General features: G+C 40.9%; 3 protein-coding genes across 3 annotated transcripts; all 3 read right to left on the reverse strand.

Moving 5' to 3' along the window:
• Positions 1 to 328: 328 nt before the first annotated feature.
• Positions 329 to 15,714, reverse strand: DRGX (dorsal root ganglia homeobox; the record flags this gene model as incomplete). Its single annotated transcript, XM_084289910.1, has 6 exons — positions 329 to 591; positions 10,641 to 10,753; positions 10,958 to 11,130; positions 13,716 to 13,817; positions 13,997 to 14,094; positions 15,681 to 15,714. 6 exons carry the CDS (start codon positions 15,712 to 15,714, stop codon positions 329 to 331), a joined length of 783 nt encoding a protein of 260 aa, XP_084146036.1.
• A 15,107-nt stretch (positions 15,715 to 30,821) lies between these two features.
• Positions 30,822 to 35,703, reverse strand: LOC311211197 (bone morphogenetic protein 2-like; the record flags this gene model as incomplete). The annotated part of the gene is made up of 4 exons (XM_084289770.1): positions 30,822 to 31,267; positions 32,923 to 33,124; positions 34,338 to 34,454; positions 35,224 to 35,703. 4 exons carry the CDS (start codon positions 35,701 to 35,703, stop codon positions 30,822 to 30,824), a joined length of 1,245 nt encoding a protein of 414 aa, XP_084145896.1.
• Positions 35,704 to 41,291: 5,588 nt separating this feature from the next.
• Positions 41,292 to 89,330, reverse strand: ERCC6 (ERCC excision repair 6, chromatin remodeling factor). Its single transcript, XM_084289920.1, has 21 exons — positions 89,279 to 89,330; positions 88,241 to 88,674; positions 85,783 to 85,903; positions 82,629 to 82,737; positions 79,978 to 80,701; positions 70,117 to 70,242; positions 65,476 to 65,638; positions 62,766 to 62,894; positions 55,892 to 56,062; positions 55,251 to 55,427; positions 53,816 to 53,932; positions 52,925 to 53,020; positions 50,901 to 51,119; positions 50,041 to 50,151; positions 49,427 to 49,546; positions 48,259 to 48,353; positions 46,256 to 46,401; positions 45,441 to 46,169; positions 44,629 to 44,830; positions 44,209 to 44,287; positions 41,292 to 43,843 (listed from the first exon to the last, which is right to left on the reverse strand). The coding sequence occupies exons 2-21, from the start codon at positions 88,669 to 88,671 to the stop codon at positions 43,409 to 43,411; spliced, it is 4,500 nt and encodes a 1,499-aa protein (XP_084146046.1). The 5' UTR covers positions 88,672 to 88,674; positions 89,279 to 89,330; the 3' UTR covers positions 41,292 to 43,408.
• Between the last annotated feature and the right edge of the window lie 54,849 nt (positions 89,331 to 144,179).

Raw genomic sequence — 144,179 nt, forward strand, 5'->3', positions numbered from 1 at the left:
CCCTGGGGAGCGAGATGAGATGTGCAGGAGGAAACCAGGGTCCCAGGCATTTCAGCATTCCTGGGATGTGGAAGAGGAGCTAAAAACAGTTTCAAGAGTATTTCCAAACACAGATAGTGCCGATAAATCGGGAGAACGAACCTACAGTGGCACAAGAGAAGCAGAGGTGCATGAAAGGCAGCCAGAGAGGCCACTCAGACTTGCCAGGTCCCTCCCTATTGGCCCTGTGATGTCCCGCTGTGTCACGGCCACACTGCAGTTCCCCTGGTGGCAAAGCCCGGGCGGTGGGTTCCTTGCCTCAAGCCGCAGGGCCGGTACCGGTCCAGCCTCATACGCTCTTCTCCCCTTCCATGTGCTCCTTGGCTGGAGAGGGCTGCTTGTCCTGGCTGCCCTCCGGGCTGGGTTTGGCAGGAGGTGCGGGGCTGCCAGCAGCGGGCAGGAGGTTGGCAGACTGCAGCACGGCCTCCGAGTGCTCCCGGGCCTTCATGCGCAGCGCGGCCACGCTGGCAGTGCGGTTGCTTTGACAGCCATAGGTGGGCAGGAAGGAGAGGCCCATAGGGTCCGGAACGCAGCACGAGCACAGCGGGCTCCCTGGGGAGGAAGGAGACAAGGCAGTGTCATTGCTGGGGGAGAGATGGTCCCACCGGCAGGGAGTCCTCGTGGGGGTGGTTCTCTGACCTAGACGGGGTGACCCATACCTGCTGGAGTCACACTGTGTGGTGCCTTTCCCTCAATGGTCAACCTAGAGAGGACAGAGATGGGGTTGGGGTCTCAAATGGCAAAAGTCCCATCTCCATTTGGCCTTAGGTGGGTATGTAGATGCCAAATCCTGCTCTACTGAGGCCTACTGAGAAGGATCCTACGTTGTGAGACATCCAGGGTGACAAATAGAGCAAGTGAGGGCAAGCAGACTCAGAAGTGAGCAGTGAAACTTGTATCACATGAGATCTCCCCACAAGGAAGGTTAAACTTGTCCCCAGTTCTCACCCCAAGCTGCTGCTCTGCAGCACGATTAGCCCCATGCTGGAGGTATCTCCTGCCATCCAGCTCCACAAGTTTGACTGATCTGGGTAGCAGCATTCCTTGGGTGAGTATGGGGCTTCCACCACTTATCTACACCTAAAAGATTACTGCAGAGAAAAATGTGAAACTATCCCGGTTATTACACAGGAACTAATGGCTTTCTCCTATCTCACTGTAAGATGAGACAGCTTTTTTCTTGGTGAGGCCCTGCCAGCTACTGGCATCACATCTACCTGCATCAGTCTGTTCTATATTCACCAGCCAAACTCTGTGCTGCTTAGGGATAATGCCTCGAAGAGGAGGGCCTCCAAAAGTGAACCAAGGCCTCCTAAAGCTGCTGCTGCTGAGATGGCTTAGAGTCCCATCAGGAAGGATGGGCTGGACCACCTCCAACATGGCATCTAAGATACACAGGCTGTCTCAAGCAGGCAATAAAGCACTGGAGAGAGTGTGAAATGGGCCTTTTTAAGCCAAAAGGATCACAGGCACCCCACTGCCAGGGGCAGTTCTCCTTCCACCAGCTACCTGCCTGAGCTGAACCACTCTGGCTCATCTGTGATAATGCTGAGACTCCTGGTAGTCCAGGGTGAGCCCTAGGCAGGGCATGCAGTCCATCCAAAAAGCCACCCTAGTGCCTTGCTTAGATGCATCTGTTGAACAGAGCAGAATGTGTCAGAGTGGGGACTAGAGGCAGGGCAGGGTGGCTGAGCTACCACTTTGATTTGCTCTCTGGTGAGAAATGTTGGGGGAAACCATTCTCCCCAGGGGTCTCAGCGATCACATAAAGTCTACATCCTCTTCTATGCCCCTGGCAGAAGCTGATATGCAACCCCCCAGCAGGCAACAGCGCGGCCGCACACAACCTGACACAATGTCTTCCTCTGATCTTTCCAAGCCAAGGACTTCCTTTAATTTCTGCAGTTAATATTTGAGTTAAATGGCTCATGACTAAGTGATGGTTCTAATAGCCTGCAGGGAGCAGGTAGTCTTTCTCTTACACTTCTGCTCTTGATAGCAATGGGTCAGCACCCATTTGCTAGGGATGAAGGCTGAGAGTTGTTTGTTTTTAGGATGTTGGCAAGACTTCTCAACAGCAATTGTCAGAAATCAAAAGTCTGCAGGTATGGTTCAGGAGAAAATACTCTTTGTGTTTTTTGTGTTTTTTTTTTTTAAAAAAAAAAGATTCTACAAGGAAGAGAAAAGTTATTAATATAACTGAAAAGTTATACAAAAAGTTATATAGTTACTCTTGTAATACTCCCCTGGTAGAGCATCTGATCAGCAGAACATTTCCACAGGTTTAGGCATATGAATGAATCACACAAGCAAATTTTACTACTTGACTGATATTCTCCATTTTTTGCTTTTAGCACTAAGAAGCTCAGTCTTGAATTTTATGGCATGACAACAGGGAGGACGTATAACAAAATCCACTGAGTAACACAATGTATAGTTTTTTCCACCAACAACCATGCTCATTAAGTCATTTTTGCCCTGTTGAAATGCAGCCACTTCAGGGATGCTGGATGGCCACTGTTTTAACAAGAGGGAAGAATGGAGGACTGGCATTTCAGAGTCCCTGCAGTTCGCAGGCCTTTCAGTTACAGAAAATCCATCTTTTTCACTGCTATTAAGCCCCACTACCATAAGGTCAGGTTCTGTACTGGGGGACACAGAGGCCTCTCTGTGCATCAGCTGTCTTTGCACTGCTGCTCTCTTATACAAACTGAGTGAGGCTCCATCAGAAATGAGAATATTGCGTGCTAAGCAGGCAGTGGGGAGAGGTGGAGAAGAGTCTTCCCCTTTTCTAAAGAGCAGAAATCAACTCCAGGCCCCAAGAATAATTTTCATTCCATCGTTAGAGATGGATAAAATATTTAACAGTCTTCAGTACCAATCTAAGCTCTTTGCTTAATAATTAGACCTGATAGTACCCTGTGGATCTGCAGCCTGAGGGTGCAGCGTTACCTGTGGTGGAAACCAGGATATCTCTAGCATTAATTCACCCATAAACCATTCCTTGCATTTTCACTGAACAATGGCAAACAACAGCTCCCACCTGAAAAAATATAGCGTAACTAGCGTCATTTGCTCCAGGGTCCTGCTAGAGTACAGAAGACTAGGATTTAGTCTTGTTTCCTGTGAATGCAAAAGGAGGGTTGAAACTACTTTGCAATTGCCCATGTCTGCAGGCAGTAAATCCAATGAAATCTATTGGACTTTTCTGACACAAAAGCCAGGACAAACAACATGAGAATCAGCAGCCCAAGGTCTCCATCTGCCCATCACTCAGCCCACGATGGACAGGGATGTGACCCAGGAAAGATGCATCCACATGTAGCAGACATCAGTGGGTTTTTTTATATCTTATTGCAGTAGCCCTGACCTCACAGTGGGGAAGGAAGGAATTGTTCCTACTTACTTAGTACCCTCAGAAAAGTTTAGGCACCTAACTCACATCAGGATCAGTGAGGGTTAGACCTTTAGCCTTAGAGCCTGATCCAGCTTCTGCTAACGTCTCACAGCCTGATATCTCTTTAATGGGATTTGGATCAGATTGCTACAGTACAGACAAGGAACTGTTTTCTTTCTTTCAGGAACTTACTGCCTATTGTACACAAAATTAAAATACACAATTAGATTTCCATTAACTTAGAGCAAATTCTGCTGAATTGATCTGAACCTCCTCGTATTCCTATATGAGATCATACTTTAAATGCTCAGCCTGAACATAAATACTTAATGTAATAAATACAGTCTGAAATATTTGATCCACTTGGCAGTTTAATTGATCTACTACAGAGACTGACAGGAAAAATTAAATTAGTTCTGTCTTGTCTCTGCCAACATCACATTTCAATTGTAATGATATTTGATCTACAATTTTGGTTGTGGACCCTTTTGTGCAGTTCCAAGGTTCAGTTTCAGCTTAGAGTAGGGGTATTTAAAATATCTATTTTCTATTTCAACTCAACAGTTTAAAGGATTTAATAGATGGTCTTTCCAAAACACAAAACCTCAGTTCCTTGCCTCTTGCAGTATTTGTGCATATCAGCATTTGATGTGAACAGATGAACAGCAAGCTAAACATGGAGGGAAGTGAAGAAAAATTTGGATTTAAAAATCCTCACCTGCCATTGTATGCTGTTTTCTTTGCAGTGGAAATGTTATGCTTGATTTAAATAAAGCTTCCTGTAGTTACAATGGTTTGCTTGAGCTCTAATTCCTCAGAAACTCTGAAGTCATTTTCACAAGGGTTGGAAGGTCAACAAAAAACTTGAGTTCACAGTGCCATTTACCAGGGAGGGCTGATTCCAGCAGGATCTCCCTCTTGCTCCTCATATATGATGCCAACATTGTGTCTATTAAAGCCTGAGGCACAAGCAGGAAAAACAAAGGTGGCTTTATCCAAACCTTTTGAGCTCTGAATCAAGAGGTTCAGAAGAACAAGAGAGGCATGAGCTTAAATACTGAAATGGGGAGGCAGCAGATGCTCCCAGTGTAATTTAGAGTAGCCCTAAGGCTGCTAAAGTTGTGCTAGATGGTTCCTCTTAGTGCTTAAGCTAGATAAGTGTGGAAGGCATCCTGTGCTGCCCAGAGGCTGGAAGAGCACTGCAGAGCTGACAGCAGGGTCCAAATGTCATAGTTTCATATCTCCTTGGCTTGTGAACTCTATGTGCCCAATGCAAACAAGGAGCTAGCTCTAGCTGGAGCCTTTTTGTATGAATAACTTGACACTGGAAATGGTGGATTCCATCATCCTTTATTTGTGTCATCAGTACAGTTCCAAAAAAATAAAAATTAAAAAAAAAAAAAATCAGAAGCCAGAACCTTGCCTGTTTGGACAGGAATAGTGGCAGTAAAGTCCGTAAGTGTTGGAAAAACAGAACCAGTTCTTTGAATACTCTTAGCTCTGCAACCATTTACCATTCTTTCCATCCACATCAACAGCCTTTCCCAAACACATGATCTGACCCCAAATGCTGCTTATGTGTCACTCTAAAAGAGGTCAATGGGAAGCCCTGCTAAATTAAGGTCTGCTCATCTAATCAGGATTTGGACCAGATGAACAGCTCAGCACCCATCTTCTTCAGATGATTCTCAGATGCTCCCACTATCCACGTATTCTCTATCATTTGTGGTAAAGACCAAAAAGAATCTACCCGTGAAGTAGAGCAGTGCCAGAGTTGAGGACTTGTGGTAAAGGAATCAAAGCAACTTGCCCAAGGTCTGAGTATGTGCAGTGAACTAATAAATTTTATATTCCCTAAAGTCACAAAGGCAGGTAAACTAGGGAAAATGCATTGTCCAAACAGAACATGCTTACTATACTTGCTATCTTACATGAATTTACCAAGGTTACATGCTGAGAAAAGTCAGGAAGTCCTTAATCAAGTACTACCGAATGACAAAGAAAACAAAGGACCTGCAGAGTTTTGGTGCTTCAGTTCAGTAAACACCAGTTGGAGGGTAAGTCAGGTCCTTGAACACTTCTTTCTCAGTCTTTCTCTAACCCAAAGGTCTTGGGCAAATTCTCTTCATCTTTCCGTAATAGGAATTCAAATGTAATGGATGGACAGCTCTAGTTGTCTTTTCTTGTTTGTTTGTTTTTGCCCTGGATACTGCAATTAAGCCTCCCTAATACGAACAACAGCAACCACAGCAGCAACAAACCAGAAAAGAGCCTAATCAATGGTGCCCTGGAATATCCACTTTGATGGGCATAATGCAGTCCTGCTTTTCTAGCAGCGAGTGGTGTGGAGGTGCCGTGAAAACCAACGGAGCTGTAACTTGCACAGAGCAGAGCTGTGGGTGAATTATGAAAGTAATTCCCTGGCAAGTGTAATTATTTCTCTTCTCATACACTGCACTTTGAATCACAGGGTCTGGGGAAATTTCAGTGGAATGAAACAGATACATTTTTGGCCTCAGCCACCAGAATGGTAGAACACTTCCGCTAAAAACCGGAGATTCTTGTTTACACCCATTAATAACATCTTCTACATTAATGAATTGCATTCATGCTGTCATCCATTAAGAAGGTACTTTGAGGTCTCTCTCTGCACAGAACACTAGCTTCTCCTGATGACTCTATTGTTATATAGCCCATAAATAAAACAAGTATTTTCCCTTCATATTTGAGGTCTGCAATTAAATCTACTAAATGGACTGCAGATGCATGGTTTACAGTAAGTGATTCATCTTGGAAGATCATGGAAATGTCAAAGTCACCACAATGAAGTAGCATAGTTGTCAAATTAGGACAATTTCAAACAGTAATGAACAACAGAAATTTCTTCTGTGTAAGCCAAACTTCTTCCTGACTATGGCTAGTGGTGAAGAAATAAAACCTTGAAGTAAGAAGCCAGGTATCCCACCAAAATTACGATCTTGTGCTAATTTTTCAAGTGAGAAATTGCATTTCCTGAAAAAAATTATATATAGTGAGGTAATATGGTAGTTAAGTGACTCTTGCAACTGAGAGCAGCCTCTGATGAGGCCTCAGAAAGGAAGAGGACACCTAAGGGAAGAAAGAGGTCTGTTGTATTATCGAATAGAGAATCTTGAACAGCAACAGATAAAAACTGCCCAATGGTGATATACCCTTTTCTGAAACAGTCTACGCCCTGAGTTACTGTTCTGATCTCTATTGTATTGATGACCTGCTTTCTTTACAGAACATCTTATGGTGGTAATACCAGCTGTTTGAAGAAAAAAAAAAAAATCTCAATTTTAGAGATAGCAGGGTTCATGGGACATATTACATAGGGAGAACAGTTTTACGCTCAGTCACCAGAGCAGACCCAGTCTCATGCTCCAGCAATATCCAGCAGTTACCTACAATTGATGCCCATGGGACTCAGATAAGCACTGCCTGCTGAAGGGTTGCAGAAAAGCAAACTTGTTGCCCTCTGCTAGGCTGTCCTGAGATTTCTTGTCTTTACTAGACTGACTTCATTTGGGAAACTGTGCTTATCATATCCTTAGATTATGAATTAGATCCAGATAGCATGTGCCCTAGACACTTTATGCAGCCTTGGAAATCTGGGGCTGAAGCCAAGCAATCAAAGTCAGAGAAAGAGAAAGAGAGGTATTAGTTTCTTTACTGAAGACAGAGAATTCTCAGGTGGCAGAATGAAAACTGTTCCTGAGAGCATAAAATAATTGTTAATTAGTTACATCACTATCATCACTTGTTATGCACTGTATTGATTTTAATTGTCTCCTTCTAAAGCATCAGTCAAATATTACTCACTGACACCAACAAAATGTTGGCTCACAAGCCCAACAAAGCACATCTTGTCTCCTCAAAAGAAAACAACCTAAACTTCCCAGTGGTATATGATGTGCTGAGAGTGCCTTTTGTTTGCAGACAGCCTTCACAGTCTTACTGGAGAATGCAATTCCCTTTACTGGCCAGGATTGTTCTCCCAATGGAGAGAATATGTATCTATTTACAGGATTCACATAGAGGACCTCTTTGTCAGCATTTCATTTGAAATTTGCACAGAAGAAAGCAGGGTCATGCATTCACTGATAGTGAAACGGTGCTTTGATTCCGGAGGAATTATTTGGCTTTCAAAAGCACAAAGAATTCCTGGTAGTTTCAAACCGTGGTCAGTACAAGAGAGATGCCAGGAAGAGCTCTTGGTCACTTAACTCCTCAATAAAATGTGAAAAATCTTGGGAAAATCTTACCACTTGTTGAATTTTAAGCAATCCAAAAACCCAACAGCTTGGAATGTTATATCCTGTGTTGAGTTTGATAGGATTTTGTGTTGTTTAAAGTCCTACACTCTCAGATTCACTGTGGCAGAGCTCTGTCAGCATTTCAGTTGCAAAATGAGAACAGATTCTCAAGGGAGATGCTTAGGAGAATTCATTAAGATACATAAGGACACCAAGTAATGTCTGCCTAAATGTAAGGTTAGTTTTTCTTCGATAGACCTGAAGTTGTACATATCTGCCCCTACCTTAAAGGGGGGAATGAGAAGGAAGAATCTAACTGAACTGAGTGAGCCAAAGGAGGCCATATAAAGGCTCTGTGAACACTGAGTCTCTCCCTGACCTTTCTTTCCTTCCTTCCCACAACCATTATCTATTCCTTCAGACCTATGTGCGAGCTTGGCTGTGCTCTCAAATGCATAGTTTAGATGGACCATCATTCACTTGGTGTTTCCATACGAAAGCAAATGGTATGTGAATCATGCCTGTCCCCCTTTTGGTCTGTGCAGCACTTTAGAAATAGTCCTGTTTGTCACTGTCAACTAAGGAGATGGAAGCACAGGTCTGCTGTGTACAGCCCCTGTCCCAGTCCATGTGAATTGATCTTGGAGAAACAGGGAAAGGGGAACTTAGAGAGATAAACCAAGGAAAGAGGAGACCGTATTCCACACATAAATACCACAAGAAAGATACCACAGTTATTCCCTGCTTGTATAGATCAAACTTGCCACCTTACAGAACAACAGCAAAATTCTTCCCTCTTAACACTAAAGCCAAACTTTGACATTACTGAGACGTAGCTGCAGAAGAAAAGAGCAGCTCAATCCACCAGTTCTGTGCAAGCGTAACAACATGCCGACAGGCATATGCATCTCCACAAAGCTCATGGTAGGTGGATACGCAGATATGCAACTCTGTAACTGGATTTCTTAAAATCACAATACACACCAATATCCCCATTTCCTTGCACATATCCAGAGATTTCTAGTTTCACACAGGAAATGTAAACCAGGCATCTCAGCAAGAAACTGCAGGTGTTGCTGAGAACATTCATCAAGAGAATATACATGCACCTGATAACTGTCCATCTCTAGTCAAATTATAAAAAATCTGTATTTTCATCTGGGACCAGTTTTTCAGGGAGACTGTCCCTTAGTCTGGGCAACTATCTAATGATCATCTCTGCTTGAGAATCAGGAATAGGATTTTTCCGCACCTTAGCTGTAAAACTGCTATCATGCAGAAAGAAGCAAATTATCAATTTCTCAATTTAGTGGCAAAGCAGTACAATCTCAAAAAAAAAAAAAAAAAAAAATCTGGAAGTCTTCCAAATAAATAAAACTTAAAAAATACTCATGACAAATTTTTAATTTGTTCATTTTCACTTCATTTTGCTAAGCTTCAAATTATTGGCATTATTTTTCTTAAAGTTTAGCTAAATTAAAACATGAAACATGTGAGAACAAAATATTGACACATTTAAATTCAAAAAAGCTTAACTGTAAATTGTAAGGGAAAAAGCATCCCTTACTTCCACCTGAAATTATTCATCAAACACAGTCCTACTTCCACACCTTTCAAGCTTCCCAGGACTGTATTTTTAGTGACTAACTTGTTTGCCCCCAGAATTCCATCTGTATCTATTCCCGAGAGGCTGTTCCTGTCCAGAGGGAGAAGCTGAAAGTCTCTGCCCCAGGAGCTCACAGTCACAGGGCAGAGATCAAGAGGCTTTGTGCAGTCTCACAGCCACTGCAGGCTTACAGGGTTTAGGTGGACAGTCATCCTTTAAGCTCTAGGTCTCAGGTCCTTTCTTGGTTCAATATCACAGGTCCTACACCTACCTAACTTGCACTTGCTTTACGCTGTGTCTTCCACTTTTTTTGGAAAGACGTGAAGAAAGGGAAAACAGGGACCAGGACACTGGACTTAATGCAAAACTCAGCAGTTCCAAGCATTTGCTTCAGAAATATTCCTTGACTTTACTGATTTAATTGAAAATACTCACAAGGAGCATGTGGTATGCCAGGGAACATAGAGAGAGATTTTAGAAGACTTTTAATTTTCAGAGCGGGAGGTCCTGAATGAGGAAATTTTCCTCACAAAATATTGCACTGCACTGGGGCATAGAGCAAAGATATGTGCCACTTTGTGCTTGGCAGAGCTATGAGACCTTACATCCTATAAATCTATAAATTGAATTCATCCTGCCTACACCCTTAGTCTAAGAAATTGTTAGACTAGGAACAGCTAATGGATCAGCTGGTAATTTATTTTTAAAAGATGCATACTGCTGCTTTTTGGCAACCTGAAAGGATATGGACACTGGATGCAAGTTTCCTGATGCCTGGGTCCAAGGTAATGTGGAATTGCTTTGTATGCTCCCCTCTCCCCTCACACATTCTGTGTTTGAGATCTCAGAGGGGACTGACTGGTCAAGAAGAGAAAGGTCTAGCGTTGTGCAGAACCATACTGCAAAGGAAACTGCATGCGAAGAGCGGATGAGGCATCAGTAACGGTGCCAGGTAATATATAATGCAAAAGGATGTGTATAACTAATTTATTAGAATAAATTTGACTCTTAAAAAAAGCGTATGCAAAGAAAACTCTAAAGGACAAAACCCCACCTGCCTTGCAAATTGAGACAAAACCTGACCTCACTAAAGGTAACTGACTAAAACGACAGAACTTCACCACAAACCACACTACTATCTACCAGAGGAGACTCACTCCTGTACCTGCAGCATCAGTCAGTGCAATTTCTGCCCATCACAACAGAAAGAAGGATCCAACATTTCCCAAAGGCTTCTCCGCTGGCTTAAGCGAGAGAATACCACTCAGCATGAACAAGCTGCTCTTTGAGCTTATATCTGAAGTTAAACAAAGTGACTTACCTTTTAGAGAGGCGACGTGGGATAAAGCTTGTGCGTAGGTGGCCGTGTTGAGAAGAGTCCCTGGCAGGCAGGAGGGGAAGAAAGGTCCTGTGGGACCAACTGCTCGACTCAGGCTGATGGGGAAGAGAAAACAACTTTCAAAACCAGAACTAGCTAACCCCAAAGGCAGCGCATGTGCATATACACAAACATACTCAGGGCTGTGCCTGAAAATGATACCGTTTAGGTCAAGGCTCAGCATCAGTCAAGTCTGTATGTATGTACATACATATGATGCATGCTTGCCCCAAAGAGTTGATGACATGCATTACTCTTACCTCTGCTGGATCTCCAGACTCTCTTTTTTATTCCTGGTTTGATCTGCTGGAGAAGGGGAATTTAAATTCCTGACAGGAGGTGCCACCTCAGCCATTGATTCCTTAGAGCCCTCTTGGTCGGAAGCCCCCCTCTCTGTTTTCCTCCATTTAGCTCTTCGATTTTGGAACCACACCTAGAGCAGGAGAGCAATCCAGGCTGAATACCACCTTTAGCCATATGCAAAACAAGTGAACTGCAGCTGAACTGTTACTCTAGTGAGATCAGTCATTTTGAAGTTTGGCTAGAATTTCCTTTGATTTTGTATCTGAGCCCTGATATTACATTTCTATCCGGAATATTTTTGTGTCTGGAAAACAAGCCAGGAGTGTCTAAAAACAATCAAAAGGCGTATTTAAAAACAAAAGCAAAACAAACGAAAAAAAAAACACTCTGATGTTACCGTGTCAGTTAGCAAAATATTTAAACGTGTGCTTGCCTTTACACACATTTCATTCTCACTGAATTCTACGTTTTAATGTGTAAAATCCTTCTGTCTAGGGAAGGACTTAAATATCTATCTAAGCACCCTGGCAAAACTGTATGGAAGTCTTTAGGTGAGCTCTTGCTAGAATCAGGGAGGTCAGAAATGAGAAGTATATACTAGGGCATCTCAGCCATCCCATTCCATGGAGAGGCTTGATACTTGCTGTTATTCCTCTGATGTATTTGTCCACTCTGCATTTAGGTGACTCAAAAAGAGGTAGATACTCTTTTAGGAAGATCATCCTGCAGTTTAATACACACCACTTTCCAAACCTTATTTTTCCCTGTTATGCAACAGAAATATTCATGCTCTTGATTTTGTTGCCTGACTTTTAGCCAAAACACTTTTTTCATTTACCTTGGGGCTGATGCTCTGAAAGCACCTTATTTGAGGTGGAAAAAGCCAAGCCTCCCTTGAGGTCAAGAAATCCACATTTTAATACATGACTTCAAGTATAGGCAAGATTGTTATTACTATTATTCTCCTCCTACAACTCCATTTTAGTTAGCTGCCTTTTAATTGCATGTATCAGCAAACGTTGAATAATGATTTTATCTATATTCTAAATTTAGAGCAGTTAAATGCAAAGCAAAATGCAGACACTTCCTTGCGTCTTAATTGAATGAAGGTCACAGCTATAACAACATTTAATTGAGCTATTTTTCATTATCATATTTTAATGACTTTGCACTGACAGTTCGCCTGCTTCTGAGGAAAGAGCATGATGAAGTCGTTTATTTCCCTATTTAGTTATTGTTTGACAACATCATCTTCGATTAAGACTCTGCTTTATAGCACATTAATCATATTTGAATGAGCAAGGGGTATAAATGTAAACATATCTCCCATCCTCTGTGTTTCCCCATGTCCCTGCATGAAAGCAGGCTAAACAAATGCTTGCATCTATTGTCTGTTTGCATAATAGCCAACAACAAGGCTAAACACCAGTCCTCAGCAATCTAATTGTCACCACCCCTATCTCACCCTTGCACCTTTCAGGAAGAAGTTATGATCTTCCACTTCTGAATGCTCAATAATTGTCCCATTTATCTCAATTTGCAGTTCAGTCTTTAGGCACCAATAGCCAAAATGGCATTTTTTATTATTTTTTTTTAAGCCAGTACCTACAATGCACTGGCAAAAGGAGATTTTCATTTCCAAATAATAATCAGTTTAATTTGCCCGCATATGACCAATGATTCATGTTCAGATTTAATAATCAGGATCGCATAATCTGATTATAGGAGAAATAATTTGTTTACAATCCCCAATTTACTGCGGTGAATTCCATTATCTCTCTTCAGCCATTGGGTTTTAAGAGATACTAACATGACCCTAGGGAACAAAAGGCAAGCTATTATATTTCCTACAATTAGATCTTTGCATAGTCTTAACCCCGAGCACCTAAATAAAAAAAAAAAAAAATACAGAAACAGCATGCAGAAAAGCCCCATAAATAAAATGAATACATAATTGTGTTCAAAAAATGGCTTGCAAATCAGCGGTGGATGCCTGCAGAGTTATATGAATCCATCTCTTACAACTGCAGGACTGCTGTTCTGAGCAGAGCTTGTAAGCACTTACACAAAGTTAACCTCTGAGTATGGAAAACAAACACACACCTGGGTCAAAAAAAGGGAGAAAAAAGGAGGGAGGGAAGGAAGTAAAGAAGGAAGGAAGGTGTGGAGAAGGGGGAGCGATCATGGACAATATCATTTATTGGCTCATATTAAAGGTGTAAGAATTGTTCTACAAGCGTTTAGCCATCTAAATTAAGTGTTTGGAAAGTTGACAAAAGGGAGAAAAGTTGAGGAGGTGCGTCAGATTTCTTGCTAGCAGCTGGGCTCCCTGCAGTTGACTAACCCCACTGCTTGACAGTGGTCATAGTTGCTTTGGAGACTCACGTCTCAGCTCTTTTCTCCACACACACCCCCCCTCCAAAAGCAAGGAAATGGATGTGCATTGATGTAATTTAGTACCTTGGAGACGCGGACAAATTAGTGTAGAACATTATCACTAGTTAATTATGAATGACCGATTAATCAACCTAATCTAATATTCCACATTATGTTGATGTTATTAAAGTGCATCATGAAAATGACAGATCGTCTTCATTTGCGTTCTTTGGCCAAATGTGCACTCTGCAGTCGTGATGTCAAAAGAAAAAAAAAAAAAAAAAAAAAAGTTTGCCAGTTTGAATACCCGAGAGTTAAATAATTCCCCGGAATGTTTACCTGCACCCTGGCCTCCGTGAGGTTGATTTTCATCGCCAGCTCTTCCCTAGTGAACACATCGGGGTAGTGGGTTTGAGCAAAAACTGCTTCCAGGGCTTCGAGCTGGTAGAGGGGAGGAAAGCGAACATGTCAGGGCACGGGAGGCGGGCAGGGGGAGCGGCGGGCTGGGGGCAGCCGTGCCGGGGGGCTTGTGGCCGGCAGCCCCGGGGTTTCTGCGGGGGACCGGGCAGAGGGCTGGCAGGGGGACAGCTCGGGGGCAGCCCGGTGGGGCAGGCTCCTACCTGCTGCAGGGTGAAGGTGGTGCGGTTGCGGCGCTGCTTCCTCCGCAGGAACCCGTCGTCGAAGTCCCCGGCGGAGTGAGCTCCGAAGGGGGCCGCGCCTGCGGGCCGAGAGCCGCGTTAGGGACAGCGAGCGGACGACGGGGGGCGGCAGCACCTGCTCCTTCCCCTGGCCCTGGCCCCGTCCCCCCAGCCCACCGAGCAAACAGAATCGGACAAGTCCCCAAGCCCACAATACCACCGCTGCGGGTCCCCAGGACCGAGCCCGCAGAGCTGCCCGGCAGGAGCCCCCCAGACCGCGGCCGCTCGGGGCAAGGGGACCGGGGGTGCCTCGACGCCGTGCTCACCCCGCAGCATCACCGGGAGAGCGGCCCTGACCCCTCCTCGCACGGGCGGACGGCTCCCTGCGGCCGCGGGCGGTGCTCAGCACCGGGTAAAATACTGCCCGGTGACCCCGGAGCCCCCTCGCTTCTCTCCGGGTCCCCCCGGGTTGCCCCAAGCCGCCCAAAGGCTGCCCGGCAAAGGGCTCTTCTGGAGCCGCCTCAGGGGGGAGAGGAGGTTTGGGATTTGTGCCAGTTTTCGCTTGGGATGCCCCACGCTGGGCGGTGTCACCCTCCACCGCCCGCAGCCAAAACCGGGCTCCAGGAAAAAAAAAAAAAAAAAAAAAAAAAAAACAACTAACCAAACCACAACCGACCGAGCGAACAAAAGCACGTTTGCAAAGCTCTCCGCCAAAAACTAACGAAGAAAGGCGCTCAGGAGCCCGGCGGCACGGCGGGGACCGCAGGGACACCGGCCCCGGCTGGGGCGGCTTCGCGGGGCCGGCTCTGCTCGGGCAGCGCCGGGCTCCTGCGGGGGCACCCGGAGCGGCAGCGCCGCGGCTCCTGGCAGCGCTTCGAAGGGCAAAAAACCTTTTCTGGAGGACGGGCAAGAGGTACTGGGGGTCACAGCCCTGGCCCGGCACGGCCCCGGGCCAGGGCTGAGGGTGCACTGCTGCGCGGGGGGACCCGGGGAAAACCCGAAGGCTGGCAATTTTTTAAAAGAAAATGAAAGAAATAAGAACACCCGAAACATTAAACAAAAGCCCTAGGTCAAAAACACGAGGAAGAGCCCTCCCAAATGTTTTTGTTTCCCTCTTTCTTTTTTCCTTTTTTTTTTTTTTTTTTTTTTTCAGCCGTGCCCCGTCTTTCCCCATCCTCCCGCAGAATGTTTGTAAAATAACATTAAAGATTTATGCGGTCCTTTTGGCTGGAGGGAGGAGGCGTGACCACGTCCTGAAAGTGTCCCGATTACAGCCATGACACCAACATCTGTGCTGGGAGGGGAGAAAAGCATCTCTTTCGTAGCCCGAGGCTCAACTGCGGGATCGCTATCCACAGAGGGGAGGCAGGTGGCAAAACGAGGGCGGGGGGGTGTAAAAACAAGGCCTTTCCAACAGGAATCAAATTAAAAAGAAAAAAAAAATCATGCAATCCTTCTTTCCACCCTGTGACAAGAGGGGAAAGCTGGGCATGCGGGCAGGGGGAGAATAGGGTTGTGTTTGCCCTTGGAAAAAGATGAGGCGCCTCTGTACAGCTCCGCTCTCCTCTCAGCAGGCAGATGCCCGTGCCAGGCCAGTGCTGAGCATCCCTCGCCCCCAGCCCCTGCACCCCCGCGATTTGGACCCCCATCCCCCCGCCACACTCACCCTCCAGCTGCGGGGGGCAGTGGAAGTAGAACATGGCCCCACGGCCGGGCTGCCGCCCGCTGCCCAGCGCTGCGAGGGGCTTCCCTGCCAGACAGCACCGAGGGGTCTCCTGCAGACCTGGTGACAGGGAGAGAAAAGAACAGGTGAGGAGCCAGCAGAAAGCAGCCCAAGAAACTCCCTGATGAGCCCAGAGTCTGTCCCAAAGGAGGCAGAGAAAGTCGTGCCTAACGTTGTGTGCAGCGTGCTGCAAAAGCCAAAGGCAGAAAACTCCATGGTAGGTGCAGAGTGACCAGAACCAGTAAAAGTTTGTTGCTTCTTTTTATTTTTTCTTTTCCTCTTTTCTTTTTCCTTTTTTCTTTTCCCCTCCAGACAGCTGATCATCTATCTCCCATTCTTCTATCTACACATCTATCTATTTATCTATCTATCTATCTATCTATCTATCTATCTATCTACTATTTCCTTTCAGAGCAAATAATTACATAAAATAATAATAATAAAAAGCTTACAGCTAAGAATGAATTGCTTTTTAAAAATCTAAACTATTTTGCCTAAAAGAAACAGTAATAAAACCTAAAAGCTGTCTTCTTTTAAAAGCATCCAACACACTGGGAGCTGCGTTCGGGTTGGAAACCAATGTCTTCAGCAACAACAAAAACTATTCAAATTTCTATGCAGTCATATAAGAAAATCCAGAAGGTAAATAAAAATAGTAATCCATACCTAAACCGAACAGAAGTAAAAATCACCAGTAAAATTTGGGGGTATTTTGCACTGGAATAAGGCGCTGTGAGTTGTTGGCTGCAGAGACAGAAGGGCTCTGTGGAGTTCTGGAAGTGGCCAGATGTCTTTATATCTGTCTACAGCATGCTCTGCCTCTCAGCACTTGCCTTTATAATCTCACGCATAATTGGCCTTAATCTGATTATTTCCAGCGCTGTCTACAGTGAGTAACTTGGATAGGTCTATTGGGCCCTACAAATGGCCCACGTGGTGTGTAGAGGAGAAAAAAAAAAAAAAAAAAAAAAAGATGAAAAGAAAAAAAAAACGTCATTTCTCAGCAAACACCAGGAATGCGAGGAGCAGCAACAAAATCCCATTCTTTTCCGAGTGTTCGCGCTCCGGGGCTCGGCGGCCCCCGGCGCCCCCCCAAATCCGGGGTGCCCCGGGGCTGTGGGGCTGGGGAGGGGGATGCAGCGCTCCGTGCAGTGCCGTGCTGTGCTGCTCCGTGCCGAGCCGTGCCGAGCTGTGCCAGCCCTGCCTGGACCCCGGCGCTGACAAAGCGGCGGCTAATTGCCGCTGGATGGGTTTTGGGGGGCCGCTCTGCACACGCCTTGCCTTTCCAAGCGATCGTACGGCAGCAAAGTTTGATTTTGTTCACAGCGAGGGGTCTCTGGATTTATGCTCGCTTCCCGTCTGCAAATGATATGCGGCGGGACCCTTTGCAATTACTTTTAAAATGCATCCGAGACATAGGCTCAGCGGAGAGAGATGGCCCTTGCCTCAGCCCGGGTGAAAATTAGACTTTAAAGTACCCAGATGAAATTTTCAAGTCAGGGACGCGGGATTGGATCAAATCACATAAACTGCAAAAAAAGCAAGTATAATGGCGCATAATTGGTTCTGTAATAGCATTACACAAGGATAATAGCCTGTTATGGCCCCCTGCACATTAAGTGCTTCCCTGGCGTAAAGCCTTTATGATATTAAAGGGGGAATATAATGATATTTTGGTTATTAAATGCGTGTAATTAATTTATGCACCACTGAAAATAAAGTTGGTATTATGACCCACTCAAGATGCATCAGAAGATGTAAGTCAGACAACTGTTGATAAGTTCTGGTGTCTATGTTTCGTCTAGACTGCTGATTTTATTTTGGAACAATTGCTTCTCCGGCAGACTACACAAATTTAATATTTTATAAACATTGTAATGTTCTGTGCAGGAAGGGCGAACAAATCTACACAGGCTCTCTTAGATCTGATGGGAGTTTAAAGATGTAGCACGTTCATACCAGAGCAAAGGAGATGGATACAGACGATACAGGTGCAGAAATAGATAGAGATTTTAAAGAGACGATGTCTTTGGAAAGTTATTCAGTATATATGATCTCATTAAATAAACACTAATAAGCCTAGAAATATCACCTGCTCTATCTGCCTGTCACACTAGGTATAGACAGATCTCCCTAATGTATAGCCAAGCTGAAATTACGATTCAGTCTTGTAAAGAATTATTTTAGCAAAACAAGGCAAATCCAGAGAGCCGAACAGATCTGATCTTATCTTACCCATTCACCTACAATTTTAGCATAACAGTAATAGGTTTAGAAAGTTACATTCATACATGCTTATATATATTTATATGTATACACATACATAAGGGCTTTTAGGGAAATCTCTGTTTGACAACAAATATTATTGACTTACCATCCAGGCAAGTCTCTGAACTGCAAAGTCTGATACGAATCGAGCCGTCTTTTACAGCAGCACCACGCAAGACCAATGTTCTGAATCCGACCACACTCCTTAAAATAGCAGCACATGCTTTAGGTCAATTAACCTTAAAAAGAAGAACATAACCCAGAGGTACCGCCTGGATCTCCCCTGCCAGTCTCTGCATCCCAGCCTTTAATATCCATGCAGGGCCAGTACCACAGGATCCCTTTGCACAGAGACAGACAAGCCTTTTCCTTTCTCTGACGTCGTGGAGAGAGTGAAAGTGAGTGTTTTATCATAAGAACCCCTAATAAAATAATAATAACTTCATTACGGCACTCTTAGGCCTTGCTCTAGTCAGGGGGCTGCATTGCTCTTTTGGCTCCAAGACTCACTTTCTCCCGCAGTTTGAAGCCTGCAAGTTCAGCGCATTACGGGAGGCAGCGAGGGGGAAATGGAGCCCGGGGAAGTGCTCCAAGTGCTGCTTTTTAAATAGAAGCAGGAGGACCGGGAGCCGGTCGGCTCAACTTTCTCCCAAGGAGCAGCAGCTGCAAAACAAGGAGATAACCAAGCAATATGAAATCCCCCACCTCTCGCCACCTCGGTGCCTCTTTAATTTTAATGCACGAGGCGCGGGGTTGACGATAATTAAAAGTTGCCGCTTCGGAGGCTGGGCTCTGCCGTTCGCCGGCGGCCGGAGCCCGGAGGCGGCGGCTGCGGCGCGGTTCAGCACCCGGGAGAGCTCCGCGCCCGGCACGGCTCGGCACGGCTCAGCTCGGCTCGGCACGGCACTGTCCGGCACGGCATTGTCCGGCACTGCACTGCACGGCATGGCACGGCCCGGCATTGTCCGGCCCAGCATTGTCCTGCCCGGCATTGTCCGGCCCGGCACGGTTCGGCACGGCTCAGCCCGGCCCGCCGGGGTGTAGCACGAGGAAAGCCCCTTCTCCGCGGGCAGGAGCGCTGTCAGCGCCGCCGCTGCCTCTCTCCGTGCCCCCCTTTATAGAGGCTTTCCTGCCATGCTGGGACCCCCGAAAATAACTAGAAATCGCTTCGAGTCGTGGGCAGCGTTCCTCTGGTAGTTCCTCGCTCCTAGCTACCAAAGGGCAGCATTAAAAGCAATCCGAAGCATGAAATAACACAGAGGTGAGCTACTGTATTTCAGGCAGAAAAGCCTTTCTTTGCAAAGTTGTTAAAGTCTGTCCCATGCTTTCGCACTTATCATCATCGTCGTCATTGCCAGTGTCAGTATTAGGTAACAGGTCTGCAAGGAGAAGCCCGGTATAATTCTGGATGGATGTTTTGGTGATTGTGCCTGTCTTAAAGTAAAACTGCTCGTGTGCTGCTCACACAAACACATCTGTTCTCAATTTCCTCCTGTGACAGTAAAACCTAGCACTGGGCTGAGATATGCAGGAACTGAATGGACGTTTTCCTTCGGAGCTCTCAGCTTTGAGGGGATCATTCGTAACACTCAAGAAAGTCTGAATGGCTCAAGTTTGATGAAATGGCTCTCTTGTCTTTCCATGTCCAAACACTTCCTTTCCCATGATTCTCAATACCTGACCACAAAAAAAACTAGTAGCTAAAAGGTTATTTTACCCTAATTCATGTGCAGTAAAATGTATTTTCCAATTAACCAAATTTGCCGATTTGTCCCGCTTGGACACTCTTATAATTTATAATGTAAAAGTGTTCTTTCTTTATCTAAAGACCAAGGTGACTGCTTTTAATTTTCTGTAACCTCTTTACACTTGATGTTCACCAGACTCATAATGTTAATTGGCTTCATATACGGATCATCAGTTTAATGAAGGAATAAATCCTATGTTGCTTTATGTCCCTCTGTTTTAACAATGATTGCTTTAATGAAGAATGTGACGTGTTTGAAATCAAAGCTGCAGGAGACATTAGGTGTTTTTTTTTTTCTTTAAAAAATTATGATTGAAATGCTTATTTAAAGCTAAAACAGATTTCCATATTTCAAAAGGTTTTATTTAAATCATTCTCCATGGAAAATACCAACACATTCTTCAGCAAGTAACTTTCTTTCTAGTTATGACTAGAGACTGAATAACACAGTTTTGTAACATAAACATCCCAATTAGGTTATTAAAATATCTCTGAGCTGATTTTATCCCAGTGCAGTTTTCATTCAGAGTTTAAGTAAAACTCCTGCTGAGTTCAAGAAGAGTTATGCCTGCCTAAATAAGGAGCATTTGAGTGTAACAAATACATCCCTTAGTCAGCCCACTGTGTTTTCATTGTTCACATGTAGATGAAGAAAAGTACAGGGGAGAAAGAATTGTCAGTTCACACACACAAGCTCTGGGTTGCTGTAATCTATTTCTCCCCATGGGGATTTTAGGATTTTGGGAGCAAGGGTAAAATGTAATGAAACATAGGCTCGTGTAAAGGTAGGTGACTGCAAATCAGAGCATCAATTAGGCCAAGCAGGAAAGCAGCAATTACACCGAACTGCATGTGCCAGTTATACTAGCTACAGCAGGTTTAAAACGTACAAAGCAAATGCATTCTGGTAATTGAACTTTTACATTCCTGGTCCCATTTATAATGAAAGTAACCTTTTTTCTTTTTTTTTTTTTTTTTCCCCTCTAATGGGGAGTACATATGATGGATATATTTTGTCTCATTTGAGAGCTTCAGTCTGGACCAAAACTACATGATCCTTAGATATGGGAACATGCAACCCAGAAGTGGAAAGTCTCTAATCAAGGCGTGGGACAGGATTGAGCAATCAATGGACTCAGATGGAAATTTCAGGACATGTCAGAGGAAGCGGAAGGGAGGGAAAGTTATTAGCTACAATTCCATACCACTGAGAAGTCATTCAGTGTGCCAGGCCTGATCCCATGACCTGCTTGGTTTATGTCTCCACTAGTATTATACTCATTCAACGCTGGTCACACCAACATTATCACACCTTCTCCCATCCCTCCCTCCTCCATGCCATTACTGTGTCTGAGAGAACTGTGCACCACCTTTCAGTGCTGCCTAGAACTATACCCCATGGCCAGCACCATAAAAACATGCAGAAGGCATGTTTTGCCCTCGCACTCCACAGAGAACTATAAAATACTCTGAGGCATCTTTAGAGGAACAGATGATTTGTCTGCCAGGAGGCCCATTCAATAGCAACAGTTCTCTATGTGGGGCTGTGCCTTCATCCAACCTGTGCTTGGTCCCCGTGCTTGTTACTGTTTGAAGTGACTCAGTAAAGGCTGGAACTATTCCAGGAGTTGTTGAGGCAAAACAACACTATTTTTCAAGGGGATTGTCTGTTGTTTTTTTTTTTTTTTTTTTTTTTTTTAGTAAACATGTCATATGAAGATGCTTCTTCCCAGATGTGCTCTTTCCCACTAAAACGAGCCTTCTAATCAAGATTTGTGAGAAAAGACTTCCAAGGGAGCAGCTATAAGACTGAAAAAAAAGTAGTAGCAATACTTGAAGGTAGGAAAATGAGGTACAGAAAGACTGACAATTTCCTCAAGTTGTCCATAATAGACAAATACTGCAGAAGAGAGCAGTGGACTCAGAGTGTGTAAGTCAGTATCTTAATTGTTTGACCTTGCCTTTAGAAATTGTATTTTATTTTATTTTATTTTATTTTATTTTATTTTATTTTATTATTTCATTTCATTTCATTTTATTTTATTTTTCCTAGAAGCTGCTGCTCTGGCTTGCCAGAATCCAATGTTTTTTAAAATTCAACAGATTTTACGTAAATGTGGATGACATGATTATTGATACTATTTACCCTGGTCAAAGGCAGACAAGTGATTTCCTATTGCCCAAAAGGTACACAGAACTAATAGAAGATTGAAAGCTATGGAGGTCAGAGTTAAAAATTGAAAGACACATGTCCTTATTTTACCATGGACTTGATAGTGTATCTGGAATTTTTCAGATGTTTGGAAAGAACTGGCCCTTGACCTATATATACATCACTCATACTATTGTTTATTCCTGCTTTGTTTAAAGGAAGTACTTTTAGGAACAGAAATATAATATTCTAAAATATATCCTAATCCATGTAAAGCCCATAAAACAAATACCTGCTTTTCAAAGATGATAACTATTGTCAGGAAACTATCTGTGATTTCTAAAACCCTGAAAACATCTTTCCAGAGACATGGTCTCTTTACTTCTCCATGACTCCTTGTGTGAACAGGACAGGAAAATTGGGCTTCTGGCAGAATAACCTTGCCTTAGATCTCTAGGTTAGTATGGAGATGGTCCAGCACCATGTTTATGATACTTAGATAGGTATTATGCTGCTGTCATGGCCTTGTTCCTCGCCAAGTGGGATAAACCCAAATCTTCATTTCAATATCAACAAGGTAAACCCGTGTGCTTATTCGATGAAATTCCTCTCCCCCTTTTTCTTCTTCTCATGATGGATGGGTAACAGTTTATATGTAACACCTCCTCAGTCCTTCAGCCCTACCCTTCTGACTATTCTTAAATTCAAGCCAAGTTCATTCCTGCTCTAATACTTCGTAGTTGATTTCATGGGAAACTAGGACTAGGCCTTTCTCCATCCAGATCCCTCTGGAGTTACTTCCAATGATCTGGATGCTCTGCACTAGAACATTTCTAATGAAAGGCATTGCTGCAATACTGATAATGGTATTCACTGATATCCAGAGGTTTGTTGATTCAAAGAATGAGATGGAAACATTTAAACAAGCTGAATATTACATGAATGAAGGAAAGGAGGAAATCATAACTTGTTCTTTGAGCTTATGAATTAGGCAATGCAGTGCCACGCAAAATTTAGAGGCAGGGTCATACAGCATTCCCAAAAAAATTCAGCTTGAGAGACCATCCATGCCATCTTTCAGCTCTAGTGTAATGAATCTTATCTTTCCCAACATATTTTCTTAAGTCAGGACCACAAAGCCCTCCCTCCAGCCCTTCTGTGCCCTCTGTCTCAGTTTCTTACCCTAAAATCCAGGTCCTTTAACAGTTTCAGGCACTTTGTAGGACTTGGTCTACATAAGAAGTAAGTCTGAAAGGCTTCAGGCAGAGCTTTAAACAAGAACAAGTTATCACACATCATGGTACTTGCAAGGTCACTACCTATCAATGAAAGAGGTGGTCTTTGTGGTCATATGTGTAGATAAATAGCACATAGAAGTTACCAAAATGTCCTGATCTGAAGACAGTGTGTGGTGAAAAAGGCAAGGTAACCTTGAGGAGCACAAAGCTCTGGGCAGCTGATGGACTTCTTGTACCTACGGCTGGCCTTGCTCAAGAAGAAAGTGATATATGCATGAGCTGTCATCTGAGAAACAAGAGAAGTGGAATGGCCACGGTCTTTCTGTTAATCAATTTATTTACACTACCTGACTGCTGGCATTCTCTGGAGTTTATTTAGGATTTGCAATGTTCAAATGATGATTTATTTATTGAAATTTAGGTTTATTTTCTTGGCCTATCCTGAGAAAATTGCATTATATTTTCAAAGTTTACATTTATGTGTTATAGGTACATTTGATTTGCAATCACAAATGTCAGAACACATCTCTTTTTCAGCCCAAAACTAGAAGAAACCTGCTCAAAATACCTTTTTTTGAAGATTTAATGTTGATCTTTGAACACTGAAACTGTTCACAGAAAAAAAAAAAGCAAAAAAAAAAGCTCTTTTGACATTTTGTTCCAAAAATCATAAAACTTCTGAAAATGTCCAAAAGGCACTTGCAACGAAGAAAACGCTAAAATCACTTCAAATTACAAATGTAAAAATAATGTTGTTGAAATAAAAATAAATTATTATGAAACTCTGAAACATTTCAATGTGTAAAATGCTTCTTTTAGCTTTTTGTCAAGCAAAAATTATGGCAGCTGATTTGACTGCTTGACCCTGAACAGCCTCAGGTACCTGCGCCCAGGAGGAAAGCAGTGAGCAGTGAGTCACAAAGCCAGTGGTGCCCTGGGGTGACTCCACGCCATGCTCTGTCCTGTCCACTCACCAAAGACTGCTGTCTTTGAAACAGCCTCTGAGCTGCTTCTGTACACATCTGTAAACCTTTTGGAGGAACCAGATGGGAACTTGGTGGCTGTGGGCCTGCCTCATGTGTAGAACATCACTGGTTGCAGCATCCTCCATAGGAGGGAGCTGGTGGGCAGCTGGAAATGGACACGGTGTGCAACCTCTGACTCCCATCCACCTGCACAGCAATTTTGAGCTCCCAAGGCTCTAAACCCTGTTTGAAAACATCACTTGGGGGCTGCTTGTTGCCAGGGTTGTACCAACTGGAAATCAGTCTTGGGTTCTACTCTAAGAGTGTAAAAAAAAAGGCTGGAAATGCAGCATCTCACAAAACGTACTGTTGTGAGTCAGAAAGACTTACTACAATAATAACTATAAATGATATTTGGAAGCAGGAGATTATTATATTCTGGGAGAAATAATCCTAGGAGACCTCAGGACATCTCAGAAGTGATATGGATGTATTATGATTTGCTGACCCATTTTCCACCAGAAAAACAGAAAGCAAAATTTTGCATAATTGTACAGTACCAACTGAAAATAAAATAAGTCAACTACTTTCATTTCACAAGCTAGGCAATTACCAAGCCAACCTGTGTGAAATTCCCAGGGTAATGCGTAAATGTAAATAGGTTCACTCAGGAACAGTGGATTTCTATAGAGTCTTGAGAATTTAGAAATGGTTTTGCATTGCCATAATCTTAAAAGAAAAGTGGGGTTTGTTTATTTTTTTGTTTGTTTTTAACAAGACAAAATCTTCGTAAGAAAATAAGCAGAGAAACTCTGTCAAAACCCAGTGTTAAAACTAAATACCACATTTAGGAAATGTAAAGTTATTCGGGATGGGAAGCAACAAGCACCACGCAGAGTTCAAGAAATGCAAAGTCTTGCACCTGAGAGGGAACAAATGACTCCTTTCACGCTACCTGGAAGACACGGAACAGAACCTATACTGACTTGCAGCTATAGTCACTGTTTTTACACTGCCTGACGATTCTGTCTAACCTGATAGTTCAAAGTTAACCACGCATGATTTCTGTGAGTGGGTTTGAACCAATATACTGGGACTTATGCCATAACACTGCTTTGTGTTATGAGGCCTGGATTTACAGCATCACCAAATCACAGTTTCAGTTAAAGGTCAATCAGTTCTCAGAAACAGGTCATTTTCCCACTTAGACACAAAGCTTTTGTTTTCAACAACTAAAACAGGCTGTGATCTAGCTCTGAATTAGGGCAGTTAATATCTGCATGAATCTATAACTGCACGCATCCTTGTGACAAGAAGTTAGCAGTCCTTCTTGTTCTCTGAATAGCTTCTAGCAATAAAGCCAGTAAGAAGAAAGAAAACATTCAATTAGCTGCTTTAAGGCACAATTGTCTCATTCACAACAGGTCATTTCACACCTGCTAACTACTCTTGAAGGTGAGCTACACTCAACACCAGAAGGGGAGAAATGTCCTAGGTGTGACATATTTTTCTTCAAAGCCATTGAAATGCTTCCCTTGGAAGTGGCAATGTTCTCAAATTAGCCCTGAGCACCCCACCTCACTTACAGATAAGTAGCACCATCCTGGTTCATGAACCAGGAGGAAGGCTGCCTCCGTGCAAACTGGAGTGCAATATACACATGGGTGTGTATAAAAAGGAATCCACATGTGAAGTATTTGCATGTATGTATTTGCAGACGGTGCACATGGGATCTTAAAGCAGCTGGAGCTGGACTGGAGATGGTCTGGAGCGTTCAGTACCTGTGGGAAAGCCCAGGCACCCAGCTCTACTCCTCTCCTTTCAGGAGACAAGCTCCAGGACTATGAACCATGTACTACTTCTGGAGATCTTTTAAGTAAAACACCTAAATGTCACTTTTCCTACAAGGAGAATGGGCCCATAGTAAACTCCCCAGGTAAAGCAGAGACAACTCAGCACACTCCTAACTGGGTGCCTCATATCATTTTAAAGGCCCGCAGAGCAGAGGCCTAGCAGCTGCTTACAGCACCCCTGTGCTCCAGTTTCCTCAGGCCTGGCACAGTTCAGTTATCTGAAAACAAATCACAAAGGAAACCATTCCTGACCAGTTCCTCCAGGCCAATCCCTTCTGCATCACAGCCACAGGACACCCCCAGCATAGCATACCTCTTCCTTGCTTCAGTGCCAAGAAGCACCTTCCTCTATTCCTCATGACAAGAGCACCACAGAAATCCCACTTGTAGAACCACTTGATCTACAGTGCACCACAGAAATCTGATCTCTTACAGATTTCTGCTCTTTACCATTAGCTCGCCCCCAGAATACACCCAGATCCTGCTTAACATCCCATCGCAGAGGTGATTGGGCTGGGTTTGGTGCCCTCCCCACCCCATACAGTAATGAACGTGACTGTGTGCACCTCACTCACCTGGGCCTCTTCAATTCCAAACCTGGGCCATCCTCTGTGTCATGGCATCAAGTGTAACCCTGCAGCTTTAGCATGTGGTTGCATTTTCTTCCTAGCCATCATCTCAGAAATGGATCTCATAGTCTCTTTCTGCCTCTGAAATCCTGCTTTCCATGTGCCTGGGGGAGTAGAACATAAGTTGTGTTATTTACCAGAGGAGAATCACACTGATGTTGTGCAACTGAGAGGATACAGATGCCCATGGCCTGACAGAGACCTAAGCCAGCAAACCTCAAGCTGTAGAGCTGGATACACGACCAGAATGGCAAAATGGGGACCCTGCTTCCAGCCACCAGCTGAACCAGCGCAGACAGCCCTACGTGTGCTGTCACCGTGGCTTTGGTGAGGCCTGGAGTTGGTGGCAGTGCAGATGCTGCAAGGATCTCACTCCTTCATTGCAGGGCTCTCCTCTGCATCTCTCTGAATTTGGTTGTCTGAGGTGTATCACCCTGCATATAAAACCTGCAGTCATTCTGTTTTGTTTCAGCTCTCTACAAGGTGAGCTTGTCAGGGCCAGATATGCTCCACATCAGTACTGGTACAGTGTTTATCAGAGAATTTGCTCCCAATCTTGCTGTCTCTTGGTGCTGCTGTGATGGAATGTGAAGTAACAACACTATCTGTGCCACCAGTCCTGCTTCAGACAGTCCATTCTGAAGACTAGCTACACTCCCTTCGAACCCCTAGCTGTTGCTTTTTGGCACACCACCTAAACATGCCATGTTCTGCTTGTTACATTTCTTTTCTGGAATTCTTATTTATTTCTGTTGACCAATATCAAGAAAATGCATCCTTATTCAAAAATAAATAAATAAATAAATAAATAAATAAATAAATAACTATTTTTTTAAAAAAAGCAGCAGAATACTTATGCTTAATTGTTATTCTAATTACCAGTTCCGGTGCAGTGTAAATTTTTTCCCCTGGCATTATTATGAACCTCATTTCCTTACAAAGTCCAGGATAAACAATTCCAATATATTTTGTTTTAATTATCAGGGTTTAATGGGGCATAATGAGACTATGTTGAGTGGCGCAGAAAAAAATAATAATTTAATGTGTGCAAAACTACTGAGCTCTCCTAGCTTGACTGTGCATATTTAACCTATTGTGGTGCAGCACTGCGTTAACTAATATTCAGTGTGGCCATCATTTCCTTATTAATTTTACCTGTGTTTCAATGGAAAATTTGCCTTTTTTTTTTTCCTGGCATCTAAAACACAAAGAAACCCATTAAGATATCCTGGAAAAAAATGGATAATTCTCTGAGATGGCCAGTGAAAGATGCAGCTACTATGCAGCTTATGCTTTATATAAACATTTGTCACGTTACGGAATGCCGAAGCTGTCCCAGCCAGTCTGTTCCAAATACAGCCGTTCTCCCACTGTTATTTTGCAGTGAAAACTGCTGGCCTTAGTTCCCAGGGTCTCTACTAAAATGAGCGAAGATTACATCAGCTGAAGTCACCATTCAGAAACGCCTTTGTCTAGACTCTCACTACAGGTGTATTTTCCCACTCCCAAGGTGTAGTTCTTAAAAACTTAAAATGCCACAGATACTTTTGTGGTTAAAGGGAAGTAATGCAAAAGATCAACCTAAAAAAACAAACCAGTAAATCGAGCTTATTACCCTTTTCTCTTTCCAAGGTGCCTTTGCCAGTGACACTGAATCCAATGGCTACAAGTGGCTAATGCAGCAGGTAGCACCAGCCTGATATCAGACTTTTATTCCACTTTACTAGGCTGACTATAATTTAAAAACAAATGAACCAATAAACAAATCTTAACTAGGAAGATTCTGGCCATTTCTCTAGGAATTCTGAACATACAATATGGTCAGCGTGGGAATGGCAATGAGAGGTTGCTCTGCAGAAAGCATAAACACGTTTGTTCGGTCATGCTAGGCACACACAGCCCATTTGAAACCTTCAGATCCAGTGGACTCCCTGTACCTACACCATACAGCTCACACATGCACAGCACAGTTCATCCCATAGTCTGCTGGAGGGAAACACAGAAATCCCATCATCACAGCTTATTTCCCTTGCCTTGCGGGAATCAAGCCTTTTATCCCCAACAGAAATGAGCTTCCTGAATGCTTCACTGCCTGTTCTATTCTGGACTGAGCACATTCGCCTTAACTGCTGTTCTCAGAGCAGTTCTGCTCTAGGTTACTCTCAGAGCTGTTCTGACATCAGTATCTAAGCTCTGCTGGTCACTTACAACAGCCTCTGGGATCTTTTATTAACAGCAGTAACTAGGCAGGAGAAAACCCTTCTCTCCACACTGACTCATGCATGCCATCCTTTCTAAATTCTTGTCTCGCTCAGGGCTCCCTATCCCACCCATTCCAGGCTATAGTTCTGGTAAGTACATGCCTAGTCTACACATACTGGGTACAGCCTTCACATACATATATTATAATCTGTGAATTTATTTTATCTTAGCTTTCTAACTTACTGAAATGTTAATAAAGGCATCACAAGGTATCACAACATACCCACAAATAAGGTCTTACAGACCAAGAAAATTGAAAGCATCTGAAGGTATGAAGGTCAAGACCTGCTTAAGGCACACCACATGTGAAGAACCCTGAAGAGCTTTAATCTCTGCACCTAACTAAAGTGAAAATTACAAGAAGCTCCAACACAAATTTCTCTTCAGAAATAACTACTGGATCCTGCCTGAAGCAAAATGCTTCCATTCTGCTTATTCGTTCTGCTCCTGACATGGAGACCGAAGTCTTCATTCAGTGTCCATTGAGGCCGCTGAGAACATCCTCTCTTCTGGCAAAGTATTTGATTCATAACTTTGGGAAGGTGGTTCAAATACAGCATAGACACACACACACAAATGCAATGTTACACTGCATAATTTTATTTGAAAATTAATGTTTTGTATTACAGATTAAGTTAATATACACCAAGTATTTTTTTTAATAAAATAATTTTCTTAATTACAGACATCAGTATTTACAGAAAGAAAAAACACTTACATAAATATTTTTTATGTTATTATTTTTTTAACATGTACCACATTGGAGTAAAAATATTCTCCATGAAGTTTCTATCCAAGTTCTGTGAGATGTCGGCCTCCATCAAGGATTAATAGAGACAAGAAGCTTGAACAGGCATAAGTTACAACTCAATGAGTTGACTGAAGAACTGCAACAGGCTGCTTGTTTGCCTGCATTAAGTAGTAGCAAGACTTGAAGACCTCAGGGAACCCCTTCTAAGCCTGTGTCCTATGCTCTAAGGAAGAATGGAAGGGAATCAGCTGAGTATGTTCCATCAAACTTGCCTTTGGCACAGGACCAGGGCAGCACCCAGCATGTTCTCAGACCTCCAAAGTTTGGTCTTTTTTTTTTTTTTCCATCCAACTGAACTAGGGCAGTTCCAGCCCAAGCTTAGGACCCCGTTGTACAGCCACTCACTGTACAACGCACACTCAAGGGCAGCCTCTGCTGCCAGAGAGCCTAACAGCCACAGCAAACCATGGTGGAAGAATTTTGACTCAGAATGGGACTGGCTGACCCTCCATCATACAGAGCTGCAGCACTGAGTCAGAAGCCAAGTTTGCTGATGCCCAGATATATACTGACCTGTTTCCCTTGGATTACCTAGCACTAGCAAGTCCCAGAAGGACTTACAAGGAGGTCCCTGCAGTTGGCAGAACTGCAGATGGAAAAGGGGGAAGAAGTGCATTACCATCTGTAGTTTATACATTACTCAGAAAAGGCCTCTGAGGTTAGCTCTGGGCGAACACTTATCCTCAAAGTTCTGTGCAGGAACATACATCTCCACTGGATCATGAACAGCCAAAGCTAAATACGGTTGTGTTACTAAGAGACTTGCACCTCCACAGTGGATTGAGGCAGGCTAACATACCTACTACTTCTTAGGATATTCAGGGCCTCAACATATAGAACAGGATCTTAACTTGAATACTCTCTTAATGTGTTTGGACTCTTTCACATAGCAATTTTTTGTTTCTAATAGTTCCCTCTGGTTTACAGGCACAGAGCTTTCCCTGCAGGTCAGCATACTCACTGGAAGCTGATAGCTCTTGGAAAGCCAGTATTAAACTCCTTTCTGCACTGCCACGGAGAGAGATGGAGGGTTTGAAGCACTTGTGAGCTTCCGGCTCTCACGACCCATAATCTGAAACACCATTTACCTTGGTATCTTCAGTGGCAAATGGGACACTGAATCCAAGTGCATGCCAAATATGTAACAAAAAAAGTTCTGTTAATGACAACCACACCTTGTTGCCACCATGTCTTTGTAATTTTTAAGGACCACATTCTCTTTGTCATCAAAGTAGAGGAGATTGAGGGATTTCAGTTCATCCGGAACACAGCAAGGTGTGCTGACATCTTGAGACAGTTTAAGTGTATGGACTATGGACTGCACAGTGGCATGGTTTGTTGCATTTTGACTTTCCCCCAAAGGGAAAAGACAAGATCCTCTGCAGTAAAATGCATTGTATCCACTTGGGTAAATAATCCATCCTGACCAGCCAATAGCATGGAAGTCAACGTAGAGTTCCCTTCGATGACATGCTGTTATGTGGCTTTTGGTGGAAGACACTGCTGCAGCCCGAGGTCCCCTGCTCCTGCTTGCATTGCTGTTTCCAATGATCTGAGATTCATGAGGCACACCTAACAAAGCGTCATCTTTGGCAGGGTTCAGCTCTGGTTCAGAAAGGAAGTTGTGTGTTAATCTTTTTCACAGTAAGTTCATTTATTGTTTAAGCACAGCATTCTGCAAGAAAATCTATTTCAGAAATTTACATCAAGGTCTTCACAGCAGATTTTAAAATGATACCAATTGTGAAAGTACTGGAAGATGTGTGTATTCAATTGCCACTTCAGACACATTTCAGAAACTGCCGAATCTTTGTTCCTTTTGTGGCCTAAAAGGCCTCAATTCAACAGAAACATAAAAGCTTACTGAAGTTTATATTCTCTAAACTCCACAGGCCCCTTTCAGGGCTATCTGTGGTCAGAATGGCATTAATGGCCTTTGTATGGCTACTCCTACATCACACGTGGTTAGAAGTGATAACAAAGGGTGGAGATCACAGGTGTTTTCTCTCTCTGGTGTTCTCCCAGTAACTACCCACACACTTGCAAAACACTGCTTTTCTGTAAGGCAGTATTTTTGAAAATCTTTTTTCTTCCATTTTCAGATCTGAAAAAATAAAACTAGGCTTACAGAACTCTGCTAGAGAATGTAGCTCCATGACAATTGGTTTGCTTTCTTAAGGTATCTTCTGAGAACCCCTGACAAATATTCATGGTGACCTCAAGACCCATAAACACAGGCTGAAAACCACTGACATATAGGCTGCTAGAACAAATCTTTGTAGATGCACTGATCACAAACAACAGGTAGGTTTACAGAGTTTTCTCACTGAAAAATAGTAATCGGTTTTTCAATTCTGGCATAGTATCACATACAACAGAGGGTGATATTGATTACATTGGGATTTAGAATTGCACTACAATAATTTCCTGTTGAAAACAAAAAAGAACAGGCCAGCCTATTTCTTTTTGGTATCTGTTTCACCATCTAGTTCTTAATGTTGACACAAGTCCTACCTACTTTCTTTTTGATGAGCAAATGTGATGATTTACCAAACAGACCCTCCAAACCCAAAATAGAATTGTTTTTTTCCTCCTCCTTCCAGCTTTTGCTCCTCGCATTTATCTCGGACTATAAAACACAGCCTTAGATGGTTTTACTAGAAGACCAGCGGGAGAGGTAAGACTAGTGTTTTGTAATTGAAGGGATGAGGGTGTTGTCTTTGATGAAAAAAAGCCCTTAGTCACAATGCTAATTAGTCAATGAAGTTGAATAGGTGCTTAAAAACCAAGCCAAGGACAGAAAGGTTTAAATTGCTTACCTAACAACCTCTTCTATCCTTGAAAACTGCACTTAATAACTGTCTAACAGTTGCTTTACCAGCATTTTCACAGTTTTCCAGGTCAATGAGTTTTTTCAGCCTAAGCTAAAAACTACAATTTTCGTGCAAACTTCACCACAAAGGTAAAATAAATAATGATTATAAAAGAGCAAGAACTCCCACTTCTCTACAAACAAAATAAACCAAGCTCCCTCTAGGCTTTGAGTATTTCCTGAAAACACAACTTCTTTGAGTAGAGTTGACTTAAAAGTTATGTCAGGTGAACTACAAGCAAGAACTATCAAAGCAAACTCTGATCAGTGATAAAGATAAACTTCCACCAGGCTCAACCCTGAGCATAAATACTGAGATGTGGTATACATGAGGCAACAGAAGGTAACAGTCGATAACAGCTCATATACTGAAACAGAGTGAACTTACTTGTGGAAGAGGGTACAAAGCTGGAGGACCTTCGTTTATTACTGTTGGTGAAGAGGACAAGGAGAGCATTTCTGCTCTCCTGCAAATTGCCCTGGCTCTTTGCAAATGTAACCAGGTTGTGCTCAATTTTATTGCTGAATGTATGCGTTGCAGTTATCAAAAAGCCATGGTTGGAGTTTCTGTTTCCGACCCACTTGGAAACCTGGTAATGAAAACAAAATGAGAAAATATTGTTTCAATAATCTTACTACCGCATTATGATTAAGGATCATTTGTATTAAGAAAAGGGAACAGGCTATGGGAGTGTAAGAACATATATTATCATGTAAGTGAGGTAACTGTATAGTAAAGGCTGAATCGAGTTAAATATTTAAACCAATAATTCAGCATTTAAAAATACCATATACATTCTCCATAGCTGCATTTATATGAAAATAATTAATTTTAGGGAAATTTACTACTGAATAGATGAGTCTAGGAGTTAAAATTAACATTGAAATAAATCCTCTGACTTTAGCCAGAACCTTATTTTCCCTAGTAATCTTAATAACAGAATAATATGAACTCTCCAGACTTTTCATACAATTAAAACTCATTTAAATCTTAACACAAACATGGCATTTGAAGAAATCAAGCAAATTAACTTCATCTAATTCATCTAAATGTTACAGTTACAGCCTAATAGATAAGGCCAGGCCATTCTCAAGAAAAGCTATTAAGAAGTAAGATGCAACTCAAATGAATCATCCTAGCATGCTGTTCAGTCTGATTATAAAGCTTAGGCAACTAAAACCATGGTCAGAGTACAGAATTAAACCTGAGAAACTGTTTTAAACCTTGTTTGTGTTTTTTGCTATGGAAAAGCATTTAAATATTGATATAGCTTAAGCATATATATAAATCTTCAAACTAGCAATTACTGAATTCTTCAGAAAAAGTTAAAACAAAAACATAAAAGCATGATAAATTCCAGAAATACAATGTTAAAGTACACTGCACTTCTGCTCTACAATAATTTGACAAGGATTAAAAAAAAAAAAAAAAAAAAAAGAAAAGAAAAGAAATTAAAACCTACTCTTACCCCACAATCAATGCCATCTCTGACAGCCTAAGGACTAAGATGCTTTAATCACACTGACACGTGTTTGGCCTGATGTCCCTCCTATTGACCAGGTTTGGGTTACTCAATTCTCATCATGTCTGTGGTGCTAGCAGCAAATGAACACTTCTTTAATCCAGGCAGCACCACATGTGCTTTTGAGTGTAGACAGAAAGAAAGCATCCCCCCTGCTGCTGTCCTTCAGTTTGAATTGAGCACAGAACCCAGCACTGAAGGCAATGCTGGAGTTATGAGCTGACTACTGTTGTAGCAGATGATTTAGAACTAAAAATGGATGACAGAAATCTCTGCTTACTGTCTGCGTGACGTTGAATACTTCCCAGCCTTCTGTGTACAGAGACAATAATCTTGATGCAATGAGATGTTTTTTTTGTGGCTGACTTCCACCCTCCAAGAGTTCATACAATTCCACCTTGAAAAGAACAATAAAATATTACAATAAGAGGTGACAGTAGTTGTTTTTACAGCAAATCAAGAAGGATCAAGATTACACGTTTTTTGTCACATCATACCAAAAAGTTCTTGTTAGACAATTCAACAGAAAAACAAGTATCAGTGGATGCACATACTTTGAGGTGTGTACAGAGGCAGGACGCTGGACTGTTTAAAGCAATTACTGGAATGTTTGACACTACAGAAGAAGAACCTGATTATCCCATTTCTCTTTTGAACATCTGATACTGTAAAATCTTCCCTTACTCTGCACCTTGGCCCTCAGGTTTGCAGAACGTCTGAATTTGCCCTTTGCCAAAGGTACAGATACACTCACTGTCAGAGTCCTCTATAAAACCCTATCTTCCCATGAATCCTATACTGCTCTGAGTAGTAGCAGTATTATAAAAGGCAAGCAGTCAAATTTCCACGTGAATTTCAAAATACCTAATCCCAGAAAAGCATGGTGTGGTTTGAGATAGGTCTGACAACGGCATCTTTAGGGATAGCTGACTGCCACAGGGACAAAAGGCCAGAACAGCGCCAAGCCAAACCCCTGTAGCTACTTCTTCACATGCTTGAGGCAAAGAGAAAGCATCAATGTGGACTGAAGACAGTAATCTAATAAAAATAAATTAGGTTTATGCAGTAAGTGGTTTCGCTCGCCGTCCCTTTCTCGTTTTCTTCCAGTACCATTAACGACAAAAACCCATGTGAACGCGTAACCGGCTGGTCGCCTCCACACTTACTTTGCAGAAGTGCTGCCCCTCGGACCTGGCCACCCGCTTCCTCTTCAGCTTGAACACTCGGAACTCGGCCTTCAGCATCTGCTCGCCCCTCTCGATGGCGCTGATGTCGAAGTAGAAGCGCTGCTGGTGCAGCCGCACCTCGCTAGACCCTTCCCAGGGCGCCCCTCGGGCCACGGCCCCGCCGCCCCCCGGCCCCCCTCGGTCCTCGAAACTCCGCACCACGTCGCCCTCCAGCAGGCCGGGGGCGCGGGTGATGCCGTTGGCGTCGGCCACCTTGTTGAAGAGATCCACCATGAACTGCGGCGGCTTCTTGCGGGGCAGCACGTCGGGGGGCAGCTCCTCGATGTCGAAGACCTCCCGCAGCCGCTGCAGCGCCGCCGCCAGCACCTCGTCCCGCGGGCCGGCGCCCAGGGGCAGGGCGCTCGCCGTCGCCAAGCCCAGCAGCCAGGCCAAGCCCAGCCACGGCCGAGGGCCCGCCATGGCCGGCGGACGGCCCCCACGCCTCGCCCGGGCCGTCGAGGCCCCGAACGGCTCCGCGGGGCACGGCCCCGGGGGCGGTAGCGGCGGAGGGCCGGCCGCCCGCCCGCAGCGCTGCTTCCCCCCCGCCCTCGGCACGGGCAGCCCGAGCCCGCCCAGCGCCCGCCCCGGGGCGATTTTACCTCGCTGAGGGCTCGCCCTGCGCTGCCGGTCCTGGTTGAGCCGCCAGGGCCATTGCTCCCCTTCCAGGCAGAAAGGAGAAGAAGGGCATGGGGCAGGTGGAGAGGCCCGGCCTCCCCTGCTTAGGCTACGTGGGACGGGAGTGCTGGCACTGAGCAAGCATCTGGGCCCACGGGGGAAGGAGGTGTCAAAGAGGCCGTAGCTGCGCTAATTGGGCTCCCCACCCACTCCCGAATTACCCAGTTAAAATAATAATAATAAAAGAGTTACAGCCTGGACTGTTCAAACAGCTCTGCTACGCTCACCTTTTGGTGCTCTGAAGCTCCTGAGCCACTTCGTGGTGTGGCTCTTAAGCTCCGGCCTCCTTCCTGCTGTCACTCCTTCCAGTCTCCAGCTATTGCTGCATCCAAATGTTTGGAAAAAAAAATGGATAGTTATTGTTACTATGCTTTATTTATTTATTTATTTATTTATTTATTTATTTTCTACCAGGAGACCAGCTTGCTGGTCCAGTTCACCCCATGAAGTGCAGAGGGCTGACAGCAGAAAATGAGAAGCTGCAGTGGGTTAATCAGACCAGTTTAAAGAGTGCTGTTGCTGCACGAAAAGCTACGGCCAACTTCCATCCTCAGAACTCTCCAGTTGTCTTCTGTGGTCTGTAGGTATCTCGGCTCATGGGTAACAGCAGGGGTGGTTGAAATTGCAGCTACTTGCCTGAGAGCACGGAAAAAAGACTAGAAATCATCACTAGACCGTTTTTCAGTCATCCTAATAGTTGAGCTTCCACTCCACTGCTTCTTTACATGCTCATCCTCACAAACCCTACCCTGCCCTTGGGCCTCTTCATTTACTCCTAGTATCCTCCCTAGGCATGTACCTCCATTTCTACTCCCGTGATGCTGCTTCTAGACATTAATGCCTGGAAACGCATAGCTAGGGTTCCCAAACAACCTTAACTCTGCCCTAGAGGCAAAGATTTATGAAAAAATTCTCTCTGTTTAATATAAGCTGGGACCACAAACAATGAAATGCCTCAATCATAGTAGTGCAACTGCAGAAATTCCAGCCTACTGTTAGCCAAAGATAACCCACTGAGTGCTGTGTTCTTTTATTTTCACATTTCTGATTAGGCAAACAACATAATGAAAGCCTCGCTCCCTATTCTTTCGTAAGACTGTGTGACTCACCACTTATGTAAGCCTTATAGAGGAGTTGGTCATAGCTCCACTGATGATACTACATACTAGTTTGCAATTAGTGCAAGGCTTCAACCTCCCTATACTGTATCATAAAAATAGTACGTTCTCTCAGCTTACATGTTGTGAGCAGTGTGGCTCTGGGAGCCTGGGAAAAGTGGGGAATCTGTAGGGAACTATGATAGATAGTTGATGACAAAATTATAGGTGGATTCTCTAAAGATTTCAGCATTGGCATTGTTTTGCCTTCTCCCTCTCTCAAGTGACTGGATAAACAGCTTGGAGGGTCTGCAGAGTTCAAAATTGTCTGACTTTCAGGCACAGTTTATGGGTAAGAGCAGTGGGATTTATTATGTGGCCTGTTGTTTCATCTTTGATGACATTACAATTAATATGGGACGTCAGTACTGAAACAGCATGGTTATCCTGTGTATTGTTAGTGGGCAGAGCAAAGTTTTCTCAGAAGTCTTCATTGCATATTTCAGAGCCTTAGCAAGTTTGGATTTAAATGCAAGTCCAACCCTGCCATCCAGAAATGAAGAACTCAGCTCTGAATATACTCCCTCCTCCCACTCAAGCTACCAGTATTTAATTTTCATAACTAGTGGATAGAACAGCTTGAAAGTTGTATTTTTCTCAGCACAGCTGCCTGACACTTCTCTGTCCAGGTTCTTTAGTTCCTGGTTTAGTGACTCACAATAATCTCTTCTTTCTGGATAAAAAGGGTAATTTTCCATTCCCTGAGCATAGCGTAATGCACTGCAGTCCTCCTTGTGGCTTTTGCAGGCAGGGACCAGGAACGCCAAGGTGTTTTACTTGCTTCATAGCAGCTGCTTTAGACCCATTTTGAAAAGAAAAGGGGAATGACCTTTGTGTGAATGGGTTTAGACTCCCCTTTACTTCTGATCTTAGCGGAGGAGCAAAACCAGGGCCACCAACCAAAGTTTAGGATTACTAAGGAAAACTTCATCTTCTCAGTGTCAGCTAAGGAACGGAACTGTACCACATCAGCGATACCATGTGAAGTAGGAGCGCTGACGTCACCTCAGAGCCTAGAATAGCAGTCCCTTGAGGAATGGATAGATGGAGAGAGCCACTGAGTCAGTAAGTGTGCATTCAGCATTTAGCTTGAATGTTGGAACGGGGAAATTATAAATGGACCTAAGTAGCAGAGAGGTTTTGCCATGTATCTAATATATAAATACCTCTCCCAAGGGGGAGAAAAGCTCCCAAGTGCAGACTTGCCAGCACATCCTGACTCCAAGGCATGTGTCCTACTCAAGCCCTCCAAAAACTGTACTGTCAGCATTTTGTATGATAGTTTTGTGTAAACTGCAGTTGCTGAATTCATGATCCAGACAATAAGATGCCATATTACCTTTGTTATTCCAGCTAGGACTTCTTTGTACTCTGTGACCATTTCCTGAAGCATTTCCAAAGCACGTGAAAAATGTCTTGCCTTCCCCTAAAGACTGCATCAATCAGATGAAGCCAATGCAGCAGGCAGTAAAATATCTCATCCAAAGTCACTTGGCAGTTTATAGCGGTAGAATCCAGATCTCCTGCTCCTACAAAACCAGATTACGCCACATTTTAAACCATCTTAGTGACTATGGTACCAAACTTTATTCCTTCCTAGATTTTCCTGATGGTTGAAGTAATTTCTTGGCGGGAGTAAGCCAAGTTTGGATAAAGTTTCTACAGGGTCTCTTAACACCTCATCTTTTCACCATCATTACGTATCATCTGAGAAAGCACAGCTTCAATCAGCATGAGAAACTGCATCATGCTAGATAGTTGTTGGAGCAAAGTGTTACCATTTTGAAAAAATGTAAGTTGCTGTTTTCTGAAAGACTTGTGAAATTAATTGCACAAATGCTGTTTCCTGTGACAGCTTTCCCTGAAGGACACAACATGTAACAATAACTTTCACACTGCTTTTTCTACTTGTATGATGCCTGCCTGGACATTTTTTTTTCTCCACTGAGAAAGTGTGATTTATTTTTTTTAAAGATACCAATAAAAAGATCTCATATAAAAGGATCTCAGTGTGTAGTATTTTAAAATACATTGGAAAATTCCCTACCTCTCCACCAATGCTGTTACTAGGATTCCTTTCTTGTTTTCAGTTTTACAACACTATAATGGTTTACTGAACAGATCTTATGTCTGCGCAATCTTAGCAAATGCCAAACATTCTCCCTCCTAAAGTTTTATTTTTTTACCTTACATACTAATAATGGGGAATTATTGATCCTGGCAGTATTCATTCACCGTCAGACTTAACAGGTAAATAACACGCACACACACACACACCCTGCTTCAACTGCAGACTAACATCAGTATGACCAAGAGTACTTCCTACTTAGCTTTAACTATGCTGCAATTACCAAGAATAGGAAAGCAAGACATGAAAGTGCCTTCAAATGGCTACCAAAATCAATGCCATCACCTATCTTTTTTTTTTTTTTGAAAAACATCAAACACTGCAAACTGTATCTGGAGTTCAGCCAAAAATGGAGTCTCTGTGATTATTCTTCCTGAAAACAAACAAACAGAAAAACTTGTGCAACAGGCTCTCTTTCCAGGAACACAACTCACCTGTAATTGTCCTTTCCATGCAGCAGTATCCATGAGCACACAGAAATTAGAGAAAAATTAACAATGATCATTTCAATCATGTATCCGCTTTACTTGCGAGGATAACATCTATTAGCTGTAGTAGACTCAGTCCTCTACATGGTGTAGCCCTCCAAGAAGAGGCTGAGAGAGCACTAAGTTAAGCATTTAAAAATACTCTCCTTCATTTTTAATTACCATTTTTATCCTCCTATGCATTTGGCATCTCGCTAACATTTCTGTTGGCAATTTTGCTAACTAATTTCTGTTGGCAAAAATTGCTAACATTTCTGTGGGGCATTTTTGTACATAAGTCAACCACCTATAATCTTCAGTAGAATCACCAGGTCAGAATTTAATTCTTACACCAAGAATTCTTACACCAAGAAAGAACGGTCAACCCACTCAACTGTTCAGCAAAAGGATGAAAAAATGAGAATAAATGCTTGAAAGAAAGGTAAGCAAAACATCATAAAAAACACTAGAGCTCACCTACCGTACAAATACTTTTGGCTTAAAATACGAAGGAGAATAATTAAAGGTTTAACTTTTGTTGTTGAGATACCGATGTGGAATATTTTATCCAGGAAATTGTGTACACTGTCCCCACAACTGCTTATGGAACAATCCAAGTTTTTGCTATTTAGCTTTCTAGCTTTTTATTTATTTTTCCCCTGCTGAGCTGTGTGGGTAGTAAGTCACATTATCTACATTGGCATGACATGTCATGCATGCAAATGCATGACAATTTTGGAGTACCATGGTGCATAGCGGCTTTTAGTGTCTTTACAGGAAATAAATTTTCAGTAGTTCCTCGTAGTGTAGCTTTTTTTGTTCGTTTGTTTGTTTCTGAAGATTATGCTGTTGCATGCTGAAATGGCTTTCCTTAAAAAGATTTAATGATTTCAACTTCATTCCTAAATTAATGTCTGTATTTTGATCTTTATCTCGTTTTTGTTGAGGTAAGAAAAATTGTAACATAAAGTAAAAACTACTGAGTGCAGCATTGAATAAGTGGAAACTGAAAAGGTTGAAATACAAGCTTTTGAAAATATTCCATATTTATAAACTATTTAATGGTAAATGCATTGACTACATCATCATTAGTCAGGACCTGCTTCAGATCTTCTTTAAAGGTATGAAGGGAATTCATGTTACGCAGGTAAATTAAAGAAATAACAAAAGAGATAAAACATCTATTCTGGAATAAAAGGAGGATTATTCAAAATAACTCTTCTACTGTAAATGTGTCTCAGCTATTGCAGAACAACTTTCACCTAAAAATCAGTCTGTAGACCTTTAATCTTACACTTTTTTTTTTTTTTAATGAATCACTTAAAAATACACATATTGAGTATTATACCAATATTAATTCAGTCTTTTAAATATCCACTAGTACTGGAAAAATCTAGTTGCTAGGATGCATAATTTGAAGTTGTATGAAAAATGGAATTGTACTTAAAGATAATTAGAATCATTTAGTCACAGAGCCACACTGCAGGAAAAGATGTCTCCCCCACTCCATCCTCCCCACAACACACGAAGACTTCTGGAACAGATTTTTGCTTTTGCTTTTTTTTAATAAGTCCATAAAAGCCAAAGGATTTATAAAAGCACATGCAAGTCCATTTACATCAACAGATCATCAGTAACAAGTTCCAAACTCTCCTTAGTACAGAAACTGTCTTTAAGACTGAAAGTAGTAAATAAAACAGGACACCAGAACTGACAACTAAGGTGACAACAGCAGCTTTGTCAGCAGAATTCCTGGATTGTTCCTGGGACATGGATAAGGATGCGTGTGTGTGTGGAGGAATGTTACACAAATCCAACTGGAATCCCCCAACTGTAGCTTTGGAGAGAACAGCAAGAATGGGTTGGTTTTACTCTTTTACTAATCCATTTTAAGTCATGGATCTCAAAGATATACAATTTTCTAAGCATTTTCTGTTTTGTGATTGCAACCTAGATTCTTGGTTTCATCTTTCCCTGAAAGAAATAATATAAATAAATATAAATGGAAACAGAAAAAGATGTCAGGAAAAGGTGCAAGTCCTACTTTCAAATACCATGAGGAAAAAAAGCAGACTCTTCTACCATCTGTCCTCTCCAATCCCAATCTATGAAAAGATAACCAACAGTGAAACAGTGAGGGGCCACTTTTTTTTTTTTTTTTTTTTTTTAACAAATATTCACAGAACCTTTAACACAGAGTAAAAAGAAGAAAAGCCATTGAAGTATCTTAAAGACCGCCTTTCTTTAGTACAAAAGAACCCAATTTGTACTCCTGCTTCACCGTTCACTTTTCAATATTTGTACTTGAAATAAACAAGATAATTTCATACTGCACAAAATAAAATAAAGGTTACTCAGGTTTGCCTTTTCTCAATAGTTTAGGGACAGGAAGGACATTAGGCACATTTAACTGTTGCTAGTTTAAATCATACAGTAGTTTAATGTTGCTGCAAAAATAAGACCATTTTGCTCTCATAATTTTTTTTTTCCCCTCAAGATTTTTTCACCTAGCACACCAGCACTCTGAAGACAGACCCAGCATAGTACTTGGGTTTGCCACAAGTAATCCACTTTCTTCTTCCTTGGAAAAAAACAGGCACTGACTTAGAGCTTGTCTGACTGGCAGGAAGACCAAGATTTTTCCCTATCTACAGAAAGGTATGACCTGTGACTTCTGTGTACACTACTATTATGACTCTGTCTAACCACAAGTGATTATGTGCAGCAAAATATAGTGAAATCATTCCCTCTCTGACCAAATAACATTTCACAATCTTGTACTTTGATAAAGACTAAGTGCTAACAGAGAATTTGAAAATTTTCAGTGTCAATTACAATGAGACCTGCAAACATTTCATGGCATCTCAATTATTAGTCCACAACCCCTGACAAACACAATAGTTACTGTTACCCCACTGGTAAGAATTATTGTACTGAGCAACTGTTAACTGTGTACAGGACTGTGACCAAATCAATGACTATGGGATAAATGAGTTTTCCATAATCTAATCAGTTTTCCATAATTAGCAACTTTCAGTGATCTCAATATCTTTCTAGACTTTCCATTTTTGTGATTAAACCTCTGTGGCAAAAAAAAAAAATATTTTCCAAGTTAATTAGTGATATAAGTTACACACATTAGTTAGATGCTGGCAACAATGAAAGCAGCAACATTAAGAGCAAATTTTCACTAGGAATGAAAGCTTCTTAGTGATTTAGATAACTTTGTCAGTACAAGTGAATCTCTCATGCTGACCACTATTTATTTATTTAATTTGGATGGTACAGTATGTGCCTAATGACTACTCAAGTAATATATAGAAAATTGAGAAAGTAGTTCTTGGAATTTCACAGAAATCAAATAAAAGTCTTATAGCCCATGGCAACATCCATGGTTTTTATTGCAGTAAAATATCAGTAGGTGTTCTTCATCATATTTATATTAAGATTTCTTTTAAAGAAAAGGTGCTGATATTTTGTATCATTTCACCTATGAGGTAGGTGGCACTTTCATATAAACAGCTTAAATCAGAAATGAAGCCAGCTTTAAGCCTGCAACGAATGCTGGTTCACTGTCTGTTCAAGTCAACTATTAAATCACAAACATGAAAGAATTCCTCATCTCAAGAGACAAACACCAAGTCTCTGAAAGCAGAGTGTTGGACAAGCGCAGACAGGTGCCTTTCTCTTGACAGAGGTCAGCGGAATTCTGGCTTCAGTCTCCAGACACCCTCACCGTTAGGGCTTCTATGGAAGGTGCAGAGATTGCGTAGAAGTTCTCTAAAGACGCAAGACTGTGCTGCAGGCAGTTTGGAGTCAAATTCCTGCAGTATTTCCTGAGTACTAGCCTCACCGTCCACACGGGCCTGGAATGCTATGAAGTTCCGCACATCCACCAGCAATTCATCGTATTCTGTTGAAACTGCAGCTGGAGTGGGTGCTTGATGAAGATTCTCATCTCCCTCACTCTCTGTCCTCTGTGGTAAAATAAGGTGGTTTCTTGCCCTCATCTTAGCTAATAAGGATGAAGACTCTAATGCACTGGATGATGATTCTCCTGTTTCTGATTTGCCATCGAAGTGTGCACTGGAACTACTACTCTTTACATTTTCTTTCTTTATTGTATCCGCATCCTGCAAATAAAAATACAGACTATGGATTTTGAGATACACTGAATCTGTTGAGCAAAAATCTGCCTGCAATTTAGACTTAAACAGCACATGAGCACACAGAAGCTACGCATCCGAAATACACAACAAAGAGTATGTTCTCATCTCAGAGCATGCTGCAGTTTGCTGTACTTGATTAGACTTTATCAAGATGCTATATTAAAAAATGAAAAATCACATTCTTAAGAGACTAAAAATTCTAGAACTACATAATCATGTGACAAATAGGTATGTGGCACACACCTACATTATGAATCAGATTTGTTCCATGAATCAGAACTTCACATATATCAGCTATTAGAAGAGGAATACTAGCTTGAGTCTCTTACCTTATTCTTTCTCCCAGGTGATACACAAGTAGAACGCGAAGAAAGCAGCATAAGGTTTCTTTTTTGACCAAATCGACTCCTAAACATGCAAAAGAATTAACTCCATAAACATCTCTCTAAAAATGATTCAGATTCTTTTGCCAAAGACACCGATTGGGTTTGCATTATAGGGTTCTTAAGAGTGTTATGCCAACCTCTCTCCCCTCTTACCATGCAAGAGGAATGTTTTCTTTGTACTTTAGAATGGACATCCTAGCTTCGTAATATGTCATTCTGTTTTTATTAAACATAAAAATGAAACTCCACGTTGATGCATGTTACTACAAATACAAGGTGCAAAAAAATATATATTTTTTTAAATCTACAGCATTCTAAGGAACTCTTCTATTTTTGGATAAGCAGCATAAGAAGTGAACTTACTTTGTTCCTGCTGGTGCACCTGAAAGACCACTTGTGCCTGTCCAGGTTGGCACACCAGAAGCAGCTCCTAAACATCGCTGTCGAGAGACTTTTAAAGCTCTCAGGGCATCCTGGGCCACTCTGTTTGCTTCTGCTTCTACCAGCACATAATCTGCACTGGAAGCTTCTATAATGGCATCATGCTTCATAACACTGTGCACTCCTAGCAAACAGAACACACAAAAAAAGGTGAAGGAGGACACCTGTTAATTTACACATTAATTTGTAAAATTAAATATTTACCATTTAAGTGAAAGCCACAATCACTTTTTTTTTTTTTTTTTTCATTTTCAGATCGATTATATTCAGCACTTCAGTATAGTCATTTCTAGTAAGAGATCCCCCCTTCTATCAGTTGAGCAATCAATTTGACAGCAAACCACTTCTGGTGTGCTGATGAGGTCATTATTCACAAAAGACTTAGCAATTATGTGGGTAAATTGATCATTTCTATTGTTATGGACAGTACAGACAAAAGTGAAACTCTTGTCTAAATGAAGGTTGGTTATACGCTTATTTCCAGAAGAACCACTGTATTACTTTCACATCCAAAAGTTTATGGAAGGCTGGCTGTTTGTGCCAAGGTAATTAGTACATTTATAACCTAAGCATTTCAACAATGAACATTTTAACATGTCACTACAGTAACAGAACAGATACAGTACATTTTGTATTGTAACTCTAACAATCACAGTAACAGAATGACTCCCTTCCTCACTTGTATAAGCTTTGTATACCTCTGTTTAAATAGTCTGGCACTGTTGAACAGTTACCTGATTTTTTGAAGAGTTTCTCTAAGACATAATCATCATTTTTCTTTGGATCTTCTTCCTTCTCTTCACTGTCCTCCTTTCTGTAGCGCTTTTGTTTCACTAGATGAGGAATACGCTCCCCTTCAAACTTGGCATCTTTGTGATGTTTCTTCTTAGACTTATCTTTGTGGCTCTCATGTGACAGCACATCCACCTTATGCTTGGTTTTTGAGGTACATTTATAATGATTATTGTCCAATTGCCCATCTTCAGTTTTAGCAACCTGCTTTTCCCAAGAGCCAGCTGCACTACATGCAAGGGTAAGATCTCCCTCGACATTTACATTAGCTGCTCCATGTATTTCATCAGTAACCACGATGTTTAGAGAGTTGGCATTCTCTGAAGACCCTGTATCACCTGGCAATGACTGGGACATACATTTGTCATCTGTTTCCAAGCTTTCCTCCTTGTTTTTATTCAATGAATTTATATTAGTAGCAGCCTGTGCATTATCTTTTGCATAGCTATTTTGGTTAAAGGTTTCCAAATTTCCTTTGGTTTCCTCACTTGTTTCTATTGCTTTAGAAGAATTTGTCATGTGGCTGGTTGAGTAGGAATTGGATGACTTGCTGTACTTTGGTGAGCTGCTTCTTCCAAGATGGAGACCACTTTTCGAAGTGTCACCATCAGATGGCTTTTCATGTTTCCGTTTCAGTTGGTGCTTTGGGACTTGAACATCTGAACCAGTACCTGAGGGATGAATAAAATAGATATTAATTTATCAAATACTTCAAACATTTTTTTTTTCCTATTTAAGAGATTAGAAAAGAGTGTACCTGCAAAAATTGCACTTGTTTCTGTCCCCTGAGACACATCTGGGCTGCTCAGAGTAAAAAGCTCATAAAGATCATTGGATTTGAAAAAGCGCCTCTGCTTAGGGTCTTTCAGCACTCTGTTTGTTAAAAACTGTTTGAAGATTTGTCTAAAAAAAGAAAAAAAGTACTCTGTACATGAAACAATGTCTAGCTATATTTAAGTACTGAATATAGTACTTAAAAAGAAAACTGTATAAGCACTAATGTTACCCTGCAGAATGATTAAGCAGTGGGAAGATGATGTTAGTTTCCAAAAGACAATCTTGAGTTAGTAACTTTCAAACAACCAACTAAATTGTTAAACACGGGGATTTACTGTTTCACAACAATCCCATAACACAACAGGTAACCACCATCTTGAAATGTCCTGTGAGGCATCCATTAACTAAGCAATAAATAACTTCACAGCTAGAATTTTTTTTTGTCCATTAAAATTGAAAAGCTTGCATATATCACAATAAAACTATCCAAAAGCTCTTTCAGTGAAAAACAATTTCTTGTTAAAATGACATTTTCATAGTTCAGTTGGTTGAAGGGATCAAGAGCAGCAGTGTAGTTCACAGTCTGATGGTGAGGACTGGATGACAACCAGTGAAAAGAGAAAGCACAATTGGGGTTGCGAGGAAGAGAAAATACAGCCCATTTATAGAGGACTGAACAAAACAAATTCTGAGGGGAATTAAGCTGCAAAAAGTCTGCTAGTATTGGTAGATCTACTTTTATGCCATGTTTATACCATGTAACTTTTGATTACAATGAGCATTGTTTTCCTCTAAAAACAAACAAACAAACAAAAACAAAAACAAAACAAAAACAAAAAAAAAATGCATCCCCAAGAAGGGATGGAAATCACTTCTCAGAAAACGTTTGTTTTAGCTCTACTGGTCTTAAACAGGGAAGCTATTTTAAAATCCAACTGGCAAAAACTATGTTCAAACATAGGTACCAGGTACTGTAGTGCACCCATCTTTTTAGTTTTCCAGAATTAATAGAGCTTCATAGGTTCCTGCAAGGGAGATCACATATTTGCGAGCAGGGAAACAAGGCAAGGGGAAAAGACAACTTGCTTAAAGCATGAAGTCCACTGACTGGTCTGGAAATTAATTTTATTTTTGACGGCTGTCCTGACCCTTAGAACCCACTTCCTAGATGTGGTCAGTGTTGCTCAAACACATGTATGCCAGAGGGATGCAAGCCAACCAACAGCGGATGCTTTGTGTCAATGTGGTAAAGCAGAGAAAAAAAATGAACTCAATAAGTGCTGATACTTCATTATTTAGAGCTTTCCATTCATCTGCATTTTCAAAGAGGAGACTCCTGTTCTAGTCAGAGGACTCCCATGTATGTTGTTCATTTGGAATTCATATGAGTGAAGCTAACTACCGAGAAAGCTGAACGGGAGAGCAAACAAAAAGATTTAATTGATTCAGAAATGCAAGCACTTTAAGGCTTTAGCTATATTTTGGAATAAATAACAAACACGATTGGCAGTTCTGGGGGTTTAATTCTTGCATTTTGGAACAATTTGGGAATAAAATCAAATTGGCTTGAAGAACAGCAAACACACATACATACTGCATACATTCTTACGTATCGTATGGATAACGAAAAACTTGTTGATTTCAAATTACACCTCAGACTCATCAATTCTCATGTTCTGAATAAGCAGCTCATTTTTCTAGTCTATGCCTCATACTCTAATTTACAGTGAATTCTAAATGGGTGGGACACATCTGCTAGAACAGGGGGTCTCGGAGCCAGAGAGGCAGTATCAGTGTGTGTGTAATATTTAAAGCCTATTTATCAGACGAAATTTTAAAGTTTTCCATGATTATCATGACCAAAGTTGGGGGTTACATTACATGTGAGCACATACACAGGTGTTTAACTGTTACACAACATCAGATTAGCTGCAAACATTTTCTTGAGCACAGGGCTGTATTCAAGGAATCATTTTGACTGACCTGTGGTATATCTTCTCTTCAATAGTACCTGCAGTGAGAAGCCTGTACACAGTCACTTGTTTCTTTTGACCTATTCTCCAAGCACGTTCCCGAGCCTGAAACCCAAAAGGTTTGGTTACCAGACATTAGCCTCCTAGACAAGTATTTGACACCCGGGATACCACTGTTTCAAACCTAGATTGGACATTTAACAAATAGTTCAAAAAGTTAATAGTTATGGTATTTCTACAGCATTAAAACAACTAATTCAGAAGGAGAGGAAAACAATTTAGAAAGCTTATCTATGTAGAAAGACAAGAATACGATTGTACCAAGAGTTCTATTTTGGAATCTCAAAGAATAAATTAGTATCTTAAAATTAGAACTCATGTCTGAGTTCTAAGTATATATCCCAGATAGATAAGTTATACAGGCTTGTTCCAAAAGAGATCTACTTATATATATTTCCTTTGAATTTTGCTCCTTTTTCTCAACTGAAAGCTTTTATTGAACAAACATCTTGAACCAACCACTAAAACAGACCGCTCCAGGTCAGACTGCACACTTGCAGATCTCAGAGTTATGCAGGATTTCTACCAGAAATCTTTTTTTAACTCTCAAACATGTAAGCTCTGCATACTGTTAAGGGATCTGATAATGCAGAGTCTCATAGCATCATCAAATAAATAACAATTCCGTTAAGGTGTTGGCTTAAAAGCAGCTTCTCCTAAGGACACAGCTACATATCATTATTTATTGACAAACCCAATTTAAGCAATATTATTTGTTCTCCTTTTCTTACCCTACATCGCCACCAGAAACAGTCATGCCTGTTCAACAGCAGTTATACTCTTCCTTGAGAAACATCTAGTCTGTTTATTTATTTGGAAAAAAAAAATACAAAAACCTCCAGTCCATTTCAACTGTTTGTTTTGCTAAATTCTGATTATATGAATCGACAGTACTGAAGAGTGGTAAGATCTAGCAGCACAAAGGGGATGTGGTGGGAACTGCTTAAATTGGCTTTGCCACAAGAGCAATCATAAGGTAGAGCTGTCCCCTAATTGACCATTGCTGGCAGCAGCAACTTAGGGAGCAGCAACATACTGCTTTAACACTATAGATGTCATATCATCTTCACTTTTATTTCAACTCAGCTGGTAAATGGAATGCAATGGACCAAACTCACCTGTGTGTCTGTACTGGGATTCCAGTCAGGATCATAAATAATAACCCGGTCAGCACCAGTTAGGTTGACTCCAATACCACCAACACGGGTTGTCAGAAGAAAAATAAATATGGATTTGTCCTATAATGCAAGATAGAAATTACTAAAAGAATTACCAAAGCACAAGATCATTTTCATTATTTCCTGGATTCTTTTATTATTATTATTTGCAAAAATCCAAAGGAGACAAGAAGAAGAGTAAGTTTCCTCATTTATTTAATATCTCTTTTGACAAGTAAAAGTAGTTTGATCTAGATTTAATTTACTGTTGCCCAACAAAAATTCTTTTTCCTTCCTTCAACCCTTTTTCTTCTTCCTTTTTTCTTAGCAGAAAACACAACTTGTATGAAAAAAAAGATGACGCTTTTCCCCTTACACTAAGAAAGTGGTTTAATTTGACTGAACTCCCCAGTTTTGTGTCTCAAACTTGAAGTAGTAATGTTTTTTGATCCTAGTGGGTCCCTTGCAACTCAAAATATTATGAGTCTAAAAACAGACCAAAAAGGAGTGCCAAGAATTCAAGGTAAGCCTAGATATTATGCACACTAATTAGCGTATAGGATGCAACATCTCACCTCATTATATCTTGTTATAAGGGGCTGTCTGGAAGCTATTGTTGTGGTGCCATCCATCCTAAGGTAGGAATAGCTTCTGTCTCTCACAAAGGCTTCAAGGATCTGCAACATCTGTTGTGACAGGAAAAAAAAAAAAGTTAATGAAATCCAGATGTGAAGACTGCAACTCTGATTAAGTCATGAGAATTTCCGGTACTGATCACAGTGCCAATCAAATAAACAAGAAAAATAACCAACAACTTGTGAATATAAAGTGAGCAGAAAATTCATCAACATATGCAATTGGGGTAAACAAAAGAATAGTTATTTCATTGCTGAATACAAGACTGGAATGTTTGTATTTGGTGTGGGAAACCATGAGCTGTGGTCTCAAGATAATTTAACCAGGTAAGTGGTGCAGCATTCCAGGGAATCCACAGAACCAAGACAAAATCATGAAAATACAGGGAAAATGAATGAAGGTTATGCTGGCCCAAAACATGCAATTCCCAGGATTAGATGTAACAGACTACCAGTTCTATCCTGAAATTGTGCAGAAGGGACAATAAATACATCACCGCTGCTTCAGTCTGGTATTCTACATGTATGGGTACAACTGACTGAAGCTTTGGCCCAATATATTCAATTTGGGCAACACTTGCCACAACATTGTCATACCAGTAAAGCTTATGAGCTTTGGAACTAGTCTCCAGTTATTCCAAACACATTACATTTTTTTTTCCCCAATAACATAATATTAATTTTATTAGAAGGACACCATAAAAGAACAAGTCTGTTTTTAATTACAAGCCGTATTGGAAGAAACACACACTTTTTCAGTTTTACTAACAACTAAAGTAAAAACAATTAGGTCCTCTTACTTGTCTTGACTGAGTGAAAAACAACACTCTATGACCTTGCTTGTGCCATATTTTCAGCAAAGACTCTACCACTATCATTTTTCCAGAGCGTTTCCAAAATCCAAACTGATCTGCTTCCTCCACTTCAGCATCTGGTACGCCCTTCAAAATCCTGGGACCACCAGAGAAGAGGTCAGGGTGGTTGCAAATCTTCCTCAAAGCTACTAGTCCTGGGAAAACCTAAAGAATACAGGAAAAAAAAATCCTTGACAAATACTTGTCGCTATGTGAGTTGTGGCTAAGAACAAGAAAAAAAATAATGTATTCATCTAATCATCATCAAGAAGAGTGTTTTTAATAGTGGTTTGCTCTTTAGAGAGACCAATGGATGCCAACACTTGTATCACAGAACTTCTTGGGAAAAAGCAGTACAAGAGAAGGTCAATGAAAATACATAACAGCGAACCTATTCTGATGACAAGGTTAAGTGTATTCTGCAACAATTTCCACATTAGCAGAAGCAGTCCCTAGCTATAGCTCATGGTCAGACTACTCCTATTCAAAAAAAAAAAAAAAAAAAATCTATCAAGTTTGTTCTATTAAAGTAACGTATTAAAGTTCTTACTAGGAAGCATGCCCACCAGAATGCATGGTAACAAAGAACAGATATGTGAACACATTTAAACAAACACATGATGCTGGAAACCATCACTTTTGATGCCATATTAGAAGAGTTCTATTCAGTTATTTATTCAAAAATATTACAAGTGTTATTAACTCATCTGATATAATGGGCACTCATAAAAAAAAAAAAGGTTTGAAAGAATCAATCTTCCATCACTAAAAATTGGATACGCCAGCACACAATCTACGGTCTATCTGGACAACAATGGGGTTTTGTTTTTTCAGCTGGGATTCACAGGTGTCATCACAAAACATCCAACAATAACACTGACATTCACTGTAAAAAATTTTCAAATCTCTAGCAAATATGAGAGCCTATTTTGTAACACCTTAGCAAATTTCTGCAGATAGTCTTGTACAAGCTGCCTCTTAAAGGCATTATTATATATAAGGAGCTCAAGCTCCTTAAAATAATTTTCATTGTGATAACTAAAATTGCTATCCACTCAACGAAACTTGTCCCCTGTACCATTGCAAGATCTGGAAAAAAAGTCAAAACAAGGGTCAGGTCAATATCTGCTTTGTTTAGCACTGCAATATACATGGCTGTAATGACCATGCAACTAGCTAAAGTCACTGAGGGTGAGGGGAGAAAAGACTTCACAGTTCACAAGATAAGGAAATGTAGTAAATAATGCATTATAACAACAACAACAACAAAAATAATATCCTTATTACAAAAAAATAAATCTGTGCCCTACAGCTAAAATGGGAGTGAAAAGCGTCCACTGCACGTGTACAAATGTCAAATGGGCCAAATGTATGAAATGTAAGAATAACAAGGAATAGCAGACCTTTTACACAGGCAACAGCAGGCATTTGAAACTATATTTCTATTACTGCTGTCATCCTTGCCACGGCAATTTCAACACCTACGTTGTGAGGATTGAGTCAAACAATGTTGAAGTGACTACAAAGACAATAACAAGGATGCTTGTTATTTGCTCTAGTATATACTAAGACTGAAATCATCAACTGTTGCATCAAGAAGTTCCCATACCTGATGTGTACTTTCAGGGCAAATTACTCTTCCTTTGCTTTGCATTTGCAATTGGATGAAAGCATGCATACAGTTATCTACTGCAGGTCATCTAATAAGCCATTAATTTGTTCCCAGGACCACAAACATATCCTGAAGCCCATTCCATTCCTACTTTTATCTGGTCACGTCATTGCATAGGAACCACTTACTCTATGTATTCCATGAAACAGTTCTAGGAAAAAAAGCAAATATCCACAAAAGCAGAACTGAGATGAATATGTTTTCCTTTCTGTTCAGAATCCAGCTAAAAGAATGTGGAGGTCAATCCATGACTTAATCCATCAACCTCTACCTGTCATCAACCTTAATTAATACCAACCTGCATGTCTCCACTGAGAATCTGGTAGACTTCTTTAGAGTCAATGAAATTTTGATAGACTTGACGCTGCTCATCTGTCAAACGACAAAAGAGGACCTACCAAAAACAAACAAACAAACAGCTCAAGCCCAACTTGTAAACTTCAGACTGAACAAATTTTAAAGTTTTACAACGTGGAACATGCTACAAATAAACCTTACAGACACATCTAACACACTGAAATACTGAATTAAAAGATATTGTAGAGACCACTAGAAATAAACATTTGTTAGAATTTTTAGAGAATGAACATAAACACTGAGATGGGTTTCATCATATTTTCTGTGTCATTTCCCAGTTGTTTTTTCCTCTCAAATTTTAGTTTTGGAGGAGCTGCCATTTTTCAGTTTTAATGAGGTAACTGTGCAGTGTTGACATTCTCTCAAAGCTACTTTTATAGGAAACACTTCTCACGGTGCCTTACAAATTTGTCCCTTACAAATTGCAAATTCTCAGAACCTCCTGTGAAAACAACAGGTTACTAAACATAACCTGTACTATCATTAGCATTTGAGTGTGAGCATATAATGATTTTTCAGGTGGTTTGATGAATTAAAATGGAAAAAAAATTATGTATTTACATCCTGAAAGGCACCCAATATTATGCTTTACGTCAAACTTACATAATGCCCTGTGACTGACAAGAACAAAAATATAATTTGTTTGATCTGCTTATGATTGCATTCTTAACAGTAGCCCAGATTTAAAAAGTACACGGAAATTCAAAATTTGATTATCTACAGTTAAAATAGCATTTCAACTGTTATTAGGACAAATTATTGACAAATGTTCGTGAGAGACTGGATTTGGGGGAGGAAGAGGGCTCAGATCTAGTAGTAATGATAAGCAAACCTGTTCATTTTTATCTGGAAGCGAAAGGCTCATTTTAACATCAGCCTTCATTCTTCTCAGCAAGTAGGGGTTTATGGTGTCCCGTAACACACATGCACATTTGTATGCAGTTTTTACCTGAAAAACGAAGAAAAAACAAAAACTGTACTTTGATTCTTGATATCAATTTTAGCAAAAAGCAAAATTCAATAATTAGTTATAGGAAAGTCCTCATAAAATGAGATGCTTTATGATTTATGTGGACCTACAGTTATTTACTCAATACAACATGAATTACAATAAATTCATGATAGCAACAATAACACAGAATAACTCTTCCTCAGATACCACTCATTTATCTTTAGTGAGTTAGTGGAATTTGAGACCAGAAATAAGATTTCTTTTAAAAACCAATCTGAGTATAAATTTGCACAGAACCAAAAACCCACATGAATAACCTCTAATACAAATCAAAGATCAAAAAAAGGCCTGAAGCAATGGTGGTTACTAGACAATAAGTGAAGATTAGTGTCCGCTTGAGACTATTAAAAAAAAAAATCGGTAAAAGAAAATCCCCATGATCACAGAAACTAAAGGTCACTCTGGTCTCAAATGGAGCATATGGTTCTATAATGGGTAATGGATGTGTGAGATGGGTATTAACTGTACGTAATGGCTAAAAATACCTTCATTTCTCTTAAAGCAAAACAAAGAATACAATAAATTATTGATATGTAAAAAAAAAAACAAATTAGCTGTCCAATTTTAAATTACAAAGCTTCAGACAAGGGAGGCATTTAAGCTCCAAGAAAAAACTTTAGAAACATATACGTGCAAAACATTAAAAATAATATTTAATAGAAAGCAAATTTGTTAGCATTTATATGCAACTTTAGCCTACAGATTACTATATGATTTATCTGTTAAGCAGCTTGAAATGTGTTTACAAAGTTGTAGAGAACTGTAAATGCAAATATTAATAGGCATATTTATTCAGAAGATATTGCAAATAAATTTAGTTTTCAAATTAGTTTATATACTTTCAGACTTCTGATACCTATTTTTGTCTTAAAAAGTGAAAATAGCTTTCTGTTTTAAGCATTCCTCAATAGCATCTGAAACAATTTGCTGAAGCTTGAAATCAAAGAGGAAAGTTCTATTTAAATATATCAAAATATGAGATTACTCCTCCAACTTGCATAACTTTACTTTTTATCAGAGAATACTTATGTCTTTTCAACTTTCTTGACAAGAAACAATTGTGTATATGCTACGCCTCTCTATAGAAGAAATTGTCTCATTTAGTTGAATATTTTTTTCACATACGCATAAGTAAAACATATACATGTGACTACTGAAAAAGCGTCTAGAATGTAAATCATGAGGTACATTTAAAAGTCAGTTTCTTAACAAAATAACATTTTTCCTACTGAACTGATATATTTGATGCACTTACCTGCACAGGAGAGGCATTGGAGTATCCTCCCATGGTTATTGGAACAGAAAATTGCTCCATGAACACAGGTAGCGTTCCCAGTTTCCCTGGGAATATAAAGTCAAAGAGGGACCACAGCTCCTTTAGGTTATTTTGCATAGGAGAGCCAGACAAGATGATGCGATGGGGTGTGCGGAACTAGTAATTAAAACAAAGCAAAATTAAAACAAATACAGAAGTAAGTCATTTTCATGGCTTATGGTATAACGTGATTCCTGCTTCTGAGGATTTTCAATTCTACCACCAATGAATTATCATTTTATAATATATGGCCCCATGCTACTAAAATAAACAACTTTATGTAATATATTGCCCAAAAACTGTTAGTAGAAAATAAAGATTAGCATTAATTCAACATTTGTTCCTAATGGTAAATTCCTACTCCACTTAACATTTCTGATGTTTTTCTTTATAAATCTACTGATGTAAACTCATTTAAAATATTAAGTAAATTAAATAGTCAAATATAGAACATTGTGATTTATGCTTTATTCCTTCTTAATGGTCAAATGTGTGCTTTTATGATAACTTAATAAGGCTATTAGATCTGGGTCCTCCTCCCCGCCACACTGAAAATCTTTCACCTGTTTTTGATAAAGTACCTGCTTGCACGCAAGTGTTACTGCAGCATTTGGATTTCGGATTTTGTGACCCTCATCCAAAATCACATAATGCCAGTCATAGCTGTGGATGTTATCCTGCATCAGTCGAATGTATGAATAAGAGGTAATTAAAATTCCATGGCATGAAGCAATTTCGCGAATTAGTTTCACCTAAAAGCAAAAAGTGCATGCTGTCAGTAACAGAGCAAGACTGAAAATTCAGACTTGCAGAAGTACAGGTTTACTGTCCAAGATACGTTTAAAAAGTTTTGAAAGAGCAGATAAATTATTTCATAAAGAAAATCATTGAATTTCACTAAAATAGACTGATCACAGGACTCTCCACTTATCTATAAAAGAATGAAGCACCTGAATATTGTAGTGTAAAAGATCAGAATTTGACCTGAAGCCTGGTAAGAAGGAATCAGTATTTTTTTTTTTTCCAAAGGCATCATTTGAAACTCAAACATGAAATGCGATCAAAGTAACTTCAAGTTCTCCCATACTCACATCACAAATCTACCTTTGTGTACTGCATACAAGATATAATAGAAGGTTAGAAATAAATAAAGTGAAAAACAAAAACAATCACAAAAAATGATTTGGTTAATCCTAAATTCTGTCCTACACTTTTCATTAATAGGATTAACCATTTCTTATTCAACCACCAAATTGCATGCTTCTCTTGTAAGCTATATCCTTTCCCCTTGTCTTTAACTAGCCTTTTTAGCTGTAGATTACCTAGGGCAGGAACAGTCTAGATCACCTTCCTTGAATACTTTCACAGCATCTACAGTATTTGAGAACTGCATCTTTCCTGCATTTGTCCTCCACATATAAATCTAATAGAAGAGTGATATTATCGTCTGCTATTCAGGAAGGGAAAGAGCATGGACCAATTTTTATTTATTTATTTGGATGTATTTGGTTATTTGGTTATTTGGATCAAGGTGCTTAACTGTTACAGAAATCAACTGGAATTAGGTGCTTAAGCATCTTTGCATATCAGGACATAAATGAGGTCACTGAAGCTTACATAGGGAAGGGAAAACAAAACCAAATTTCTTTTTTCCCAGAGGGGCATCCTAACTATGAAGATAATCTTTCTTTCTGCTATATTGTGTTTACATAGCAAGCAGGAAAATAGGACTGTCATTAGCTGCAACTGCATTGCCAAAAAAAAAAAAAAGCATCAATCTCATACATGTGAAAGATATATAAACTGGTAACCACCAATTCTAAATTTTTGTTTTAGATTACTCACAAAATAGCCAAGCTGCAACCAGAATTAATCCCTGCTTTTAGTCAGAGGATGTCAAAGCTACCTTAAAATCTGTGGAAGCCCAAGCCGATTCTGTATTTACAGTTGCATGAACTTCATACCCTATTTTACACATTAATTCACTGCTAGAGTACAATGACTAGTTATTCAGTAGTTTTCCAGGAGCTGCACGTATTAGTCCATGACACAGGACCTGAGCAAAATGTGGCAAAAATAATGGGAGTTTTATCACAGTTTTAATGTACACCGTATCAGCATGCAGGAGCAAAAGCAGATGATGATGAGCTGGGGGGCAATTCTGTATTAAACAAGTACAGTGAGTGTAACAAAAAAAAAGTATTGATAATTATTTCTTTAAAAGTAGAACCACTGCAAAATTTGCTAAAGAAAGAGAAAAATGAAAAAGAATCACATTCCTAAAATATTTGCATATTCAAAAACATCAAGAATACTTATTAGAAGTGTGTTAAATAAAAAAAAAAAAAAAAGTATTTCTGAAGGAATCATATTGTGTTAAGAGTCCATGATCTTGTAAAATTTCTTACCATGACTTCTTGCTTAGGAGACGTAATCCAAGATTCAAAATGTTTTTCTGCATTTAACTGTGCAAAAGCTTTTACTTTCTGATTATCATCTCCCAGTAAAAACATGACACATCATCTAATGTCAATGCTGTGATTCTCAAGAGGATATGCAATCTTTACAACAAAATGTATGACAGACATAGCAGGAGTTCTAGGCAGGTGTGAACATCCAAACCTTAATTCGAGCTGATGCATTGCCCACAGTCTGTGACAGTGTCCTGGAGCCCTGGCAATGGCCTATCATAGAATATTGTAGGCATCTCTACCCAAACACTTAAGACAAATCATCTCCGGCGATTTCAAATTAAAAGCTTGTAAAATATGTAACCTCTCCTAGTTTTTGCAATTAATAGGGTATGTCTGCAATTAGCCTGACTTACAGAATGCTACACTGTTGTCATTAAAAGATGTTTTGTGAAAGTGCTGCTGTTATTATGGAGGCTCAAGAGACCAATCCCTCCTAGAGGGCAAGCAGTGGACTAGCAGAAAACAACAGCCATAAATCACGCTGTCAGGTAGCAGAAAGAACAGAAGTGAAACGCAGGCACATGAAGGCCATTCACTGTAAACACACCACAGCAGAATCCTAGTCAGGATTTACTGAACCTGTAATTAATTAAAGTTTCCTTCAAGCTAAATTTTTAATAAACAAGGATTTCTGCTGACAATGAAGAAATACAACACCACAATTTTAACAACTCACACTACAACACCTATTAACTATCATTTTATTGTACTAGAGACTTTGTTAGAGGTTGCTTTAGCTTTAGTTGCAGTTATTTAACTGTAGATCTTTTAAAATATGATAATGGACATGCTGTTTTAATACTGTGGCACTTCAGAATTTGCACTATTTTATCATGTAGTCTTTAATTCACAATTACCATTTGTTTAGATTCAGAAATTTTATTTTATTATTATTTTTCTCTCTTGGGAATACACTTCAGTGAAATATTTCAGGGCATACACTGTTAAACTAAAAAAAATAAAAATAAGTTCAGATTAGAGACAAATCCTAATGACAAAGGAAAACAGCTGTTGTTGAGCTTTGAAATTCCGAACTCTGGTCTTTAAAAAAAAGACCTACTACTCCTAATGAACACAGGAACATGCAAATGAATGGAATAAGGTTGATCGTACAGTTTTGTTCAGCACAGTAGTTTAGGCCTTTGCAATTTACAGACAGTATTTTCACCTAACATTGTAGTGATTACATTGATTGTGTTGCAGTCTTCACTGGGACACAAGCAACATACAAAGGCTAAAAGATTTTCAGCAAGTACCATTTCTTAAAGCTAAAATATTTCAGTGATGTTTTCCACGGATAGGCCTTTAAGCAAACCTTTTCTTCCTGTTGATTACCTTGCTGTAGATACAAACCCACAATTGTTAATGCATAGAGAAATAATATTTATCTTTTTAGCAGCTAAAGTAGTCCTTTAAAAAAAAATAGTTAAGGGAACGTGTACTTGTTATGCATTACAATGATAATATTCTTAAATAGAAACATGCATGCAAGACTGGATTTAAAGAACTTAACTAGTGATCGCCGTGAAATTCTCTAATCTTTCAGATGCCTTTAAGGCACGTATGAATTCACCAAGATGATACCTACCTGGTCACTTACACAACTATATATAGTTTGTGAATCAAAAATGCATTGTTCAGCAGCCTTTTCACTATCTCATAACCAACCATTAAGTCCAGAGATCCATAAATTCAACCTATAAAACCTCTTCGCTATTTCCCTGCCCCCTCCAAAACAATCTAAATGGCACCACCAAGAAGCTTCAAAAGAACACATTACAATGTTTAATAATGTAAATGTTGCAATGAAAAGAGCTAGAGCACTTACTACATATTTAAGAAGAATGTTATTTGTTATGGCATGATAAAAAGTTTATCCAAGTTTGATCTGTAACACAGAAAGAGTCTTTGGCTAAAATAAAGGTTCTATAAAATAAAGGTTCTATATCCAGTCATGCCAAGAACTGTAATCTTGTTGTTGAGTTTATTTTCTTTGCATGTAAATTATGTACTCTACTGTGAGGGCAGAAGGCTTAAAATCTACAGTGTACAAAGTCATCTTCAAATAGATGGCTTCAAGGAGGTGCAAGCATCATGAAGTGACAAGTGCTTTTGAGGGTTGCATTTTGTTCAGCATTTGGCTAGAATAAATAAGTAGTTAAGGCTTTACAGACTGAATCTGATTACCACCAGAAAGAATAATTGACCTCAAAGACACTTGTTCTCAAGAAATTAAAAATTCAGCCTAGATCTTTGCAATGCAGCACATCCCGCATTTTATATAAAACCAATATAACTGAAGTTCATGTTGTCTTCATGTAAATCCAAGAAGTTGGATTTACTTCTTTATTTTCTCACATTCTTAGAGGCATCAGAGCACTTGGTATTTACAAGCCACTTTTAAGCTACATCAGGTTTGAGTGTATTAACTGCAAGAGGTTAATAGTATAAAATAGCACCAAAGGACTCTGCCACAATTGCTGTACCATACTCAAACTGAAAGCTGACTTCATGATGGAGGACTACTACTTCAGTTTGATTCTTCTCTCCACTTTAAACTTACACACATTAATCATCACAGAAGAACCAAACGATCTGTGCCCACAAGCAGGAAAAAAAATAAATAAAGTGTTACGCTTCTTCAAGATGGCCTCAAGCTATCTCTGAAGATTACTAGGATGGGTAAGTATTTGCAGCTCGGAGGGTGTGAGTCTGTTCTCAGGTGACAAGTGACAGGATATGACGAAATGGTCTCAAGTTGCACCAGGGAGGTTTAGACTGAATATTAGGAAGAATTTCTTCATGGAGAGGGTGGTCAAGCATCAGAACAAGCTGCCCAGGGAATTATCCCTGGAGGACACTAAGGGACATGATTTAGTGATGGGACTCAGTAGATCAGGCTGATGGTTGGATTTGATGATCTTGAAGGTCCTTTCCAACACAGATGATTTAATGATGCTATTTTTTTTTTTTTTTAATTTACTTTATTCATAAGCTTGCTCTCTTTTGATTAAAAAGTAACCGTGAATAAATGTGCAAAGAGGTGATGACCACATAAGCAGTGACTCTTCTTTAAAGCATCCTGTTGCAGTTGTCAAAAGATGAAGGATTAGAGCAGGATAAGAGAATGGAACCTAACTAAAGTGACCATATGGTATCCAAACTCTTTAAGTTACTGAGTAGTTATTTGTGGGTGGCAATGGGGAGGTAAAGTTATGAAAACCTGACTATTCCCACAGATGGAAAAAATAGATTCAATCTGTCGAGTTCATTAACTGACAGATACCCCCAAAATTCATGCACACTATTTTATTTAGGAAGAAGTGCAAGCATGTTACTGAGGTCAACGGACTTTTAGGGCTTGAAGACATACCAAGTTAATTGAACATCAGGAAGCTATTAGCACATTAGAGTGTGCTATTCCTTTTTTGCCATGTGCTGTAACTGCATCGATTACCTCACGATATGTTTAATCAAGTGCAATTAAGCACCATATCATATTAATGCTATTACAAGAAATTCAATAAACATTTAAAGAGAAATTAAAAAAAAAAATGTTTTGCTGAATCCTGCAAATCCTGTTAAGTACCTGAAATATGAGGTCAAGAGAAAAAAATAAAAAACTTTCCTTGTTTTTCTACAAGCAAGGTAACAAGGGTTGAAAATCCTGACTTGTCCGAAGTTTCAACTCCAGAAATTGAATAAGAACATGTATATAAAGACATTGGCCAATAAAATTAAAAGCCAGAAAAGGCACTGCTTGAGGAAAATAAAACCAACAAAGTAACATTATCATGAAAGGAGACCAGGTGATATGAACTGACATATTGGTCAACTGAAGAGAAATTAGTTTGCCTGTACAAACAAAAATTATTAAATATTTATCAATATCACGAACATGCAAGGAAAGAATTCACCAGTACTTGAAGCATATATGTATGCTAATAGGTTCCTACATTGATCAGCTGCAGCAAAAGCAGCTAATAATACTGCAAACTGCTTTGTAATTGTAACGTGGACATTAGGAATAGATGGATCATGCCTTTGAGTGACAGTGAGACCTAGTGAAGAGAAACTTCATGGAAATTTATAGAGAAGCTTTGCAAACTAATCAATAGTATAGAGGGCTCTCCACAATGAATTCAGAGAATTGAGGATACATAGCATCTTTCTGGTGTAAGTATCTAAACTACAGGTTACATCCAATTATTTTATTTATTTACAGAATAAATGGGCTTAATTTTTCACTGTACTGTAACGGCGGCTAGCAGAAACTACATACTTCCAAATAACCTGTAGGCAAGCACAGCCTTATGGAAATTGAGATAAAGCAGTAAAGTTCTCATTAAATTCAAGTAGTCTTCTGAAGCTTTTCTGTTCTTTCAGAGAAGCTCTCTCAGTTATCAACTCTCAGATATGTCTACCTTCAGCAGAAAAGCTTAAAACCTTCTCACACCAAATCATGTATGGGCATTATTAGTACATGAGCACCACTGTAAAAGTAGATTAGGTATCATACTGTGTTGGCTACTATAAATGGATAGACTTTTAAAGGAAAATAACATGTTAAAACAATTATGAACTTCAATTCCATAAAAAGCTGAGCTGTCTAACCCTGCAGGGGCCCCATAGCAAGCTTGAACTACTTGCAATCTGTTTTACAAGCAGCCTAGTCATGGCAGAATGGATTTCAGCACAATCAAAATGCTCTGAACAACAAATCTGTTACGTTTAACTTGTTCAAGTAACGTTGTTCTGTATTATAATGTAATTGTACTCCAGGAATGACAATTCCCATTTTGTCCTGTTTCCTAACAAATCTATACAAGGCAGTGAATTTTGTAACTTTTTAAAACAATCAGAGGAAGATCACAAGCTTGCATAGAAACATTCAGGAACAGAAGATACTCTTTTTTTTTTTTTTTGGCTAGCATGTAAAAATACAAGCTTCTGGAATTACAAAATGCGTGTCAATTATTACCTTTTTGTTGGTGTAAGAACCAGTTTCATGGAGAATGGCGACCCTAAATGGAGGCCACCAAGTGTGGAATTCTTTTACCCACTGATGCATCACAGTAGCTGGACAAACAATCACTGTTGGACCCAATCCCTGGTACCTAAAAGCACACAAACAAAAACCAAACGTTCAACATGAAATAAATACCCTATATTAAAATAATCTGACATATTTGATTATTCAAGTAGAATACAAGAGCTATCGAAATTAACTGGCACTCTTTTTCTATAATTTTTTTTTAGAGGTAGGTAACAAGGAAAAAGCTAAAACAGCTTATCTATTGAATGTCGTGAGCTAATGGATAAAGCTATCAGGATAAACACAGAAATAGAAAAGCTCCAAACAGTAAGGCATAAGGGAACATCCTGCATCCTGTGGTGATACAAATCAGGTTTGAGTGACTACCATTTCTTTAAGAGAAAAAGAAATTATTAACAACCCTTTCATTACTTCTACACCACAAAAAAAAAGTCTTGCAAATGGAGTTGCACAGGTCTTTTGCTTCATGGTGATACTATACTACACTATTATCATCACAATTTACAGATAGCGAGATAATACAGGGACTCTAAAGAAACAGAGTATAATATCCAAATAAGTTGAGGTCAGAGCTGGGCTAAAACCACCTAATCCATTTCCTGTTCATAATCAGACATTTGTTTCTGAGATTCACTGAGGAAATGTGTGAAATAAGGTCTTCCTGTATATAAATTTCAGAGCCACTTTTTAACCATAAAAGAGGACAAAATCTCTTGCACAACAGCCAGACAAGAAATATTACGATCAGGAACAAATACCAACAACCATGCAGGAAGTATACTACAGCAGAAACAAAAATATTAGCTTGGTTATTTGTCAAAAAAACAGTTTACAAAAGGAAATTTATACGCCTTTATTTTGAAGGATATTTCTGCAGAAAATTTCATGAATAAAAAATATAGCTGTGTATTTTGAATGTTCCAAAATGGCTCTATTGTCATAATAGCCAGGTGCTACCAAATATAACAATCTTTGCACTTCTGCACAGTAATGACAGTATGCCTGTCTCCATTTTACAGAATGAGAGCTGAGGCTGAGAGAGACTACAGGAAAGGCTGCAGTGCTAGATTCATACAGCAGTACACTAGCTCCCTCTACACATCAAGACAATGAGGTATCAAGTCCCTTGGGCATGTTAACAACACAACGATGCCTGCTTCTCAACCACACTAACCAGAAGGTCTTCTGCTTACTAGACTACACAACTGTCAGACAGAAGCTAACCAGTTAGTGTTAGTACCTTCCTAGTTCAGAGCGCAGATGTGGAAACTACTTGAACATGCAAAGACCAAATTGTTTAGACACACAGGCAAAATGAGAATAAAAAGTTTCATAGTAATAATAATTAAAGCTTGTTTTCTCCCATGGAGTTACTCTGGTGGTGGACTTGCTAATTAGATGCGCCAGAAAAAACAGAATGCATGCTCTGATCTGCAGAAAGAACATTGCAATGTAGGTGTTTAATTATATTTCGGCCTCTTCAGATTCACTGTAGTCTCACTGCACTATCCTAGTGACTCTAACTGTGTAACCATGTCAAAAGGTGTTCCTGAAGGAATTCCATCAACTCAGTGGGTCTCCAACTAGGGCTGGTAATATACTCGCACAAAGTCATCTGTAGAGCAGCATCCTTAAAACAGGTCATATCAAAGTAAATCAACTGGCCTGAGTGATGTAGTACAGCATGGCAGTTTGGTATAGAAAAGCTACAGTTGAAAGCAACTGGAGAATACAATTCTTCCAGAAGACAGCAATGCTTTCTCTTTAAAGCATTATTTTACAATTAATGCACATACTGAACATAATCTAAATGTCCCTCTATATATTGTTAAAATTTTTGTTCAGTACAGTACTGCAACATTTGTTTAATTGCATGTCATAATTCACATCAGATATAGAGCCACCAAAACTAGAAAACTCAAGTGTTATTCACGCAGGCACTTGTAAATCCAAGAATGCCAACAAGTATCCTTTCCAGTAATTTCACCTATAAAGAAAGAATTTCAAAGCATTGTTCAATAATAAAGAAAGAATGATAGCTTTTGTAAGCCAGTCACTCGAATATAGTTTTGAATAGCAACAAAGATGGAAATTCCTCTGTGTAAGTGACAGTTTTTATTACTACTACTATTTTTTGGCATAGATAATTCCCTGCCGATCAGAAACTCCAACTTTCATCGCAAATCAGCTTGCTGCTTCCTGTAAAGCATTCACCTGGTGTCTTGCCAGAACAAATATTTTAATGTAAAATTTAATAAATGGAACCAAAGGTATTACATCTAATTTAAAATTCCATATTGTGTAAACTATTGATATTAATGTAATTGAGTTTGTAAACAATCCATTTGTGGAAGCTAACCTTAGACACTGTATTGACCCAAAATATCTAGTGCGGCTCATCTGCAAAATGAAGCATCAATGCCTGGAATTCATTAAAAGTGTTACATGTTTAATTTTTCCTGCCCTACAGCTCCATTGTCTCGTAAAATTTTTCCTTTGATGTCCCCCACTAAAAGAATTAAAGGAATATTGTAATTGAAATGTCATTAATAATTCACAGGACCCTCCTCCACCAGCAATACATCTGATGAAATATTAATTGAGCTCCACAGACTGACAGTCTGCAGAGGAGCACTTGCCTGTAATTTGAACCACGAGTCCTGATCTTGCTGTAGCTCAGACCTGCCAAGAAGGCAATTATCTGGATGGTCTTGCCCAATCCCATCTCATCTCCCAGAATTCCTCCTGCCTGCTGGCAGTGCAATTCCCAGAGCCACCTAACACCTGTCTGCTGGTACCTAAAAACAAGGAAAAGAAGATGGCAAATGTTTGATAATACAGATCGTAACAGAAAGTACTCATGAATTAATCATTTGGCAAGGTTCTTCTACTAGTTACAGTAACATGCTGGATGTATGTTTTACATGAGTGCTGTATTTACTAGGTCATACATTTTTGATGGGCTCAAACATTACATGTGACTTTCATTCTTTATGCAATGCTAAAACATTTCTAATTAAACTGATAGTCATGGTAATTAGAGGGTATTTTATTTCATGTATATTTTAAGTGTTAAAAGTAACTTGGAAAGCTACTCTTAACAAGGCATAATTATCTTTTCAGAAGAGAAGACATGCATGGGTCTCATGAATTACATTATTTGGAACATATACCTTGAACTGAAGGAAAAGCTTGACTTACAAGGGCTACAGTCTTCACTCTCCAGTCTGAAAACTGATCACATCTGTCACACTATGCTTTCTGTTTACGTAAATTCATTGAATAACATTTAATCTCTTTTAATGAATAAATAAGTCAAGAAGGCAAAACGTTTAGGAAGGCAAAACAATAGAAGCTATACCAGTGAATAGGATGCAGCAGAGTGTTATCATGTAAGAGTATCAGGGTAGTTTCTATTCCCAGTTGCCCACTACAAATTGTACAAGCAACAATGTTAAATACATTCCAGTTAAAAGCAGTAGATTAGAAAACAACATTTACAACGGCAAGCTAAAAAGGTGGAGGTAGGATGCTGGAGAGAGAATTTTAAAACATGCTTTTTTACAATGATACGAAATAGTGACAGCAACAGAAGAAATATAACCTTTTGGAAAAGGGAGGGGGGTTAAATTGAAAACAACAAAAAAGTGAATCAACAGCATATTTAAATAATTTCAAAGAAAATCCCTGTTTTCAGCATTTCTCTGTCTTGTAATTTAGAAGACCAAGGTTACCAGTATTATTTTCTTGATGGCATACATTGCTGGAATGCCAAGCACAGCAAAGAGCAAAACCTAATTTTTTTTTGTAAAATAGGAATCGTTCATTTTCGGGGCATTCTCTTGTATGCATATTTCAGATGTTTTTCTTTCAACAAAGAACGTTTAGGAGTACTGACAGCTAATGACACTAGTATCTACAAAGCCCTATTAAAATCAATTTATGTTGTGATCTGTATGGATTTAGATGACTGCTGAAAGGAAATAAACAAACAGCCTGAGTAGTTAGAAAAAGATGATCAAAGAACACATCTAATGGTTCAGACATCATTCTATCTGCTGATATCTCAAATGCATTATACCAAGAAGCCCTTAAAAACCCCTTTATTAGGGATGAATTCACCTAAATGAATGCAGGAATCTAAATTAAACAACTACAAAATCGCTTTCAGGATTGGCCGTAACCGGGTAAAGATGCTACTTGTTACAATATTTTATGAAGGTCAGAACATTTTCTGATGGAAATATTGAAAAAAAAATCTAGAAAAAAAAGAATCTTAATTTGAGTCAGAAACTACTCCAGACTAATTTTCAGCATATATCTTCAGAGGACAACTACTCAGTAATTTCCTGATGTTATTTCATATTATTTCTTAGGATTACATCTAGTGCTTAAAAGCTAGCTTCATTTATAAGCATTTTTTTTCCATCTTCTCTTTCTCCCCTTTCTTCTCAAAAAGAAAGACAATACAGTTTATAAAGTCTGGGCGAAATTCTGCTCCAAGGATATCTAAAAATAGAGAAGACGCAAGCACTTTCACCAAACATCCAGATGAACAAAACGTAAAGAGCAAATTAATAGCTATTACTAACCGTAATAGGTTTAAACAGGCAAAATAATAGATTAAAATTTACTAGGAAAACCTTTGGACCCTGAAGATTAAAAATAGCAAAAGCTTTTTTATTTATTTTTTTTAAAGGATAGAAAGATAATAGCAAAAAAAAATCACGCAACTTTCTGCAACGAAATGAAATTCTCACGTCATTCTGGGTCACAAAGTGCTTCCCTTTCTTAAGTCAATCTCATGCACTAAAACAAACAAACCAGCTAGGCTTGTTTGTTAGGCTTTCCAAACAAACCTGAAGAGTAATTTAAGACTTTTTTGTCTTCTTCTTCTAACCTTTCGTACTTCAATAGCTCTCAATATTACTCATCATTAAGGAAATACAGTATCCATCTATGGTGTCTTTCTATTCCCTACACAGGAACAATGCTCTGTACAAGATTTCAAGTGTCTACTTAAACGTGAAACTTTAATTGCATAGATTTTTATTTTCTGTTTACTGGATACAATACTAAACTGCATTCATGAAGCTACATAGACGATTTCAACTCCCAGAACCTCCCCTACACAAGAATGCTGTATGCCAAGGCCAGACATGAGTATCTTAGAAGATGTACCAAACAAAACCAGGAACATATTTTTAAATAATGTCCTGTAAATACATTTCTAAAGCTCTGTGTTTTTAATTTTTTTTTTATTTTATTTTTTTCCAGAGACAGAACATTACTTTAAATGACTATGAAAGTACACAGAGATAAATATTAATATTAGCTTGTGAGGAACACATAAAGGTGATTTGCTATGCCAATTCTTTGTAAAAACATCTAAGCATGAAAAAATTGTAACAATTGAAAAGGTTAAGAAAAACTTTAAAAGTTTCTCCCAAATAATTTTTTACGGTCATACAGAGAGATAATCAATTCTCTTTAATCTTATGCTTTCATTAGACTTTTTTTTTTTTTCCACTGAAAAAATACAGTTGAATAAAAATGTTGCCCAGTCTTCTAGATAGTCATGTTTGCACTGAATTTCACATCAGCAATTACCCTCTGATGCACCCCTCAAAATTTACCACTGTAGCTAACAGTGTTTATTTGCATTGCTGCTGAGACAAAATGGCATTGCAGTCATGTTAGGGAAATCATGTACTGAAAGCATCTAAGAAAGAAAGCTTGTTTCTTGTTTACACAGGCTTATCTCAGGCTAAGTGCAGACAGTGTAAGGCAATGCTTTTAAGTCAGTCTTGCTCACTGTGTTTAGTTCTGCTCCATAGTAGCACCACTGGTACTAGCTAAGTACATCTTGATGAATGTTCCTCAAAGCAGAGAGAAGTGTATTAGAAAAAACAAACCGCCAAAAAAAAAACAAACCACCACCACAACAAACTTAAGGATCTGCTGTTTCTACTGTGATATAACTTCTTTGGAATTCCATTCAAATATGCAGAAAGAGCACTTGCAGAATAGTGCTATACACCTCCTCCGTGGGTCAATATACTTCCATGTTTTCTACTAAACTTGTTCAGAACTCCAAAGTTTAATGCCTATTGACTATGGGCCTTCCTATGCTGGAGATTTCAGCATTTAAGTTACAAGTCAGACAAATCATTCAACTCAATTGATCTTTCTAACCACTTAGGAAGTTTTGCCAACTGACTCATGCTTGCAGGGATACCCTTCATTAGCGAGGCTGATATCTCTAAGATTAATTTCTAGTTGTCTGCCTTATTTCGATTCCCTTTGGGTTGCTCAGACCACACATCCGTTCTCAGGATGATTACTCCTGCAGTACCTTCACATAAACAACTGGAAACCACATATTGGCTGTGTATGGTCCTGGCAACCAAGTCATTAATTCAATTCCATTTCAGAGCTAGTGCTTTCCTTCTGAAGAATTGCAGGACAACACTAATAATTTCTCTGAGGTTAAGACTAAGTGTTCCTGTTGGAAGGGGCTCCATGCATGCCTGTTAGAAACCATAGCTTTCTACTGGACTAATTATAAGACTTTAGAGTTAGCTTTTGAAAGAGGAAATGGTTTTCCTTCTGTGTGAAATGTTGCCTACAAAAATGAATACAAGTCAATGATGCTTGAAAGTCAGGGAAAGATTATGGATGAAATTCACTTGTCAGCTGCTAACTTGTTTGGGCTGCCTTTTGAATACAGCTTTTTGAGATCAAGATGAGTTGCTTGAAAGCATCATTGGACACCACAGCCATGTTTTAAATGTCTTATAATAAGATTATAGAACTACTCATAGGAAAATTTGACTATATTTTTTGCTAGCAGAAAATTTCGATCACCCTCTACCCAATCACAGAAACACCTATATTCCTTGCTTTCATTTATCACAATTTGCCAACAATGCATCTTCAAAGTAAAGTGATTCTCCTATCACTCTGCACACAAAATTAAAAGAAAGCACTTGCCAATAAAAAGTTAACAACAAGAGATGAGGAGAGCTTCTCAATCCTTAGTTTAGCTAATAAACACAACGCTCACAAGTCACTTGTTAACTCTATTTTCATACAGCTGCATTTTGTGCTTACAATAAATAACCTCTGAGGTTTGCTCCTGCAGCTTTTTTAATAGAAACAGTTGTAGCAGAAGTTGCAGCAAAAGGTATCTGGAAATCAGCATCACTGTTACTACTAATATCATTACCAAGAGCATAGAGCAACTTAATATTAAAATAAAGTATACAATACATACTTAAAAAGCTTTTTGAAAAGAAATCCTGGAACTTTGAAACCCTCTTCAAATTCAGTGTCACTTTCATCAGAACCTTCCTCAGCCACCTGATGTTCTTTGTCCTTCAGGCGTTCTTTTTGCCACCTCCTAGAGTTACATAAGGAATAGAAAAAAAAAAAAAAGTGAATATTACATGGAATTTTGCATCAAGTAGAAAACAACAAATTAAATATATATATACACACACTCTCAGACGTGTTGAGCTGAAGTAGTAATAAATTGGAGGAGAGAGTTATGCAACTCAAAATATTTTACATGAAAATGTTCATGCAATCCTGATTAGTTAAAAGCTTTCAGTTTTAAAGCTAGTTACAATTATCTACAGACAGAAATACTAAATACAATATAATCAATAGTTAGCACCATTAAAAGAAACTGGCTACCTTAAATTCCTGATTTAAAAAAAACATCAAAATCAACAACAAAACAAAAAAGCAATAAAGCTGAAGTACTTTGAAGTTATTTTTCTCAATTTAAACAAACATTTAAAATACTTTCTTTCACCTAGAGAAATCTTTAGCAGCATATAATTGTATACAGAGGACTCAGCTGGAAACATCACAGTCCTAGGGATGATGTGCTCTAAAAGCTGTTAAGTAGTCACTGAGTATTTTGACATTTTGAAATTACAGAGTGATTTATGGTATGCAGCCTGACGGTTGTATTTGGACTCTAGGCAGGCTACAGAATTGCCTTCCCGCCCTGTGCCCCCTTTTAGAAAGAGTACCAAAGGATTTTCAATGTCCAAGATGCATTTGTTTCAGCAACCCCCAAAAAACCATCTACCTGTAATAGCAAAGTGCATGCTTACTGCCAGCTGGGAGGAAATGACTGCAGTACCAAAACAAGTAAATAACAAACCATCAACAGCACTTCACAGACTTGGATTTTGCTGGAATTCTCCCGCAAAAGTGCATTCACTGCAGACATGACAAACACATTGTATAACCTGACAAAATCCCTACAGAAAGTGTTAAGTTATAGAACAGATGGTAAATGTCCTTGTGCTGCTGCTCTGCAAACAGATTTCATCTAATAAAAAGATAGTTGCATCTGTAAAGATGGAATGATTTGTGTACCTCCTTTCAGATACCCTAAATATATGGACCAGTAAAATTTCTTCTTACTGAAACCCTCTCCCAAGTGAACAACCTCATCCTCCCCAGACCAGCCAGAATACTTTCGAATCAAGTGTGCACTCCAATTTAAGCCATCATTATTTGAATACTTTTCCCATAGTTATAATTAATTCACACAAAGGTGCTAACCTGAATGAGGCTGAAGAAGAAAGAGAAGCCCTGACAGTCTAAAAGCATCTCAAACATAAAATATAAAGATCAAAATTGTTCAGGTTCCAAAGAACTATAAATAGCACTGATGGGATGAGAAGAAGCAAGTGGAAAATGTAGGCTGAAAACCTAATATAAGCCTCCTAGCACTGAAATCTACAGTATTGAGCTATAAACTGCCTCCTGAGTGAGAAGCTAGAAAGCTCATCTGTCCAGTCTTAACTCCACATTGAAGAAACCCCAGAGAATACACTCTAGAACAGTCCTGCAATAAGTAGATGGAGGAGGGCTTAGTGGGATGCAGCAGTTTTCAAGTACACCTCCAGTTTCTGAATGTCAAACATCACAGTTGAGTGCACAGTCCCATTTCCCTCCTGGTAACAACTTCCCTCTCCGTTTTACCTGTTACAAAAACAGCCTAGGCTTCTGCTGTTGGCTGGACAGCTGTAGCAGCAGAAAGATGTCAGGGTAAATGAATTATCAGAGTTCTTAAAGTAAAATTCATCTTTTGGGAAAAAGGATTTATGAGCTTCTTAACAAAGTGAGGAGATTTACTACCCCCCCCCCTTTTTTTTTTTTTTTTTTTTTTTTTTTAAGTTATGAATCCTGATTTTTCTATGAAATACATGCAAAAAAGAAGCACATATTTTTAGGGAGAGAAAAAAATGTATACAATCTTCAAAGCTGAATACTTGAAAGGACATAAACTGCAACAATGGAGATGTAAAGAGTATTTTAATTCCAGCCTTGCTACACACAATGCAATGCACTTTAAGCTTATGGGCTAAGTGAGCATTTTCAAAGCTATTGGTCCACTTTTACCTATGTCAGGAAAAAGAAACAATCATAAAGCCGTCAGTTAATTTCTGTCCCACAGCTGGCAGTATCATCAGCTGCAGAAACAAAATTTAAACATACTGTCATTATCTTAATTTATATCTTGACCTAAACACCCAAAAGGACGGAGACAGAAGCTACTCTTAGAATTTCTCAAAAAACTGACCGTAAAACTGCTACTATCTCTTGATATTTTGCACTTCAAACTTGGCAAAATAATCCAAAAGACACTATGAAACATCCCACACATTGCCCTAAGTCTTTAAGACTTCACCCATGCTACCCACTGTATCATGTTAAGAGCAGACACTATTGGCACAATGACACGTACAGTACTGTGACACCCTCCAGCTGATATGAGAAATGCCTTCTCCACGAGAGAAAAACCCTCCCAGTTAAAACAGTTTAAGATAAAATCTGATCAGTGACTGAAAGAAAAAACGAAATGAAAATGAAGGACTAGTGTTCCCCTTGTATTTTATTTATTTATTTTAACAATAGGCAGATCCGGGGGCAAGGAAAACAGTGGTGCCTGTCTTCCTATGGACATTATTCTGCATTTTCCAGTTTTAAATAAGGTGAAAACTGTAAAAGGGGCTCATCTTACTGTTAGGTCATTCATAGTCATCTCCCGCAGGACCTGTGAGCTCATAGTAAGACAAGCTCAAGCTGTGTTTTCCCTAGGGGCAGCATTAGTAAGTTTCTCTCTCTTTCTGACCACTTACTTTGGCAAAACTTGCAGGTGCTTCACTTAAAGGCTTCTGTGCCCCTGTCAAATCTGTTTTATAAACCTTGGATTAGGAACAGGGAAGAAATTCAACACTGGATACACAAACAGCAATCACATACTTTCTCATGGGATAAAGGTAGTTATGGCAGCTTTCTAAACCAGCTTTTTACCAATATCTTGAGAAAATACTTACAGCTGACTTTTATGGAAGCAGTTCCAAACGTGGTGCTGTTTTATTAAGTGAAAGTGAACAACACCATCTCCAAATACATGAAAGTTACAGTAACTGCAAAAAAAATTACACTGAAGAATTAACTAGGAAAACACAATACTGGACAAGTTCAGAGAGCCAGCTTTACAGCAATGTGCTTTGATCTCTTACATTCAGTCACCTTCAGAAGTAAAAATTGTGATGGAGAGAAAAAGCAGCATATGCAGGGAAAAATATGAGGAGCTGTTGACAGTTTCCTGATTAAAGACTGAGTTGCAAATATTTATCTGTAAGCTCTCAGGCTGTTATTTCATTACATGAAATCACGTACCCAGTGAAGTAGTAAAAAAAACCCAACAACTTACTAAGAGTATAAAAAATAATTTTTCACCACAAATACTTTTACATAACTAGCCTAGCATAGGAACAAAAACCTCTCTCTTAGACTAGCAGTCTGCTAGTCCTTGACTTAGGAAAATAGCATTTATGCTCACAGGCTAACTCATCCAAAAAGGCTGATACATTCTAGAGGCACAGCATAAAAACACATTTATTTTTGTCCAGTACTATGAAGTTGTTATCAATTATTTTCTGAGCTCCAGAAACAACTGAGACGTGTCAGAACTGGGTTACTTTATCTGACTGGGTTAAGATAAGACTGAAAAGAAGAAAGAAGACACCTATTTATCACACTAAAGCGAAAACAATTTCAAATCACAAAACTTCTGACGTGACAGCTAGGTTAAGAATCCATATTAAATTCAAATTGAATACAACTGACAAGTGAAGCAGTATTTTGTACAAGAGCCTGCCTCTTAATTCTGAATGTCAGAATCGCCACCAGCCAACGCTAGAGCTTCAGTCTCCCCAGGGAAGAAGCAGATTGCCCTCTAGTGTATGTTAGAAAAAATGATCCACAACCAACCAAGAAGAAACTTCAGGTTAAAAAAAAGCTCAAATCCGTTCAGGAATTGCACCAACATTTTCTGCACTAATTTTGACCAATGTAAAGATATCTCTTGAAATCATTAGATATCTAGAAAATAAGTATATCTAGAATTTGAACTAATAAATTCTGAACCTAGTTTTCCTTTTTTATACACATTGTATTTGTTACTTTACTGAAATGTATAATTACACAAACTGTAGAATTAAAGGCTCTGCTATTGCATCTCTTTAAAGGTCCGGAGGTTTTTGATATTTTCTCCTAAGTTTAAAGAGAAAGCAGCATTTTATTTATTTATTTATTTATTTTACCACCACTATAATAAACTGCAGTTTGAAGAAATTATTCAGTTTCTGAAAAGCTGTGAACTTGATGCAAGATATTGTATTCAGCTATTTTACAGTAACATTTCACTATTTTCTTTAGGAAAGTGAAAATATTCTAAATGGCTGAAGCAATGGGAGGACAGTATTTGTTATACCAGTTGGCTAGTCTGCTCCCGTACCCTTCCCCTTAAGTCAAACTTTCGAGGGAGGAACAGCAGTAGCTCATAATTTGACTTAATATATTGATGAAATTAAAAATATCCTTATGAATCTCAGTTAAATTTCATTAACGTGTCTAACAATCAGGAAACACAGGTTTTATTGTATCACCAAAGTCTCTTGAGAACAGAAGCATGACCCTTGAGAAATTTACTTTTATGCTGTCCATGGGTCACTAACGTAAGTACAATTTCATCCTGCAAGTACAGTATCAAAGCCATATATCATACAATTAAACCTTCCTTACTATAAGATTGCATTCAGATACTAAGCTGATTTCCCACTTATTGCAATACCCTAGAAAGAAATTCTGCATCCAAAACAGTAATGAACACAATTAGATTTTTTTTTTCTTTTTAAAATACAGTCAGGAACCAAGCTGAGTGTTTAATATAGTTTGCATTTTTGAAGCACAATATGTTTTCTATTTTAGACAGCTAAGAACCCCTTACAGATTATTCTAATTTGCTAAATTGAAGCATTCAGCATTACTTTTCTGATCTAACTTTTTATGGTCTGTATGGGTGGATTTAATTGGTACGTCCTAACCGATGAAATAAATGCAGTTAGTACCACAAGTCTCTGCAAGTAAATTAAGACTGATGTAGACAATTACACACTTGAGCTTAGAATGAAAGGTGTACTCAGTGAGTGAGCCAAAATATATCTTCATTTGTGTCTTGGATTTGTCATTTTAAAGAGCAGTTAGGATGCTCTAAGAAAATGTCTTCCACAAAAGGTAATATTTAATCCTTTTTAAATTTATAACTCTGAAACAATGAGAGATTCAGCGACACGGATATTTCAAAGACAGCTAACATACAAAAAGTGATCTGACTTGAGAACAACACAACTTATTTTTTAGCTAATTTTATTTTTGTTTGATATTTATCAACTGTTTTGTGCATTGATAGCCACAACTTCCAGCAACTCAGCTGCTTGGCTGTCACTTGGGAGACACGGAAAGAAGCAGCATTTCTAGCCTTGCCTCGCAGCACTTGACAGCACTTGAATGAAGAGCTATTCAGATAACATTACTCCAAAAACTATACAAAATACACAGGAAAACATAGATATGGCACTTATCTTCCCCCAACGTGAGATATAACGCCTTCCCTGAAGCAGTAGGCATATACATACTGGCAGCTGCTATGGGAACAGTGACCTTAGGATCGCTATTATATTTTGTTTGTTTCCAAGCTATTGCCTCATGTAGATATTGCATTAGCAATGTCAACAGTGTAATGTGTTAATCACATATTAGGACCTAAAATTATTTGATTACATTTATGCTTTACATTTTAATACAGCAAAGGAGAATGTTGATTAATACACAAAAAAACCTGCATAGTTTGCACCTTCCACAGCTGTAAAACCTTGAAAGAAAGAATAATACAAAGAATAGTCTGACAAATCCAGTGTCATTCTACAATGGGGTTACAGCATTGGTGGAAAGCAGAAGAGCAACTGGCATCATCTGCTGGGAGTTGTGCAAAGCATTTTACACTCTCCCCTAGATGATATCCTTGTCTCTAAATTGGAGAGACGTGGATTTGATGGATGGACCACTCGGTGGGTAAGGAATTGGCTGGATGGTCACACTCAAAGAGTTGCGGCCAACAGCTCAACTGTCAGGTGGAGATCAGAAACAAGTGGTGCTCTTCAGGGGGTCAATATCAGGACTGGTGCTATTTAACATCTTTGCTGGTGACATGGAGAGTGAGATTGAGATTGAGTGCACCCTCAGCAAGTCTGCTGATGACAGCAAGCTGTGTGGTGCGGTCAACACACCACAGCAGGGTGAGGGAAGGGATTCTCCCCCTCCGCTCTGCCCTCGTGAGACCCCACTTGGAGTCTTCAGCTCTGGGGCCCCCAGCACAATGACAGAGATGTATTAGAACAAGTCCAGGAGGGCCACTAGGATGATCAGGGGGCTGGAGCACCTCTCTTGTGAAGACAGGCTGAGAGATTTGGGGTTGTTCAGCCTGGGGAAGAGAAGGCTCCAGGGAGACCTTACACCAGCCTTCCGTTGCGTAACGGGAGCTACAGGAAAGCTGGGGAGGGACTCTTTGTCAGGGGGTGTGGTGGTAGGACAGGGAATAACGGCTTGAAACTAAAAGAGAGATTTAGACTAGATGTAAGGAAGAAACTCTTCACTCAAAGAGTGGTGAGGTACCAGACCAGGTTGTCCAGAGAAACTGTGGATATGTTTAAGGCGAAGAAGTGTTTGTAATGTGTAAAGAAGTATTTGCTCACCAGTAATGGTAAGCAAACAAAGGCAAGACCTATGCAAGCGAAGAGAACTGAAATTATTAAGTATGTGTACTGAAAAGCTAGCCTTTCCACCTTCCACTGATCACGTCTTGCTTTGAGCAGCAACTAGGCTGACTGCTGCAAGTTGCCTTTAGGAGGCAAGCAAAGAACGGGGCGCTTTCCTACCCGCCCTGTTTCCTGCAGATGCACCAGCTCCTCTTCTGGAAGCAGTCTGTTCTGGAGAAGCTGAGCAGTCCCGCAGTTAGCTAATTATCATGCTTTAACAACATCACCATATTTTCCCCTTGACACAGACCAATCTCTTCAAGTCCCATCCCTGAAAAGTTTTAATGTTAAGGAAACTCATTTTCAATCTTTAGGAGTGTAGGACTTTATTCAGCGCCAAGCACAAGACTAGATGTTCAGAGGACTAAAGTAATCCTAAAGGACTTTGCCTTGCCTACCTCAGGGGTAAAATATACCATAATCTCACCCATTCATTTGCATTCAAAAGTAAAACTGATGTGAAATAAGACATAAATGTAAGCAAATGACAGAATTTCTATAGCATTCTTAATATGTTTCTTAATTCACCACACTTTATTTTCTCATGGCATTTCCCATAATGAAGATTACCTGGGGGTGTCAGCATAAAAACGTCAATGTGGACAGCTGCAGCTTAACAGCCACAATAACTGTAGCTATGAAATTTTTAAGAGATGTAGTGTTTTGGTGGCAATTACAGTTATTGATATTTCTAAAATTCATTTAGGCTTTTATTGTAACTTTAGTAACCAAAAGAAATGTAGTCTACAATATGACTTTGCTAAGGATAAATTGTCACAATCTTAATGTTATTAAAAAACGTGTTTGAATGAATTTAAACTGAGAGTCATATTAAAACTTTCAATCAAAATAAATTACTCTTGATGAAAACACTGAATTAAAAATGATTTAATACTGGTCTAATTCAAATGTGAAGAACACACTTTTATTCAATAAAATAGTACATATTTTACCAACTAAATACAATTAATTTTTTTAATGCATCCAATAAAAACACGTTTCTTTTTGACCCTATGGACACTGCTCAGATTAGCCTCCTGTTGAAATTTTCTATTCAAGAGCAATAACACTACGCTTTAACTTTGAAAAGCAGCATCCTGGGATTGCCAGCCTAACGCCTCATGTCAGCTTCTGATCTGTTTTAGTAATCTCAGATGTGAAAGTCAAGTTGGGTTCTTCTTACTGACAGTTCTGTTACCAGGAACAATTCTGAAACAGTGCAAGTACTTCTACCAGAATATACCTCTTTCTCCACAGCAGCTCAGGCTCTCACAATGAGAAAAGATAGGTATTTATACCCCTTCTTCTGATAGAGCTTCATTTAACTCTGTAAGGTTTTATATTGCTGTAAAATTTAAGTCTCCCAACCGTTATACATGCTATGCCTTTCCACTGCATTAGCCACCCTTCACCAACAACCTTAGTATTGATTGTTCCTTTCACTCTAGGACAGCTGTTTTGAACTTGGAATCTATGCTTTTCTGAAGGGCTATAAACTACTTGAAGAACATTCACAAAAAGTAATGAATTCAAAGCAAGCATGCTATCAACAAGCTGACATTCATTATATGAAGCTCAACAGTTACAGCAGAAAAGAGATAACATGCCAGCAGTTACAGAACACTAAAATGGTTTTATTTGTTTTAGTTGATCTTGATCTTTTGGCTCCCAGTGTGTAAAAACTATTCCTTAACTTTACTGGCATGTCTAGTTAGCATTTTAAGAGTTTAACAAACTACATATCACTTCGTTAACCCTTAAAGATATTTTCCAGGCAGCAGTGAAAATGGAAACATTGCAGTCTTATTGTTAGGAGCTCAACAGCTATGCTATCCATAGAGAAGACATCTCAACTGCACACCATAGCTACAGAGAAACCATCGACACCCAGGCGATATAAATTTCATAAACTACAGATAAGCACCTGGTGTTTCAACTGCCATTTTCAGAAATAACTTGTGTTCCTGACACTTTAGCTACACTTAACCACCTAATTATACTAGTCTATTTAATAGAAGATGCTGACTTACCTTATAAATCTTACACAGTTTACAACCTGAGGTTATTGTAGCAAGAGAAAACTACTACTACTATTTCCACTACCTCTTTAGATAAGGACATCACGATCCTCATTAAGGGCAAAAAGAGGAAAAAAATCACTGTCAAACAGGGCAGCTCTTCTTAGATTTGAGTCATAGCAATATGAACATCCAGTCTTTATTACTTATCTAAACTATGCAAGAAATATCACTTGCTAATCAAACAATACAGATGATGTCCTTTCTAGTATGAATTTTCACAAGTTTAAATTCAAGATCCATTTTATACTGATGCTCAAATAAACCTGTTAGCCAGATACACTATACATATTTGCCTCATATTTCAATAAGTGAATGGATTCTACAAAAATAGTACATAACTATGATTTGTTTAAGGAATTTCTTCTTGACTAGCCATTAACTAGGGCTGAAAAAAACCCCACCTCATCCCAAACCAAACCAAAGATTTCTTTCACGCTGTAGAAGTGCTCTCCCTCTGAAAGGTCAGTCTGCATGTAATTTTGCCTATCAAACAGAACAAATCATCTATATTTGAAAAGTAGATATAAAGATCTGCAGACAAAAGCACCACTTAAGTAAACAGTAACACTGCCAAGTAAATGTTGCTTTGTATATACACTTTGTTGTTGGCAGATTCACAGTTCTGCAAATAGCAAACAAATTGAATACTGAAATAACTTATTTTTGAAGGACCTTATAGCAATCAGAAAAATTAAATAGCAAAGCCATTATAATTAAGAGATAAGCCTAATTCCTTTTTGGAAGGCTATGATTCTTCTGACCATCTCCTTTTCCTTCCTCCAATTCCTACCTGTGTATTATAAACTGCCTTTCACATATGCAATATCATTTGTTAATATTACTAATAAAATGTCTAGGACTAACCTTAATCTCTGTTTATAATAGTCTTCATCTCCATCATCTCTCCATCTCTTTACTTTGCGCTTCCCTACTGTAGGCTCTTCTTCCTCAGAGCTTGGAAAGTAGTCAGCATCCTCTTCAGCTTCTTTAGAATCTCTCTTCACCAAATGTTTTCCCTTTCTTGAAAAATTCTTGAGTTCATAATCAGAATCATTATTAGCATGAGAAGGTACCCATTCTTCCTCCTCTTCGACTTCTTCTGGATCAAAGAGCTCCTCATCAGGTACATACTCAGAGTCTCCACTATCGTCCTCCCGTTCTCGCTTCAGCTTCTTGGTCTCAGGATATTTTTCTTTTGGAATCCCTGATTTTGGCTGAATCTGAAGGGCATGCCTCTGAAGTTTCTTCAAGTGTTTTTTTAACCGCTTATCTGTTTTTGACAGGGATTTACCCTTTTTTTCCTTTGTAGTAGATGTGGGAGCTATGCATTGAATATTTTTGGCTTGAGCTTTCTTCTTTGCTCCTTTGTGAAGGGATAACTTCTTTCTCTCAGATGACAACTTAGCTTGGTCTGCTAAATACTTCTCAAAATCAGACGCTTCATTTAGCATTAATCGTCGTGCCTTCCTCTCTGGCTTCTGAGGTATTTTAGTTCCAAAAGGGGTCATCTGGCCAGTACGAATAAGTTCCTCCCACTCTGTTTCCTGAACGGGCATAAGCATACTGCCAAGAGACGATGGACCAGGTTCTGAAACAAAAAAGTCAGAACATTCATCATACCTTTCACGTGTCCTGAATAACTCAAACACAGGAACAACATTTTTTTCAAACTTTAAATCCGTTCAGTTTTATACACAGCTCCAAAGTAACATATAATATAAGAAGTTCAAAAAAAAAAAAAAAAAACACCAAAAAAAAACAGAAAACAATAAAACAGAAAGCCAAAGGACTTTTTTTAAACTTCAAACTACTTCCAAAAATTCTTATAGGAAAGATTACACCCACTATCAAAATGCTAATACCGTTGGAACTACCCACAGCAGCAGCAAAACCAACCATAAATGAGTAACCCTCAACACCACATGAACTCTAATGTGCCCCTCCTATGCTTTCAATTCAACATATCCTGTTCGCTGCAAGAAACCACAGATTGCATATGGAGCAACACTGTCCATTTCTATTTTTATTACTGACTTTTCAGTCCTACTCATGAGCTTGAAATTTGACATTTCCATTAACCATACCAGGACAGAGACACAAATATTAAGGCACACACAAAAGATTGTCTTCCCACATGCTTAAAAAACAAACAAACCAACAACACACTATCTTCCTACTCTACAATACTAATACACTAACATTAGGATTACGACTTTAAAAGTCAGATTGGCTACACATTGCATTGCCATAGAAGAATGCTTCAGTTAAACTGCACACACAGTTACTATACTTATTAACACAGTTAACTGAAGTTACAACTGGTATCTGAAACCATAGAGGAAAGAAATCTCTTGAATTCAAGAAGCTGAAGGGAAATTCCAGCCTGAAATGTGTTAATGGTCTAAAATTTGAAAGTAGCTATACCAGAATCAACAGCATGCTACTGTCTCATTAAAAACACCATATTTATCACCAAAGCATATTTAATGAGTAACAATAATGCATCAGGCATGAAAGCCCTTCTTTTCCAGCCCCTCAGTTTCTCGAATCCCTGGAACTGCTGAACCCCACTTCTTCTGTCATAGACTTCATCCACTTTCTAACTACATTTCATCACACTGGGTGCCTGAGTCTTACTGCATGAGCCTGCTACAAGAAAAAAGGCTTAAAAATGATTTTCTGCTATGAAAACTTTACTGAGGTTTTCACACCCAGTAAGTTTTGTTGAGCCAGGAGAGAAAAAAAGAAAAAGCTCTGTGAAATCTGGAATCCACATCTGCAGTGGACACACAGCAGACAGGTGTTACACCTCTGCAACAGGACAGCCAAAGTGGGGTAAATGCACAGGGCAACAACATTGTATGGGCCCAAGCTTGCGCTGCAGAATACTGCAAATAGTGATGGTGGGCAAGATACAGCCAAGCTGTAGTTACAAAATCCCAGCTCAGTTTGCAGTAGGCAGTGAGAAAGTAAACAGTGAAAATGGTTTGCATACGAAACACTGAGAGAACAAATATATTGTTCTGGAAGAAGTTCTTTCTTTCCTTTTATTCTTAAATGTAATACAGCCTGAAAAAGAAAAAAAAAAAAAAAAAAAAAACACTTCCTCCATCCATTTCTAATGCTATTTCCCAACAATAAGAAAAAACAATTTTGTTAATGCTGATTGATAGCATACAGCATATAAAATGTAATTCAATCATGATGTTAGTCATCTTTATCAAATTAGCTGTGAAAAAAATGTTAAGATTTCCAATTTATTAAGCCCAATACTCTAATGTGCATCAGCCATCCCTACTGAGCTGAACATGGATTAACATCCATTTTTTAAAACTTCCCATATGAATATGCCAAGATCTGCAATTCTGCAGGTGCAGAGAATAAGCATTCTTTAGTCATCCTTTGAAAACAAACCACTGAAGTTTATTTCCTTATTGGCAAGGATCTTGCAAATTACCATCAAACAACAAAAGGTATTACATCAAAGTAAGAGAACTTCCAGCTTTCTCCCATACCTTCATCATCCTCAAATTCAATCTCACTTATTTTATCAAGAATCTCTGTTCCACCAAGAATTGCTTGGAGACGTTTTTGTTTTGCATTGATCTTCTTCAGCTGCTGCTCCTTGAATGAAAATTAGATACATCATTTAATTTTTAATCTCATTCATAGACTTCCTATCCTTTTAAGCAATACTTAAGTTAGAATATTTGCAGTATTTTCCAACAGAAAGTCATATTCAAATGTTCGAAGTATTCAATTTTAAAATAGGAAGTGCAAAAAATTGTCACCATGTATCTGTAGGGCATTGACTCATAGAACACAAACAATTTTGTGTGTAACTTACCTTAAAATACACATGCAGTATGATCAGATTATTTAAACACACAGGTTTCACATGTTTGTTATGCATTTTTATGTCCATCTTTCAACGTGACTTTCAAAGTCACTTTATAACTATGCAAAGGAAGCCTGTTAATTGCACTTGTGCGATATGTAGAGAATACCAAAGAAATTGTTCATGATTTGCAAGACTGGATTACTGGGTAATAAGCCACTAAAATCAGCTATAAAATTTAATAAGATTTATTTATCATCCCAGAAGTTTTAGAACGTTTGCTTAGAAAGAAACAGAAAATGTAAATCCATCAGTCAATATACATTTCTATACAGTTAATTCATGAATGATCACAGCTAATTTACCAGCAAAACCCACAAAGTTAAATACTTTTGAAAAATAAGTGAAAAATTCAACATTACAGATGTCTTAACAAACATAGCTCATTACCACTAAGAAAATGATTCATACCTAGCTCTTCTGCTACACCTTTTATCTGACTGCAATATCCTCAACTGGGTGTTTACCAGTAAATGTTGCAATTCCTTGGTATTGCTAACTTTCATTTATAAACAAGAAATTCCAAACAGTAATAAAAAGACATAGGCAATGCAACTTTCCACATGTGTAATTCCACTCCACTCTCCAAATATTTCCTCACCTACCTAGGGACATAATTGAGTAAAAAAAAAAAAAAGAGGGGGGGGGGGGGGGAAGTTCACAGCACAAAAAGCTTTTTTTTTTTTTGTCAATAAAGATTCAGTAGCACCTCTATGTCCTTATGTAGCACTTTTTAAACCACAAACTGTAAGTGTATCCAGGTATGCTACATTGTACTACCTCCTTTGTATGCACCATTATCCTTACTACCAAAGTATTGTAAACCTCTCCCTGTATGACATCTCTAAGGAAAAGGTTATGACAGTCATTAATTTCCCATTTGTCTCATTAATGGCATAATTTAGTCATCTTTACCTAGCTTTTTTTTTTTTTTTTAAGTTACTACAAAAGGAAAAGTACTGAAAGTCACTTCTGCAGGAAAAAAGTTGTCTAAGACCAGCTTCAAATACAGTGCCTCCCTTCAAACACGCTGCAGCTTAACCAGACTCTTGAGGTTACTGGAACCACTTTTACAGATTTTAGTTTTCATACAGGGATTGATAGTTACCGTACAAAGGCCATTAGAGATGGCTAACAATGGATTTCCAAAGAGATACGAACTTCAACTAACACTTGCATAAATTACTCAAGTAATAAGAAAACAAGAAAATACAGTGTACAATTACTTGATAACACTTCAGAGGTGAAGCGCAGTTCTTCCTGCTACTTCCAAGTACTCAGTTCTAGTCCAGTACCACTATTCAGTACTTACTCTCTTTAATGGACAGGTTGTGAGCACAATATTATCCAAGTTGTTGAAATGATCAAAAGAATAATAAAATATATAAAAAAACAAACTGAATGGAGTCAGTGGCGAATGACCTGAGAGTGGCAAGAAGTGTCTGAAAGCTTTTCAGTCAGGTGGCCATTAGAGAAATTATTAGGGTGCATTTCCATGAGACAGTGAGCAGGTCTAAGAGCTATATTCCTGACCAGGACAAGCTTCCCTTTTCTCAAGTCTCCTTCCTATTCACGGATGTATACTGCTTATATTACACTGATGTCTGCTAGGTTGCTCTACAGGCTCCTTTGACTTACTATTCGGCAGGAAAAAGCTAGAGCAGCTTCTGCCAAGTTGGTGAGTTAGAATAGCTCATAGAGGGGAATGATGTGTATTGGTACAGGAGAGACACAGACAGTGACAGAGGACTTAGGGAAAGGAAGATGGGAGACAAAGACCACAGGAGCAGAGATTTAGATCAACTACATCGTGTTCTAACAATGCATTGCTATTTCTCTAAATACTACTGGGAAGGATTAATTAAAATTAATGCAAATCAGACTGTCCTGGTTGTAGTTAGGACAGAGTTAATTTTCTTCCTAGTAGCTGGTAGAGTGCTATGTTTTGAATTAGGATGAGAAGAGTGCTGATAACATGCTGATGTTTTAATTGTTCCAGAGCAGTGCTTACACCAAGCCAAGGACGTTTCAGCTTCTCACTCTGTTCCGCCAATGGGCAGGCTGGGGGTGCAGCAAGAGCTGGGAAGGGACAGACCCAGGACAGGTGACCCAAACTGGCCAAAGGGGTATTCCATCCCATCTGACATCATGCTAAACAATATACATGTATAGGGGGGGCTAGCTGGGATGGGGGGCCGGCTGCTTGGGGTCAGGCTGGGCATTGGTCAGCGGGTGGTGAGCAATTGCATTGTGCATCACTTGTTTCGTACACATTATTAGTAGCAGTACTATTACTATCATTATTATTATTGTTATTATTTTCCTGTCTTAATAAACTGTCTTTATATAATGCCCAGGCTTCACTTTCCCATTTCTCTCCCCCATCCCAGAGAGGGAGGGGAGAGGGTGACCGAACAGCTGTGTGGTGTTTAGCTGCCAGCTGGGTTAAACCACAACACAGACTTCCAAGCAAACCCTGGAACATCAGCTTTACAGCTTGGTCTGAAATTTACAATCACTCCCTGCACCACCCCCCCAAAAACAAACAAACAAACAAAAAAACCCCAACAACTTCTCTACAACCTCTCTTTCACATCTTTAGTTATTTACATTTTTTGGTAGAATATTAAACCATGTACAAAGGGAAGAAACAGCGATTTTAGATGGACTCTGAATTATACAATTAAAAAAGAATTATATCACATAAGACAAAACTTCAGTCAAAGTAAAAGGTAAGTATTGTCAGCAAGAAATTAATGCAATCTAATCACCTTGTTATATTTTTGCCGTTTCACAGAATCTAGTTTTCTGTTTATATCTTTGTTGTTGGCAGCTTGAGGTGAAAGTTGATCAATAATTTTATTTATTTGTTTCAGAGATGATGTGCATGATCTGAAAAACAAGATTGTAATGTACTATTCAGCTCTACTAAAGAAAAATACAACATTCTCAATTAAAACAATTCCAGAATGCTTAACGTAAGATTTAAAAAAGACTAGAGGTAGGTTTCTAAATAAGCATCTTATAGTTAAACATCAGTAGAAACATGGAACACTATAAGAACTTAAACATCATTAAATATTCATAAACAAAGTTTTGCTTATACTAAAATTTCAAAAGAAAAGACAAACCACTGCAATATTTAGTATTCAGAATTACAAATATGATAATGCTCACAAGGAAGTGACAGTGGTTGATTTCATCATTAAAGATAAACAAATTACAATGCAGTAAAGCACAGGTTGCAGGGACAAGTGCCAGGCATGGAAGTGGTGCAGAACCAGCTAAGATCAAGTGTAGTATCTACTCTTCAGGAAGTTCTCAATGAGAGTACTTCATATTAAATGAATTTTTGAATTCTGTAGTTGGATTTGGAGCTCGTTTCCTCCACTCCATGCATTGTCCTGATACTGTGAATGTAGCACTGAAAGACATGGTTTAGTGATGGGACTCAGTAGGTCAGGTTATGATTGAACTTGATGACCATGAATGTCTTCTCCAACCTACATGCTTCTATGATACCATAAAATAATCTACATGGAAAATACTATGCTTTCATTTTGGAAACCTGTTTTAACAGTTCCATGCTGTTATATAGGAAGACAATTTATTTTACCTATACAGTTTCAGGAAGACAAACTAGCTCAAGGAATTAACAGCACATGTACATTAAACTTTTTTTTTTTTTTTTTTATGCATAACCATTTTCCATATTTCTCCATACAACAGGAAATTCTGGTTGAACCACATACTAAAATCTAGTATAATCTGTTACTGCTGCTGAATTTGTTTGCAAGAATGAGGTACCACCCCCACTGTCAGAAGCAATAAATCTGTGCTTGTTGATTGAAACAGCAGAATATTTAACAAAGATATACAAATAAGCATCTGAAAGAGTTATGAAAAACATCATAGAAAACTTAAGAACACCTGTAAAGCAGCCATGATTCCCCTGGTATACAAAAAAGTGAACTATATAGCTTTCTTAATTGTTAGATCGCTTACCTCTCTTCAGTTATAATCTGGACTGGTGTGTTCTGCCAGCTATCAGTGCTGTCTGCACACCTTCAGCCTTCCATTCCCCTTCAACACTTCTGAACCATACCATTCCCTTCCTCATTCCTCTTGTTTGTTGCTTTTAGGTACAGCATCCTTTTGCAGATGGTGTCTGACCTATTGGCCTTTGCTTCCTTGGCCCAAAGGTCTCTTGCCACTTACTGCTACCATACTCTTCCACAAAGCTTTATTTAACAGGACTGTGGGATTTAACTCTAACTTCAACCACTTTTTTTCTTCTTCTTCATCTACTTACACAATGAGATTCACACAAATTTTGCCTCTACTATGAAATCATTACCAACTACTCAAAAAAATGCTCAGCGTTAGAGGACTCTATCATGCTCTACTCACATTTTTACTTCTGTTGGTCCCTCTATTCAACAGATCAGCTGTATCTCTGCCTTAGAAAAGTGCAAGTCCAGAAGTTGATTTTGAGGAAAAGCAGAGGTTCTGCAGGTCTGTGCAAACCATTTGCATCCTCATGTAAATCTAATTTCAAGACTGTACATGGACTTTGAAAATAAAGGCATAAGAAAAAAACTTCGGTGACACTTTTTAAAGAAAATCAGGACAATATCGAGTAACGGTGCTGTGCATTGCTCTTTCAATAACTGGATAAGCTAATTAGATTTGTGGCTCCTAGTTAAGCGTTTGATTATTTGAAGGTGTCCTTAAGTACTTCCTGCAAACAATTGTGATAAGGTTGTCATAGATGCAGTACACTGACGTTATGAATTCATCCAAGTTACGGAAAATAACTGTAGCAAGTTACAGAAAACAACCAGAAGCAAGTAACTACTTGAAGCGTGCAGGATTGAAGAAGTGGTACTTTTCTGAATATAACTTTGAATAACAGACTATAACGCAGCCCTTCACTGGCCAGGAAACAGACATGTATATTGGCAAGGTAGGCAACAAAGCAGAAAAAGGAGATGCGCTCTATGTCTTATGCCCCTACTGCCTTGATGCATGACTGAATGAGTCAAATAAGCGCATGCTTCATTGTTCTGATGTGATTTTTTTTTTCCAAAAGGTGGATAACTCAGAAAAGTACATGTGATCTAGTGCTTTGAAAACCTTTTTATGTTCCAATTTTAAAAACATGAAACACTGAGCCTCATTTGATTACCAGTAACACAAAAGAAGTTTAAGTAAGGACACAAAGCTTACCTTAAGTCATCCAGCACCAACTGATACTCCTTCTCAGCATCAGCTATTTTTGTTGCTTTGTTAGCTTCATTAATTGCATTATCTACTTGCTGAAGAACTCCTTGCTCCAATACATCCTGGTCATAGACATCAACTCCTAAACCTTTGAGTTCAGCAGCCTGTGCGCTACAAGAAACGGACTGAATCTGCTGCCTGTTGATATGTAACAGGGGTTGTCCTCTCCTGGGCACCTCCAAAGGACCTGCCATAGATGTGGATGGCTGGCTGGGAGACTCATGAACTCCAGAACTATTACCCAGCTCGCTGTTGCACATGCCATTTTCTTGTTCAGTTCCCGATTCTTCAGCATTATGGAGGTGATTATTGCTTACAGTAGTACCAGTGTCTTGTTCTTGAATACTGTCTGCTAGGTGGTTGTCTTCTGTTGGCATCCTCTGTTCAAAGGCATCAAAGAATGATAAGAACCACATTGTCATAAGAACATTCGCACACTTGCTCACAAAGGTTGTGACCAAACAGAAGCAAAACAATATGCATATTACAACACGGGACAGTCCTGAAAAATGCTGGTACTAAGACAAAAAGATTGCCTGCAACTACTACTCCCTTACCAGGGAGTGATGAGAGTCTTGCCTGAACGGTCACGCTCCAGCAGACTACCACATAACACGTGCAACATAACGTACCCCAGAAACAAAAACACAGGTGGTCAAAACAGAGTGAGACAGGGTAGTTTAAAAAACCACCAACCAACCAACCAACAAACAACAACAACCCCGCTGATGTTTACTGAGTCCATGAAACAGCCTAACATGAGTTATCAGGGGGATGGAATGGCAAAACTGTCAAGTTGGCTCTTGGAGGGACACAGAAACTACTTGAACACCCGAGCAGGGCACCTGCCAGCCCAGCCCCGCTGACAGCTGCCGCAGGCTGCAGCCCGCACAGGCACGGGGCACCTCGGCACCGGCACCGGGGCACCGGGCGCTGCCGCTGCTCGGAGCCCTCCAGCCTGTGCCAGGACGCGCTTGTGCTCACCTCCGGGCGGGCGCAGGCTGCACTCACCTGCGTGCAGACCTCACCCGTGCAGCCGGCCTGCCGCGGCCACCCCCCGCTCCTTCCTACCGGCTCCCGGGGGCACGCAGCGGCCCGGCCCCGCCACCCCCGCCGGGCTCCCCGCTACCGCCGGGCGCAGCGCTCACCTCCCCCGCTGCCGCCGCTCCGCCACCACCGCCCGCCCCCCGCCGCGCCGCCGTTCTGCCGTCACTTCCTCGGCCGCCTGCGCCTGCGCTGTGGTTCTGGGGAGCTGCTGTGGGGGGAGATGTCCTTCATCTTCCTCGTGCCCTTCCATTTTCTCCCTGGCTCTCTGGCAGTGACAAAAGCAGAAAATAAGAACCTTTTGGGAGGCTCATGGAGCTTTCTGTCCATTCTTTCCCCTTCCTTCAGACGCCCCACTGCAGTGCCATGAAGGTCCTGCACCAGCTCCTCCTCTTTTGGCCAGCAGAACCGATTTATTTATTCATATATATATTTATTTTGCTCTCGGCCTTGAGCCAACTGAGAAAGGACAAATATGTAGTAGATCTGGATATTTATTTATTCACTTTTGTAAAAACATACTGAAGCAGTTAGAGCTGAACTCAGCTTCAGGGAACAATTTGCCATTCAGATTCACCACAGAGTTCCTTTCTTCGCCTGCCTGTTAGTTGCCCTGCTCCGTGTGTACTTACCGTCGTCGCTTTGCAGTGACTTGAAATGATGCAGATGTTTAAAGAAATACTATTTTGTAAATTGTTCAGGGCATGGGTAAAAGTAAGTCATAACGCCTTATCCTTCCCACACTTAACTTCAACAAAATGCTACACACCAACAGAGAAAGAAAGCTTGTCCAGTACTGGAAATGCATTTATAGTGCACCTTTGATCCAAACAAATCCTGGTTCTTACCGATTGGTTACCTTGCATGTAGAAGACTGTTAAGACTGAAATGTCACAGTAGTTACAGGAGCAGCAAAAGTCATGTTTGTGCACGATGACATAATGTTGTTTAATCATGAATGCTTAAGGACATAGGTTAGGATGCACAGGGAGAGAAGATTTCATTCATTAGACTTTGGGTTTTGTCTTCTTTACACTATTTCTTTAGGTATTTGTACACATCGATAAGGTCAACCTTGAGCCTTCTCTTCTCACGGCTAAGCAGTCCCAGTTCTCAGCCTTTCCGCACAGGAGATACTCCAGTCCTTCAGCCATCTCCTCCACGGCCCTTCACTGGACTCTCTCCACGATGTCTCTTGTACTGGGAAAGTCCTAGTCTCTCTAGGCAATTGTTGTCTGACATTTTCTCAGCCATGTTTCCACAGTGCATTGATGGAGCTGTTGATAAATGAAGTGCCAAGTGATTCAAGAATTTCAAATATCCTTGAAACATTCTTGACAAATTTGTTGCATATCTAACACACCCACAGAGTCCCTACATGTTAACTCCAAGAGTAGGAGTTCTGTTGCTTTTTCTCATAAATCACTAGCACTGACAGCTGCATAAAAAATATTTCATCTGAGTTTTCCACGTGCCCGCTCTCTATGAAATTAAACCATTTCTTTTTGTAGCCACTGGTGTCAAGCTTGAATGAATAACTCTCAAAGTTGTTGTTGGCCCGGCTTTATCCTGAACAAAGATTACAAGTCCTTGACCGACGATGTTCCTTTCCCATCCTTCTATTCTCTTATTCCATCCTGTCCCCAATCTCCAGAATTCTCAAGGAAACACAGAACTAGTTGTTTAAGGTCTATAATGCCAAGACCTGAAAGGTCAGCAGGAAAATAATAATAATAATAATAAAGTGCTTAATTTAAATACTCCTTTATTTCTTTTGCTCTGAAATATGCTATTACTGCAAAAATTATTTACTTAGCATTTAAAGACTTGAATGAGGAGGCTTATTTTTAACCTTTTTTGCTGTGTTCTAAATACAAGGAATCATGTTTTGTAATTGCTGAAACAACTGAAAATGTGGAGTGCAAAGTCTTCCAGCAGAGTGAGAAAGGCAGCAACTGGGGGACATTTAAGGACAGAGCAACATCAAACTGTTGTCAAAACTAAACTACATTATGGAGGGATAGGCTCAGTTCTCCAGAAACTGATTAATGAGGGGGGAAAGACAAGTTGTTGTGGAAGAATAAAATAAGAGTGTTGTATTATTTGCCAGGAGAGGAGTTTTCAAATGAAGAGCTGCTTCTTTCTTAAGCTTGAGAGGAAAATGAGTAAAGATTTTGTTATATATTAACGGATTGCTGATGTTGTTAGTATTAAGTCCAGAAGCGGGAGGCTATAATCCAACATTAAATACTATGGCTTTGAGGCAGGTACTTGCAGAACAAAACAGTTATGCTGTTGTGGGAAAGGAATTTGCAGGTGGCTTTGCACTGTTTCACATGTCCCTGAATTAGAGATAATGAGGAAACAAGCGGTAGAAACAAAAACTTGAGCAAGATCGAGATAAACTAAATTGGCTACAGTGTTAAAGATGAGCTTTGGGCAGTGGCCAATTGCTGGCTGGCTCCAGGTGCCTGTCTGAGGGTCTCTAACCAACTGTATGACAGATTTAGGCACATGGACAGTGCGTGGGGCTATGGGGAAAGTATATGTAGTAGTAAAAAAGGGCAATAAATGTCTCCTGTTCAAGAGCCGTCAGGAGTCTGTGTCTTGCATCCCTGCATGCTGTTGTCCTGACTAGGACTCCAAACATCCCTGGTAGAGCTTGCTCATGAAGAACACTATTATGCTCTGTAAGTGAGGGGATATATGGTCTTTGTGAGAGTGCTCTGAAACCATGGTATAAAAATGTAGCAGGCCTTTCAGGCAGAGACTGATCACTGTCATCAGTCTGTGAAGTGCCATATACACTGGCAATGACATTAATGATAAGCATATTAATAAACCTGTTGTGCAACTAGTCTTTTGTAAACTAAGTCATGCTCCCTAGTGGTGTGTATATAGTCTGTTTGACTGAAGTCTGCCATAACCAAGCCTCCCAGCAGCTGAAAATCAATGTGGTTCCATTAAAGTCATGGAAAGGATAGATTCCTATAGACCTTTGAAGTTCATTCTGTGGTGGTTCATCCCTGGTGCATTTACAACACTATGCCTTTCTTTTTCTTACCTTAACACATAGTTCTGCCTAAGCAGGTGAGATCTATAGTTTTAATGTGTTCCCAACCCAACCTCAGCTATTTCCTGGAGCTGTCCTCTAAAAAAGTTTTTTTAAAAAATACAGTATCTGTATTATATAAAAGAATGGCTTTGAAGTTATATTTCCTATGTAGTCATTTTCACAGAGAAAATTATCCTCTGATGAACCAGAAGTTCAGTTCTGCTGTCAGCTGTATACATGCATGGTTTCTAATCCTTTCACATAGTCGCTGGTGGAGTCCCATGCATTCATGTTTCTCAGTATTTTACTATAGGATTCCATTGTATCTACCTTTTTTTTTTTTTTTTTTTTTTTTTTTTTTTTTTTTTTTACATGTAGATGACTAGCTACTCTGCTAAATCACTGGTATTGTGTTTTTTTTTGGGCTGGACAAGTTCTTCTTGTTTGGTTAGTTTTTAAATATTGTTAATGTAGTCCAAATCTTCACCCCTCTAGCATGAAAGCATTAATGATGACACTTAATCCTTGCTGGAGCTGGTTCTGGCAGCTTTTGATATACAGTAATTATGCTTTTTTACTTGAACTAGTACGGCTGGCAAATTAGACTGTGTGGACCTCCTCCCTCTCTGTCAGCTTTGCAGGATTACTGGCTGGAAAGGATCCTGGCAGAGTTTGTCAAGCAAGAGCTCAGTGCTCAGCTGTCACTTATGGTGGTCTGTGAGGACAAGCAACCAGGCTTCTAAGGAAGCACAAATAGAATAATAACTTGGAAAGGAAGAAATATTTTTTCTGTGATTCTGAACTGGGTAATGAAAAAACAGGTTCTGTAGTCTATTGTCAGTGATGAGATGGAAAGGGGCGGTGGTTTAATTTTTGTTATTTTTATTCAGTTTCCTATTGTAGAATGTTATCCTGGGAATCATGGCATGGCAATACTATAAGAAACATAGAATCATAGAATATTAAAATAGTTTTAGTTGAAAGGGACCTTAAAGACCTTGTAGTTCCAATCCCCCTGCCATGGGCAGGAACACCTCCCACCAGACCAGGTTGCTCAAAGCCCCATCCAACCTGGCCTTAAACACCTCCAGGGATGGGGCATCCACAGCTCCTCTGGGCAACCTGTGCCACTGTCTCACCACCCACTGAGTAAAGAATTTCTTCCTTATATCTAATATAAACTTAGACTTTTTTAGTTTGAAACCATTATCCCTTGTCCTATCACTACACTCCCTGATAAAGTATCCCTTCCTGGATTTCCTGTAGGTCCCTTTTAATTACTGGAAGGCCTCTATGAGGTTTCACCAAAGCCTTCTCTTTTCTAGGCTAAATAATCCCAACTTTCTCAGCCTTTCTTCATAGGAGAGATGCTCCAGCCCTTTGATCATCTTTGTGACCCTCCTCTGGACTCACTCCAACAGGTCCATGTCCTTCTTGTGCTGGGGGCCCAAGAGCTGAATGCAGGGCTCCAGGTGGGGTCTCATAAGAGCAGAGCAGAGGGGGAGAATCCCCTCCCTCACCCTGCTGGCCCTGCTGGCCATTCAGCCCAGGATACGGCTGGCTTTCTGGGCTGCAAGTGTTTGTTGCTGTTTCATGCTGAGCTTCTGATCCACTAGTACCCCCAAGCCCTCCTTCACAGGGCTGCTTTCCACCTACTTGCCACCCAGCCTGTATACACATCCCAGAAATGTACCCAACATACCCAGTAATAACCTGCCGTGTATAAACCCCTGGTTGCTAGCAGGAGATGGTTCTATCAGGTTCCAAAGTGGTCTGGTTATGCTGTTAAGGGTGTACCCTGCTGACACTTGGCCAAATCATCATTCTTGATTTTTTAATTAGGCCTTTCCTTCACAGATTTCAGTATGTATTTTGCTAAACTGAAGGCTAAGGAAGGACTTTGGGACGGGACATATTTATTTTGTTCTGAGGAAATCCTGTACATGAACTACCATAAATTGCAAAGGAACCACCACACAGAAAGGCTTGACTGACCAGCCAATAAAAATTTAATCTGAACCTCTATATTTTCAGAATTTTGTGACCCCAGCATTTGAACATTTTCTTTGAGCTGTCATCACACAACTGTATACATGCATTAAGGTGATCTGAGATGGCTGAGCCTCAGGCATGTGACTGCTGCTCCTATTTATGGAGCAGTCCCAGTGGTGGCAGTGCTTTGCTAAATATTTAAAGACCTTCCTTGTCCCAGAGTGCTTAGGCCTAAGATTTTCATTTATTGATAGATTCATAGAGCCTAAGGCCAGACGGGACCATTAGATCATTTTTTCTGACCTCTTCTATGACACACAGCAAAAATTCTCACTCAGTAATTCCTACATCAAGCCTGTGTCTTGGAGTGGAGGTAGCACACATGGCTTAGCAAGACATGACATTTTGATTTCAATGCACTGAACAACATAAAATCCACTACATGTCTTGGTAAGTTGTTCTAGGGACTAATTCCCCTTGATATGAAAAACACACATCAAGTAGCCTGAAACATAGCAGATTTAAAAAAGAAAAAAAAAAAAAAAAAGTGTGTTTAAATGAAAGGCTGGCCTTTTAAAAAATAGTAGAGGGAAAAACTCAAATGGAATTTTGAAGGAAATCTCAAATGCAACTCTGTAAAATATTGACAATGAATTTCAGGGGGACGAACTTTCCCTTACTTGCTTAGAGATCTTCAATGGCACAGACACCCATGGTTCCAGCTGGAACTTCTCTGAGCAGTTATTTGTGCTGTGCGTGTTCCTAGAAATGCTGCCACTGCAGCTGAGATGATCACCTGGGAACACTTGTCCTTCCAGAGACTACTTTTAAAAGCTGGCAATCCCAACACTCTGCTAAAGGGTTCAGTTAGGCAGGTATGGAGTATCCTAGCACACAAAGGCAGCACTGTTCTTTCAAACAGATGTCGGTGGCAGATTTTAGTGCATACTGGTTTAGCTTCTCTAGTTTTCAGTCCTTGCTTGATGAACTATCAGCTGTGGGTCTGAGCCAACACCTTAGGAGGTTTCTGTTCTAGCGGTGAAAATGCTGTATACTGAGGCCCACTGACACTTTTAAAACAAAATGCTAACACTGTGGAGTTGTGATGGAAATAGATAATAAATGATTTAGGGGCTGCATTACTTCTCAGGAGGACACAGAATTGCTGGCAGCATTGGCAGAAATGGGAATTCCATCCACAGTAATAAAGCATCTGGATCTCTGTACCAGCAAGTTGAGTGGCAAGTATCTCTCAGAGCCACGCCAGTGTAATAAAGCTAATATATCAACTTAAGAGAGCTGCTAAGCCCTTTGAAAATAATTGTGTAGTTGGCAAGCACAGTAGTTTTTGCTTTTTATATTGCAGAGAAATACAACTTTTTATTTTTTTAATTAATTTATTTTTTCTCCTTCCTCTTCCTACTGTGGTGTATTTAAGAAATGAATTGCAGAAATCTGCTTCTAATGCATTGTTAGTTTGGAAAATTCATGACTGCAAGTGAGAACAAATTCCAGAAGTCAGGGTTTCTCCTACTACTTTACCCTACTTAAATTGCTCATCTGTATTTCCTCCTGGGTATGTTACCAACAAACATTGCTGGACATAAAACAAAAGTTCTCAAGAGTACCAGATTTTTAGGAAAACTCCTTCTTTTTGCTTATCTGGGCTGCATGTTTCTGCAGGGGAAGAGATCAAGTGACTTCCAAGCCAAATCAGTTTGTAGAGGAACATTCCTGAGCTTGCAGCCAGGTCACTGGTTCATGTTTTGTCTTTGCTCTCTATCTTTTATAGCTCTCAGCACTTTTTAAGGCCCTGTATAAAAAGAGAACATATATTAGTTTTAAGTACATGCTGAGACCATGTTTGAACTCTCAGACGGTGTCAGGAAGAGAAGGGAAGGAAGATATTCAAGTACTCTGTACAGAGTACTCAAGTACTCTGAAGTCTCACCTCCAAAACCAGGCTGGGAGTCAGACCCAATAGAGGCCATCTGCCTGCTTTGACACTAGAGGGAGTCATCGCCTAAAAGAAATCGCAAAGGCTTCTAAAATAGCGCAATTTGCAACGATTTATGTCTCTTGGAAGGGAACAAAACACTGATTTCTTTTTAAAGCCTCTGTTTTTATTGGAATACATTATGGGAGGCCTCCTTTGTTGCCCAGAAAGCTCTTGGCCAGAGTGAAATTCAACCTTCATGATGAGGCAGGCAGATTCAGCTTGCCCTGCTCTGCTTTGTCTTAGCTGGGCTCTCCCGGGAGAGCCATATGCAGAGGGCCTGGAGGTAGTTCAGCCTCTATAAATAGCTCGTTGCTGAATTCTTGTGTGAGCGGATTTTGAAGGCTGTGCCAGAGGATAAAGACTTGTGTTGTTTCAGTTCACTTTACACTGACACACTCAAACCGATCTCCCTGTCTGGCCTCAGTTTGTACTCAAAGCAGAGGCCAAGAAGATGAGATGCCTGTGCCTCGCTCTGTATTTATTTCTCCCTAATTGCAAGACTCTAAGTAAAATTATAGTGATTGACTTAATGGAGGTGGGTAGGTGGGGATTGTGGTCCCTAAGGAGGTTTTCCCTCTCCCCTTTCATCCTATTACCTCCTCCTGTTACAGCACGGATCCTGTACCATATAAGAGGTAGATAGTGCATGGCTCCCTCACCCATAGCAGGACTGCTTCCTTGTCTGTACACTGCATACTGCTAGGCTGAATGAAAAGGTCATACAAAAATTTGAATACTTACCTGAGGGCTTCACAGTGGTGGTGTGTAACCTAGGTGGGTATAAGGCATGTATTTTGCTGAGAGGAGAGTTCAAAGTTGCATTTCTAAAGGGAACAGGTAGCTAAAAACCCTGCAAGTTAATTCCACCAAGGTGGGGAGGGTGTATGATTGTGTCTTCTTTCCCTCACTTCTTATTCTCAGGAGTAAAGATGGTTCATGGGGAAGGGAAGTAGCTTTGTAGGAAAATCCCAGGAGCTAAACTATCTGCTAATCTCTGTTCAATGGAGATGCTTTTTTCTTATTCTCCTACATTTATATCCCCTTCCCTCAGCTGGAGAACACAGCTATTCCTAGCAGGGAAAGGGGGAGAGAAGTGCCGTGAGTTAGTCATTTCCAGGCAGGTAGCAGAGATGAAACACCATTGAAGAAGCAAGAGAGGCAGAGCTGAGGTGTGCAAATGTGAACAGAAGCAGCTGTGAGAAGGAAATGTGGCCAGAGAGCAGAGAACAGATGTGAAGACTGAAAGAAGGGCTGCTACGAGATTTGGGGAACAGAATTAATTGCTGAGCAGGGCAGTGCTGAAGTATATGGGCAGGCAGCTCTTTTCAGTGGATTTAAGTCTTTTGAACTGTAGTGAGGTATAACATACATGCTGATGGGTTCAGGTGCTCTAAGATCACTACAATGAAGGTCTTAAGAGACAGGTCTGTTGTCAGAAGGTGCAAGTTACAGACTCCTCAAATGGATGGCAGGAATTTAAAAGAATAACAAAATGTGTAAGTTACAGCTATCAAGATCCTGCTTAGAGTGTCTTATGCTGTTGTATGAATTTATCCTTTAACAAGTTCCAGGCAGTGCTCTTTGTCCTTTTGGCAACACTTAAAATGTCCTGAGTCTCTGCTGAAGTGGGGCTTCATCCACTGTTCCTGATGCATCCTGCTGCGCCAGCTCAGCCATCCACTTCTTCTAATAAAGGAGTTTGCACAGCATCTGTCTGCAGTTTCATTCTGATGAACTCCTTGGACACCTCATCATTTGTGATCCTCACCTCAAGGCCTTGAGATATCTTTTGTTAAACAGCTAAAAGAAAATTGCGCTGGGAAAGCTGCTGATGTGGTTCCTTTTCCCTTTCAGGACACAATCCTGCAGACCTGTAGTTATTATAGCAGATCTCTGTTTAGAGCAAGGAAGATTTCTCAAGGTGCTGTTTAAAACTTCCTGGTTTGTGCTGCAAATTGTTAATCAGTCCATGACAGCATAAATAAAATTAAAGGGTTTAATTAAAACTAATGAATGAGCAAATGGAGAATACACCGCATGTTCCTCTTGCAGAGCCCTGGTGCTGTGAATAATTAAAATGTCACAAAGAAGGAGATGTCTTAGTAAAAATGTTGGAGCTGCAAAAACAGAGGCCCATGAACTTTGGTAGTTTGAGAGGGTTTTTTTCTTTAAATTGGTTAAAATCAGTTTATGTATGTTGGGGGAAAGATACAATAATATATACAATGCTGATTTTCATTAGGAAGAAGTCAAAGTTGGAAGCTTGGTGCCAAACAAACCCTGCTGCATTTTGGATCAGTCTGCATGTCTCTGATGATCAAACTATTTTCATACTATATTAATTCTAAGCCCATATCAGCAAGAGGATTAGTTTCTTCTTTTGTCTCATCTGTGACTGTGTTTTTGAATATCTCACTAGTTATTGCAAACTATTGCATTGTTATTAGTTGTTAATGTTCTATCTAATGAAAGCACAAGCATTCTCTGAGCCTAAAACCAGTCCGGAACTGGATCTGACTTTGGCTCAGGTTTAATGTATGTGACATGGTCAAATAACAGGCCAAGAAAATCATTTCAGCTGGACTGTTTTAAATAAATCTGGGGGCATTAAGTTGGAATTAGAAAATGATGAGGCCAAGAGGCTGATTAAACTGTTGTAAAGCTCATGATTACAGGCTAGGCCCAGAATATCAGTTGTAGGAATAACTCGGAAACATCTTCTGTCTTGCTGCTTTACAATGGCTTGCTAATATTTTTTGTCTGTGATAGAATGTTTGGTGTCGCCCCTGTGTGATCTGTTCTAAGGCTGGCTTTCTCCTCAGCTCTGGATTTTTCCCTGGATCTCCTGACACCATGACATCTTCTGAGGCAAAGAGTCTGTTGAGTGCTGAAATAGGATCTGGGTAAACGTCCTGGCTACTGACACCTCTGATGAAATAGTAATACCCCTGTAGACTGCCTTCTGTGCCATAATGACCCAAGGTGAGCCTCAGTGAGGACTCAGTCTAGAGGTTTAACTACATGTACTGGGAGGTTTAAAAGGTACCATACCTCCATCAAATGCCTCTAGAGGCAATGATCTAATGGCAGGCAGTATCTGATGCAAGTTAGAGTGGGGTGAAAAGGTGAAGATCATCCATGAGGTAAATGGCTATTCTGTTGTATAATTCTAGCTCCCTATCGTCTAATTTCCTAAGATGACTGAGTAAATAAATTTACTGTAAGAATCTCCACCAATTAAGTTTGGTAGGTTGAGTAGAAGAATAGTATGACTTCCAAATGGCACTAGGCAGTCTTCAATGTCCAGACTGGGTATACAAAGCCTCACTACTAATGATATCAACAAAATATTCCCCCTTGATGCTCGGCTCTCTGTTTAGTGGAAGATCAGACTAGATTATGATAATGGTCCCCCTGAGCCTTAAACTTTTGTAAAGGAATGAGTAGAGTTTGCCAGGAACTGAAGTGATTTCTTAATTGCACATTAAATAACATTTAAAAGTATGGCATAACCCTAACTTATTTGCTGTTGGCATAACACTTTGGCATTACAAATCCAGTGGAAAAAAGGTATCTCAGAAATGCTTTTCTCTCAGAAGAAGAGACTTTTCAAGAATATGGACATTTTATGCTTAAAGTTTTCTCTTTCCATATGTTTTTTGGTGTTTTTTTTTTTTTTTTTTTTTTTTTTTGTTCAAAAATTCAAATAATTTGGAAATAAATATTGAGTCTACCTAAGAAAAAGCGTAATTTTCTATGCACCTCATTTTGGGATGTGTTTGAATTGTAAAGACTTATAATAAAGAAAATGTGGGCCCTTCAATAAGCTGCAAATTTCAAATATCTATACAATATCAAAGCAGACCAGACTTTCTGGCTCACCCAGACATTAGAGGCCTTGGTTACCCAGGAAAGAAAAACACACCAACAATTGGAGTTAATTAGCCATGGTCACCTCCTCACATAAATTATGCTGATTTATTTGAATCCTTAGACTTTAGTGGCTACATTAATAATTAACTACAAATTAGAAATAATCACAAGTGCAATTGAGAAAATACCTTCCCATTTGTTACTTTATGACTATGTTTCATTTCAAAGGTTCAGTGTTCATTTTTGATCCACCAGGGCTCATACGATGCTCCTGGTGACATCACTGTAAATCTGGGTTGAGATTGTTATGAAGTCAATGTCATTACTCCAGATTTACACAGATCTAGCCCAAAGCAAAAATAAAGTCCATCAGCTAAAGCATCCCCTTATCTTCAAAGGGAATTCGTTACATCTATAATGAAATATCTTAGGGCAGCCTAGATTAAGCCTAGTTATTTGGCTTCATTGAGGCTCTTTGTGTGAATGAATCTTTTTAGATTTGATCCCGGATAGTTAAACTCTATAAGCAACCTTCCACAGACTTCACTGGAGTAGATCCAGGCTCTTTATAGCCTCTGCTAAGAGGCTTTTCATTATGGCAAGATACAGTTAGAAGTTCCAAAAATTTGTTGGGCTTTTCATAAGCACACATAGAAAAGTTTTTATTTCCTACATTCCAGAAGCTGCCAAATATTATTTACAATGTAGCAAGAAAGAGGAAGGGGTGAGGCGTTGGGTACCCTGTCCATGTCAGTATATTTTTGCAATGGAGAGTTCTAGTGTGGCTATATTTTCTTGCTGTATGTATAATACAATATTTTTTCTGAACATGGAGCAATCACTTTCTTCTTCAGTTTCTTTTCTTAGTTGCTTGTGAAGTGATCAAAAGCCAAAGCTTTAGATCAAGATTCCTTAGTGAATAGTCCCATGTTTTTAACTTAGATTTACTTAGTTTAATTCCCAATAAACAGTAGGGTATACAGTCTTATACCTCTAGGAGGTAGGAGCTCTGGTTTGTATTTTGCTATTTGGTTAAGTAAAGCAAGGCAGAGTAGCATCTTTGATTAGTTGGATACAAAAGATATTGCTTTGCTTTCTGTCTGGCCACATAGCAGGAACTGTAAGCCATTAAGTTCTGTACTAAAATATAAGTATTTATTCAGTCCATTCAGGACTTTGGCACGACTCTTCCCAATTCCTACATCTTGTTGCAAGAATAATTGAAAGTAGATCTGGGATCAGCTTACCAAGCCCAAGGTTTTTATCTGATGTTTTATTTGTATCCTTTCTGTGTAATGGAATGGTAGCATGGCACAACTTTTTCCCTACCATCAGGGAATCCAGCAGTGCTGGAAACACAGTGCTCCCAGCACTGCTGGATTAGTGCAGATGGCAGCACTTCACGTGCTCTATACAGAAGTATTGAAGAAAATGTGTTCATGGGTAGGCTGCTGACACCAGTATGACTTTCTCAGCATTCAGCAGGCTTCCAGGTTTCTTCCAGGAATGGTCTGAGTAAATTGTCCTGGAAAAGTCCACAAGAGGAGCAGTCTGATCTACCTCATTGCAATTCCTCACAGCTCCAGCAACAAGAGGAAGATTGCAAGACTTGTTTCAACATATCCAGAAACAACCATGTAAGGAGGAGAGGATTTTTTTCTGTTATTGAATAGGATCCAACCTAGACCTCTAGCTGTTAGGGAACTTTGGTGTTCTCCAAAAATGTTTTGGATAAAAACATGCTGCTTTACAGTCCTTCTCCCTGTAGAATATCTGGGGATAGCATTCATTTATAATCAGAAGTGTTATGACAAAATGAAACAAAAACAAAATTTAGACTAAATATCAAAGAACTTCATGACAGCTAAATTTATTAGAGTTTAGTTAGCCTAAAGAAACATCAGAAGCCCTGCAGCATTGGTCATATACAAATAGGATATTCCCAAACCTGGGAGAAGACTGTAAGGAGTGATCTTAGATTTTTGTATACAGATGCTTAAGAAAAATAGAACAAAAAATATATTTAAATACAGTATATTTGTCAAATCTGTTTCTTTTACCCTGTCTTTCTTCTAATCTGAATAAAGGCTGGCACTACTTTGCTCCAGAGCAATCTTACTCAGGCAGCGGGGAATTGCCAGCCTCTGTGCAGCGTACAAGTTGTTGAAGCCTGACTCCTGTGCTAGGGTTTATGCTGTGTGACTGGCTGCAGGGCTGTGCTGGTGCCTGAAGACCTCATCTGCCTAGAGGCCAGCAGGGGCTCTTGAGGCAGAGGGTGCTCTTGTATTAGTTGGTCACTCAGCCCAGCACTGTCCAGGTCTAATCAGAGGTGTGCAGAGCTTTCTGAGGTGTGTATCCTGTAAGTGGGAATTGGTATATGCATTGGTGTGTGACTTGCAGATCTGGGGAACTGGGTCTTCCCTGTTCTGTATGATGGCACATGTTTATAAAGATTGGACATCTGATGGGCCTTCCTCAGAGATGACAAACTACAAAGACTGAGCATGGTTGTGGAACAAAGATGTTGTACACTGCCTAATACAGTGCATTTTGTATTTAACTAAGGGACCCTTCTCATAATATAGAATAGCTGAAGCTGGAAGGGACTTCTGAAGGTTATCTACGCTCAAAGTGGATTATTAGATCAGAGCCATGTCCAGCTGAGCCTTGAATATCCCCAGGTATGGAGATTCCTGGGCCCCTCTAAATCCCTGCCACAATGTTTGACTATCCTTACTGTGATTTTTTCCCCGTATCTGTAATTGGAATTGCCCTATTTGCATCTTTTATATTGCTGCTCATAATATTCATCTGATTTTAGGTTGTTTATGCCAATAGGCCATGGAGTCATGCAGCTGTGAATCCACCTCAATAACCAGGGCAGGATCAATACTTAATTCTATAAAAAAATCCTCTTAAGAAGGACAGGAGACCAAAGCTAGTATTAATAGAGCCTTCTAGTGTACACCTCCAATTGCACATCAGAGAGTTGTCAGTATCCCTGACACAATTTGCACCGTATCAAAAACACAAACCTCAGCAAGTACAGAAAGTGAAAGCAATTTTGGAATGATCTGTGCTAGACCAATTCCCTCCACAATAGGTCTAAGCTAACCCAAACTGATGTATTTTACACAAACGATTATAAATAGAAGCCAAAATTTTGTCAGACCAATAGTGCAAACTTAACATATTGGCCCCTTGGTGTCATTTGAAGAAAATTAATGCAGAGGGCCAAAGAGACAGAGTCTGCAATATGTAATGCTCCGGAGACATTGCTGAGATTTTGTACCTAGTGTAGCAGAAATAAATGCTCTTGGCAAGTCATAAGGGAGAAATAAGACATGTGCATAAGTAAGATTAATCAGTAAAGCCAGTGTCTATCTCATGAGTCATATCTGACATCAAAAAGGCCAAGGTTGTTGCATGTCAAATTTGTGCTACTACAGGAAAGGAAAAATAACAAAGAATTTCCCGTGCAAATTGTGCTGTAGATTTGGAGAACATGCAAGCACTAGTGAGAATGAGGGCAGGGGAAAAAGCAGGGGCTTTCTCTCTCCTCTGTCAATAGGAAAGTGTGGAATGATAACCCAAGCAAAATCAGTAACAGTGCTCCCATGGCTCTTAGTGGAGCCTGGTTTTACATACTGGGTTACAGTGGAAGTTAATTTCTCAGCCTTTACGTAGGTAAACTCTCAAAAAACTAAGTGGAAATGTAAAATGGACAAAGAGCCCGAATCACTGTGCTGAAAATGCTAGATCTGTTAAATCAGAGGCAAGGGGATTTTTCCTCAGTGATGGTCAAGTAGGCTTTTCCAAAACAACTGGTGAGTCACCACTGAATAACTGAGGGATGGGTTGGGTAGGGGGGACAAATGGCCACACAGCTGTACAGATTTAGCCCCCAGGCTGCAGGTTCCTTGCTTACCTTCCCTTCCACACAGTGTTTGCCTGAGTGACCTGGCAAAGAATCTGGTCCCAGTCCTTAAAGGCACAATCTGGCTCTGCTAGTTTCGTTGCAGTGGTTGCTTAGGCCAGTTCCCCCAGGACTGAAAGGAGAGGCCTCCTCTGCTGAAAAACTTGTGTCTGTCCAGTCTGAACTAAGTGAGCTCTGTAATTAGGGTTTGTAACGGGCTTATATCCTAGGGGAAATGACCACAGGGATCAGGAGGGTGTTGAACAAAGTCTGGCCAAATGGTGGCTTATAGGAAACAGTCACTCAGGCATCAAGCATTGGAAATCCTGAGCCTTGGGACAAGAAGGTGGGGGATAAAGGTCCTCACTTCATTTCTGTAGCAGGAATCTTACAAGCCCTCAGGATGGAAAGCATCATGTAAGACCATTTTTTGCTGCAGCGTCAAAACTGGTGTTTCATCTTCCTCTCTGTGTTAAAAATGCTGTCCTGATCTCCTCTGGCTGAGGGAAAGCTATCAGCTATCCTGCTCCTCAGGACAACTTTTGGCTGTTTTGATAAATTCTGTTTTTCAATTGCCTATCACTCCAGTACCCTAATAGAGTTCAGGAGATTAACCACTGCGTAGGGCAGATCGGATGGAGCAAAATAAAATCAAGGGGGGGAATTGTGCCCTACTTGCACCACAAACTCACCCACTGTGAAGCATTTCCAAAGGGTTTTGGCTGTAGACACCAGTAGGAACAAAAACAGCATGCTGGGATGCTGTTAGGGGGAGTGGGGCTGAGATGCTGGCCGAGCAGCGGGGCTGTTTGGGGCTGGCCGAGCAGCAGGCGGTAGAAGCAGCAGTGCAGGGACAAGCAGAGGCTGCCCCAGGCTGTGCAGCCCTGCCAGCCTGCTCGTGTGTTGGCTGAGGGCAGAGCTCCAGGCTGCCTGTGTGTGCATTTGCAAGGCACCAGCGCCCAGTTTATTGGGATGGGAGAGGAAGCTTTTTGAAGACTGTGCCCAAACCAATGTGCAGATACAGAGCTGTTTTAAAGCAGGGAGATTTAAGGCTAGCTCTTGTGTGCGGGGGAGTTTTTAGGGTAGGAATGCACTAGCTGCCCTGCTGTTGACTCATTCGTATTAAGTAACTCGAATGGAAAATGCAGACAAGTTAAGGAGAGGGACTGGTTGCCAAATGCATTGCTAGATAAAAGATGTAAAGATAGAGTTAAAGGTGAGGTAGTGCATCAGTCATTTAGAGGTTAAAATCATGGTGTAATTAGCTGTGCAGTTCCCGGAAATTCTGAATACTGATTATATTGGCAAGACAACCTGTCATGTTAAGAACATGCAATTAAAGCCCTTCTGCCTTCAAATGATGAGGATGAAAACCAAATAAAGACAATAAATTAAGATTAAAAAATCACTGTCTCCCAGCCCAGCACTGCAAGCTGCGAGAAGAAAAAGTCCCACTCATATGGTTAATGCATAGATTTGTGCAGCAAATGGACCTATTAACTACCCCACGGTTTATTTCTGTGTCTGTGTAGAGTCAGTGTGTGCTGCTTAGATGCAAAGAGGGATTGAGTGGATGAGCTTAAGTGCTGGCAAACATAACTGCTTCTGGAGTCCCAGCACAGTTGCGAGTGCCTTGGGACAAAGTACTTGCCCTGTGTTACCAAGTTCAGTGACTTGTGCCTCCCTGCTTTCTGGTCCAGCTTTGTATTGTCTCATAGCAGAGACATCCTCTGCTCTGCAGCTGTCATAACACTTGCAAACCACCCACTCTTCACAGGAGCAATTACAAGTAACCCAACCCCTCGCCGTATGTGCAAGCTGATCTGTCCCACTGCCCTAATTCAGGCTGCAGAATCTCTTTGTTTTTCAGCGCTGTCACCTCTCTAGCAATTGCAGCAGACCAGCTTCATTATTTTCCAATTTGCACACTGGGCTCTGAGACCTCAGACCTGCCCGCCCTCTCCCAGGAGAATTCCCCTTAAGCAGCTCAGACAGGGTGCTGTCTGCCTGAGGTTCCCTTGCCTACCTCCTCTGGATTAGTTGACAGGCTGATTTATCTTTCTCCTAATTGCAGCGAGCTATTTGTCAGCCATAAATTTTGTTTCTGATTTAATTGTCTCCTACTACAGAAATTTGTAGTAGGACTTAGCTTATTGGTAGGAACTTATCTGAGCACTTGTTAAAGTTTACCGCCAGCCTCTGTTCCATTTCTGTACTGCCACATCTCTTACTGTGTTCTGGTTGAAAGGAGATCTTGGGCCAGTTTGCATGGGAATCTTGAAGATGAGTTGTGACAGAAGAGGAGCCCCCACCCAGAATCCAGTTAGTTGTGTATTGTTTCATATAAACATTTTAGATCAGGAAATTTGCTCTGCTGGATAGACATTTCCAGAGGTTCTGGGGCTACAGCTTTTGCCACTGTGAAGTTTGCCAGTGTTTTATTTGAGCTGAAATGTTCTGCTTGTGATCCAGATTTTGGTTGCTCTGAAGTTGAATGTTTGCATCCACTCAGAATTTAGCTATGAATCAACCCCCCTTCTTCACCGCCAAAAAAAAAAAAAAAAAAAAAAAAAAGGAATAATAAAAAAATGTCCTAACAGATTTCTTTCTAGAAAAAATATGTATGAAATATACTGATTTGACCAGAAGAGTGTTTGTCTTTCTCAGGAAACTCATTTTAGTTCAAACAGAAACAAAGCTGGCTTTTTGAATCACTGTTGTCATTGCTATTTTAGTTCATTGTTATCACTAATAACTTTTATTTATCCCACTTTACGCTGTACAACTTCTGCAAAAAATCTCTGGAAAACTACTGGAGCTGGAAATGCTCCAAAGAGGCATGCATATGGTAGAGAGTGTCCCCCTGTGACTCACTTCTTGGGAATTTAAGAGCCTTGCTGGAAGCTGTTGGGGATCTGAACCTTTGCTGTCACTTTGGAAAACTGAAATCAGGTTACCTGCAGCAGTGCCTTTGCTGCAGGGCTGTGCTCCCCTGTTATGTCTGTACCATAGCCAGGTCCTGACCTTGCTGGTGGTGGAAGCTGAAGGAGGCCTTTCATTCTGATCGAGCTCTAAGGAGCTGTTTCAGGGAGAGCACAACACTGCCGAGTGTGGCGGTGGTCTGTGTTGCTGGTCTTAACCTGGGCCAGCTGCCCTTGTTACAAGGACAGCATTAATTTTCTTTTGGGGCCTTCATGGCATTTCTAATAAATACAAATTGCAATTAGGCAAAAGTAGTGAAAAACTAAGTAGTATTTCTTTCCTGTTTCTGTGGCCAAACGTTTTGGCCAGCTCCCATAAAAGTGTTCCTGAGGGAGTTGTTTTTCACGGTTAAAACTAGGATTCATGGGCCAACATCTGAAATCTAAAATTAGGCACCTAAATAGAGGCAGTCTAAAGATAAGACCAGTTTGGAGTAGGAATCCTCAGAAACATAATTCTGTTGTCAAAAATAGTCATTCTGAAAAATCTAGCCAGCTTATGGGATCATTCATGGAGTATCACAAAAATATAGGTGCTGATAAATAATGGCCTGCTCTTCCCATGTCTGTGTTGAGCCATATAGGAAAATGCTGTGGTGTACAGATGGTAGAAAGGCACAGGGGCCTTCTCTCACAGAAAGGCTGAGAATTTGCTGAGCCCTGTGCAGATGGTGGCCGGGTGGCAGCCCCACATTGGTATTGATGGTCTGGGATGTTTGCTCCTCTATGGGATGCAGTTTAGGTGAGGGGCCAGCAGTTGTGTAAAGCCAGAACAGGAGAACACCAGTAATGTGATTGTGCCATGAAGTCACCAAACCCATACATCAGCAGCAGGGTGGAAAAATGATGCAGAAATGAACCATGGGGACTGCCTGGGCTATCCTCCCCTCAGCTGCTGTCCCTTGGGTCACATATGTTGAAGCCAAAACCTCTTCCCTAAGTGCAAATGATCTGCATCTGCATGGGGTTTATAGCTGTAGCTGGTCCTTCTGCCTTCCTGCGCCCTGCAGGGCTGTGGCACAGCTGGGCATGACCTGGCTCTGCATAGCTAAGGGAACTGCTTGAGGAACACCATGGCTTTGGGTGGCGGAGGGAGGTGTGTTTCATTTTGAGGCATATAAATTGGCAGTACAGCAACTTTTCTGTCCAACAGATGGTGCTCTCCAGCTGATTTTGTGGCTTGAATTAGAAGTTTGGGAACAGTTTAAGGCAAACCCTTTTATATTTTTAATTCTCGTGATTTTTTTTTTTTTTATTTTTTTTTTTCTGAACTGGGTTGAACTACCCAATTATAAAACTGAGAACAGGCTTTGGAAACTCTCTTCAGAGCAGACCTGGCCTGATTAACTAGGCAGATCTTTTTCCATTTGCAATTAAGATTTTATTTAACCTTAAACAATGGTTAAACAACAAAAAAACACCGTCCCCCATGTACAGTGTGCTGCTGGCAGCCTGACAACATGTAACTCTTAAATTACACAATGACGACCCCATGGCATTACAGTACCAAACAGGAATGGAGCACGTTTCTAAACCTACTGCCAAATAAGAACAAAGCATGCTCTTAAACTTACCGAGGCCTTCAATAATCAGATTGTGACAAATTCATACAACCAGGTGGTAAGTAAATCAAAGCAGAAATAGTTCCTTCCTTGCCCTTTAGACCCTTGCATTCGAGATAGAGGTTTGCAGCTGATTTGAGGTAATTGAGAGTTGTGCTCTGGGTGAACAAGGTGCCGCCATGCACTCCTCTGCTGCTGGCTGGGTGTCTGCACCCTCCTTGTGGGAACAGTGCTGGTGCTGTGGCCAGTGCTCAGGGTGGGTCAGCTGGATGCAGATTTGCTAGATCAGCAAGCTGGCCCAGTCTGTCCCACAGCCACCCAACTGTCTGGCCTAGCAGAAAAAAATGGTATTTTGCTACTGTATTGGCCTGCTTTGTTATTGTTTTTTCTTTTTTTTTTTTTTTTTTTTTTTTCCTTTTCTTCAGCATCCTAGGCTGAGGCTGGCTGCTATGCAGCTGCTCCCCGGTTTTACCAAATTTCATGAAGTCCTCTCTGAAGGTATTTCAGTTAACACACTTTTGCTGGGAGGTATTGTGCCCAGCTGTGTCATCCCATCCACTTTCTTCTACCCATTCTGCTGTTTCATGGGTCCATCCATGACCCAATTCATATCACCAATCTAGGTGAAAATGATCTGTGGAGAGACCCTTTCACTCTTTCAGCAACAGTGAGCCTGGAGATCAGTTTAGTTGCTCAAGGAACTGTACCTGGAGCCTCCAGGTACCTGATCTTGCTCACCCTGAGGTTGACAGCAAAATTGCACCTGACTTGAGTGCCGCAGGAGCTACCTCTGGGTTCCAATCTTGCATGTGGTTATATAGAACAGCACAGGCACAGGTTTCATGCCTCCTTAGAGTTAAACATACCAATATGTGCTTCAAATAACTACCTGTTGTCTGTGTACATCACCCTTAGAAAAGCAATATTTTAAGTAGGACTCACAGCTGCTTGACAGGAAAGCAGTATATCACAGGGGAGGGATGTGTTGCATCACAGACAATACTCTGCAAATGCTACAGCTGAGATTAACTTACCAGCTGCCTCTTGATTTACTTATGATCAAGGGCATGCGAGCTGCAACTTCCTTCCTTTACTTTTCCTTGTCAGAAGGACCTGTTTAATGCAAAGCTAGGAAGTATGACAGGATGTTTCCTCATGCGTTGTTGGTGGTTTATGTGGACAGCACTAGCTTGAGTCACTCTAGTGGAGATGTGGAGCACATCCTCCTGTGTTAGCTCAAGAGAAAGTATCCAGTGTGTTCAAGCTGGCAGGAGTTTCTTGTTAACTTCCCTTCCCCCAAAAGTGTTATCACAACCATCTAATGCATTTTTATGGCTATGAAATCTTCCTCTGATTACCGAGCTGAAAGGAACATGAGAGCAATTTGTTCTGGTTAATAACCAGGAGGCTTAACTTCAAATCAGTTGGAATGAAAGCAAGTGTAAACCAGATGCGGAGAGAACAGAGTTGCAACTTATTTAGGAAGTGTTTGAGGTTTCTTGTGCAGATTTTTCTTCAAAACAAATACTAACATGTTGAAAGTACACATCACATCCATGATGCTTTGTTCCTCCATTGTGAAAGCTGCTATGAACAGGGAGAAGCATTGCTTTGAACAACGTGTGTGGGAGCAAACGGAGATGGCTGGATTGCACCGTTGTAACTCTGGAATGGGCTTCTCTAGAGAGCAGTCTGAGGTTGTCTAGGCCAACTGAAAAACTCAGAGGAGGCATGTAGATGAATACCTTACTTTCCATTTGGCTGCAAAAGTAGTAGATCACAATGAAATCAATTTGGTTCTCTTGCCTTTTTTTTTTTTCTTTCTTTTTTTTTTCTTTTTTCTCTGAGATATTTGTCTACTTGGTTACATGCCCACAAGGTTCACATACACCTGATTCCCTGGTGATGTGCTAGACGTAATTGGAGAATACGAGATAAATGAGGCAAAGAGAGGAAATTCTTTGCAGTGCCAAGTCTTGCTTGTGTTGTGGTTCCCATGCTAGGAAACATCAGCCATGTGTCTGAAAGGATCTAAATCATGGAGCCTTGGTAATGGCAAACTCCACTCTTAGCACGACAGACATATTAGTGCTTTTCTTAACTGTAACTGCAGATTGGTCTGAGGTACAAGGTTGGTCAGCATCTAGATTCGCCAGTTTATAGAAGCTCAGGTCGTCTGTTCAGAGACATGTTAGCAATAGTGTGTAGGTCCAGAAGCTAGAAGGTGTTGACAGCTGTCTTGGGGTTGCATCTAACAGCAGCATTTTTCTAAGGCTTGGATTGGTGCCAGAAAGGGAACCCCAGCCCTGGTTGTCTGAACAGCGTACACAACCAGTGCTCAGCTCTGTGTATTTTTGCTGTTACATTGTAAGTTCACTGGTGCTGCTGTTCTTTGTCAGAGAGTTTAATACATCCCAGAGCACCCCATCAGTGTCTGGGTACTGGAGGCTGTGTGTCCACTTTGTAGTGTTTATTTCCCTGAAGCCGAGTGGGTGGTAGCCCTAAGAAAGAGGCTTCACTAAAATCAAGATGGTTTTATTTTCCCTTGACATACTTTTTCCTCGTACATTATTCAAGGAAGACTAAAAGCTTCTCTTATTGGGAGCTAGTTGTGAGGCATGGGGGCACATCCTTCTTTCCCTAAAGCCCAGTCTCTACAGAACTTCACATGATAGCCTACATGGTCAGGCTGAGGAGGCTACGCAACTCTACCTTTCAAGCTGCCATACACAAGCAAGAGTGTGAAGCCATCTACTTAAGACTAGTGTTTTATTTTCTGCCACCTCCTCATTCTTGAGGGTAGTATTGTAGCTACTTGAAGTGCCAGCCCAACCACAGTTTGTCCTGGCAGGTCCTACCCAGTATAGGGTGTCCCTGGTCTCCTTGGACTCTGCTAGCTTAGATCCTCTAACAACACACAAGACAGATTTACTGCCACCTACAGCTTCACATATTTTGTTTAATCTATTTTTTATTTTATTTTATTTTTTTTACTACTCAGCTGGGAATGAACAGAATTACTTGGCTGCTATAGATCATTTATCTGCCAATTATTTGGGTGAATTATAGATTATAGCAGGCCCGCAAAAACAGCTCTGTTAAGCAGAGATTGCTTTCTTCCAGATAATTAAGCCATTTAACATTGCATTACTGCCCAGATCACACCAGATATATAATAATCTGACCATCTCCATTTGTGGAGACCTATACATTTACTGAAACACAGAACAGCTATTAGAGGTGCAGGTTGTTGTACTTATTTTACAGAATGAACATAAATCTGGACAGAGAAGCTTTGGGAGTGCTGTGGGAAAGAGTTAAAGTAAGGCCACCCTCTACCGTACACTTGAGTATACAAGTAAAGCAGTTGCTAAAAAAATTGTATCAAGCAGAAGGAATTCACTGTTCCTCACTTAGAAGTGCCAGCCACTTCAGGAGGGTCTATGGGTAGAAGTGTGACCTCTTCTGTCACTTAACAGCCCTTTCCCTTGCTCCCTGTGCGGCAGTGTAGATGCAGAGGCAGGGAGGGTGAGAAGTGAAGGAGGTACAATATTTACCTGTGAGCAGTCTGCATGGTGGGGAAAACTCCTTCTCCAGAAGGTGTATAATGTTATGGAAGTGGTTCCTTTTAGAAAGCTTAATGGATCACAGATTCTGCAGTGGTCCTGAAGACTGGTTTCCTAAAATTTTATTTTCCCCACTTTGCCCACCCTCTCTTTCTGAAGAAAACCAAATCTATCTATCTATCTATCTATCTGTCTACCTATTTATTTTAATTTTGTTGAGAAACTGCCCACAGACATAGGAAATTAAATCTATTTGTGGGACTTGTCCTTTCTAGGGATGGGCTCACTCAAAGAGGTGCAGTACTTCTACATGGCTCATTTGATGAAGTTGTTGCAGTCTTCTCCATTGGTCTGGCTGGGCTGGGGCACTCTGAGTATCTGAAGAACCAAGCTCAGTCACCTGGGTAGCCTTTGCTGCAGTTGCTCTTCACAGTTCGGAAATAATTGTACACATTTAAGGTAGGGTCAAGAACAGAAAAAAAAGCACAAGTGAGATGCAGTTGAGAGGTGATTGGAAAAAGGGCTGTGTCCAGGGAAAGGTCTCTGATAATGACATTTGTGACACAACAGAGCCAGAGATATGCAGGGTCCTGAACTGATGCAGGCTATGCAATCTTTCTTCAGTACAGTGATTCAGACTAGTGCTATACATGTAAACCACCAGGAAAGTATATGAAAGAGTTGTGTCATACTTCCAGCTTTACATTAAACAGGTCCTTTTGGTTGGGAAGAACAAGGGAAGCTGCAGTGCACAGTGCCTCTGATTACAAGTAAATTGACAGATAGCTGGGTAGATTATGGCACCCACTGGAGAAAGTGGGATATGAGGAACCAAGTGGGTGCAGGGAATTTTTTGAAGTGAAATGTTTCGTCTTGACTCCCTCCATGTTTCCCTCCTTTCCCCAGGGTCTGTTCTACTGAATTCTTTTTCAACAGAAAATCTGGAGTTCAAAAAACCTACATTTCCCAAAAGTATAATACTGAATATATACCACAGTAGCCCTGCTGATCCTGCTGCCTAAGTCCAAAGCCCCTTTATTGTTGTTGAAGTCTGATCAATATGAAATTTTGGAGTCAAGCTCACTTTTTCTCTTTGTTTTCTAAAAGGGAAGTATGTCATTGTTCAGAGGGCAGTAGCTAAGTCATTAGCCCTGGCATTTTAATTTCAGTCCAACAGCCATGGAAAACATTGACCGATCTAGCCCTATGCTGACAGAGAAATAATATGAGGAGAGGCATTTTCAAATACAGAATGTGACGTCTCATGTAATACTGTGATTTTTCTGGTGTAGAAAATATTCAGAAGGGACAAGTAAGCCATGTCATTTTAAAGTAAGACTGATTAATCAGAGCTCTTTGCTCCTACTCACTGAGCCATGCTTTACCTCCAGAAACACCATGTGGTTGCAGTCTGCTCCTCAAGTTCATTGTACTATTGGATCCTGACAAGCCCCAGAACCTGCAGTACAGCACTAGATGTGGCAGGTGACTGAGCTTGGTTCTTCAGGTACTCAGAGTGCCCCAGCCCAGCAATGGAGAAGACCAATGGAGAAGACTCACATCTTGTGAGAAAATGGAGCATGGGGCTGAAGGAAACGTCCTGGGCTTCTGTTGCTGAGGGAACCAGAGTGCTGTTTAATCTTCTGTTTCCTAAATGGAGAACTGTTCATCTGTGACCCAACACTATTGTTATTGGGAAGGGATGGGATCCAATTATCACAGCTCGTGCAAACTGGATCCTCTGGTGCTCGAGCATGGCAACAGAGCTGGGGATCCTGGATCAAAGACATCAGATGGGCATGTAGCTCTTCTCCACACTGCCTGAGTGGTATCTGTGGTTTGACCTCTGGGGAAGGCTGAGGTGTACCGTGTCCCTTCGTGCATGTGGTCTGTGTGTGTACACAGCAATATTGCAGATGCCAGGCAGGCCTGCCCTATGTTGGTAGTGTCACTGCTTTTCTTTCAATCACTGCAACAAGTATTCCGCATGATTTAACTTTACAGTGTAATAAACTGTAAAAGTAAAAAAATAATATGGTTTGAGGGAGAGGGCAAGGCAGTTTAGGCCTAGGCCTGCTAAAGCAGCAGTTGTTTCTATTACCACTAGTTATGTCTGCAGCTGCCTAGGCACTCAGCAGCCACTCAAAACCTAACACGGACTGCAGAGATCGGAAGCTGCAGGGAAAGCTCTGAGGCTGTCCTGGGCGGTGGTGTCAGACCAGGCATGCACGCGCTCACGCACACATGCTGGCCAGCATGCTAGTGTTTCCCAAAGGGCTGGGCAAAAAATAACTTGAAAAGGGAAATGGTGTTGTTGAAAATTCTTTCAGAACGCAAAATAAGCTCTCGTCCAAGAAAAGGTATTGCTCTGGGAGGAAGCCAGAAACCAAGTACACCCATGACCTGCAATGACCACAGCCTCTCTTTTCTGACCTGGCTTGTTTCTAGTCTCCTCAGGGAGTGCAGTACTGAGTGAAGGGAAGGCCAGCAGCTTCTGTTCTTATTTATCTCTGTGGTGAAAAGATCTGATTGTCATGGTGCTGTGCCTGAACAGTACCTTTCCTTGGTGAATAGAGAACTTAGCAAAAAGATCCCACCCTATACTTACAGGCAGGGGAGGAGAGGCTGCAGAAAAATGTGCTGGTTGAACAAGAGCAAAATACATAAGTTTAATCTCTTTTCCAAGTACAAATTCATAATATTTATTCAAGTTTATGGTTATTCTAGTAAGGAAGAGCCATTTTTATGGGATTATATCAAAGCAATTTTCTTATATCAAAGTAAGTTTCATAGAAAGGTGGAGCATTACAGGACTCATTCAGGAATTTTTCAAAGGAGCAGACCGCTCTGTAAAAATTAACTAAGCATCTTCAATCTGCTCATACTACTAGAATCAAACCTATGATGTTTGCACAAAGCCAAATGCCTTAATCTTTGTATTAAATCTCTCTCTTTAGACAGATCACAGATTACACAGATCACAGAATTTCTAGGTTGGAAGAGACCTCAAGATCATCGAGTCTTGATCTAACAAGTCTTAGAAAAAATCTTTGCTCATTTCAATTAAGGATGAGCAGCAAGCAAAACAAAACAACAAAAAAAAGGCAAAATAAAAAACACCCTAATGAAAACAAGCTATCAGCTTTGGTGCAGAACTCTATGCTAAACTTCAATTTAGAGCTGTCTGGGAACTTTACAGAAAAAAATACTGTAGCAACCAAGGTATCTTGTAGGTGTACCAAATTTAGGGAAATTTTTGTTGGATTAAACTTTTTATTTTCTGAGTATCATATCATACAAAAATTAAGCATTCATATATGTGCAGAATCTAAATATCTGGATCATTGGGTATTTGTTCTTGGTGTTAGTACAATGGAAGTGGGATTTGAACTTCCCGTGCACCAAATGAGTGCTTACATGAAAATGCTGCATTCTCTCTCTCATGTTTTATACTGGATCAAGTTTGCCTTGATCTTCCCTCAAAGTATTTGGCTAAGCTGCTGCTAATGAGGATTTCAGTTTCCCTTGCCACCTTTTTGAGATCTTTTTTACCATTACAGTTACTCCTGGACATTTCTTCAAAATCTTTCTATCGCAGTTTTTTATTTCTACTCTTCTACATATGGTGGTTATGCAAAACCACCATAGTACCACCACAGGTAGTCTGTTTTTATATAACTTTTTTTTTTTATTGAAACTTTATACCTTTTTTATTGAATCTTATTACCTTTATCTTCTATTACATGAATCAAGAAGGATGTTCTGTATCCTTATTATCATACATCATCATTCACTACCCATATGATCAGTGATCAGTGATCTCCAGTGATCACTCCTTTTAGACCAGTGAATTTCTGCTCAGGGGAAAAAAACAGGGGAAAAAAAATCTCATTTCCTCCTACACTGCTGCAGTAACAGAATTGCTTGAGAGATTAAGTTCCTCTGGGTATCCTGTAAAAGCTTTGTCCATCCAGCTCTTGAAGAGCAATGTTTTTCCAAAGTACTAATATAAAGGAGCTTAAAGCCCAATCATCATGAGTCTTACTGCTACAGCTATATTAGCATTCCATAGATAGAAAATCAGAAATCAAATTCTGTGGGTAACACTTGTGTCAGACACTTGAATTGCTTGCAGACCCTCTATCTGAGGTCATAAGCACTGTTTTGTGACAGCAGGGGTCTCCCAAGTACGATGTTGCATATTTTATTTGTCTGAGCCTTTCCTCTACTGCTCTTGCAGGTGGCTTTCATTGGAGAACAGCCAGTTTGCATGAAGATTATTAATGTTTGACATGTAGTAGTGCCTGCTAGTGGAATGAGCTGAAACGCATGTTCAAATGTGTGATATGAGGGACTCAGCTCCCTGTCCTGTGTCTCTTGCTCTCTGTTTTACAGTATCATTGTCAGGATGGCTGAAAGGACAAATGGAAGCTCCACATAGACAGCTGGAGAGCAACTGGAGAGAGAACATTGTTGGTCCTATCTACAAAATAACTCCACCATAAAATACCAGAGAGTCCTAACCAGTCCTTTCCTTCCTCCTTTCCTCCCCCTTCCAAGCCTCTGATTTTCCTGGTTAAATGCTGGATAGCAGGTTTTCTTAAGACAAGGAGAAACAATTCTCATCTGACCTTTGTGGAAGACCCTGCAGCTGCCTGCTTGACCTTGTTAGAGTGGTGTTGCTGACCCTGGTGCCCTGTCTTCCAAGGGGTTTCTATTTGACTCAGCAATGCACCATCTCTGGGAGAGGTGAAGGTGGCTTTTCAGAAAATTGGGACTGGAATTGCTTATCTCAGCTATGTCTGGCCTTTGAAAATCCACACAGGAAGCAGCAGCGGGACTGGGCTGTACCTAGTGGCCAGAGGAGGACTGATGTAGTTAGAAAGCGTGGTGGAAATAGTTCTCATGAGCAATAAATAGTTGTTTTGATAGACACCTTTAAAAATTAATCACAACTTGAGCAGTTTTCCCCCCATAACAGCACAGGTGGGTCAGGCAGAGTGTTTTGTTATCTATGTGCTAGAGCATGAACCACTTTTCAGAGCCCTGACGAACAGCACACACCCAATTTTATTGGAACTAACTAGCTGTCGATGGAGGAGTGTCTTCAAAATGATGTATTCCTTTCACTGAGCCCAAAGAGCTGGCCACATTTCACATCTGTGACTGATTATGTCTCTTGAACTTTAAGACAGCTGTCTTACAGGTTCATTTTCTGTAGGAACTCAGGAAATTACTCAGGAAAGCCACTGACACTACTACCACTTACTGCCAGATCTCTCTCACTCCTCATGTGAAGAAGCCTATTACAGGGAACTGCTGGCATGCAGCACGTTCAATGGCAGCCCAGCAATTAGTGTGGAATTTATAAAGAATGATTGCAATAGTCCCTAAATGTTACCACTTGATGTGTATTCTAATGGCCTATGAAGCAATCCCCAGAGGCTGTGGCCCTTCCCTCCCACCAACAAATAGTAAGGGATTCTACAAATTACATTGAGGTCACAGTGGAATTGATTAGGTGTAAGGAATATAATATATGAAGGAGACTGTAATGTGATACTTATATGCAAGTCATTACTGTAGTGAGGAACTTGATTATTGTAACGTTGCCTCAAAATGTTGGCGTTGTTTCCTGCTGTATGGAGCAGCCTTCAAAGAGCTGGAAAAAAAAAAAAAAAGTTTTCACTTTTTTTTTTTTTTTCAAATTTAATCTAGAGAAAGATAAGTGACTTGGAACAACTGAAACTCATTCCTCTTCTGGTTATTTTCCTGATAAAAATGAATTGAAGGACAAAAGGTGTTTTCTTAAGTGCCTTGCCAACAACTATACACTAATTACTTCCAAAGGGCGTGCAGGCCACCAGTGTTGACTTGAATGAGAATTTAGGGCTTTTGATGATGTTGGTTGATTTTTCCCTTTAATTCTCAGCATACTGCTTTGGGCTATTATCTCATCTGATCTCAATGCTAAGCAAGAGTCAATCCCGCCAAAACTTGCATGGGAAGCAGCCAAGAGCAGGTGTTTCAGGAAATGGTGTTGGTTTATTGAGGTATTTTATGTATTAAATCAATGTCCCAGCAAACTGCTGCAATCACTGTGCTACTGAAGTTGCTTTGGTAGACCTATAAACACCTAAGCCCTGTTTTTCTTGTGAAAGAAAACCACACTTTTTCAAAGCATAGCCTTATTTGCTTGAATATCCATGCCAAATAAGTTTTGATAAAATTTATCACAAGTTTTCTTGTTGATTTCTGCCCCCTGTAGCTAGTATAAGGCTCTGTGATTCAGAAGACTGATAATATACTGAAGGATTAAAAAAACAGGTCAATGCAATTTGCCCACAAACTGACCAGAAGCTGAAACAGGTTTATAAAAAACATTGGCCAAATGGATCAGGCACATAAATTTGTAAGAATCAAGGGATGGTGGGAATCCTATGAGTCACCATTGAGCCTGCGCTGGCCTGGAGCTGGCCACACACAGGGGCTGGGTCCATTATGTAAAGAGTAGCTGTGTGTGTGTGTGTGTGTGTGTGTGTGTGTGTGTGTGTGTGTATGCTGGTGTCTAAGAAGCAAGCCTTCTGAGTACTGCCAAGTTATCTAGAAAGTAGAAAGGTATCTTCCATATACAGAATACCAGGAAGACAACATATTTTTTTTTTTGTCTTCTTGTTCTTTCATTGTGTAAAAACCCAGAGTTAAGTAAAAAGAAACTAAAGAATAAAAATTTAAAAAAAAAAAAAAAGAGTGAGAAAGGTCTCATGATAAAACATTTCTCCAGAATTTACATCCTTACAAGTAAATATCTGAAATCACCAAAGGTACAAGGAAGGGTGGAGAATCTCCTTTGCAGGAAGAGATAAGAAAAAGTATGTAAAAAAGTATATTCTAGAATAAAATGAGCGATCATTTAAAAACCATCATTTTACTATAGAGTCACACAGATACTATGTATTCCAGTTCAAAAAAAATAATCATTCAGAGTTTTCATTTCTTAAATTTCCTTCCTCAGATCCATCACATTGGAATTCCCTTCTCTCAAACTATTAGTACAAAAAGCAAGTAGCATTTGACATTGTTCTCAAAATAGATAAGGAATTTTTGATATCTAGTGGAAAATGGTACACTGATAGATATTTCAAAAGTTATTGAAGGAGGATCTGGGGGAGTGCAGTTGGATAAACTTCTCAATCCAGCATTGAGTGACTGGTGTTTGTCCATAAAACATGGCTGGGAGGATGAAAGTCAATATGCAATCTGCTGCATGAAAACTCAAAGCTATTGCTAACTGTGGGCTAGCACCCTTGGTGCCAGTTCCCTAGCAGGCACCAAACACTCATATGCAGTTCAGCCTCCATGATTTGAGGCTAGCATAAGCCTTCAGTTTGAGAGCATGTCTGAAGAGCTTAATTTCATACTTCAGTGTGATATTTATCTGCAGAGATTTGTATGCTTGTCAAGATGAGACCTGCTTTCTGGATTCTTTATCTTTTAGGTTCTGGACTCTTTATCTTTTAGACTCTAATCTCCTTTCAGAAGATTTTGGTGCCTACCTCCATGCTAAAATTGGTGCAGACTTGGTCTGGAGAAAGGTGAGTTAGGTCTGTAACCCTGAAGGGCAGCAGAAGGAAGCTGGGATTTCCATGGCTGGCTTCTCGAATTCCCCTTGGCATGGTCAGGACTGAAGGGGAAAGGTCTGCAGAGGAGTAAGGTGACAAAAGGCAGACTACAAAAGGCAGCCAAAATTGAAAAAGATAAATCCTTTGAATGGCAAGATGATTTGTCTAACCAGAGGATGAATAGAAAAAAATAAGGCAAATTGCAGTGCACAAAGAAGAGGAAAACAGTATTATTAACTGACCTTTGTGTAGCAGTTAATACAGAAATTAATGTCTCCACTGTTTGGGATGAAAGTGTGTATTTAAATCCTTCTCTTACTTCTTTAGTGGTGTTGGAGGCAGGACCAGGAATAGTTCCTCCTCCCTGACATGTGTGGAGCCCTGTATGTTGGCCGTGTGTATGTTCATTTCCCACAGGGACAGGGGACTCCCATCTTCCTAGCTGACTGTGACTGGAAGTGGTGAGCCCTGTTGTGCTATAAATGAAGGAAAAAACATCTGCAAAAAAAAAAAAAAAGAGGAATTAATGGATCCAGTAACAGTTGTCTGACTATTAATGCTTTCCAAGATTTCGTGGAAGCTGTAGAGCTGTAATCAACTAAACGTGAAAACTGGACAAAAGTATTGTGGTTTTTTTTTTTTTTTTTTTTTTAATTTTAAAATTATTTGTTGGAAATACAGACTAAATTAAATCAAATTGCCAAAAGACCACAGGGGAGCTTTCAGAGGTCTGAGTACATAAACTTTGGCTCCCATTGGTTGGGCAGCTTTGGAGTCTTTAATCTTTGTTGCTGTTTATTTTTCATAGCTGTCACTCTCTGTAAGTCTAATTATTGGTTTTGTTAGTGGAGTCATGAAGTGTCCTGCTGGCTGGCTCAGAGTCCAGTGCTTGGGAACTTTTTGTTGCTGGGTGAGTTGTGACAAGTGCACATCACTCCAGTCTCCCCAAATTCCTCTGCGGGATTTGAAAGAGCCTAGACAATTATTTGGCCAGCTGAAAAAGAGACAGTGCAAAAATTAATAAAATGTGGTCCAGTGAACTAATTTCCTTTCCCTTTCCCTGTTCTTCTTCCCTTCCCTACTTTATTTCACCTTTTGTCCCCCAGAAGTTAATTTTCAAATTAACAAACGCATGCTACATGATACAGCTTCGAGTTTTTAAGTGAGCTGAGAGCTGAAATCAGAGGCAGCAGGAACTGAGTTTGACCTCAGCACTTTCCAGGCATGTAACAAGCACCCAGACACTGCACAATCACCAAGGTGTCTGTGCTCTCCTCTAGGAAGCAATTATGAATGTCTTTTACCTACCCTCCTGGACTTGCTGCTACTTGTGGGGTGATGAAAGAAGTGAGGTACAGGGGGAGTGGGAGTGAGAACCCGGGATGGTGGAGTTGCAGGGGATCTTCTTGGCCTGAGGTTCTGCATTCCTGAGTAAATTCCAAATACAGCAGAGAGGACCAAGATTAGGGATGGTACTAACTTCACATGTGGGAATTCAGCCAAACTCCCATGACTGCTTTGGACAAAGGATATAGATAGGGGATTCCAACTCAGCTGGTTGCTGGATCATAGTTTAACGGTGACCTCAAAGTTGATCCCAATTATCAGTGTGAACATGCTGTTGGACTGAGGAGCCCAGCCTTTACTTTCAGATGTGGTACAGATTGGTATGTTAAAGTGCCCATGTGCTGACTTTTGCATATGTTAATTAATCACACAGTCTTACACTGTTTGCCCTCTGTGTTGATACTGTGCTGCTAAATTTAGGATGTTCCCACTAGTGTAGGAAATAGTACTAGTGCACCAGTGTAACAGGCACTTAATTGCCATATGGGTTGCTATGACTGCAAACAGGCAGGGCCAGGGATGTAAATCTGTTTGAGCATCTCAGACACAACCATTAGCCCTCACCTGAGGAAGGATGCTCTTGCATTTGAGTGCCAACTGATATGATGTCCTGTCTAGAGGAGCAGCCAATCATCACCTACAGCTGGTACAGGACAGCATAGCAAAGAAAGTCTAACAAATCTTTACCAAGGATGCTAGAGGTCCAGCAGACAAGGTCTGAACCCAGCTTGCATTCCTGAGCATCTAGTTTTCAGTCACGCTAGATCCCACCTTAACTTCTGCTGCCATGGCTGTATGAAATAGACTTTTTAATTATTAATTTTCAACACTACCAAAACATTGTTAGGATTCTCAAAGAATCAGAATGTGAACCAACAGAATTCTGGATATCTACAAAGAACTTTTATCTGAGATTATTTTGCTTATTTATGTATTGAACATGCATAGCCCTAGGCAAGCTGTGATGAAGAGCAGGCAGGGCAAACAATGAATGCTGCTAATATTGACCCAGAGCTCCATTTAGCTTTGCAGCCCCCTTTAAAAGGAAGCAATCAAAAGAAAGTACCATGAGGTCCTGAAGGCTGCTTGTTTGTTTTTTCACATGCTGCTCAGCTTGGGAGGTGAAAATACCCGTCAGTTTTATTTCCTTTCTCAGGCATTGGTTAATTGCTGATGGCTTTGTATTTTCAGTGCTAGAAGGGTAGTGTTGAAATACATCTTCGAAAGATCATGAAAGACATTCTGATTAAAGAATGTTTCAGATGCTTTTTTTAAAAAATAAATTATTATTATTATTAATAATAATACTAATTATTACTATATTTATTATTATTATTATTATTACTATTATTATTATTATTATTATTATTATTACTATTATTAATAATAATAATAATGGCAGATCATATTGCTGAGCTTTGTATAATTTTTTTTTCATATATATGGATTATTCCTGTACATGATTGTCACTCTGCACCTCTGGTGACACACAAATTGTCTAGCAGGTAATTTTCCAGTCTGAAATCTACAAAGGGGATTTTCCAAAGTTTTTGCAGTGTCATGATGCTTTCTATACAATGGTATATAAATGTCATTTCCAATTGAGACTGCTGTTATTATTAACAGATGTTCCAGCTCTTCAGTTGCCTAAATATAGTTGTTGGTGAGGGATTTTAGGCTTTCAGGGCAGAAGGTCAGCTTGAAAGGGACTTAGAGTTGTAAAGTAAGCAATTTCTGGATTTTGAGCCTTATCAGCTCTCACTTTGAGTGTGATGGGAAAGCCTTTAAGCTGCTTTTGTCGAGGCTGGGAGATAAAACTGGCATTCTGAGGTCCAACTCGTAGGAAAAAATGCTGAAGTGTGAATCAGTTTGGATCATAATTTCCCTACGTGTAAATTTGTTCCACTGAATTGACACCAGAAGACCTGATGTCATTTGCTCAATATAGGTTTTAGCAGCATGAGTGGAGGTATTTTGACATTAGAAGGATAATTTCAAAAATACAATCTTTTCCCCATCTTCTCATGTGAGGAAAGAGCAGATGAAGAGATATTGCTTTCTTTGGTGCCATAACATTCATGTCATTCATATGAAGAAACAAATCTAGGCTAACCTGGAGTCAGCAGCAGTACTTTGGATTTCAGTGGGTCTAAGAGACAGCTTCATAAATGCTTCTTCTCAAGCTGATGAACTGCAGCTTGACCTCATATCACAATATTTATGCATTGAGGGCTATTTGTTTAATGGCAAATACTGTTATTTTCCCACCATGACTGTCAAGTACGTTTCTTTTATCTAGGCTTTCACCTTCCACATGTCATTAAAAGCTGTATGTATTGCAGTTTGATATGCTGAAGCATATCAAGAGAAGGACTGGTGGAGGACGTGATCGTCGGGAGCTGTCTTGGGCAGAGTGACCACGCAATGGTGGAGTTCACTATTCTTGGCGAGGCCAGGAAGGGGACCAGTAAAACCGCTGTATTGGACTTTCGAAGGGCTGACTTTGAGCTGCTCAGGACACTGGTTGGTGGAGTCCCTTGGGAGATGGTTCTGAAGGGCAGAGGGGTCCAGGAAGGCTGGGCGCTCTTCAAGAGGGAAGTCTTAATGGCGCAGGAACGGTCTGTCCCCACGTGCCCAAAGACAAGCTGGCGGGGAAGAAGACCGGCCTGGCTCAACAGAGAATTGTGGCTTGATCTTAGGAGGAAAAAGAGGGTTTATAAGCTTTGGAAAAGTGGGCAGGCCACTAAGGAGGACTTTAAAGAAGTAGCGAGGCTGTGCAGGGACAAAATTAGGAAGGCCAAAGCTCATCTGGAGCTCAATCTGGCTACTGCCGTTAAAGATAACAAAAAACGTTTCTATAAATACATCAACACAAAAAGGAGGACTAAGGAGAATCTCCATCCTTTACTGGATGCGGGGGGAAACTTAGTTACAAGAGATGAGGAAAAGGCGGAGGTGCTCAATGCCTTCTTTGCCTCAGTCTTTAGCGGCAATACCGGATGTTCTCTGGATACTCAGTACCCTGAGCTGGTGGAAGGCGATGGGGAGCAGGATGTGGCCCTCATTATCCATGAAGAGCTGGTTGGTGACCTGCTACGGCACTTAGATGTGCACAAGTCGATGGGGCCGGATGGGATCCACCCAAGGGTACTGAGGGAACTGGCAGAGGAGCTGGCCAAGCCACTTTCCATCATTTATCAACAGTCCTGGCTATCAGGGGAGGTTCCAATCGACTGGCGGCTAGCAAACGTGACGCCCATCTACAAGAAGGGCCGGAGGACAGACCCGGGAAACTACAGGCCTGTCAGTTTGACCTCAGTGCCAGGAAAGCTCATGGAGCAGATCCTCCTGAGAGTCATCATGCAGCAATTGCAGGGGAAGCAGGCGATCAGGCCCAGTCAGCATGGCTTTATGAAAGGCAGGTCATGCCTGACGAACCTGATCTCCTTCTATGACAGAGTGACGCGCTGGGTGGATGAGGGAAAGGCTGTGGATGTGGTCTACCTTGACTTCAGCAAGGCTTTTGACACCGTCTCCCACAGCATTCTCCTCAAGAAACTGGCTGCTCTTGGCTTGGACTGGCGCACGCTTCGCTGGGTTAGAAACTGGCTGGATAGCCGGGCCCAAAGAGTCGTGGTGAATGGAGCCAAGTCCAGTTGGAGGCCAGTCACTAGTGGCGTCCCCCAGGGCTCGGTGCTGGGGCCGGTCCTCTTTAATATCTTCATCGATGATCTGGACGAGGGCATCGAGTGCACCCTCAGTAAGTTCGCAGATGACACCAAGTTAGGTGCGTGTGTCGATCTGCTCGAGGGTAGGAAAGCTCTGCAGGAGGATCTGGATAGGCTGCACCGATGGGCTGAGGTCAACTGCATGAAGTTCAACAAGGCCAAGTGCCGGGTCCTGCACCTGGGGCGCAATAACCCCAAGCAGAGCTACAGGCTGGGAGAGGAATGGTTGGAGAGCTGCCAGGCGGAGAAGGACCTGGGAGTGATGGTGGATAGTCAGCTGAATATGGGCCAGCAGTGTGCTCAGGTGGCCAAGAAGGCCAACGGCATCCTGGCTTGTATCAGGAACAGCGTGACCAGCAGGGCGAGGGAGGTGATCATCCCCCTGTACTCAGCTCTGGTGAGGCCGCACCTCGAGTACTGTGTTCAGTTTTGGGCCCCTCGCTACAAGAAGGACATCGAGGTGCTTGAGCGGGTGCAGAGAAGGGCGACGAAGCTGGTGAGGGGCCTGGAGAACAAGTCCTACGAGGAGCGGCTGAGGGAGCTGGGCTTGTTCAGCCTGGAGAAGAGGAGGCTCAGGGGTGACCTTATCGCTCTTTTTAGGTACCTCAAGGGAGGCTGTAGCGAGGTGGGGGTTGGCCTGTTCTCCCACGTGCCTGGTGACAGGACGAGGGGGAATGGGCTTAAGTTGAGCCAGGGGAGTTTTAGGTTAGATGTTAGGAAGAACTTCTTCACTGAAAGGGTTGTTAGACATTGGAACAGGCTGCCCAGGGAAGTGGTGGAGTCACCATCCCTGGAAGTCTTCAAAAGACGTTTAGATGTAGAGCTTAGGGATATGGTTTAGTGGAGGGCTGTTAGCGTTAGGTTGGAGGTTGGACTCGATGACCTTGAGGTCTCTTCCAACCTAGAAATTCTGTGATAATAACAAGGTATGTACCGCGAGCAGCACTGTAAGAAAACTGAGTTGTGATCTTGAATGTGTAAAAAAGGCCTTAGCATTAGCCAAAGACCTTATTCTGGTTCTTATAAAGGCACTGACTTTGTTGTTCTTAAGAGCCTCATTAAATCTGAACCTATGCTTTAATTTTAGTTTTTCACATTTCTTCCCCTTTTCAGGATTTGTCATCCATTCTTATATGTAGTGTGGCATTCTCTAGTTTATTTTTAATTATTTTCTTGCAGAGCTGTAACTGGACTCCTCCCTACCTGATCCTTCCTCTTCCTCTTGCTTCTCCCTCTGAAACAAGTCTGTTTTTCACCTATAAACCAAAAAATGTTAGCCAAAAGAATCGAGCAGACCAACTTTCTTTTCAGTCAAAAGGTTATGACAAACACTTTGTTTACTACAGAAAACACACATTTTTCACATACTCAGAAAATACCACTTACTCAAAGATCTGACTTTTGTGCAGAAAAATATTTTTTCCAAATTTTTAACCAGTCCTAATTTTACTTCATCAGGATTTTATTTTCTCCTCCACCATTTCTGTTTCTATAAACTCTTGGGCAAAATAAGATCCCTATAAACGTCTGAGCGTGAGATGAACTTTCTAACCTATGGTATTTAGGTGGATTAAAAATAAGGTGAAATCAGTTTGCTGGTGCCCTATTTTTGACAAGTCTGGCCTAAATGCTTCCTTTATAGGTCAGTAAAAGTCTTGTTATAGAGTCAGCAAAATAGCTGTCTTTCCTCATAGACTGAACCAGTGCAATCTTGAAGCTCTCTGAAGTCACTGAGATAAAGACCAGGCCTTGAGAGAGAGCACAAAAATACGCTAAATGCACGGCTCAGGCCCTTGGATACATCAAAATCTTTTGAAGCAAACGGCAGAGGGAATAAATAGAATCTCGTGTCTAGATCCAGACCACACCAAATAGCTTGGCGCTGTTCTCATCTGTAATTGCTGCCGTGGGTGATAAATTCTGGTATATCCCCATCACTTGAGAATATGCAACAGCCATGTCCGAAACCCAGCCAGTGAGGCCATCTGAGAAACCTTCCAGCTTTGGGAATGAGGACAGCCTGGAGCACTTCTTCACTACAGATGGAAGTGCCAGCCAAAAGCCTCCCACACCCCTCCTCTGCCTGTTGGATGCTATATATATATATGTATATATGCAAATATATGCATATATATGCAAATATTTTGAGGTTACTTACTTCCTTCTAACTAGTATCTAATGATCACAGCTGATTGTGGTGTGGGAGATGCCTGTGATAATTACAGGGCATTGTGTAGTTTTCAGGATGTTGCTCCCCATCTTGCCTGACCAGCCTAATCTAGTTTCACCATGTTTCTTACTCCACCTTGGGCTTTTTCTCACTTGTAGGGTGTTGTTGCTGGGGGAGCTGGGAGGCAACCAAGTAGAATATGACCCGAACCTGGGAAATTGTGCAGTCTGTTTGAAACAGACTCACTTGTTGGGAGAAGAGCTGTGCCGAGTCAGTAAAAACAGTTTCTGGGGTATGCAAGATGAAAAGAATTTCTCTGTAAGAAGATTTCTGGTAATTTAATTACTAGTAACTAACATCCAGCACTGCTAGCGGAAACGGTTACAGTTTTCAGCTAACCTGCTGTGAAGGCTGAATGGGACATAAGGGTAAATTTAATATATTCTGCCTTAGTGATTAGAGTTGGAGCTCAGCTTTGCAGCCTTTAATGGGAGCTCTGTGACTGTGTGTTCTCTGGTAGCACTGGTTTCCATGGCAGCTTCTGTGTCAACTATTTTTCACACATGCTTTATGGCTTATTGTGCAGCACGTGTTGTTTAGTTTCACAGTCTTCGCTACAGTTTTCAGGAAACTGGTGACTCTTTAACATCTACTGAACACTGCCTGGCAAGGAGCAATTGCCTGCCACAAGGAGTGAGAGAACAATGAGCAACCCATATAGGAAAGGTGGGGAAGGCACACTGGTATGTTAAAAATTTGGGTTTGTCACATCAGAATACAACTGGCAGGACTGACAGGCTCGGGAACATCTGTGAGGCCTTGGACTTGAAGGAACTGATTGTTAGTGGTTTTCTGTTGCTTCATGAACTCGCCAGTGTTAGATTTTCATTCTCTACCACATTCTTCAAGCCCCATGTCAGATGCCGCCTGAGGGCTCTCTCTCATGTGTAAGCCTGCTTTTTCCCATGCCCCTTCTGTCCCATCCCAAAAGTTCCTCACTCATGCCAGAAAGACATTTCTAAAAATACCAAGGGAAAATACTGCCTGGCTTGGCACATCCATGCATGCTTGTGCTGGGTCAGTCTTGCTAGCCCAGCTGTGTTCTCACCAGGTCTATGCTGGGGAAACCTCATCTAGAAGCAGGAAGGTTTCTGGCCTTGTTCCTATCCCCCCAGGCAGGTGGGCAGCCTGGAAGGAGAAGAAGCTGCAGCCTCCTTTGGGGGATTCCCCTGCAAAAAGTCCCCCACCTCAAACCCAGGGTAGACCAAGGTGGGAGCATGTGGCTGCACATCCAACTGATGCCTCCTTGGGGACTGCTGCCTGGCAGCTTGAGTTTGAGCAGGGCATAGGTTGCCTTGGCACACCTGAGACCATCAGCAAGCTTTGATTTCCCCTCTGAGAAGGGAGAGGGATGTACTATAGGACAGAAATCAATGAGAATTTCCCTGATCAGAATAAGAGAGACACAAGGTGAGATCTGCAATAACATAGTGAGTGGTTGAGTGCCTGTGCTTTGCCTGAATTAGAGCAGTCAAAATTGGCCTGGAGGGCAGTTTAGAAAACAATCTTTTGGCCAAGTCCCTTTGAAAGGAGCTTTCCAAAAAGGCATTGTTTGTGCACAATGAGGGAGTGCTGGCCACTGCTCCATCAGAATAGAATTCCTACCAAATGCCTGCTGCCTCCCCTGAATAATACCCAACAATTAATGTTACAGCAGGAAATATGTGGGAGATTAACAAAGGTTTTGTTGCTGAGTGGATTGTGTGGCCCAGCCAAAAGGAGCTGTAATTCCCACCCAGTCTGATTATTTCTGCTGCAGCCTAGCCCTGTCGCTTGCTTCCCCTTTCAAACAAGGTTAACACCTTTAAAAATTCGGAACTTGCTAGAGACTTGGAGTCTGCTGGAGACAGTGCTTCCCACCTCCCCTGGGCATTTCTGTACAGTGTTAGGAGTTGGCAGGGCTCAAGGGTGGAAGGGATCCCAGTTTTAGGACTGAGAGGGGAACAGCAAGACAACTGATGGAGAGCAGTGTACTGGCCCAGGATGGGCTAATTTGTCATCTGCCAGGTACTCTTAGATCTTGCAGTTCCTGGGAGAGAAATTGTTGAGAAGTCAAAAGCTTTCTGGTGTCTGAAGATCAGTGGAGCCTAATGCAGGAAATTGTGTTTACCTGAATAACCTCAGATAGCTTAAGAGCAGGGATTGAAGCATGAGCCACTCAGGAGCCAGGCAGGAACTGTTTCACACCCAAAGCTGCATCCTCTTCCCTGGCGCCAATACAGCTCCCGTTCTGTGCTCCCCAACTCCCACCCAGCCAGACTTAGCCTAAATGTGCTGCTGGCCCAACTCCAGAGGAGAGATGCAAAGCCTGTCACAACTGTTTTGTGGTTAAACGTGGTCTTTGAGAGACCCTGGGTTTTCCAGCAATCCTGTGCCCCATCCTGGCCCTTATTCCACCAGGCACATTTGTCTGCCTGCTGTCACAGCACCACAGCCCTCCTGGTGAAATGTTCATCCTGGGCTTGGAGAGCCTGTGGGTAAAAGAGCCCCAGGGACACAGGGATTTATTTCACTTGTGCTAAAGCCTCTTAACATGTGATGCATGTGTTTCCTGTCACCTTTTAATATGGAGGTTGTATCATGTGGTATTGTGCATAAGGTCCAAAGCCACCTCTTCTTGGGACACCTGGTGAGGTACTGCCCCACGTGGTTCAAGGGGGGGACATGGAAGGGAGCACCACTGCTGGAAAAACACAGGATTACCATAAAGCCCATCTGCACAAGATGCCAAAACCTGGGAAAAGGAGAGAAGGTGTGCAGGGGGAGAGCAAATGGGCACACTCTGTGGCTTCAAGGCAAAGTGGCATCATAAGGTGAAGATTGCGTGGAAAAGGGGTTTGAGTGTGACTGTGTGAGGCTGGGGGCATGGGGACAGCTCCTGGGCAGGTGTGCATGGGAAGGAGGGAGGTGTGAAACCGAGGGCCGTGGGGAGGTGTGAGTGCTGGCGTGATGGGGAGCTCTGGAAATGCCGTGTGAAGGGGAGCATGCAGGCATGTGGGAGTGGAGCAGAGGCTGTGTCTGCAGGCGGTGGGTTTTGAAACAAGGCCCACGCCCTGGAGGAGGATGAAGTGTTCCCCAGCGCTGGTCGGAGGTGCCCCATAGTGGGGTGGGAAGGCTGCACTGGGGCTGGGGTAGGAGTGAGCCTCCAGCCTGGGCTGGCTGTGAGGAGCAGCGAGTAGCCTCACAGCCCTTTTCTCAGGCTTCCTTTCACTGTGTCTTATCCTCAGGATGGTTGCCTTTGCAGTCACAAACTGTACATGGCAGAACCCTCCAGACAGCCAGGGAAGCACTGCTCACAGTCCCTGCACTCACGTCGGGTTAGCCCAGTGCCTGTAATCCCCTATGGCTGCAGCTCCACCCAGGCAGAACTGTTTATTTTTGAAGCTGCTGGAAGATGCTGTGAGAGAGGTGGGTAAAGTTCAGCTGGGATTATTTTTAATACCCTGTGTCTAGAGGGAAAGTCGGAGCTCCGTTTGATTAGAGCTGCTTTTTCCATCTTCAATGTGTCTGCTTACATTGCGTGAAGTCCCTGCCATTTTTTGTACTTCCCTGTCCATTTCCACTCTCCCCTTTTGGCTGCCCCTCAAAATGCTTAGTTTTGGGGCCAAGACAGTGCGGCAGGCGACGCACTTTGCCTGTTCAGCAGGAGGACCTGGCCCCTTCTCCCCTCTGCACTCTTGTGAGCTATCTCTATGGCTCTTTCCCCATCTGCCATGCAGGATGAAATCTACCTTCTAGCAGGCAATCCATCACTGTACTTGGTGACAACACAAAGCTCTCCTGTTGAGGTATCTGAGTGTGTCCCCTGGCTGAGATACTGCTTTACACAAAGCTTGGGGAATTAAGCTGTATTGCTGTATTTAGACTGGGCTGCAGCTTTGCTCTGGACCCTCTGCCAGGCTCTGGGGATATCAGTAAAAGTGAAGCCAGCAAACAGGCCTACACTCACCTCTTCTGGTCTGTTGTGTGGCTTGACTGCGGCCACTCTTGGCCCTTGGTTCCCCCCCTGTAAAACAAGACTGACAGTACTGCCCTGCCTCTTAGAGATGCTAAGGAGATAAATGCATTAATGCTGGCATTATTGCTGTACTCACAGTTAACTAGAACCAAGCAAATCGTAATTAGAGGTTAATGGACAGGCAGATTTCCCTCTCACCCACACCTCCACCTTTTGAAAGCACTGAGATGTCACCATGGCCTGACACTTGTAGGCACTATATCTGCGCAAGGATGTGTGTGTGCATGTGTGTCACACTACAGTGTCCTTGCTGGATTCAAAACAGATGTCGAGATGACAATTTGATCCCCTTCTACTCTGGCTAAGCCCAGTGGGTGGAATCTGGACTGCAGCTCACAGCTGAGCATCCAGCCAAGAATCTCCAGGCCTTTCTCCGACATTAGCGGGACCCCCTGGAAGTTTGGGAAATGTTGCTGTATCGATGTACAGCTGGAGAAGCCAAAGTACAGAGTGGACTTTACGTGGAGTGCAAGCTGGAGCCTGAAGTCAGGCTTCCCTGGGCAGACCACTAGATGGAGACGTTCTTACCACTTTAGTGAAAAATGCGTGTATTTATGAAAACTTATTTTCCCGTGGTTTCTCCAGGACCTGCCAGTGAAAGCACAGACATTCTTTCCCCTGGTTCCACAATGAGTCAAAATTGGACCGTGGTAAGGGAAGGCGTTTCTTGGTTCAGTAACAGGATAATTGGTTTCTTGGTTCAGTAACAGCAACATTTAAGAGCACTGCCCATTTTAAACCCCTTTCCACTTACCAAGCCCCCTCTCCCACCCTGGGAAGAAGTATAACGGAGTGGTTCAGAGCTCCCAAGCAAATTGCTCTGTAGTGCAGAAGAGAGGGTGCTCCTCAAGCTCTCCAGATCCTGGGGAGCTCAGGGGTGACTATGATCGCAGCAGCAGCTCTAGGTTAGTGCACACACCTCCGTGGCACAGCTACGGGGATGTCCTGAGGCCCAGAGCAGCTCATTTGGAGTTGCCTCCACCCTGCATCTGGCAGCTTGCTTCACTCTGCCTCAGCCCAGAGGGTCATGAATACGGATTATTCTCTGCCCAGAATCTGGATTCTGCTTAGACAAGACATTCCTCAGTTTGGATGGGGGGAAAAAGAAGGCAGATACTGCTCTGTGGCTTCAGCTCTGCCTGGTGGCTATTATATCTCACTAGTTTAATGTATGTTTGAACTTACTTGCCCCTGCTCTCTGGATTTGTTCTCACCTAGTCCAGGGTGCAGGCTCTTGTCTGTAACTGCATACATGTGCCCAGTACCAGATTCAAGACAGCCCACCCACTGGTACAAAGTGACAAATTGTGAGGGGTGTTCACAACGGAGAAGTCTGTCAAGGTGCTGCTTTTAGTGAACACGAGTGTCCAGGAAGGTGTTTGGGCTTTAAGTTCAGTTTTGCCCTAAGGGCAGGGGGAAGCTTCTCTAAAAGTGATGTCTGGGAGTTGAGTGTAGGGACCAGGGGCTGCACAAACCATTTCCCTAGGCAGTAGTGAATGGATGTTAGTGGTGGCACACAAAATCTTGCACAGGGTAGGTCACTGCCTGCATGGAGCTTACTTTCAATGGCAAGTATCATCTGGAGATTCTTTAAAGTCATGATGTCTGGATATGAAGGAGACCCTGGCACCACATCTTCTTCCATACTGTTTATCTTTTCTCTGCATTCTCCCAAAGCGGAAGATTTGCCAATGGAGAAGATGTGGCCCAAGAGACTGCAGCTCCCCTCTCTCTCACACTCCCTACTGACTAAATCCAATGGTCATACTGGAAGACCAGTCATATATGGGCACACCTTCTCCATGTCCGACTAGAGCCAAAACACATGCTCAAGAAGACTGTACTTTTCCTTTCTTGGAAATGGCATATAATTCAGAACCTTAAAATACTAGCTGGAAAGGGTTTTTTTGTTTGTTTTTGTTTTTCTTCCTTGTTTTCCTTTTTTATCATGCGGACAATGCCCATTGGCAAAAGTCCATCAAATAACAGATGAGGTGATGAATGCAGTTGGAGTTCACCTCTAGGACTGAAGTTCCTCCTGTGTTTGCCTTTGGGTCCTAGGGGTACGTACGTGCATGTCTACAGGAGAAGTAGCATTCTATAGAAAGAGCAATGTTTTCCCAGATTCTTAGGGATCCCAAATTGCTTTGAAGCCTGGAAACAAAAGAAAATTACGTTCAGGAATTACTTTTGCCACTGTTGAAATCCAGCCCCACCTGCAGGACATGGCCTATTTACTGGCAAAGTTGTGCAGCCAAAGAGGGTATAAGGGAACTGAATCACCAGCAGAAATGTGGAAGGGGCTAGACAGAACTTCCCTAATCATTACGTGGCCAGGATACCAGTGTTGGTGTCATGCTGCCCACATGAGTCAAAAGATCACTGACAGCACGCTTAAGACTTTATTGGTAGAAAGAAGGCGTTTGCAGTGGCACAAGTGTCCTGATGGTGGGCTGGATCCTCGAGGGCTGAAGAGGAATGGGTTCTTAGTCTTGATTTGTGCTGGACTTTGGTCAGTTCACCTGTTCAATAATTGATTCAGAAATTATTTTGAAAAAAGCACTCCTTGTTATATCACCCTCCTCAGATCCCCACACTTCTTGTTGGGCATTTCCAGAAATAGGGTCACTTGGGAGACATGAATAGACGTGAGCACATGGTGGTTCTGTGTCAGCAAGGCCATAGATCTTTTTTATTGTCCTCTCCTCTTTATTTCTAAATAGGACTTTCCAAAATCCTGTCAAATTCTGAGTTACAGGCAATCTCTTCAAATCTCCTTGTACTGAGCTCAAAATCCAGGGACAATGCATACTAGAACCTCACAGTATGACAGAGTAAATCCCTAAAGCCCAGTCCATTAAGGAGGAGTTAATCACTATAGAAAAAGGCTTTCTGACTGATGCTTTAAAAGTGAGGAAAGAATCATGGTTAGACAAATAGAAGAGAGAGACTGGAGCCTTGATTTTAAGCTCAGCTTTGCTACTGACCTCTGAGGTGGATTTGAGTAAGTCGCTGTCTGTGCCTCAGGTGTTCCCCCTGATATGACTGACTTCATCGCTAAAATGCTTTGAGCTTGAGGTAAGATCTGAGTGTTGTTACTCTCTGGTGGCACCAGGGTTTCAGAACAATCTCTTAATATAAACACCTACCTCATCAAGTTGAAAAGAAACTCTCTCACTGTTTTCCCTCTGGGTAATAAACCATTACACTTGTTGGGTTTTAAGGTAAAAATTAATGATCTCCTTCCTGTTCTAAAGGAAGGTGTACTTCCGGAATCTGGCAAATTCTTTTCTTAAACATTCCATGTAAATATAATTCTTTTAAAAAAATAATATGCATGGCTTAAGTCATCATAAGCACAATGGTTATTGTATATAAAAGAATTGGGGCGGTATTTTATAACTAGGTAAGTGCTATATTTAAGAAACTGAATAAATCATGTTCAAATTTGCTGATGTTAGAAATGTCAGGTGCCCCCAGGGAAGGAGAAGAGGGTGTGCTAAGGGCCATGAGTGGCTGAAGAGCAGCCTCATAGAAATATTGCAATACAATATGGAATTCATTTTATTAAAAAATAATTAAAAAATGAACATTGTTTCAGTTTCCTGCACTTGCTGTCCCAAAGACTTATATTGTCCTGATCTGTACTGTAGTCCCAAAGGACTTTCAAAGATCCTTCATAGGAAGTAAACTTTTACTTATTGTTTGCTGGTCAGTTTGCTCTGCTGGAGGCAGCAATATCATGGAGGACTTCTGGGCTGTGGGAAGGACACTCCTGGTAGTAGGTTTTCTGGAAACTCCGCCTGGCCATTCTGTCTGCCTCTGGTGGGAGAAAGCCTTTCTCTTCTGAAAGTATGGGAAGCTCCCATACAATGTCAGTATGGCAAACCACCAAGGAATGCCGAAACTGTGGCATAATGTGTAATTCGTGCTGAAGGGGAGACCACACTGTGGGGGCCTGGTTCCCTTCAGTGTGAGTCAGTGCCAGGTTTCCCCCTCAGAGAGCAACCAGACCTATCCCAAGAGCACATGAATTAAGACCAAAAGTCAAACGTCCATGTGAGCAGGGGAGTGTTTCATGACTCCCCAAGGGCTCTTCAGCTCTGACCCTTTGTTGATATGTGTGGTATAGGCAGACATTCATTGTGCAGACTAACTGTGTGGCTCAAGTCAGTCTGAAACCTTGTGGTTTGGTTTCTGTAAGTCACTGGTATTGGCCATGATTGCTGCAGTTATTTCAGTATTGTCTTTGAACAAAAGGATCCCGAAGGAGCTGGATACTAGCTTCCAAAAGACCCACTGCTTGTGTGACTTTGGTACTTAACTCCTTTATGCTCTCACAAAAATCACATTTTAAGATAATTTTCTGTATACTTTTATACTACCTTTAGCTTTTAATACCAGTTTGAATTATCTTGTAACTCTAGTTCTTCCCCACAACACACCACTTGTTCCTTTCTGACCTGTTTCAGCCACTGCTGACAAAAGTGCCAGCCAGGTATCCCTGTCAGAAGGTTTCTATGCCATATGACTGGGATGGGAATTAAGGTCCTCAGGGAGACAGAATCTTGCCCACAGGGCTTGTGTTTATATCACAGCACCATGTCCACCTCCCCAGCATCTCCATATGCAGTGGTGTGGCGCAGCAGAACTACTGGGCTACTGGGGTGCCTGCCAAAAAAAAAACAAACCAGGAAAGGAGCTCAGTGGGTCAGCAAACTCCAGATGAGTGTCCCATTTTCAACTGAAATGCTGTGGAATATCTTCTGGTGGTATGAATGACCCCTCTGTGCAGGCCCAAAACATGCCACAGTCATCCTGCCTATGGAGGATACAGCCTTTGCTTCAAGCATTGTGCCCATAGCCCTGGGACACTCTGCTGTCTGAAAATTGCACTGAAAGCAAGGTGCACAATTCTCATTTCAGCTTGAACATCCCAGCTCGATCATTTCCATAGACTTGAACTATGCTAAATAGTATTTGGTGCCAGAGCTGGCTCTGTCCTGTTCTGTTCAGCAGATGTATCTCTGACTGCTTCTCATGGAGGTGTGCATGCATGCCATCCAATGCAGCCCAAAAAACTCATCCTTGAAGAGATACTGTGGTTTTCTTTCACTTCTGATCAGTCAGCTACAAAAACAATGTGCCTTTTAAAATTGTAATCATAAGGCATCAGTGGCATCAAGTTGCTAGGAACACTCCATGTATCTCTAAATAGAAAGCAATGTTCATCAGATATTCGGTTGGCTTCACTTCTTAAAAGGATGAACTTTGTCCTTTGAACTTTGCCCCAAAATTATGAATAGGAGTAGGGTGTATGAAGCTCTCAGTTTGGACTGAGTCCAGCTTAGGCTGTAAACAAATCTGAAGTACTATTTTTTACAAGTAACTCTTACTCACCCAAGGAGCTCTGTTCACTTCAGTGGCATTACTAATGTGATTATGGGCTGCAAAATTGAGTGTTGTATATATGACTTGTAATTTGTGGAGGGAGGCCTCTGGAAAAAATTCTTCTTATTTAATTTTAATTAGCTCTGGCAAGATCCTTTTGCCTCTATAAGAAGACCAGGCCACAGAGGGAATTGGTGGAATAATCACGGGCAATCCCTACCACACAGTGTTGCATGCTAACGACACATTACTACATGCATCGCTAATCTTTGGGTGGTGGGCTGGAGAGGGGCCTGGAAAAAAACTATCATAGATTTCAATTAAGAGGCACTTAGCATGGGGAAAATAACAGGGCTTCAACTTATGTAATAACATACAGCAATTTTTGTTTGAATTAAGGCTGATAGATGTTTTATGCCTTAGGATCTATAACTCTAGTGCTTCCAGAAAATAAGTAGTTCTCCTGTGAATTGTAGTGGAGTTGCTCAGAGGATCCAAGCCATTGGCTGCAAGAGAAGGCACCCTCAAAGCTTCTACAGAGATGTACAGAGAGAGCAGCAGCCTCTCACTTCCCTGAAGCTTCCTCTTGCAAAGCATTAGCATCATCTTTTTCTGGAAGATGCACAACCAGGAGGGTGTTGCTGGTACTTCACTGGGCCACCTTCCTGTCTGCTCTTTCAAGAGCTGTTCTTTAAACTAAAGCACTGTTGGTCTGTCTGCTGGGATACCCCTGCCTCTGAGCAAAGCTGAATAGCTTTGGAGTGTTGAGGCATGGACATCCACGGGCTTAGCTGGAATGGGTGGTCAAATTGCTGCCTTCAGCTGTTTGTCCCATCCCTCTCTTGGAGGCTGTTTCCAGTGCATCTGGAAAAGACTTTAAGACACCATACAGTAAACTGTAGTGCCTCAGGAAGGGTTTCATGAGCAGTTAAGCCACTCCTACTGCAGGGGCAGAAACCTCTGAGAGAACAAGGAGGTGGGAAGGTGAGGAAGGTGGGGAGGGGTGACCCGCTCAGCCACCCCAACTCATTTGCTGCTGCTCATAACTTCAGCTGTTAAAACATCTAGCACATGTCTTTCAAAACATGAAAGAAATTTTTTCAAAACATGGAGCATAAGTCTTTAAAAACTGATTAAACCTACAAAAGTGTTTGTAGACATGTTTAGCATGAAGTTGATTTTTTGCCCCATTGCTCTGAAATCTATCACCTTGAGTTACCTCTGTACAAGTGGGTATGGAGATGAGTGAAAAAGGAAAGTTCATGAAATTTGTGTACTGATATGGACATATGTAACCACATGACAAGTCTGTCTTTCTGCCTCCTAAAGGTACAACTATGACTCTGAATCGTCTCTTGCCTATTAATACAAAAGTGCCATTGTTTCCTGTCGCAGTTCGGCTTTACAGGTGTCTGACCTGGGGCAATCTTGATTCAAATTGCCAGGATATAGATTTCACATGAGAATGTAGCTATAAAATGTATTGACTTAAAGGCACTGGTGAAAGCGAATTAAAATGGCATTCTTACACAAACACAACAGAACAGCCCTGTGGTACATTTCATTCTTGTCCTCTGTTTGCTTAGGATAACAGGAATATTATGGAGAGCAGATTGTCTCCCCATCATCATGTTGTGTCTGTGTTTCTGTTGTAAACCCCGTTTTGACCTTCTTTCACTGAGGCTGTAGTATCATGAGTGGATTAAGTTGCCCTGGCTTCATGCCACTCTTTTCTGCCCCCAACATATCCTCCATCTCCCTTCCTTTGTACCAGCACAGCTCTTTGGATGTCCCTGCAGAGGAGTAGATTGGGGAACTGATCACTATTAAACATTATGTAATTTTTCTGGGCTAAAAACCTCCTCTCTGCTTTCACCAAAGCTTTTCCCTATCCAAATTCAACATCTTGGATAGACACTGTGCAAAAATTGGATATTTTCTCTCAAGGGAGATAATATATATTAATATTATTTTTCATCCCAAGCTGGGAGAAAGAGACAAAATATTTAACTTGTTTCCCACAGAAATTACTATTAGGGAAAATGTGGAGTCAAAAACCTTGAAATGGATGAGGGGTGCAGTCTGCAAAGCATTCAATGTGCTGCACCCCATTTTGCACAACAGCTGGGAAGCACCAGGGCCAAAGGCAAAGGAATATTAAGTTGACTTAATGCAGTATGCTTCTGTTCAGCTGGGCAAGATGAAATGTTTTGATTTCAGCTTAATGAGCCTGAAACGGAATAGTCAGCTCTCAGCTAACTGCCAGTGGATTATCTGTGTTGAAAAATATTTATTTTTAGCATTGTATCATACGAACAGCTGGATCTGGAAATGAAATTTGTGGCTTTTACTTGGCCACAGAGAAGTCTTGCTGCCATGAAATACATTGGTGTGTTTAATTGCAATATTGTTCAATCTGTTTTCTGATAACCTACGGTTGTAATGCTTTCTGCAGTACTGCTAAGTGCCACTGTATCTGTTTACTCTTTTTTAAAGCTCCACCTATGGGAATGGGGTGACTGAGAGAATTTTGGGTCCTGTTAAAATACAGAAAGAAACCATAGTAATATACAAATTAAATACAAATGAAACTCCAGAACAGGAACTTAAACGTTTGTGTCAGAAGGAAGGTGAATATTTAATTGTTTTTAAATGCCCTAGTTTTAAGAGGATAGGATCATCTGGGCTGTCAGTAATAATTCATGATCTAATAAGAACAGTGTGATTTACCAACTAGCTGAGTAAAGATTCAGATATACACAGAAGTTAGTGTGTGATAATACAGCAGTGCACATCAGCTCAATTGTAGTGACTGTATGTGTGCCTTTCGTCCTAAAGTGGAAAATGTGATATCATTTCAGTTAGCTTCGCCCTCAGAGAAAGAGGATATTGAGCTAAAATTAACAGATTCATAGCTCATAGCCAGAAGGGACCATTATGATAATCAATCTGACCTCATGCATAACAAAGGTCACAGAAGCTCGCCCAGAAATTCTTTCAACCAGTCTATAAATTGTACTTTTTTTTTTTTTTTTTTTTTTTAAAGATATATACTAAATAAAGACTTCATGTGATGAAATATTTATCATGTTTAATTTTCCTATTCTGATAAAGTCAGCAAACACTTAACAGAAGAATTAAGTTTATTTATATGTTACTTTTGATTTAAAAACAAAATAAATTTTGTAAATTACAAATAGAAATATTTAGCATTGTTTAATTTTTATCTTGGGACATAAAGCATTTGTTTATAGCACTGGAAGTATAAATGATTGCATCATGCTTGCATCAAGCAAACATTTTTGCTGTGGCTGGCAGTGGAACCATAGCAGATTTACAGTGGTCAAGTTTGGTGTTAAAATAAAATTGTAATATGAATATGCTTAGGAAGTCCCTAGTGGCTCATATGGCCACAAAACATGAATTTCTGAGTCAGTTCATGGGAATTTTGTAATGAAATTGGCTAGAAGAGGAAAGTAAACAGAGGAAGACATCATGCTTTCTGGGAAAGTCAGGTTCACATGACAGAAGTAAACCTGCACTCCCAGTGAGTGCAAGTATGTTTTAATTAATATTAAGTGACTTTCATGAAAGTACAATAGATACAAATTATAACATGTTAGTGCAATGACTAGAAATGCATTCTAGAAATAATTATTTGTTGTGTGCATTTATCTGTCCATTTTGTATGTAGCAGGAGGCCAAATGTGCACCAACCAGGTTTGTGCTGCTGTATCAGTTTGGATACTTGAGTGAGCGTGAACCTGTGTGGCTCAGGAAGGAGTAACAGTTGTGCCATGGCAGCTCAGAGCCCAGCATGCCCTGGGAGTGCAGCAGGAACCTGCACTGCAGTCTCAGAGGAGAGGAGACTGCAGTGTGCCCATGGGCTCTCATGTGCTCAGACAGCAAATTTCTTGGGGCAGAGATAATCTTTACAAGATGTTTGTACAGCGCCTAGCTCAATGGAGGTCCAGTCTCAGCTGAGGCTGTAGTCACAAGGCTAATCTGCATAATAACAGCTCAGACTATTAATTGTGTCTGCAAATCAGTGAGGAGCAGAGATGGTTTCACCTTCCTGTTGTCATGCCTCCTCTCCTGAGGCTGAGGACAGCTCATCCCAGTGAAATCTCATTGCTGACCACAGATTGTCAGCTGTGCCATCTCACATTCCCTGTAAAATAACATAGGGGCTGGAAAATAACCCAACGTTAAACAGCACCGCGGCGCTGGAAGCCTTTTCCTGCTCCCAATTTTATGACCTTAATTAACACAGGCCAATCCATAAATCAGATCAACACCGGGAGATAACAATGAATCATGCTGAAGGCAGCTTTAATAGGAGCCTAAGCCCCGAAGAAGTGGACAGTACCGGCATTTTAAGTGCACGTGTGAGGTTGAAAGGGAACAGATGTCCGACTGGGGCTGCTGCCTGCGAGGGTAAGTCTGCAGGACTGCTGGATTTCCAGAGAGAAACCTGTTTTGACATCTTAATGGCAAGAGTGTCTGGCCGAGGCCGATGGAGTGGTGATAAATACTGCCTCCCTCCCTGTGCGACTGCTGGGCAAGGGGGGGAGCCTTCAGGTTCAGTGTGTCTGGCTGAGTGCCGTCACCACCTCACGGGGTGCTGAGCGGGTCGGGGCAAAAGGGAAGGAAAGCTGTAGGAGTGGCTGTCTGGAGAGCATGAGAAACCAAAGGGGAAATGTGGATGGAAAGGAGGAATTTCAGGCTTTCCCACCACAGCTTCAACTGGTAACTTGCCAGCAGCCAAGAGCAGAGAGCATGCAGAGGAGCAGACAGACGCGGTCCTCTTTAATATAGCCAAGGAGTGACAGGAGGAATGGCAAGTCCCGGGACTTGCGAGCTCTTAATGACCAGCTCCCTCTGTGTGGGGTGGCTGGTTTTCCTTAAGATCCTTCTGTGGCTTTTCCAGACCAGAGAGGCTAGGGCATCAAGGCTGCTTTCATGGTCCATGGCTGTTTGAGTGTGGTTGTGCTTGGAAAAGGGAGGCAGCGAGGATGACTTCCAGTAGTGCCTTGCTTACTGGGTGCAGAAAGCCCAGATCACCTGTGTCCCCTTTACTGGAAAGAAAATATGGTCCTTTCCAACCACCTGCCAGGCAAATAGAGCTGAAAGTCAAGCTGGTTGATTGCTTGCACAAAGAGGTTACCAAGAAAAGACCACAGACAACTTATACCTACTTGCGCCAGTTTCCTGAGACAGCTTTTCCTCATCCTTCCTGACTGAAACTGAACAGACATTTCTCATGCCAGTGCATAAGCAGGAATAGACTCCAGGTTGTCTGCACTTGGGCTGGCTAACTCACCAGCACAATTATTTTTATGTGTTTGGTTCTGCAGGGCTAAGTGAAACACAGTAAAGTGGAAATTTATTCTGGAGTGAGCTGCTGCAGCTCTGGTTTTCACAAGAGGCAGATCAGATTTTGCAGAGAATCATCGCCCCTGTAATGAAGGGTAATTGATGGGGCTGAAAAGGGACCTCAGAGTGCAAACCCTTCCAGTTCTGGGACTGTAAGACCCTTCATTGTGATCCTTCACACAGATGCCTCTGTCCTTTTGAAGGAGAGGCTATGAGGAGTCATCTCTTGTAATCAGTGTCTTGGTGCTCTGTTCAGCAGATTTGGAGGGTGTCCAGCTCCTGCTTTTCCTGAGCCATAGCCAATTGACAGGCTATCACTAGAGCAATGGAAAGGAACCTTTATTATGCTGGGGGATTGTTGAAGGCTGTGTGCAAAGGCCCTCGGAACTGTGCTGAATAGGGAGTAAAAAAAGGCCAGTAAAAGAATTTTAAGATGATGCTGTTCAGCTTCCTACTAAAATTTTGTTGCTTTTCTATGGGCTCTTGAATGTGATTTGGGCCATGATCAACTGAGATGGCTCTTCTTGCGACCGTCCTAGAGCCAGGAAAAGGGAGTTGACAGCAATGCTGGGATTGACCTTAGTGCAGCCTGATGAAAAATGAAGCTCTTTGGGATCCTTCCAGTATTCTGCATACCTCCGGCACTCAGTGTATTTCCCACCCATAGCTGAGCTCTGGTGAAAAAGAAAGAGGATTGGGTATGGTATATCATGAGAGCACTGTTCTGTGACATCCCTGGGACTTCACAAAGGTTGGCTGTGACCTCACTCCCTCAAGTATCTGTAACTTCATCAGAACACCAACCTCACCGATAGCTGAAAGATGAATATCATGGGGCTGGAGCAGCAAGTGGGTTTTCTGATGCAGGGACTCAGCCAAGGCATTGTGAGTACAGTGAGCAGATACAGTGAGGGAAAAAAAAGGAAAAATTTTAATTTTGATCAGGCTTGAGGTCTAACTGCGACAAAGTTGCTCCTGATTTAGTTTGCTCATGTTAAAATTTTCCACCTCTTTCTTCTTTTTTAAGTCTAAGTCATTTAAAATGAACATTTCAATTTGTAAACAGAATTTTAACAAGTCAACATGAAATGTTTCAGCATTTTCAGATTAAGATATTGCATTAAATTGTCATTAAGAGCTTTTTATTTGTTTTTATTTTTTCTTTTTTTTGGGGGGGCAAACTATTTGACATAATCTTGCCAGCAGCTGTGAAGTTCCCTCAGCGATATGATCTGGTCTGCAGTAGAAAGAGGACATATGATATAGAGCTTAGCAATGGAGTCTCTGTAGTCTAAATGATATAGAACAGGATATGTTAATGTGTATAGACTTCTTGTGGTACATACTTGCCAGCTTGTTGCTTTACGAAGTTTCAGGGAGAAACAAATGCAGTGAGGAAGCTTAAAACCCAGCCTTTATAAAGACCTCAGTGAAACTTGCAGCTTCCCTCATGAAGACCCCACTGCATTCTCTGTAGCAAATATTTGACATCGTAAATCATAGCATAGTCTGCTTGCCAAAATAGCTGATAGCCAGATCTTTAGGTGACAGCACCATGCAGGTGTCCTTTGTGAATCTCCTCCAGGATGGGAGGTCACTGGCCCCAGTCACTCTGGAAATACGGAAACCAGGATTTCAAGGCACCAACTGCCTCTTGTTCAGGCTCAACCCTGTAGGTCTGTATTTCAAGCCACAGTAGTGTTTACACTGCCAAAGCTTTTCCCCTGACTGAAGTCCATTTGGTCAATCTCCTAACCATTGCCCTGGGGCACTGGGTGTCTCACAGAGATTGCTAAGGGGGTGGATGGGCAGAGCTCTGTTATTTTTCTATTTACTCTTGCTCCTATGGTTTGTCTCCAAGTATGTGTTTCTGCGCTAAAGGAGCCTTCAGATACCCACTACTTGGGAAGAGAGTTAAGGACCTATTTTGGTTTATAGCACATAACTTCTGTTCCTCCCCAGAGCCTTGTAAACAAATTTCTCATTGAATTAGTCCCAAAATAGATCCTGCTCTCTCAACTGCCCAAAAGCAAGCTTTGCATTTTTTTCTTCTCCCCAGATTGTGGGTTTTCTTTCAGTTCAGCCCTGTGGGTAGCAGGAAAGCTCAGGGTGTACTTGCTGTGCCCTGCCAACCCAAACTGGATTTATTATAGATCAAATTAAGAATTGCTCGAATGACTTGAAA

This window comes from Netta rufina (assembly GCF_964035555.1).
Source record: "Netta rufina genome assembly, chromosome: 7".
NCBI classification, from domain to species: Eukaryota; Metazoa; Chordata; class Aves; order Anseriformes; family Anatidae; genus Netta; species Netta rufina.

Coding starts and splice junctions, on each gene's coding strand:
- ERCC6 (XM_084289920.1), bottom strand. CDS start 88,671: ATGCCAACAGAAGACAACCACCTAGCAGACAGTATTCAAGAACAAGAC. Junction 85,904..88,240: donor TTGGTGCTGGATGACTTAAG/GTAAGCTTTGTG, acceptor CTTGTTTTTCAG/ATCATGCACATCATCTCTGA. Junction 49,547..50,040: donor TTATAACAAGATATAATGAG/GTGAGATGTTGC, acceptor CTTGCATTATAG/GACAAATCCATATTTATTTT.